This window comes from Artemia franciscana, chromosome 3 (genome assembly GCF_032884065.1).
Source record: "Artemia franciscana chromosome 3, ASM3288406v1, whole genome shotgun sequence".
Lineage (NCBI taxonomy): Eukaryota > Metazoa > Arthropoda > Branchiopoda > Anostraca > Artemiidae > Artemia > Artemia franciscana.
The window spans coordinates 55731581-55875759 of record NC_088865.1 but is presented as its reverse complement, the minus strand read 5'-3'; the positions used below and the strand labels follow the sequence as shown (position 1 = coordinate 55875759).

The following is a 144179-nucleotide window of genomic DNA, read 5'->3' as shown; positions in this document are numbered from 1 at the left end:
TATATATATATATATATATATATATATATATATATATATATATATATATATATATATATATATATATATATATATACATATATATGGGTCTTGAAAATTTCTTCTTATTAGTGACAAACGTGATATAACCTGTTTTCTCTCATTCTCATTCGCTATCTTATATGTTTTTGAACTTTTTCTCCAAGTCATTCAGTTAAAGATTAATTGTTTCTCTCTCTACTACCATATATTTTGACTTATCTTTAAACTCTTGTACTATCATCTGTTTGGTGACCAGTCCTTCTTGGAAATTTAACACAATAGATGCTGGTAGAGTATCACGATCATTTTTCTATAGAAATTGTATCTCTTCAAGTTTCTTATGTAAATCTTGAAGGACGTGAAGGCTGTACCAATATCTATTGCCACTAAAAAGACTTAAGACAGAATTTTTTGGGGACTGAAATTTTGTTGGATTTTTGATTTTTTGGGCTTAGTTGAATTGAATTAAACCAGTTTACATTTATTGAGCAGTTTCTTAAATTTTCTGTTATGCGTCATTTTATGCTAAGGGAAATTGTATCAAACGAGTGGTCATTGAATTTGGGAAGGATTACTTCAGCTTGAATAATTCACGTCTTTTTTTATGGTTGAGAACCAAAAATTTATTGACACCCATTTTGAGTACAGCAATCTTTCAGGTAGTTGAAAATTTCAGGTTATTGAAAAACAAAAACACATACGGTTAAGATACATCTGATGCATTAAATATTTTTCATCAAATTAAGAAATTTGTGAATTCGTTTTCACAAATAAGAGCACACAAGGTTTAGAAACATATGATTTATTAAAAATATCTTATAGTTTAAGAGACTCAGGTTTTAGTTTTGCAAATAAGAACACATACGATTAACATACATCGTTGTTTTTTGAATGCTTGATCATTCAAGAAACATTTGGTTTTAGTTTTGAAAAGTAAGATCACACACTGTTAAGATATATCTTATTTATTGAAAATATTTGATCATTTAAAAAACTAAGATTTTACTTTTGAAAAAAACACAAACACGGTTAAGATACATCTGATTTATTAAAAATATTTGATTCCTTAAGAAACTTTTGCTTTAGTTTAGACAAATAAGAACGCACATAATTAAGATAGGTCTGATTTATTAAAAATATTTGTTATTTTAGGAAACATTAGCTTATAGTTTTGACAAATAAGATCAAACACGGTTAAGATAAAACTGATCATAAAACTGATAAAAAATGTTTGATCACTTAAGTAAAATTGGGTTTTAGTTTTAACAAATATGAACACACACCGTTAAGATGCATTTGATTTATAAATTATGTTTTATCATTTAAGAAACTCGTCTTTTGTTTACTCATACGGCTAACATACATGTGATTTATTAAGATGTTTGACATTTAGGAAATATTGGGTTTTACTTTTGACAAATAAGATGACAAGTTATTAAAATACGTCTGATCTATTAAATATATTTAATCAATTTATAAACTTGTGTTTCAGTTTTGACAAATAAGAAAACACATGGTTAAAATACATGTGTTTTGTTAAAATTTTGTTCATTTAAGAAACATGGGTTTTAGTTCTCGCAAATAAGATCACATTTAGTTAATATACATTTGATATATTCAAAATATTTGATTATATAAAATACTTGTGTTTTAGTTTCTAAATTAAAAACACACAACGTTAAGAAGCATCTGATTTATTAAAAAGTTGTTATCGTTTACAAAACTCATGTTTTAGTTTTGACTAATAAGAACACATAATGGTTAAGATACATCTGAATTATCGAAAATATTTGATCATTTAAGAAATATTAGATGTTAGATTTGATAAATAAGATCACGCATGGTTAAGAAGCATCTGATTTATTAAAAATATTTGATCGTTTAAGACACATTTGGGTTTTAGTTTAGACAAATAAGAAAAGATACGATTAAAATACACTACTGATTAAGAATTAATTTATCGTTTTAAAAAACTGGAGTTTTAATTTTGAAAAACAAAAACTACTACTACTACTAATAATAATAATAACTCACTCCTGCACCAAGCCGCCTGAGGGCAAAACTGCTACAAACGCTCCTCCTCCAACCCAATCTATTCAAGCCTCCCTCTTTACAACCTCCCAGGAATTTCCCAGTTCCGTTGAATCTTTAATTATGACATCCTCCCAGACAAGGACGACCTGCATTCCGTATAGCCCCAGACGGTTGGCCAAAAAGGACAATCTTCAGCAATCTTTCATCTTTAATCCACAGAAAGTGGCTTAGCTATCTCAACCTTTCTTTCAAGATAGCCCTAGAAAGAGGGATCAAACCATATTTTTCGTAATCTAACTGTTTGAAATACGGTCAGTCAGCCGGGTACCTAGAACTATCCGTAGGCAATTTCTCTGGAAAAAATCTGGTAAATTTTTATCGGCTTTTCGGAGCGCCCATGCTTCAGAGCCATGCTTGACCAGTGTCACCACTGTAGCTTCCAATATTCTAATTTTGGTTTGCAGTTACCTTTCTATTCTTCCAAACTTTTTTTGACTGTGAAAAAACACTCTGAGCCTTAGCTATTCTACTTTTAACATCTTCACTGCTCCCACTGTCTTTACTGATAATACTGAAACTGCCAACCTGATCAGTCTTTTCGTTACCCAACGTTATCTTTTCATCTTTACTTATTCCTAGCCTTATTGAATTAGTCTTCTTCATATTAATTTTCAAGCCTATTCTAGCACAGTGAACTCGTAAAACCTCTAAACATTCATTCATTTTGTTCAAACTTTCATCTAATATGCTTAAATTATCAGCATAATCTAAGTCCAGGAGCGTTTTTCCTCCCCATTTGATTCCGTTGTTTCCAATTGCCTTTCCTTTGCTCCTTAAGACGGACAGGGGGATGGAACACAACACTGATTAACTCCTGATTTAATACAAAACCAGCTGCTAACTTTTATTTCTACCTTAACCGCAGCAGTATAATTCTCGCACATAGCACAAATCACTTTAATATATTTTTCTGGTATACCATATAAGGATATGACCTTTATTAACGCTCTTCGATCAACAAAATGGAAAGCTTGCTCACAATCGATAACTCTGAGGACAAAAGGTGTTTGACAACGAAGGGACTTCTATTAGCCTAAGAGTGAAAACTTGGTTGACACATCCTCTACCTTTTCTAAAACCACACTGCCCTTCCCTTAAAACTTTGTCTACAGCATCTTTCAGTCTAAAAAGTCTCATATTAATAGGTAATTTGCTACCTATAGAAGCCAGTCTAATGCCTTGATAATTACGACACTCACTCTTGTCACCTTCCTTACCTAGTGGTTTAATTAAGGTTTTCCTAAAGTCATTAGTTACTTCCCCATTTTCAAAAGTCATATTCATAATTTTCAGTAGCTTTTTCTTAACCTCAGAGCCACCATATTTAAGAAACTCATTTATCACACTTTCAGCAACTAGAGAATTATTATTTTTTAATCCTTTTAGTGCTGTCGCTAATTCTCTCTCGCTAAACAAATCTTCCTTCACATCGAAGGTATCACAAACTTTTTCATTTTCATCTATATCTTTTCCTGCAACTGTATATCCGTTTAGCACATTCTCAAAGTGTTCTGCCAATCTTTCTTTAACTTTTTCCTGATCACTAATTGTGGCTCCATTCCTATCTTTAACTGGTACTAATCCGGATTAACTACTCCCTTTCAATTTTTTAATGCTAGTATAATATTTTACTATTTTGCCGTCTAGCTGCATCTTCTAGATCCTCTGCAATTTTGTCCATGGCCTCCACTTCACATCTCCTTAGTTCATATTTTATTGCTTTCTCCACTTTCTTTACATTCCTTTTGTTTTCAAACGACCAATCACTCAGATAATTCTTGTATAAACCCCTTCTACTCTCTATTAGACCTAAAGTAATTTCACTAATATTCCTAGTTGCAGTTTTAACACTTTCTCTAAGACACCATCAGCAACTTCACAAATTGTTTTTCAAAAATTTTTCCATCCTTCTTCCACATTGTCAAATTTTAACCTCTCAAATTTAGTATTCAACTGTACCTGGAGGTCTTTTCTCAAATCCATCCTGGAGTCTACCAACATCATAACTTTTCGAGAGGTAGTTACCCTTCCGAAATTTCAGCTTTAAATTAATTTTAGACACTACTAGACGGTGATCTTTACTTTTAATATCTATAACAGCACTCCTATACACCCTAGTATCTTGTATTGATCCTGCTAGTCTTCCATTTACAATAACATAATCAATAAGATTTGCTGTCTAACCATCACGTGAATACCATGTCAACTTATGGGCCATTTTGTAAGCAAACACCGTATTGGTTATAACTAGGTTGTTATACCTACAAAACTGCAAAAGTGTATAGCGATTACTTTTTTTTTCCTAGACCAAATAATCCTAGGCTATGATACCATCTATCCCTATTTCTACCAACCTGGGAGTTAAAATCTACTAGCAAAAACACCCTTTTTCTACTTGGCACCCTTTCTCTTTGCTCCTGTAACTGTACGTAAAATTCATCTGAGTCACTAGTATCTCCGTCAGTTGGTTTAACAGGGGCATAGACTACTGTAACTGATACCCTGAACTTCTTAGTCATATAATAAGCAATTAATATTCCATTTTTAATACCTTCCCAGCCTAAAAAAGACTTAGCAGCTTCCTTACTCATTATAAGGCCTACTCCCTGTAATTTTTTATTGTCATTTTTAACGTCATAACACGATTGTCATTTTTTAACGTCATAGCATTCCATGTTCCAATTGTCATGTTCTTTAAATCTTTGATATTATTTTGGCATCAGGAAAAGCAATGATCTCGGATACAAGTGCTGGACGGGGACCAACATATCTTCTCAAGTCTACACCGAAGTACTTAACCTGGTTTAGAACTTGACAGCAAGAAGTCCCTGGGACCTCCAGTAAGTTGGAGGCCTTGTGAAATCCTGGGCCCATCTTGGTCAAAATATGGTTTTCAGAACTTGGCGATGCTCTTCTATCAACAAGAGTCGAAATCCTGCAGAGACAGTCCCAAGCCTATTACCTCCGACTCATTATATATTCATTCCTAAAAATATTGTGCTACTACGGGGAGGCAACCCATAAAAGATAAATTAGCTAGAGAGAGGTTTTTTAGCCCGAAAACATCCATTAAAACAAACCAAGCCCAGAAAAATATCCAATAATCAGAATTCCATGCGAGTGCTGTGTTATTTACTAGGCTATAATTTCCTCAAAGGGCCCCATTCCTCATGTGGGAAAAGTTGACCGTAAGTTTCCCAGTCTTGCAGGTACCCCGAAAGGGGCGAGGTAGCCCTTTGCACAGGCCTTTGTCCCTAGATCTGGATCTTACGCCCATCCACACTTGTCCTTCTATAGAGGATCCTCCCATGATGGTGTTCTGCATCACCATGCACTTTAACTCATTACTTGGAGAAGGTTTGTACCTCAAGGGACGTGTGGACACGCCACTAGGCCCTGTTGAGTGTACGTTTGAGGGGCCTTCTTCCTCCTCCACCTTTATTTATGGCCCAAGGAGAAGGTGCCCCAGTTTCTATTATGGACCCCCAGGGACAACGTCCCTCTTGGTCTATGCCTCCTATGGAGGTACTCTACATATCTGTAGGGAAATTCCCTATCTGTTGTCCTCTACCAAAACCTAGCATGATTATCTAATAATTAACCAACTAATGCAACTAATAAATAGTTGCAGTAAATTGCAACTTTACTCTTATAATCTAGACTGTAAAGTAGAGGATAAAGATAACACATACAATCTCTGTTGTCCTCTGCTAAAACATAGCATGCAAACTAATCATTAACTAACTAATCTACTAATTAATAGTAGTAATAAATTACAACTTCCCTTTTAATTTATAACCTAAAATAAAGAAAAAAGGAAACACAAAAAAATCTCTTTTGTCCTCTACCAAAACTAGCATGATAACTAATAATTAACTATTAAATAGCCAACAGCTAAGACATATGTAATAAAAAGGGGTCAAAGAAACCAGCGAGGACAATGAAAAGCAGCGAGGCAAACTCATTGTTGTCCTTTAAAAATTGTCTCACCAATTCTCAGTTTGAACTAATTTATCTTTTTAATGGCTTCACTTTAAATATAGAAATCCACAGAATATTGACGGATCTTTGGTAGTATTTTTAAGAAGTAAATATATTAGAGAATCAGAAGCAAAAGCTGTTAGAACAAATGAAAACGAGAAGTAACAATTAAAGATTTGTTAGCCCCTTTTAATACAGCTTTTATTAACGTACCGGACCTTAAAGGTACTTCGGAAATACACTGTAGGTTCACTATATTAACATTAAGCAAAGCTAATCTGGCCTGTCTCCCTGACTAATAAAACAGTTGAGGATCATAACAGAAAGAAGCGTTAACAGTATGGATTAAAATGAATGGTAAGCGAACCAGAACCGTCTCACTGTTCATAAATTCTACCACTCATTCATATGCTTTCATTTGATTATACCGTCTAGTCTGGTCATATATCTAACAGGAAAAAAAGATGAGAATCAAGGGTGGCATTTTAGCTCAAGTTCTCCTTAACGGCAATAAGCCCTGGTCTACTGTTGTTGCCGTCCTATGTGCCAAGAACATAGCTGAAAAAAATTTGGGGGTGACGAAACGAGGGATAAGGTGGCATGAATTTGGATCTAATATCGAAACGACGTCATTTAAAAACAAAAGAGTCAATTTTCCTCAGCTTTCGGTAAGAATCCAGGAACGATTTAGTCACCTTCTCCACATGCCAGCTCAACACCTCTTATTTAAACTTTTCGATTTAGATCCTTCAATCTAAAGCTTCCTTCCAGATTGAGGGATCACAAGGAACAGTACCTGTCAATGATACTTAACACACTAGTAGAAGTCATGCCATATCTCGTGAACATTCAGACAGAAAGTAAAGATTAGTGTTTCTCTTCAGGCTGGACCTCAATCAGGAGCGTTATGCGAAGTAAGCCAGTTCTTCAGGGAGACTAATTTTGTCCGTGTGGTTAATTAAAATTTATAGCTACTTTTACGAACAGAATCCATAAATCCAGGGCTGCTGCTGAGAATTTGACAACATCCCAAGATCTAGAAACCAAGGTTAGAAACAAATTTTCAAGATGTTAAATAATATCAATTTATTTAAAGTATTTTTTTGTGGGTGATATTTCATGCCAACAAACCTTTTAAGATCCTGAAATTAGGACTAAATTCCAAGGAGTAACACACTTTCGCAAACAGACAGCAGAAAAAAGGGAAAAGATTCACCCGTAGATCCAGGGAGGCCGGGAATATATACCCCGAAGATTTTTCTGGCACCATCTTTCCACGTTTTTTCACTTTTTTTAGAATAAATCTGTTAATTTGGTCAATTATTGGCATGTTTATAACATTACCCCCACCCCACCCCCAAAAAAATATGATAATTGGCACCCTTGACAGATTCTTCTCCCCCAAGATTTTGCTCTAGATTAGCCCCTGGTGACATTAACTGAACTGGCTTTGAAAAATATTATGTGGCCGTCCATGAATGGGATGGTCTTATAGTCTGCACCATTTCCGAAGCAAGATAGGAATAAATTTTGACGATGCACCCACGTCCGTTAAAGACTGGGTTTTTCTGCTTTCTTGAGCTGACATCAAGTCGACAGCAGAATTAAGTAGTAAGTAACTATCAACTTCATGAAAAACTTTCACATAATGTTAATCTTTTCTCTCTTGATTGAGCAAGACGAATGCTAAAGTGAATGCTAGAATGGATTTGCTAAACACTCCTTTACAACAATAGTTTACTAATACCGAGGTTTGGGTAACACCAATGTGAGCCAATCAGATTTCTTATAGAATTTTCTGATAAAAAAAAATGCACACGTTAAAATTTCTGATAGGCTAGCATTAGCAAACGCTAAACCCCAGCATTATCAAAATCTCTTCGTGAATAGGCCTCAAGCTACTTCCTAACATTATTCAGTACTCCATATTCAACAAGTTTTTTCGACCATTTTTATGGGATTACTTTGAGAAATATTATTGCAACAGTAGAAAGATGAGTCAATCAACCGTTATTTACGCTAAAACATTATAATAAATAAAAAAGTAGAAGTGATCTAGGGTAGATTAACTTCCGAAAAATTAAATAGCAGGACGAGTCACGCTTCTCTTAAGCCTTTTGTGAGCTTCCAGTAAAAACTTCATTTTAGCGGATTTCTTTACAGCACTTAAACTGAGAAGACAAAGTAAGAGGAAACGCAGATAATAAACATGTGTGAAGACATGTAAAGGGGCGCATTTACAGTGTAAAGTTCCAATTTCAAAGACCTATCCCTGTTCCTGGGACATAACAGACCCAAGATGAATTATTCACAACAAGAGTCCACTAATACTGAGGTTTAAGTAGCACCAATGTAAACCAATGGGATTTTTCATAGAATTTTCTTATTAAAAAAAATACATATAAAAATTTCTGGTTGGCCAGTATTAGCAAAAGCCAAATCCTGGTACTATGAAATCTCATCGTATATAGGCCTTAAGCTACTTCGAAACATTATTCAGTACTTCATATTCAGCAAGTTTTTTTCGACCATTTTTGTGGCATGACTTGAAGAAATATTGTTGTAACTGTATATAGATGAGAGTCAATCAACCACTATTTACGCTAAAAGATTGTAATAAATAAAAAAAGAAGAAGTGATCTAGGTTAGATTAGCTTCCGAACCACAATTGAGAAGGTGAAAGAACTAAAAGTGCACTATAACTTAGAATAGAGAGGTGTACTTGGGTCCCCAAAAGCTCATAATTGGTTCACTTTCATAGGTCAATAAAAAAGAACACTAAGAGACCTGCCCTCACGAAAAAAGCAGAAAAATTGAAATACTTTTGCAAAGTGTAGGTTATATTTAGTACTTGATGAAAAAATTATTTAAAAATGTTTGCTTCTGATCCATATATTCCAAGGCAATCTGATGCTGAATTACCACTCGTCATTTTAATTAGTAAATTTGAGCAATATGCAGAAACCCTGGGTGTATATATAAGGTTTGGTATGTAGTTAATAAAGCCCTTTCCCGCAAGAAACTCAAACAGTCTTCTTCCCCATATCTTTGAAGGAAACCTGAAGGATCCATTGCGGAAAAAAAAATCCTTTGCAAGTGCATTCAATTCGTAACTGACGTAACTGACTTCATTCCCAAATGACATCTCTCACGCCTATTTTTTAAAATTATTTTATAGTCTTCTTAACTTTTAAAGTCCTTTTTTATTAGTTTTCTTACTTATTTTTTTTTCTGATGTTCTAATGTCAACTTCCTTTTTCCTTTTTCTCTAATTTCTTTTGTTTCTTTTTTATTCTATTATTATATTTACTACCAGTTTTTTCTTTTCTACTGTATACTAGTGTTTATTGCCCTTCATCCTTATTTCGAATTTATTCTTTGATTTAGGGTCAATTAAGAAACTTTTGGTTTTGTTTCAACAAATAAGAAAACACAAGGTTAAAAAAAAACTGATATATTAAAATTTTCTTATCGTTTAAGAAATTTAGGTTTTAGTTTTGAAAAATAAGAACACATACAATTTAGACACATCATTTGTTTTTAATATTTGATCATTAAATAAACTTGAGTTTAAGTTTTGCCAAATAAGAAAACACATTGTTAAGATAGATCTGAACTGTCAAAAATATTTGATCTTTTAAGACATATTGGGTTTTAGTTTTGACGAATAAGATCATACACGGTTAATACACATCTGATTTATTAAGAATATTTGATTATTTAAGAAATCTTGGGATTTAATTTGGACAAATAAAAATACACACGGTTAAGATACATTTGATTTATTAAAAAGGTTTGATCATTTAAGAAATTTGGGTTTTAGCTATTAGAAATAATATCACAAAAACTTAGATAAATATGATTTAATAAGAATATTTGATCATTTAAGAAAAATGGGGTAATAGTTTTGACAAATAAGAACGCACACTGTTAAGATACATTTGATTTATGAATAATATTTGATCTTTTAAGAAACTCGGTTTTTATCTTGGAAAATAAATACACTTACAGTTGAGAAACATCTTATTTATAAAAATAACTGATATTTTAAGAAACATGGGGTTTCAGTATTGACAAATAAGAACACACAAGGCTACGATATATCTGATTTGTTAAAAAAAATATCATTTCAGAAATTGGGTTTTAGTTTTTACAAATAAGATCACCTATACCTAAAGGAAGCAAGGGATCTTCAGCGCCGGGGGTGGATGGAATACCAGCAAAGATTTGGAGAATGGGGAAAACAGTTCTAGTATCAGTTTTAGCAGTGGTTTTCAGTTTTGTGACTGAAAAAAGAAAAATAGCCTGATCAGTGGAATGTGTCAGTAGGAATACCAATTTTTAAAAAAGGGTAGTGGTTGGATGTAAAGGAACTGTTATCCTCTTTTCAGGTAGGGTTTAGAAATAACCATAGTGCAGTAGATCATATTTTTACTTTGAGAATTTAGGTAGAGAAGTATAGGAAAGGAAAAGGGGGAAGGTTATTTGCAGCTTTTTAGACCTAAAAGGAGCATATGATAATGTGGATAGGTGCCTGTTGATGTTAAACCTGTTATCTTTAGCACTTCTTCACTATGTTGTATTGTTGCTGTGCGAAATGTATAAGTACGTGAAGTTAGTAGTGAGAGTGAGAGTGGCGGGAAAGTGCTCAACTCCAGTGCAATCTTTATTGGGATTAAAGCAGGGATGTGTGCTGTCACCGAAATTGTTTAGCCTTTATTTAAATGATGCCAATGAATTTTTCGTTAAGAACAATGCACCGATGATATCGATAGATTTGCTTAAACTGTACTTACTTCCATTTGCTGACGACATCGTATTACTGGCTGAAACAAAGGAGAAACTGCAACAACTATTAGAGATTACGGAGGTTTATTTGGAAGGAAAGAAGTTAATCCTGAACACATCGAAGTCAGTGGTAATGGTATTTGGTCGTAGAGCCATGGAAAGTGAAGATGTGAATTTTCTCTTTAAAGGTGAAACTATACCAGTGATTAATGAATCGGTTCATCTTGGGGCAAAGTTTACTAGTAATGGGAAATTCATTGGGCATCCGGATCTAGCGAATGCGAGGGGGAGGTATATTAGTGGTGAAATAGCGAGGAGTAGTCTTAGACGGGTGAGTGATATTAGAGTACATAAGAGGATTTGGACAAGTAAGATAGTACCGGCGATGCATTATGGATCAGAGATCTGGGGCTATCGGAAAGGTCCGAAACTTGAGGTGGTTATGATGAGATATTCTAGGAGGATGTTAGGACTACGGGATTCGTTTAGTAATCTGGTAATCCAGGGGGATTTAGGGCTAGTATTGCTGCGATCTATGAGGCTAGTGACCAAGGTGAGATATTGGGTTAGGATACTGGGTATGCAGAGATTTACGGTAGCAAGGCCAGCATATTTAGAGGGGTTGAGACAGAATAGTAAAACAGATTTGCCGGTGGAGATTAAGGATATCTTAGATAAGTGTGGATTAGGGGATTGGTTTAATGAAGGAAATTTCAGAAATTATGGGTATGGAGAAAGGAAATTAGGGGAATTATTGGTATGGAGGAAATAGTAATAAGGGAGGTACAAGAGAGGCTGAAGAACCAAGATATACAGATATGGTGAGCAAGTCTGGATCGTTCAGGGTCGTTGAAATTATATAGACAGATAACGGGTAGTTGGGGGGAGGGGGTATTTTGGAAAGCTGGGTTAAGTAGAGAGAATTTGAAGGCTTATTTGGATTGGAGGGGAAATGAATTTTTTAATGGGTAGAAAAGAAAGTGTCGAGGGAGAAAAGGGAAGAAGGTAGAATCTATTTCTTGTCCTATGTGTGGATCTCCGGATGAAAGTTTAATAAATTTTTTGTGTGAAGGTGTCGAACTGAATGATTAGAGGTGAGAGATGTATGGTAAAGAAAAATTGAATGAGATATGGATGGTAGATAGAATGAAAGAGACGAATTTCCTAAGTATTAAAAGGATTGCAAGATTTTTAAGGATTGCAGCGGCACATTTGGAGCGTTTTCTTTAAATAGTATTAATTTAATTTAGTTAATTTGTTGTTTGTTTTTTGTTATGTAAATTTCCTATGGCCCACGGGATTTTTCAAGAGTAAATTATTATTATTATTATTATTTTTATCATTATTCTTATTATGGTTAAAATACAACTGATACATTCAAAATGTTTGATCATTTAAGATATTTTGGTTTTATTTTTGAGAAATATTAACACACAAGGTTAAGAAACTTCTGATTTATTACAAATTTCTTATCATTTAAGAAACTCTGGTTTTTGTCTTGACAATTAAGAACACACACTGTTAAGATACGTCTGATTTAGTAAAAAAAATATTTAATCACTTAAGAAACTCAATTTTTACTTTTGAAAAATTATAAAACATATTGTTAAGATACATCTGATTTATTAAAATGCTTTATATTTTAAGAAACATTGGGTTTTATTTTTGACAAGTAAGATCAAACATGGTTTAGATACATCTGATTTATTAAAATTGTCTGATTATTTAAGAAGCTTCGGTTTTAGTTATGACGAATAAAATTACACACGGTTAAAATAATGATGATTTATTGAAAATTCTTGATCATGTTAGAAACTCGGGTTTTAGATTTGTCAGATTAGAACATACAAGCTTAAGATACATTTTATTTATTAATAATGTTTGGTCATTCAAGACACTTTTCTTTTGGTTTGGACAAAGAAGAACACACAATATTAAAATAGATCTGATTAATTAAAAATATTTTATCTTTTAATAAACATAGGGTTTTATTCCTGAAAAATAAGATAACACATGGTTAAGATACATCTCATTTATTAAAATTATTTCATTATTTAAGAATCTTCAATTTTAGTTTTTACAAATAAGAGAACACATGGTTAAGATAAATCTGATTTATTAAAAATGCTTGATCATTTAAGAAGCTTGGATTTTAGTCTTGACAAATAAGAATGCACAAGGTTAAGATACATTTGATTAGTTAATAATTTTTGATAATTTAAGAAACTTTTGTTTTAGTTTTGACAAATAAGATCACAAAATTTTAAGATAGATTGGATTTATTAAAAATATTTGAACTTTTAAGAAACATTGGCTTTTAGGTTTGACAAATAAGATCAAATACAGCTAAGATAATTCAGATTTATTAACAAAATTTGATCATTTATAAGAAATAGGTTCTAGTTTTGACAAAAAAGAAAATACTTTTAAGATATGTCTGATTTAAAAGAATATTTGATAATTTAAGAAACTCAGTTTATAGTTTTGAAAAATAAATACACATGCAGTTAGTATACATCTGATTTATTAAAATGTTTGCTCTTTTTTGAAACATTGATTTTTGATTTTGTCAAATAAGATCACACAAGTTTAAAATACATCTTTTCTATTAAATATATTTGATCAATTAAGAAACTTGTCTCTTAGTATTGACAAATAAGACAACATACGGTTAAAAACCTCTGATTTGTCAAAAATATTCGACCTTTTTAGAAACATGGGTTTTAGTTCTCACGAATAAGATAACATACATTTAATATACATCTGAAATAATCAAAATGTTTGATCATTTAATATATTTTTGTTTTATTTTTTAAAATAAGAATACAAAATGTTAAAAAACATCTGATTTATTAAAATTTCTTATCGATTAATAAACATTGGCTTTTAGTTTTGAAAAATAAGATCAAATACAGCTAAGATAAATATGATATATTTAAAAACATTTGATTATTTTAAAGAAATTAGGTTCTAGTTTTGACAAATAAGTATTTAGTTCTTTTGAGCGTATTTTTACATTATTCAATGTTTGGAAAGAAAATACTCTGTAAATACATTTTATGCTATTAAACTTTGGCAAAACGAAAAGCTAATTAATTTGAGCAAAAAATTATCAGAGATATCAAAATTATATCATCGATATTAAATTTAATCAAATTATCGCCCAACACATCCAATTAAAAGTGAGACATCTGATTGCAAAACTCATCTAATAGTGGATTTGAAGCAAAACAGCAAATAGGTTTGGTTGTATGAGCTAATTTTCTATAGGCAGTTAGATTGTCTCTGCAAACACCATAACAACGTAGTGTTAAACAATTTTATGAAGGTAAAATTTTACGTAAAGTGTACAAATAATGTGCAAATTCTTCCAGAGGCCCTGATTATAACTGATTTGAGAGCATATTACGATCTAATTCCCTTATTCATTAGCAGCGATTAGTTTGAAAAACTTTTAGCACTCCAATGGCAATAGATTTTTTGATAAACGCTCATTAAGTATGACTGATAAGTATCATTGACAATCATTTCAAGTAATTATATTTTGTCTTACAGACATAATAAAAAGGAATATATTTCCGAAGCATTTGAAGCTAATATTTCAGTTAAAGGAGCACTTTCTTGACAACTACTTAGTAAAACTAGACAAAACCAAACCAGATTACACCCAAGCAGATTAATACATCTTCTCATGCCTTAAAGAGCCAGAAAAGTAGAGTGAGAATGAAGCGTTTAAAGAACTGATTTTAGGAAATTACATAGCCCCCTTTTGTGTTTTGCTACTACTGTCTTCACCAATGATCTCTTTGCTAGTAAATTCTTCTTCTTGTGGATATTTCCTGCCAGCATTCGTTTTGTTCGAAAATAGTGCATGCTGGTGGATGCTATTACATATCTAGGATATTTCTTAGCTTTTCAAAATGTTTTTACGTGGGCCTCTCTTGATATAACACAGTTATGCAGGGCCCATGCCAGTAAGTCTCTGTTTCATGAATTTGATTTTATAATTAGCCAATTTAGAATAATTTTATGATGTCTCCCATTAAGTCATATTTTGGTCAAAAGCACACTGACCTTATGACGAAGATTCTTAGAATTGAAAAGGGGATTGAGGCTCCGCAAAAGTAGAATTCGGAGCTTAAAGAAGAAAAAAAGGCTCTCAAAGCCAAAGTAATAATTTTGGAAAACTCTTGTCTTCAGGCTGAAATTTTTTCAAAAGGACAAAAATTCTACTCCGGGCATACGATATGTTTTCTGATTTGTCAAAACTAAAGCACAATGTTTTTTAAGCGATCAAATATTTGTAATAAATCATAAGTATCTTAAACAAGTATCTTAAATGAAACTCAAATATCTTAAATGATCAAACATTTTTAATAAATTAGATTTATCTTAACAATGTGTGCTCTTATTTGTCAAACCTAAGACCTAGGTTTTTTAAATGATCAAATATTTTGAATAAATCAGATTTATCTTATTTATGCTTGTTCTTAATTGTCCAAACTAGAACCAAGTTTCTTAAATGATGAAATATTTTTAATAAATCAGATGTATCTTAACCTTTTGTGTTCTTATTTGTCAAAATGAAAACCCGTGTTCCTTTAATGATCAAATATTTATAAAGAATCAGGTGTATCTTAACAGTTTGTGTTCTTATTTGTCTAAACTAAAACCTATGTTTCTTAAATGGTTAAATCTATATATATATATATATATATATATATATATATATATATATATATATATATATATATATATATATATATATATGTATATATATTTATATGTATATAAGTTTTATGTCCGTCTCTTACACTATCTTTACCGGTACACGTTATTACCGTTAAAAAAGAAAAAAATAAAAAAATAAAAAAAGGTAAAGAACTAATAAAAACTAAAAAAAAAAAAAAAAATAAAATGAAAAAGCTGAAAAAGCTAAAAAAGAAAAACTAAAAAAGAAAAAACTAAAAAATAAGAAACTAAAAAAAGAAAAAGAAAAGACTAAAAACTAAAAAAGAAAAAAACTAAAAAGAAGAAAGGAGAAAAAACTAAAAAACAAGGAAGAAAAAGAAAAACTAAAAAGAAGGGAACAAAATAAAAAACTTCAAAAGATAAAAATCTGTAAAAACTAAAATAAAAAAGGATAAAACTAAAACAAAGCTAAAAAAACTAAAAAACTAAAAAAGAGGAAAAAACTAAAAAAGAATACAAATTAAAAAAGAAGAAAGGAAAAAAAATTAAAACTAAAATAACAGAAAAACTGAGAAAACATGAAAAATCTAAAAAAAACAAAAAAGAAATCATTTAAAAAAAAAACTAAAAAAGTGGTTTCAGATCTTTTTCATTTTCTCTACCACTCTATCTTAATCAAGTATTCAATGATACTTTTTTTAATAACAAGTATCCAAAAAAATCGAGGCTCCTCCAATTTTATTAAGTTGTTTAAAATGTAAAAAACTGGTAATTGCATAATTATTTCAATATATTTTGACAATGGATTAAAGTAATTCGAAAACCTTAAAACAGAAACCTAAAAGTTTGAGGTTTATTAGAAATTGTTGAGCTACAGAGTGCCAGGTACACAACGAAATTTTGTTCAAGTTTCAATTAGTTTCAAATGTCACCAAATGCAAAATGTCAAATGTTACCAAAAATTGAACACCAGGACGAAACACTGGAGCTAAGCAAAACCGTGCAGTTAGAAGAAAATCAACCTGGACAGTGAGAATCAAAACGTATCAAAACTGACAATGATAGCGATGATGATTGGGTTTGGGACATAGACTTGGATAAGGTTATCAATGCCTACCAGATTTCAGTTAAAAAAAGGTTCCACGATATGTTTTTCATAGTGACGAAAGACAAGCCAAGGTAAAACAAAGCAAACAAATTGAAAGTGATAGCGATGATCCAAAAAACCTAAAAAAGACTAAAAAAATATAAAAACAAACAAAATTGAGAAATTTTCTTTTTGGATGCACCAGGAGGTACTGGTAAAACTTTTCTAATACGATTGATTCTGGCATCAATTCGATCCAAAAATGACAAAGCGTTGGCCCTGAACTTACTTGGCACTCAAGACGTCCAAACAGACAAATAGTTGGCATGTAAAGATATTAAGGTTGTTTCCCTGCCTCCTCATTCCAACCGAGCCTCTGATGAAAATAAAAGACAAGACAACGATACGGTGATTCCAATTTAAGTTGACATCCCAGGAACTGTTGAAGCTGATTTCAGACCATGTCCTCTTGAAAGAGAATAATTTAAAAAAATTGAGAACATTATCCCCAAAATAAAAGGTTGCACTAACTTCAAGAAATGGTACCAGGATGAGGCAGTTTAAAGCCACGAAATCTAAATGGAGGGAGAAGAAATAACCTACTCTTGACAAAAGTAGGACGCGGGAGCTGCTCTGGCACTGGAGTAAGCCTTGCAGCAGAAGAAGGAAAAACACAAATAGACGTTTCGACTATGTATCTAAAATTTTTTTTTTACATCATTCCTCCTAAAACATTTGGATATGCAAAGTCTAAGGAAAATGCAAAGTGAAATCTGTATGATCATAGCAATACTGGTTTGCTAGGGCTATAAAAGAAATTGTTCGCAGAGAGCTTATTGGGAAGCTGATGAAAATCTTAGATGTGCCATAGTCAAGCAAGAACCGTCCAGAAATAAAATCATGGGGCAAAAAGAGAACATCCACTTCGTGGACAACTGTACAGTTCAAAGCTTCAAATATCAGTGAAATTTCATGGTGATGCCCAATTTCGACATAATTGACGCAAACTTTAACCAGTTTGGAATTTCTTATAAACATGTATTTGTCCTTGAACTGATTATAAAATATTTCAGAAAACTTAGCCTGCAGCAGTTTATCTAAGGAAAGTCCATACAAATTAGATTTAAACTGTGGACTCGATACGCATCGTATAGCTCTTTCTTTCAGTTTCTTCTTTATTCAGGGAAGGAGCCTAGTGGCCGATCTTAGGTCACGTGCTCCATCTCAAGCTGCTAAAGAAGGTTCAGGATCTCGAGTCGTGCAATGACCTATGGAGATTGTTGAAGATGGCCAAATCCACGAAGTAAATTTTAAAAATGTCTTTACTATCAGCTATCTATCAGCTTTCTTTCATCAAACTCGTATTTCTATTAGCTTTTGTATGGTCTGAAAGAAACGGAATTTTGATAGACAGGGAAGGTTAGAGGAAACAAAAGGTAAGGTTTCTTTTCCCTTCCAACAAGGATTCTACAGAGGAGAAAAGAGGAGTGATGCGGTTTGATGTAGCCAATTATATTTTTAGTTATGAAATGGCATGTTAGCATCGTTGTCTCTGTTAAATCAAACCATCTTAGCTTTGATTTATTAAGAACGGATGAACAAATTGTGAAGAATCAGCTGATAAGCATTGCGGTAGAGCAACACTCAGGTATTACAACCGGTACAAAGCTGGACTTCATTTACATGACTGGTTTGCCATATGGTTTACTGTGTCAAATTTTATGGTATTGGGCTCTGTTTGTGTCGGTAATGCTTGTGCACTATCCAATTTGGTGGTTGAAAAAAAAGTTTCTCTTTTAAGTGTCAGACGATCCGTCGAAAAAACTAAAGTAGGTCACACAATTCCTTTTGAAAAGAAATTATGGAAAAGAGAATTCATGGCGTTCAGTATTAAAAGGAAGATTAGATTCTACTCAACGAGGCCGCACAAGATATGATAGAATATCTCATTAAGAGATGCAAAAAAGCAGCAACGACGCCAAGACAAACATTGCAAGAAAAAAAAACACTGAGTTACCTTTAAAAATACGATATCACAATGTGTACTGTTTTTGTACAGTGTACAACACTAAGTTTTTATTTATTTTTTGTTTTTTATTGTATTTAATTAAATTTTTTGTGCTAATAACATACTTAATGAAATCGTCTATATTTGATGCCATATGAGCCTACTGTCATTTAAATTGAACTACTTGTATATATGAACCGAAAACAGTAAAAATCTATAAATATATTTTGATTTCTTTATGGTATTAAAAATAACTCGTGAAAAGGACAACTAGTATCTCCAGCATTTAATTGTTTTGCCTTAATGAGATAAAGCTGAAATTTATTGAGGTTAACTTCCCTCCGGGAAGCTATAATTTTGGTAGCCTATATGACGAGAATCTGAGAGAAACGCAAAATGAACAATTTAATACTAAACTGTGGAGTCTAAAGTTTGTTATGGAAAAGATAGATAAAATATTTTTTATGTTTAAATGAGATGAGAAGGGGCATTTGAAAGCCATATTCAAGATATTCATAATACGAAATCAATAAGAATAAAGAAAAAATTTATAAAGCATTAAATTATAAACTGAAGAAGTATGTACTGCAGGCCAGGGATAATATTGCTGAAGCCATGGAAGATACACACAAATGGATTAATAGTAAAAATAATATATTGACATATTATTAAACTCAGAGGGAGCAGTCATTACGGACTTTTGTCAATTAAAGAAAGAAACAGGCTCACAAGCAGTTAAAAAGAAAAAGTTAAAGAGGTTTGGTTAGAACATTTTCAGAATATACTAATCTGCGAAGGAGCTATCAGGAAAGATTTAGAAAAGAAGGAAGACTCTTATGACATTCTGAATGTAAAAGTAGGCTTAGTTTGTGAAGTTGAAACAGTGACATCACTAAAAAAATAAAAATATCAGGCCCTAAGTGCTGATTATGTGGTAAATAAGTTTTTCTAATATCGGTCAGGAGGTTAGAAATTAGTTATTGCAGAAAATAAAATTTATTTTTTAAGAAAATAAAGTACCTTGTGATTTTAGGAATACCCTAATGAAACCCCTCTATGAGAAAGGAGATTGGAGTGAGTGAGGTAAATATAGAGTATGGTGTCTGGAAATCACTTAGCAAATTACTTAGTGTACTGCAACTTCACAGACTTAGCTTTTTCGTTGCTTTTTTGCTTTTTGTTAGATTAGTCTTATAGATTCAGCATAAAGGATTGCTTTGGAGAAGGTCTTATCCTATTATGGCATATAAAACTTAATGTAAAAGTAATTAGTGTCATGAATATGGTCATGAATAATGTTGTCACAGTTAATTTAGAAAATAATGTTAGTAGATGGTTTCATATTTAATAAGTAGTGAAGCTGGTTTTCATTCTTTCACACTAATATTGAATATTTTGATGAATTTTGCCCTAAGAAGGAAAGCAATCGTAATGGGAGGACACTGAATCAAGTTGGGGAAAAAAGCTACTGGACTTAGATTATGTTGATGATTTAAGTAGACTAAATGTAAGTGTTAGCAAAATGAATAAGGCTTTAGAGGTTTTGCGAGTTCAGGGCATAATAATAGATTTAAAAATTAATGTTTCGAAGACTAAATTGCTAAGGCTAGGAATAAGTGAATATGAGAAGGTGATGTTTGGTAGTGACGAGATCAATCATGTGGACGGTTTCATTTACCTAGGAAGTATTCATAGTAGAGAAAGGCCCAACACTATTTTTCACAGTCAAAAAGAGTTAGGAAGAATAGGAATATAAGTCTTAGAACCAGGAAGGATACAGTTATGACAATGGTAACGTTTGGTTGTGATGCCTGGGTGCTCTGAAAAATGAAAAAATAGCTCTATGTTCTCCAAAAAATATAGGCTATGGACTGTTTTGATACCCAACTGACTCACCGTGTATTAAACAGTGAGCTATACGAAAAGGTGTTTTCAATACCACTTTCTAGTACTATAATAAAAAAGGGTTGATATGGCTAGGGCATATTTTACGGATGAAGAAGGACAGATTGCCGAAAATTGTCGTCTCTGGCTGTCTTTGGAGGATGCGGTGAGGAAATATTTAAAGCAGATGTGGACTTCTTGGGAAGGTGTAAAAAATGACGCTTTGATTAGATTCAGATGGAATAGTATCATGTTTAGCTCTGTTAGCCTCAGAAGGTTTGGTGCTGCTGTGAGCAATTCTAGTAATAATACTTTATGATTTTTGGGGAAATAATACTTCCTAGATAGTGCAGAGGTTAGAAAAATTACCTTTCAAAGTTGTAACTTAAGTTTGATCTGAGGTCGTAGCCTTTGATCAGTTTCAAAATAAAGCCAAATTACGTGTCAGTAGGGGCCTTCCCCAGGCAACTAACACCCTCAGAGCAACGCGTGAAACTCATATTCAAGGGACAGGACCCATGAAATTAGATGATATTGAAATTAGCACTTAAATAGGAAAGATGGGGTACATAGTTAAGGAATATTGCTATTGATAAATAAGGAAGCTGCAAATTATGTCAAGGTAGAGGAGGTATTAATAATAAAATTTTAGGCGCCCTCTTCTTATTTCTTATTTTCCTTATTTTCCTTTAAGCTGGAACAAATAGACACGCTTCCAGGGACAATTTTGGTGTTTTATAAAAAAAATTCTAACAAACAGGGACGCAAAAATAAGCATAGATAGAGGTTTAGTATGTATAACAGCCTAGCTATAGCGACTTCAGTCTTTGGTCTTAAAATTGCCCATAAGTTTAAATGGTATTTACTTGATTAAAAAGACAGTAAATCTTATTGATTATGTTATTTTAAACCGAAGACTGGCAAGAAAGATACAAAACTTTGATGTATATGAAACTGCTGTTATTTATATTAAAGCTAAAAATCAATTTCTAGTAATATCTAGGGTTCATTTAACCCGTTAAGGCCCAAAGTCCTTTTTATTGGACATCTGATTTTAATTTCTTATGGTCTAATTTACAATGAGAATATTTTTCTTTGAAATTATATGGGCTTCACTGGTGACTATACTACCCGTTCGATAAAATTTTTAAAAAAAATAGTTAGTGTTACCCAAAAAGTAGCAACTTTGATAGCAGTTTTATATTTTACAGTATTCCTGGACAACAATGGGCCTGACAAGTAAGTTTGAAGTTTCATGTCTTTTTTCATTGGTCCCTTATTTATTGGACAGTGGGCTCTAGGGCTGTAATTACGTACAACGTCAAAAATTGCATTTTCAATGCTAAATTCACCTGTGATTTTTTTCAGTTCTTTTTTAATGGAATTTCTTAGTTGATTCTCTTTGCATTTCTATTTAAGTCTCTGGATAATTTCTTTCTGGGTGTTCACTTATGCATTTAGTATGTTATTTGTATATAAGTGACTGTTTTGTTAGTTAGTGTGTTGTTCTTTTTTGTTATTATTATTATTCGGTATTTACCTTTTTTATCGGGTAAAAGTTCAATGGTAGTAATGATAATAATGTGGCTTCCTTATCATCCTTCAGCTTCAACCTGTGATTTGCCATTGAAAATATATTTGTAAATCTCTCTATTGATTTGTTTTATGTCTTCAAGATTTCTGAAAAAGGAAGACGAGAAACCCCTGCATTTTTCTTGGCAAAGCTCTAGACCTCCTAGAAGACAAAGATTTTGCATGTGAAGAGAATTACGTTTGTGTCCTGGCTCCTGATCTCGATCGAGTATCCGATGAAGGTAAAATAAATGACGAAGAAACGGCGTCTTCCATTTTAGGTGATCACCCGAGAACTGTTGAAATAGGTATCAGACCAGCTCCTCTAGAAGAAGGACAATTGAAAGAAACTGAGAATATCATCCCCGCAGAAGAAGAGGCTGTATCAACTTTGAAAGGCAGACCGGAGAGAAGGCGGTTCAAAGCCAGGAAATTTAAAAGAAAGAGGGAAAAAAGAATATATTCTTGGCAAGGGAGTGGGTCAATCAATTAAGAAGGCCTTAAAAGCAATAGAAAGAAAAACACCAATAGAAGCTTTGGATTTGTTTCTAGACCAACAATTATTTGACTTCATTTCTCTTGAAACTTGTAGATCTACAAGGTCAACGGGAAACTTCAACCTCACTAAATCAGCAGTTCAAATCTGCATGTTCGTGGGGAATACTGAGATTTCAGGTTATATAAGATTTTATCCCCAAAGAGCTTAATGGTCAGTCAATAAGAATCTTTGATGCAATCTATTCCAGCAAGTACTATCGAGAAATTGATCCACGAGAACAATAGAAAACTTCCACTTTTTGAACAACGACACATTTCAAAACCTTAGAGATCAACGGGATCTCAAGGAGAAGCCCATCTTCAACATAAGGAACTCAATCTTTAAGCAGTTTGAAATTTTCTCCCAGTTTCTGTTCATCGACGAAATGATTGTGACATATTACGCGAAACAAAGCCTGAACCAGTTTATCCAAGGAAAGCACACTCAATTCAAATTTAAAGTACAGGTTTAGTGCACATAGAATAGCAATTGCATTCACTTTTATAATTATTCGGAAAGGGAACCTAATGCTCAATCTCAGGCCAAGTGGTACTTCTCAAGCTGCTCAAGCTGCTTTCGATTGATGGAACGACATCTGGAGATTTTTGAAAATGGCAAAAGTCATGAAGAATATTTTCAAAACTTTATAAATATAATTAATTAAATCCATTTGAATTTTACAGGTTGGTCAAAGAAAATTCTTTGAATGTGGAGCGCTAGATGGAGTCATGTTATCAACAACACTACACTTGGAGAGGTTCCTCAACTGGACTGGTGTGCTAGTTGAACCAGATATTATATATTACTCAGATATGAAACGTGCGCATCGCAAAGCTTACGGAGTTCAATCATGTCTAAGCCTTGAACAACATCCTACTATTGCAAACTTTAAGTCTTCTCCTGTTGTACATAAAATCAAAGGAAGCAACAAAACAAGTAAGCTGAAATTCAATTGATATTTCACATTATATAATAAGATTTTAGGATTTATATGACCTAAAACAACAACTTATGATTATGATTAACTCAAGATAATGGTATTTTTTCTTTCTTGAATCCTTTGAATTTAATTCATTATGGGAAAATCCTGAGAGAGCAAAAATTTTAAGCTTTTAATTAGCATTTAGTTTAGCCTCACAATGTCACAAAGAGTAATATATTACGTTGGAACATTCCATACTAAAACTGCCCGTAGTCCGAACAATTTAGGCAGTTTTTGGACCTTTGTGTATTTTTCTTTCAATCATATTAGGCTATTTCTATTATATTAAATATATATATATATATATATATATATATATATATATATATATATATATATATATATATATATATATAAGCTATTTTTCCCGGAATAGTTGAATACCAGACTTGAGGGTTTGAAATTTGGAAAATATGGAAGATGGATGGAATAATTTTGGAAAAACAATTTGTGAAGTTGCTGATGGTGTCTTATGGAAGAAAGTTATGACGGTAGCTAGAAATATTAGTGAAAAAATCTTGTGTTTAACAGAGAGTAGACGGGTTTTGTACAATAATTATCTGAGCTATAGATCATTTGAAAACAAAAGAAATGTAAAGAAAGTGGAAAAAGTATTAAAATATGAACTAAGGAGGTGTGAAGTAGAGGCCATGGATAAAGTTTCCAAGGATCTGGAAGATGCAGGTACACGGCATAATAGTAAAATATTATACCGGCATGGTAATAAATGGAGAAGGAGTATGTAATTTAGACTTGTTCAAGTTAAAGATAGGAATAGGGCTATAGTTAGCGACAAAGAAAAAGATTAAAGACAGATTGGTGGAACATTTTGATAATTTGCCAAGCTGAGATAAAGTTGCAAGAATAGATATAGAGGGAAAGGAAAAAGTTTTTTGATAGATTGGATGTGAAAGAACACATGTTTTGTGAGGAAAAATAAGCGACAGTATAGAAATGATTAAAAAATAATAAGGCTCAAGGTGCCAATATTGCGGTAAATGGGCTGTGTAAGTATGATGGCTTATAGTTCGGAAATAGGCTACTGAGGATTATATTATTATTGTTGAAAAAGTAGAAGTAGTCACGATTTTTGGAAACCTTTAATTCAACCACTGTATAGAAAATATGATAAGAGTGAGTGTCATAATTATCTTGACATTAGTCTGCTTTTTGTAGGTAGCAAATAATTTCTTAGTAATATGATATTTTTTAGACTGAGAGATACTGTAGACAAACTAATAAGAGAGAACAGTGTGGTCTTAGAAAAGATAGAGGATGTGTCGACCAAATTTTCACTCATAGGTTAATAATCGAAAAGTGTCTTGTATCTTAAAAACCATTGGTCTTCAGTTTTATAGATTCTGAGAAAGCGATTAATTTTGTTTATAGAAGAGCCTTAGCAAAGGTCTCATCCTTATATTGTATACAAGACAAATAAGTTAAAGTGATTTGTGCTATGTACAAGAATAATACTGCTGAGGTTAAGGTAGGAACTGACGTTAGCAGCTCGTTTTGTATTAAATCAGGAGTTAAAAAGAGTTCTGTTCTATCCGCCTTCATATGGGTCGTTTTTATAGACTTCGTCATAAAGAGCACAATAGAGGCAATGGGAGAGCAGGGAATCAAATGGGAAGGAAAATATCTAATAGACTTAGATTATCCTGATGATTTAAGCTTACTTGATGAAAATATGAGCAAAATGAATGAGATTTTAGAGGTTTTATGAATTCAGAGTGCTAGAATAGGTTTGAAGATTAATGTTAAGAAGACTTGGTCACTAATGTCAGGAATAAGTTAAGACAATAGGGTGACGCTGGTTAACGAAAAGATTGATCAGGTGGGATGCTCCACTTACCTTGGTAGTATTATTTTTAAAGACGGCGGGAGCAGTGAAGATGTTAGAAGTAGAATTGCCAAGGCCCAGGGTGTCTTTTTTACAGTTAAAATAAAGTTTGGGAGAATTGGAAGATAAGTCTGCAAACCAAAATGAGAATATTGGAAGCTATAGTGATGTCAGTGATCAAGTATAGCTCTTAAGCATAGGCTCTCTAAAAAGCAGATGAAGTTTTACTAGATTATTTCCACAGACAATGTTTACAGATTGTTTTGGGTACCCGAATGACAGACCGTATTTTAAACAATAGCCTTTACGAAAAGTGCAGTTCACTTCAGGGTCTATAGTGAAAGAAAAGTTGAGATTGGTAGGCAATGTAAACAAATGAGGAAAGATATATTGCCGAGGATGGCTCTTTCCTGCCAATTGTTTGGGGCTAAGGGGAAAGCAGTTCATCCTCGTCTGGGATTGAAGAATGTCACAAATAAGAATTTAAAGGAAAGAGAAACTATCTGAGAGGATGTACGGAGGAAGGCTTTGAATAGATTGGAACGCAGAAGGGGTGCTTGTAGCTATGTTGGCCTCAGGTGACTTTGTGCTGCAGAGAGTTGCAGTGACTAGTAGTAGTAGTAGTAGTAGTATCCCAAGTCAGAATAGAGTGGGACTAAAATTACCCATCCAAGAGATACGGCAGAGTAGAGCTTAAAAAAAACACAGTTAAAGGTTACTAACGCTCCTTGAGTTTGTTTGAACCACCTTAAAGACGTTTGTTGACGTTAAAGTGGTTTAACGCACATAAAATCTCGATGAAGGAGCTCTTACTTTTACAATGAAAGGGCAATCTTTGAAAATGTTTGTCACTACCCCCAGTATTTTTACAGTTCCCTCGTAAAAAAGGATGTAAATTCGGGTTTTGCTTGTCTATTATTTTCTAGAGAAATTTCCACCGTTAGTATCCATTAAAATATGATTTTCATTTTTTTTGTGAATAACTTAAAACTTGAATAAAATAGACACATAAATGCTTGAGTCAGTTTTAATCACTGTTGGAATTTTAATTTTGAGGTGAAAATCTTCAAACAAGATCGCATGAATTTCCATTAAAAACGCATTGCACTTTAGTTTTCATTCGCTTGACTTTTTGTTAAGATTCATTCTTTGTTTCTGTCCTACTCATTTATCTTAGCCCTTATATGTGACCAACTCTATAAAACAGTTTCACGAAAAAGAAAAAAAAGAGTGCCATATATTAGCTGTATAAGAAAGGTAATTAAAGTGAGTGATCAAAGAGTAATCAAAAATACATTAGCCTGGTTTCTGTAGGTTGAAATTTAATCAGTATGATGATACTTCTTAGACTTACAGATGGTGTTGACAAGATATAAAGCAGAGAACAGTGTATTCTTTTGAAAAATTAAGGAGTAGGTTGACCAAACTTTCTCTCTTAGATTAATAATTGATCAGTGTCTGAATTATCAAACAATTTTAGTATTCAGTTTTACAAATTATGTGCAAGCTTTTGATTTAGCTAATAATAGAGCCTTAGAAAAGGAATTATCATATATTGCAATACCAGACAAATATATCAATGTGACTACTATTATGTACTAAAATTAAACTACTGTGGTTGAGTTAAGGAATGAAATTAATAACTGGTTTCATAATAAATCAGGAGTTAAGCAGTATTGGACTGTATTCCCATTTATACGGTTGCTTTTTATGGAATAAGTCCTAAGAAGAACATAGAATCAAATAGGGAAGTAAAACTTTCATCATCATGCAGATAAAATTGCTGATTTCATCCTTGATGAAAGCTTTGGCTTTTAGACATTTTGTGAAATTAGGGAAAAATAATAGGTTTGAACTTAATGTTTCCCAAACTAAGTCGCTAATGCTAAGAATAAATGATGTTGAAAATGTGACGCTGGGCAACGGATAGATCGATCAAGCAACCAGCTTCACATATCTAGGTAGTATTAATAGCAAAAGTGATGGGTGCAGTAAAGGTGTAAAAGGGTTGAACATCCAAGCACGTAAAGGTAAAGAAAATTTGACCTTTTAAATATCTGGGGATTTCGAAAGATCTATAATTGGAAACACTATACGCCTCTATAAAGAGCATTGATGGCTCAATGTATTATATATTTTTTTTTTTACCCAAGGCACTTATAGAAAAAGTTGTAGAAACTTTCGATCAAGCATATTGTTGGCAAATATTTTCTCCCTATTCAAATAAAGTATCCAAATCAGAAAAATCCTTTATTTATTCAAGAACAGACAAATCAAAACAAACTAAATTAATCCAATGAAAGTTCATTGCAGTCCAAGTTCAGTACCTTGGAACTTCAAGTTCAAGTTATATTTATTTTCATAAAATAACAATAACAAAACCAATATCCCAAAGGGCTCAGAATGGCCCGTTATTTGGGAAACGGCATACAATAAATAAAGAATCACAAAAACTTGTCATAAATATACTAAACAACATCTAAATATAAATATGTAAGGAAAAGAAATCAACTCACCGGCAGTCCCCACGAAACAGCGACCCTCACATCACCCGATAATAAAATACAAATTAAAATTCACGCGTCATCGAGGATACAACACCAACAAAACAACAACCTAAAAAAAGGAAAAAAATAAATAAATAAACCATAAGAAACATTTAATAAGAAGCCTTTAATAAGAAACTTTTCATCTGTCTCTTAAAGGAGTCAAGTGTTCGTGACTGCTGGATCTCAGCGGGAACCAAGTTCCAACCACGTCCCACAGTCACGGCCTGGCCGAAGTCTGAACGAACCGAGAAAACTCGGTTCGTTTTTCTATATTACTTAGAAAAACCATGAAAGCGGAAAATCATTTGCTTTCATAGATCTCAGTCGGGTAGTTAAAGTAAGCTGATTTTTGCAGAGCTAATGACCAGTGAGTCAAACGAGCGTTGTAACTTCAAGAAAAATTAAGCCACCTGAAAGGGATGTGGTCCATTTCTACGAAGAAAAGGCGTCCCTTCAGCTAGTAATTGAAGTTTCTGATTCCTTGTTTGAGAGCCAGAACATTCTTTTCCGCGGTTGAGTAACGTTTTATAGCCAGGACAAGTTTCCCACTCTGGAATGCAATAGGGTGCTCTTCGCCTTCTGTTTGGGGGGGACCGCTCCGAAACTTATGTCAGAGGAATCTCTCTGTATAAAAAATTATAATTGCAATTTGGCTTTAATAAAACAGGGGCTTCGATGAATGCTGGTCTTAGGTTTTCAAATTTACCAACCTGTATTTCGTTCATCTTCAACTTGTTTGGAGAACCTTACTTCAGAAGCTAAGTGAGCGGCTCAGCAATTTAAGCAAAATTCTTGATAAACTGTTGATAATATGTTGCCACCCTAATAAAAGAACGAATATCATTCTCGGACACAGGCTGGAGAAACACTTGAACGGTCTAGACCTTACTTTCCAATTGGGGCAATTTCCCCATTTCCAAAGCGGGAATCCTGGCAAAACACCTCGTTCTGAGCCAATTTAATCTTTCTAGGGTGAACCCTGAATCCTGCTTTTTGTATGCTCTCTAAAGGTTCTTTTAACATGCACAGGGGCTTCTTACAAACCTCACTAAAGATTAAAATTTTATCCAAATAGGCAAGAGTGAATATCTTAAAGGGCTCCAAAACCTTATCCATAAGACGCTGGAAGGTAGTGGGAGTACCATGTAAGCTGAATGGAATGACCAGAAACTGATAAAGCCTGGAGTATTTCTGAAATGCTGTATTTTCTCGGCTACCTTTCTCCAGTTCGATCTGCCAGTACCCTTTAACCAAGTGTAGGATACTACTAGATATTTTCTTACTGGAGAGTATCATGGATTAGGAGATGGTTCGATGATGCTCAAGATGACCATGTGGTTGACATGCTGGTTACTGTTGGCTTCGTGGGATGTGATATGACCCCTACGTCAGAGGTCGTGACTAACCTGTATTAATCTGATTTTTCAAAATCTTTGTTCTTCCTGGTGTCTATTCTAGAAATCCTGGAGTAGATTTAACAGCTCTTCCTTTCCCTTTTGACTAATGTGAGCTACTGATTCACACAAACCAGAAGAAACTTTGCTGTCACAACTGTTCATACGTTCAAATATGTTTAGATTTCTGTCAACGGCAGTCATCAAAATTTCTTGCAGTCTCCTCTGGAATCAACGCAGAAGGTTGATGTGAACTGCTCTGTATTTCCTTCTTTCTTCTGGCATCTCAATTTCGTAATTGACTCTGCCAATTTCCCCCAATACATTAAATGGGCCTTGCAACAGCATTTTTAGCCAGTGTTCACCTGCACCGAGCATTGAGACTTTCTTCCCCACCAGAAGTTCTGGCTTTGTATGACTGTCGTAAGGCATTTTTCGTTGTCCCACTGCTTTTATCCAGTTTTGTTCAGCTTCCTTCATCAATTTCTCAATCGAGAGTGTAGTTTCAACAGTTCAGCAGTTGGTCAATTTTGTCTTAGATCCGCTTGCACTGCCTCCTACAATTCTTTGAGGATATCCAGTGGTCCTTTTGGTTGCCTACCCTGCAGGAGTTCAAATGGTTTGACTCCCAATATAGACTAAACTGCTTCGCGATACGCTAACAACATGCAGTTAATGAACTGGTCCAATTAATTTGGATTTTCCATAACATATTTCTTAAGCAAGTGGATTTAGGTGTCATTGAGTGTGTCCACCAGTCCATCAGTCTGGGAATGATACAGAAAAGTCTTTATCGTGTTTATACCAAGCATTTTATAAACTTCTTTTTTGCACTATAAGCTTTTGGACAGAAAGTTTGATTCCTTGTCAGTCAAAATTTCAAAATGAACAGTAAATTGGGAAAAGTATTGTTCAAGGACCTCTGCAATCTTTTTTTGCATTTGTCGTCCGTAGAGGTAACTCTTCCAGATATGTGGTGGTATAATCAAAAATTACAGGAAGAAGCCAATGATCAATCTGTGATGTTCTTAAGGCGGAACAATGTTAATAGCCGCACGGTAGTAGGGCTCCTCCACTATGAGTAAGGAAAACAGATGTACCTTCTCTTTCGCTTTCAGCTTAGCAGCGAGCTGACATGGCTTAAATGTTTCAATGTGTTTTTGGACACCTTGTCTTATTCTTAGACAGAAGGACGATGCAAAATCCAATCAAAAGTACGCTGGCTACCAGTATATCTACTTAACGGCGAGTGTTGGGCCAACCTCATGATGAAGGATCTGCAAGACTCTGGCAGAACAAGTTATAATACTTTCTCGTCCACTGACGAAGACCTCTTCCTAAACAGCAAATCATTAAGGATATCATAGCTTTCATGCAGCTAAGCGTGCTTGAAACAACTTACCAGGCTTTGGTCAGCCTCCTGTATTCGTTTAAGTTCATCTCCAGTCAGCTGATCCGGGCTTATCTCCTGAGCTGTACCCAACAAAAGAGGCTTGTAAAATCACGCTCTAAGCTCTTCTTATTTCAAATCTTTTGTTGTCTGTCTAGTCTCTCAGTGTTTCAAGGATCCACGTCTATTATCAAAATATCTTTTTTTTGAAGATCGACTCTCCCATCCTTTCATGTAGGTGAATCAGGAATACTCAGCAATGGAGGCGAGTCAATCGTCCTTGGTATGGATTCATCCTGTTTAAGCTCTTTTTGGGAGTAGTTCTATCTACAAGTGCTGAAAAACTCTAATATTAGGCTTTTTCTTTCCAAAGTGCGGACTGAAAAGTTCATTGAAACGAGGAAATGATGTCTCAATTATTACGTCGTCAGGATATTCGCTTGACACAGCAACGGGTACACAGTCACTGAAACCTTCCCATTTCCTTCCTACCTGGATATGAACTCTTTTAACAGGATACGATGTGCAGTCCCCACGGACATAGCAAACTTCTGTCTTCTTTAAAGGGAAAATATCGTCCGGTATTTACTTCTAATGCATGGTACACAGGGTGCCACCACTTTTAACCAAGAAAGTTGATGGTTGCCCCTAAATATCGCCCTCGAAATAGAAATGTATCTGTTCATCTTCAAATGGACTCGGACTTCGATCTAGAAGAGTTCGTTTTTTTGACTGTCGGAAATCTTTAGCCCTATGCCGTTTCTTCCTGCAGTTATAACAGCTTTCATAATTCTTTTGTGACGGTGAGGTGCAAGTGGCTGTGTTTCTTGCATATTTCTTCTCTGTCTTAGGCTTCTCATCGTGATTTTGAGTTTCTCAAGATTTCTTTTGTCTCCTTGACAACTTACATGAAACTAGATTTTCGTTTCATTTTGCGAGAAAGTATGCTTCAGCTAATCTGCATACTTCCACCAAAAGTATCTGGTCAAATTCCTTTAGATGTATGCGTAGTTTGTCAGTTCTTCTGTTTTTAAATCCTGACTATCAAACCATTTGACTGATAGTCGCTCTGGCTTTCTCCTATAGTCAATGAAAGACTAATGTATCTCCTTAAGTTTGGAGTGGAAACAAACTCATCAAACTCATCCACGTAGGGAAAAAGCAGCCATTTGAGTTACTTCAATGAGAATCAAAGAGCAACTGAGGAAAAATTATGAAAGTTGAAACTTAATTAGTTATTCTGTTGCAAAATAATCCTCTTGTAAGCTAACATTGAAGCAACTCTTTTTGGTCTATTGGGTAATCTTGTCCCCTGGTGATTGTGTAAAATTTTAATTCCCCCATCGAAAATCGGTTCATTTTTCATAAAAAATATCATAAATTTGGGTCAATATTTAAATTCCCTGTGTCTCTATTTATTGAAATATTAGCAAATTTATGTTTTTTTATTTCTATAGCCTCCCTTGCCCACTGAGAATAACCTCTATCATTAGAAATAGCTTTAGCATCATCAAATTGTAAAAAATGTTGGGGATAAAAGAATGTATGTTCAGCTAGAGCTGAAACAAAAATTTCGGGAGGCTTTCTTAGTTGTAGGATTTTTTCTATTGATTTGCGATGCTCAATAAATCTTTCAGTAAATTGTTGGTGAGTTCTACCAAAATAAAACTTTCCACAGGAACAAGGAATTTTATACACCCATCAAACTAAATCTCCCCGGGTTAAATCCTTCCCAGAATTAAGAAAACTACCTAATGGTCTCACTGATTGGAAACAAGTATCAATGTTATGTTTACCTAAAATTCTTTTAAGCAGGTCCCCCAAAGTAGGTACATAAGGTAAAGAAATGAAAGTTTTCGGTAAGTTGAATTCTGTGCACTGTGAAACTCCAATAACCCTATTGTTGTATTTAATGCGTCTGTTTTTTTATTATTTCATCAATGAATTTAATCGGGTAGCTATTGCAAAATAAAACAGCCCTTAAATGCAACAATTCAGAACCTAAAAATTCCCGGGAACAAATCCTGAAGCTCTATCCACCAGTGCAATCACAACCCCTCGTTTCACTGAAATAGGGTGGCAAGAGTGAAAGTTCAAATACCTATCACTGTGAGTAGGCTTTCTATAAACTGAAAAAAATAAATGGAACTCCCTTTTAATTAATAAGATATCCAGAAAAGGTAGTTTATCACTTTCTTCAAACTCCACTGTACATTTTACGTTTTTGTTAAAACTATTTAAATGTTTATGGAAAAGGTCTAAAGACTCTAAACCGTGTTTCCAAATGCAAACCACATCATCCATGAGTCTGCCCCAGAAACAAGGAGAGAGCCTAAAACTGTGTATGGCGGAGGTTTCAATAGATTCCATGAAGAGATTTGCCAACAAAGGGAAGAGAGATGCCCCCATAGCCAAACCAAATACCTGTTTGTAAAATTCACCTCTAAAACCAAAATAAAGAGAATGTTCATTTGCAAGGATAACTAATTTCATAATGACTTCAATCTCAAAACTCACCGTGGTCACATCTTGTGTCAGATCAAAGTGCTTTTGTAATTTAATCCTTAATATATCCTCGCACATTTTTACGTTAAAATTTGAATACATGGACACCACATCAAAACTAAAGAGAATTGAATTCTCCTCCAGTGTGAAATTTTTTAACTTATTAGTACTTATCCTCGTTTTTTATCCTCGTTTTTGTCTGGGTCCTGCCACTAAGAATTTGTTGTCTAAAACTCTTAGTAGTCAACAAGAGGCAGTTTTGTCGAAGGGTTTTAGATTCTGTTTTCCAACTCCAATATCTTATTCAAAAATAATTTCTAAGGTCGAGTCAGGAATTATGGCTTCTACTGATAAAGTCGAAGCTCCTCAAGAACTTAGAGCTGAAATCGTAAGGAAACTTAAGACTTTTAACATGAAAAAAAAAATTGAGAATGATATAACACAAAATGACATTAAAATACTTTCTGATTTGAAAAAGGATAAGACCCTTACTATTACTAAGGCAGATAAAGGCAATACTATTGTAATTATGGACACTGATGATTATGATCGTAAAATGAATACAATGATTTTGGATACCACTATTTACAAGAAATTGGATTCTGATCCTACAGATAAATATGTACAGTCGATTAGAAGGGAATTGGAGTCCCTGAAAAATAATTTAAACATTACCGCGCCATTTTATAATAAATTTTATCCAAGAGATTGTTCCGCACCATAGATCTATGGTCTACCTAAAATTCATAAGACGGGAGTCCCCCTCCGTTCCATTGTATCAACTTTTCATCACCAGTGGGGAAATTAGGAAAGTGGTTGTCGGTGGCATTGCGCCCACTCTTAGGAACACAAAAATCACATATAATAAATGCCACTGATCTTACTAATAAGTTAAAAAATATCACACTGGAGGAGAATTCAACTCTCTGTAGTTTTGACGTGGTGTCCATGTATTCAAATTGTAACGTAAGAAAGTGCGAGGATATATTAAGGATTAAATTACAAAAGCACTTTGATCTGATACAAGATGTGACCATGGCGAGTTTGGAGATTGAAGTCATTATGAAATTGGTTATCCTTGCAAATGAACATTGTATTTATTTAGGTTTTAGAGGTGAATTTTACAAACAGGTGTTTGGTTTGGCTATGGGGGCATCTCTCTCCCCTTTGTTGGCAAATCTCTTCATGGAATCTATTGAAACCTCCACCATACATAGTTTAGGCTCTCTTCTTGTTTCTGGGGCAGATTCGTGGATGATGTGGTTTGCATTTGGAAACACGGTTTTAGAGTCTTTAGACCTTTTCCATAAACATTTAAATAGTTTTGACAAAAACGTAAAATTTACAGTGGAGTTTGAAGAAAGTGATAAACAACCTTTTCTGGATATCTTCTTGATTAAAAGTAGGTTTAATTTATTTTTTTTTTATTTTATAGAAAGCCTACCCACAGTGATAGGTATTTGAGCTTTCACTTTTGCCACCCTACTTCAATGAAACGAGGGGTTGTGATTGTACTGGTGGATAGAGCTATCAGAATTTGTTCCCGGGAGTTTTTAGATTTTTAATTGTTGTATTTGAGGGATATTTTATTTTGTAATAGCTACCCGATTAAATTCATTAATGAAAAAATAAAAAAATAGACCTACTAAACACAACAATAGGGTTATTGGGGTTTCAAAGTGCACAGAATTAAACTTACCGAAAAGTTTGTTTTCTTTACATTATGTACCTACTTCAGGGGAGATGCTTAAAAGAATTTTAGGTAAACATAACACTGATACTTGTTTCCAATCAGTGAGACCATTAGGTAGTTTTCTTAATTCTGGGAAGGATTTAACCCGAGGAGATTTAGTTAGATGGGTGTATAAATTTCCTTTTTCCTGTGGAAGGTTTTATTTTGGTTGAACTAAGCAACCATTTATTGAAAGATCTATTGAGCATCGCAACTCAATAGAAAAAACCCTACAACTAAGAAAGCCTCCCGAAACTTTTGTTTCAGCTCTAGCTGAACATTTATTCTTTTATCCTGAACATTTTATACAATTTGATGAGGCTACAGCTATTTCTAACGATAGAGGTTTTTCTCAGTGGGCGAGGGAGGCTATAGAAATTAAAAAACATATATTTGCTAATATTTCAATAATTAGAGACACAGGGAATTTAAATGTTGACCCAATTTATGATATTTTTATGAAAAATGAACCAATAGTCGATGGGGGAATTAAAATTTTACACAATCACCAGGGGACAAGATTACCCACTAGACCAAAAAGAATTGCTTTTTGTTTTTAGATTAGTTTTCTTTTAATTTTCTATCTTTTGCTGAAGACGCCTTGTTTGGATACAGGCGAAATATCCATGTTGTTTTAGTCTTTCAATTCTACTGGCCGTCGTCTCGTTTGAAGTTTTCTTTTTGTTGGGTTTTATCCCTCTTGATTGTTTATTGTCATGTCTGGCCAGTTCGGCTTAAGAACTTTCATATTAGTATCTAAATTTGTCTATCTATAGTAGAAGTTCTAGTGCCCATTTAAGTCATAAAGTGATCAAATGTATCTTCCTTCCTCATACCCACTTGTCCCATAATGCACTCGATAGAAATTTCGATATGGCTGTTTTGTTCAAAATAATCGATATGTCAAACAAATTTGCCTCCAGGGTTGACAAAACCCTTTAAACCCTTGAGGGCCAGGGCTGTAAATTTGTCGTAATCGATCTTTTCTTAACATATAAAATTTTCATTGAAGGGATGGTTGTATAGTCTTTGAATGAGTCTCAGTTGATTTGAAAATTGAAAGCTCTATTTTGATTTTTAAGAGTCAAAAGTGATAGGAGAGCAGCCATCCCCTGAAAGCCCTTTTTTCTCCGACTACTTCCGATCCAAATTTTGAAAAGACCATTTGGTTTGAAAATGACAATTTGAAGTAGTGGTCGCATAAAATGTGGGGGCTAAAAGTTCTAGATTTTCTTATAGAGGTGACAATGATGAAAGAACTAACAGCCCCCATTCTTCAAGTCCCCTTTCTCAGGCCCTTTTCCCCCTAACAATTCAGTAAGAATTTTGAGATAGCCATTATGTAAAAAATCTCCAAAGGTAAGATTGTTATGCTGTCAGATTACAAAACCCCTTCAAGAGTGCAGAGCAGGTGCTGTAAACCATGTAAGCTTTCGATTATTAGCATGCAAGGTTTTTATGGAAGCAGTTGTCGTATGAACTTTAAATGAAGCTCAGTCTGTTGAAAATAGAGATATGAGTTCCTTTATTAACTGTCAAAAGTTATCGAAGGGTAACCAGCTTCAGATAAAATATTTGAGATAGCCATTTTATTCCAAGTAGTTCAAAGGCTCAATTTCCATGCCTTAAGGATTGACAGGTTTCCCCCAAGCCTCATGGGTAGGAACTATAAACTATGAATTTTGATCATTGACAATATATGAGGATTTTAACTGGAAAACAGGGCATGTTTTTCTTTTGTCTATTCAGAACCAAGGATATTCAGGTCAAAACCATAAGGAAATGTTGAAAAGTATGCCAAATACAATCAAATTATGCTATGTTTCTTGGTGGTAGTGCAAATGAAGTATTGGTAATATTTACAGAGGGACTGAGATTCGAAATTTTCGAGCACTGTTGAGGAGATGTGGAAATTTTTTAGGGCTATTAGCACACTAGCATGCTTGCTCATTTTAAGTCCCCTTTTTTCAAAATTAATCAAAGATAAGAAATTTTAATTTTGTTTAAACTAGTCAAATGGTCTAATAGCTATGATTCTAAGGGAAGCCATTGCCCCCTAGCCCCCAAGCAAGAATTATAAATTATACAATTTGCCCATTGTGTAAATGCAGAGTTTTTCAGTAGAAAAAATAGGAGATATTTGATTCTAGGTGTATCCGAAAAAGCTAAGGGTTTTAAGGTGAAGCCTTGGAGTAATACTCGAGGAATGTTCTCGTGTACGTTGTACTTAAATAAAAAAGCTTAAAAAGCACTGTGTATTCAGTTTAACAAAAAGAAGGAACTCTAACATTTAAAAAAATCCCATGGGCACTGAGTTTATTCTTTCAGACCTTGTTGAGCAGAACGTGTAAAAGTTGTTTGAAAACTGCCAGCCTTCTCCCGTACCTTTTTTTAGTTTTTTCACCATTTGATTAAATATTTCAGAAGAAAAAAATTGAGAAAGACATCTTCTTCTAAATGAAAGAAGCTCAACAGACTTTGCCTATGGAAATCAGTGCTGCAACAAGTACTCCAAATTCTTACTTAAGTATCAAATATCATGTACTTTTCAAAATTGTACTTAAGTATTACTTCAAGTACTACTTCAAGTAATTACTCTATGTATATATATATATATATATATATATATATATATATATATATATATATATATATATATATATGGTTCAGGGTGTTTTTTTACAGTTAAAAAAAGTTTGGAAGAATAGAAAGATAAGTCTGCAAACCAAGATTAGAATATTGGAAGCTACAGAAAAGCAGATGAAAAGTTACAAGATTTTTTCTATAGAAATTGCCTACTGATTGTCCTGGGTACCCGACTGACTGACCGTATTAAGGTTATTACGTCTTTAGGCCTTACGAAAAATGTGGTTAAATCCCACTTTCTAGGGCTATAATAAAATAAAGTTTGAGATGGCTAGGCCACGTTCTACGGATGAAGGATGACAGATTACCAAAGATTGCCCTTTTTGGCCAACCGTTTGGGGCTACACGGAAAGCAGGTCGTCCTTGTCTGGGTTGGGAGGATGTCATAAATAAGGATTTAAAGGAAATGAGAACTTCCAGGGAGGGTGTAAAGAAGGAGGCTTTAAATAGATTAGGTTGGAGGAGGAGCGTGCGTAGCTGTGTTGGCCTCGGGTGGCTTGGTGCTGCAAGTGAAATATTAGAATTAGTAGTAGTAGTAGCAGTAGTAGTAGTAGTATATATATATATATATATATATATATATATATATATATATATATATATATATATATATATATATATATATATATATATATATATATATATATTCTGATCTAAAACCCATGCTTCCGTTTTTTAAAGCCATTCTAAAAGGGTTCTTAGCCCTTTCCCTTGCCTATCAAATGTCCCCAGTCATTCCTCTCTTGGAAATCGTAATCAAGAACCAGAATTTCCGTTTTTTCGTTTTTAACCGTTTCCCTTGTTCGGTTGGTACACACCCAATGAACTCAAAAAAATAATCTTAACCAATTTTCAACACAACGGCTTGAAAGCAAAAGACTTTCAAAACAATTAAGTGCAGTCAAAAAACTCCTAATTGGATCAGACAGATCACTTGACAATATTAACACAGTTTTTGTAGGGTTGAGCTTCTGGTGATTAGTGTTAAGTAAAATCAGGCACGTTTGAAAAAATACACGGTTATTCTGAAACATGTGAGAATAATAAAAAAAAATTTGAAAATATTTTTCCCTTGTTTGGCTGGTAGACACCCAACGAAGTCCAAAAAATAATCTGAACCCATTTTCAACACAACGGCTTGAAAGAAACAAACTATCAAAACAATTAAGTGCAGTCAAAAAACTTCTGATTGGATCAGACAGATGGCATGAGAGGATTAATACAGCGCACATAAAGTTGAACTTCTGTCGATTAGTGTTCAGTCAAATCTGGCACGTTTGAAAAAATACAGGGCTATTCTGAAACATGTCGGAATGGTGGAAAAAATATTGAAAATAGAAAAAATACTTTGGATTGGCTTTAAAACACATAAAAGGTAATGAAGTAGTTCAATTTCTGATTCAATAAGTAAAAACCTTAGCAACAAAAAAAACTCAAATTTAAAAGTAAGGAGCCAAGTGAGTCACTTGCAGACTTTTTTAATAAGATAAATCAAAGCTCAATAATCAAAAATCAAAAAGTATAAAAATGAAACCAAATTTGATTTCCAAAGACCTGCTTTCATTTTGAAGGTAGGGGGAGAAAATGTAAAAAATGTGTAGTGTCTGATGTTAAAATAATACAAAATGGCATAAACTGGTGTAAATTAAATGGATGAGTAAGATAAAGTAGAAACCCCATTTACTATACTACTACGAGGAAATGGTGGGCTTGGTTACTAGTGGTGACTAGTGGACTTGGTGGGACTTGGTAATGGTGGTGACTAGTTAAAAGGGTACTAGCCCTTTGAACGTCCAATCGAAGGAACTCTTTTTGGAGTTTCTACGATAATAAAATTACCATCTCATAATTAGCCATATGAAATAATGTAATTGAAAAACGGAAGCAAGGGATACTGGAACTTAGATGAAATACAGAGTTTGATTTTAATTTAGCTTTCCAGAACTATACAATTTTATCAGACACATACAGGAAAATACGAAGTGAGAGGGGGAGGGAGGGAGGGGGGTATTCCACCCTCTAATTACTCTGAACCTTAAAATGAGAAATATAACTTCTGATAGTTCGGTATTGTGGAGTGACATGAGAGGTGTAGCATAAGTGGGAGATGGTAACGTCGGCAATGAAATACCACTACTTTCATGGTCGCTTCACTTACTCAGGGAAGCGGAGGCAAGGCCCTTTGGGGACTTGTTTGTGGTGTCAAGGGAGTCCACCTGCGGGTGGCGCTCTCGATCCGTGCTGAGGACAGTGCCGGATGGGGAGTTTGACTGGGGCGGTACATCTGTCAAATGATAACGCAGGTGTCCTAAGACCAACTCAGGGAGGACAGAAACCTCCCGTAGAGCAAAAGGGCAAATGCTGGCTTGATCCCGACTTTCAGTACGAGTACGGACTGTGAAAGCACGGCCTGTCGATCTTTTTGGCTTTAAGAGTTTTACGCAAGATGTGTCAGAAAAGTTACCACAGGGATAACTGGCTTGTGGCGGACAAGCGTTCATAGCGACGTCGCTTTTTGATCCTTCGATGTCGGCTCTTCCTATCATTGCAAAGCAGTATTCACCAAGTGTAGGATTGTTCACCCACCTACAGGGAACGTGAGCTGGGTTTAGACCGTCGTGAGACAGGCTAGTTTTACCCTAGAGACGTTCAATGCCGTTGCTATAGTAATCCTGCGAAGTACGAGAGGAACCGCAGGTTCGGACATTTGGTTTTGCACTTGGTCGAACGGCCAATGGTGCGAGGCTACTAGTGTGTGATTATACCTTAAAGCATCAGAAGGTACAATCTGTGCTGGAGTTTATAACGGTACCATGCGTTTGGACTCACTGGTGGCTAAACGTAACCTGGTCCTTTAGCTTTTAGCAATGAGTGCTAGTGCTTCGGAGCCTAGGTTCGGCGGCTGCTTGCCCTCGGGAGACGGCGATAGGGCAGCTTCACCCTCGAATAAATCAAATATTCCATAAGGTCGAATGCCAAAATCACTTGTAGACGACTTGGGTACCGGCCGGGGTGTTGTAAACGGTAGAGCAGTAATTTACACTGCGATGCTGAGACTAAGCCGAATTTTATAAGGTCTCTCTTTCTATATATATTTTATATATTACCAAGGCATAACCTACAAAAAGTTATGAATTTTCTTAGTATAATTCTTCCTACTTCACTCTGAGGGCCCTGGGGGGTTTTCATCCTTAAAGACATAATTACTGGGCCTATCATTTACGCTTAACAAAATGGGTAATTAGAAATTTTTATTACATGTTTCAGGGAAAACAGTGAGCATGAGAGGAGTGTTAGTTGTCCAACAAAATCCTTTGAATATTAAAAAGGACACTTACCCTTTCAATTTCCAATCGAATGAGCCTTTTTCGATATATCTACGACAACAAATGGCCAACTCAAAATTTCTATCAGATACATTTTGGGAAAATACGAGGTGTGGAGAAATAACAAGACCTCCCATCCTTACATGCCCCTAGGTCATACCTAACAACCCTTGTCTTGAAGACTTTAAGGAGTGGTTAGCATCAGAGCCAAGAGCTTCTATGACACTTGTAACGAGGCCAGAGAAGCCAAGAGCTCATATACTATCAGCTCTAATAAAATTCTAAGAATCAATAGATTGATTTAAAAGGAACATCAGAGGCTTAATGCCGGTCAGGATTTAAAATAAGATCTCTGAGTCACGAGGTCCTTCTAAATATCAAAATTCATTAAGATCCGATCACCTACTTGTAACTTATATATACCTCAATTTTTCTAATTTTTCCTCTCAATTAAGTCCTCCAGATGGTCATACTGGAGAAAACGACTTAATCAACTAAATTTTTTCACCTATCTGACACGCCTACAAATTTTCATCGTCCTAGCACGTCCAGAAGCACCTAGCTCGCGAAAGCACTGAACCCCACCCCCTAACTCCCTCAAAAAGAGCGGATCCAGTACGGTCACGTTAATCACGTATCTACGACATTTGCTTATTCTACTCACCGAGTTTTATCCCAAATTCTCCACTCTAAGTGTTTTCCACGATTTTCAGTTTTCTCGTTTAACCCCCCCCCCCCGATGATGACAGATCTGGCTCCTTCTAAATATCAAATTTTATTGAGATCTGTTCTGTAAATATCAAATTTTATTAAGATCTGTTCACCCGTTCTTAAGTTACAAATACCTATGTTTTTCTAATTTTTCCAAATCAACACACCCCCATACCCGGCTCCTCCAAGGAGAACAGATCTGTTCCAATTATGTCAATCACGTATCAAAAGCCTGTGCTTATTCTTCCAATCAACTTTCATCTCTCTACTCTAAGCGTTTTCCAAGATTTCTGTTTCCCCCCTCCAATCCCTTATGTCTTCGGATCCGATTCTAATTGACAGAGGAGCATCTAAGAGATAAGATCCCTCTACATAATAAGTTTTATTATGATCTGATCACCCATTCGTAAGATAAAGATACCTCAATTTCTAAATATCAAATATCATTCAGATCAGATTAGATCGTAAGTTAAAAACACCTCATTATTTCAATTTTTTTCACATTATTCCCCCCCCCCCAAACCCCATCAAAGAGAGCAGATCTTGTCCAGTTATGTCAGTCACGTATCTTGGACATGTTTTATTCTTCCCACCAAGTTTCATTCCAATCCCTCCGCTTTAAGTGTTTTCAATAATTTCCGGTCCCCCCCCCACAATGACGATGGATCTGGTCGGGATTTAAAATAAGAGATCCGAGTTACGAAGTACTTCTAAACATGAAATTTCATAAGAATCCAATCACTCCCTTGGAAGTTAAAAATACCTAATTTTTCTAATTTTTCAGAATTAATCCCCCCGGCTTTCCCAAATAGAGCAGATCCATTCTGGTTACGTCGATCACGTATCTAGGACTTCTCTTTATTTTTCCAACCAAGTATCATCGCGATCTCTCCACTCTAAGCGTTTTTCTGTATTTTTGGTTCCCCACCCAAACTCCCTACAATGTCACCGGATCTGGAATGGATCCGGTCCGGTTATGTCAATAATGTATATTGGACTTGTTTTTATTTTTCCCACCAAATTCCCCGCTTTAAGTGTTTTCCAAGATTTCCGGTTCATCCAACTCCCCCCAACCCCAATGACTCTGGATCTAGTCAGCATTTAAAAAAAGAGATCTTTGTTACATGGTCCTTCTAAATATGAAATTTAATTAAGATCCGACTTCTCCTTCAAAAGTTACAAATACCACATTTTTTCTAAATTCTCAGAATTAACCTCCACCATCACCCCAAACTCCCCCAAATAGAGCATATTTGTTCCGGTTATGTCAATTACGTATCTAGAACTTATGGTTACTTTTCCCACCAAGTTTCATCCTGATCCCTCCACTCTAAGCGTTTTCCAAGATTTTAGGTCCCCCTCCCCAATTACCCCAACTGTCACCAAATAATGTCGAGATTTAAAATAAGAGCTCTGAGATAAAACATTCTGAGACAGACATTCTGAGAAAAAAAAAATTTTGTTCCATGCATGAGGGGGCTCTCCCCTCATAAGGGCTCCTCTCTTTACTCTAAAATTTTACTTTTCTTACAATTTCTTAAGAAAGACCTCAGGAACATTGGGGTCATTAAATTATAGTAAGAAGCGATGTAAAAGTAATAGAGACTTTAGTTTGACGAGCAAGGGATTTGCTCATATATGAACAAATTTTTTGTCTTTTCAATTATATTCTCTATTTTCAGTTTAAAAAACTTATATTTTTAAATTTAGATAAGTTATTGTTAATCAGATCACGCTAGAAAATTAGCATCCCTTGGAAAAATTTGGATCCTGGAGATTTTAGCCTCCCTTTCCTCTCCCTAATGTGCAACCACTGACACATTAATACTAGATGATAGAAAATTATACCATACTATACACAATTTCAACAAACCTAACCTAGTTTAACTTGGTCACTCCTAGGGCACTAGACGTCCCCCACTTTTTTAGCACCAATAATAAACGTGTATACTCAAAAAATACGTTTGAACTAAGAAGAATTACAACAAGTCCCAAAGAATCTTTTGCGTCACTGATAGGAATCATTACGTATACAAAAAGGGTTGCCCCATCCTCAAAGCCCTTACGCTAAAGTTTATTATAGTATTAAAAAAAAGCATAAATATTCTATTTATGCTGCAATTTTTTTTTCAAGAATCATTCTTAGAGGTTTTTGGGACAAAAAATCTAAACTTCAGTGTAAAGAGTAATGTCCTTAGGAGGGGACAGCCCTTTCGTATTCATAATAATTGCTTTCCTTATTAAGTTTTGATGCTGCTCCCCACTTTCAGTTTCTTTTTTTTTTTACTTATGATCCTTTTTAAATAATACAAGGAAATTCGGCTTCCCTCAATGCAAAATTCTTTCACGTAGAAAACAACCCCCCCCCCCCCCTCCAAAGAAAACCTCTGAGATAATATCATTCTAGCTGAAATTTTTATCCAGAAAATTTCTTGCAGACTATCTGGTGTAAAAACTTTTCTTAGCGCAAATTTTATTTATAAAAAGCCATTAATATCTGGTTGTTTTTAAAATCATGTCACTAATCCTCTCCTTCTTGGAAAAATTTCTAGTAAAAATTCGAATAAAGTACATTTTCAAGGAAAGATTATTTCTGGAAGGAGTGGGACGGAATAAAGAAAAATTAAAAAAACGTCAAAACTGCAAAATTTCTATCAACTTCCTTATGAGTTCTCAGAGTATTTCTGGTCTACAGTATTATTATGAAAGTTAAGAGTAACATTAAACCTCAAAATGTACAGAATTTATTCCATAGAGGAGAGGGAATGCCCTTTCCACATCCAAACTCCACAAAGGTCTAAAGGAATTGGAGACCAGCCAGCCCCTTGAGGGTGGTATTTTTGGAGGGCGGAGGCTATATTTACCAAGGGGCTTTTTTCCGGGGGAGATTCAGTTGGAGGTATTTTCTAGTTGTTTTTTCAGGAGAGGGGGAGGCTATTTTCTTTGGGCTGTATTAAACGGGAGCTTTTCAAGGAGGGGGGTATTTTCAGGGGCGGGGTAAACACTAACTACCGATCTCTAAATCATTTAGCATCCAAAATAAATTATGCTAAATATAATTTTTCTGTATCGGTTACCAAATTAAACTTATTGAAAATATCATAGATACAGGATTAAAATTGGGGGAAAAAATTTCATTCTAAACCTTGCAATTAAGGATATATGAATTTTACAAATGCTAATGCAATATCAATTTAACCTGCTTGGCGTCAGGAAAATGTAAAGGAAACAGTAGTCTTCCTGCTTTCTGGAAATAATTTTAACGCCTCCCGAGCCATTTTTATAACAAATATTAAAACAAATTCATATTTTGTAATCGATTCTCACGGGGTCTTCAACCTTTGGTTTTTCAGAGCCTAAGAACCCTGTTCCGACTTTCATCAGTACAATTTACTTTTTATACAAAATATTTTTTTTCACACAGTCAAAACTGAGCATTCCTATTGTAGCTACAATAAAAGACAAAATAAAGATTTTGAAAGACCAAAGTGTAAATTTTAGTACCTTGGGGTCTCAGGACTTAGAAACCATAGAATGGTTCCTACCATTCTTTTAGTTAAGCACATTTAACTAATTTCATGTGTTCTGTTGAAAAAGAAAAAATAAATTTAAAATGTTGTCAAGACAGATGTATTTTCAATAATTCTTTAGCCATAACCTCCCTGAGAAATATAGATGCTACGGCAAAAAAATACCTTTCAAGAGAAACCCTAATAAGATTAACATATTTGATCTTTTCAAGCGTGTTCTTTTTTTTTTAAGATAGATTATCTTTTGAATCATTGATGCAATACATGTTTTTACAGATACTCAACTCCGTTCAGCATTATAGTTACGAATTAGCAATTTTTGCTTCAGAATTTTATTGATTCTCTTATACAGTTATATTGCAATCCTCATTTTAAGGTTAGACATGCTTCAGAGATAAGGAAGAAAAAACACTTAATATTCATGAGGCTACAGCTTCTGAAGTAGAAGGAGGTTTATAACAGAACAATGCCTAATATAGTAAAACTCATAAATAATTGTTAGTCTTAGCAGAATCCAAGGCAAATGTATTTTGTGTATGCTTCTCTTTTTTCTTCCAAGATAATACTAATATTTTCAGTTAGAGGTGCATTATAACTTATGATCAGGTTATGACTTATTAAAATAAAGCGGTCCATTTCAATAAAAGTTAAAGGTGAAATTTAACCTTGGCTAAAAGTAAAGTAGCTGTTGAGATATATATTATTAAATATATATGAAAAAAATTAACTGAAAGTGAATAGCCACAATAAAATCCAAGGTGAATCAAAATTATTCCGTTGGTGAGGTGGGACTGCCCATACTTTAAGCCTTGTTCTGTATGCTTAAATCGTACAGTTCTTTTAAACCCGAATCATTCAATTTTCGGTTTATAATTAACTAAACATTCTTAAGAAATTATGGCCCATAATTAGTTCTTAGCGTACATATTTAAGGTCAAAGAAGGGGCAGCATTCATTACATACAGAATAATTTCTGTTTCAATGCTGCTTCTTACTTCCAGTTAAGAAAAAACATTTAGTATTAAATTGATTTTTGACCGGTTTTTAAATCATTCCTAGAAATGTCTTTACATGCCCCCCATTGTGATAAATTGCCGGAAAATGTTTCTTAGAAACTTTTCTTTCCATAAGAAATTCAAAACGGCTCATTAAAATGAGCCTTATCTTTATCTTCCAAGACCGTTAGTTCGATTGGATCCCCCCAGAGTATATCAAATTTATGCATAGTCGTGATCTGTCTTCTGGTAAAAGGTACAAAAGTCTAGCATTGCTAATGCTGACAACCAGTGCTGCAACAAGTACTCCAAATCTTTACATAAGTATCAAGTATTAAGTGCTCATTGTTTTTTTTACTTAAATATCAAGTAATAAGTACTTTCCGAAATCTTACTTAAGTTTCAAATATCAAGTACTTGCCAAAATTATACTTAAGTATTACTTCAAGTATTTATTCTATTCTATATATATATATATATATATATATATATATATATATATATATATATATATATATATATATATATATATATATATATATATATATATATATATATATATATATATATATATATATATATATATATATATATATATACAGATATATATATATATATATATATATATATATATATATATATATATATATATATATACTGATATAAAGACCTTTCTACCATTTTTCAAAGCCTTTCTGAAGGCTTCTTAGCCCCTTCCCTTGCCCATTAAATGTCCCCTGTCATTCCTCTATTGGAAATCTTAATCAAGAACCAGAATTTCCGTTTTATCCTTTCCCTTGTTCGGCTGGTACTCACCCAATGAAGTAAAAGAAAATAATCTTAACCAATTTTCAACACAACGGCTTGAAATGAAAAGCCTATCAAAACAATTGAGTGGAGTCAAAAAACTCTTGATTGGATCAGACATATCACAAGACAGGATTAACACAGTGCACGTAGAGTTGAACTTCTGGCGATTAGTGTTCGATCAAATCTGGCACGTTCGAAAAAATACAGGGTTATTCTGAAACATGTGGGAATGATGGAGAAATATTGAAAGTATTTTTTTCCATTGTTTGGCTTGTACACACCCGAAGAAGTCCGAAAAATAATCGGAACCAATTTTCAACACAACGGCTTAAAAGCAAAAGACTTTCAAAACACTTAAGTGAAGTCAACGAACTTTTGATTGGATCAGACAGATCATATGACATGATTAATACAGTGCATGTAGATTTGAACTTCTGGTGATTAGTGTTTAGTTAAATCTGGCACGTTTGAAAAAATACACGGTTATTCTGAAACATGTGCGAATGATAAAAAAAAATATTGCAAATATTTTTTTCCCTTGTTTAGCTGGTAGACACCCAACGAAGTCCAAAAATAATGAACCGATTTTTAACACAACGGCTTGAAAGCAAAAGACTTTGAAAACAATTAAGTGCAATCAAAAAACTTTTGATTGGATCAGACAGATCACATGACAGGATTAATACAGTGCATATAGAGTTGAACTTCTGGCGATTAGTGTTCAGTCAAATCTGGTACATTTGAAAAAATACAGGGTTATTCTGAAACATTTCGAAATCGTGGAAAAAATTTTGAAAATAGAAAAATAAACTGTGGATTGGCTTCAAAACAGATAAAAAGGAATAAAGTAATTCATTCTCTGATTCATTAAGTAAAAACCTTAGCAACAAAAAACTCAAATTTAAAAGTAAGGAACCAAGTGAGTCAATTGCAGACTTTTTTAATAGGAGACCATAGCTCAGTAATCAAAAAATGAAAAATCAAATGATGGCATGTCTCGCCCTTGGCAGCTTTACAGGGAAACTGCCTCAAGTTTTCAAGTTGAAGTTCAGACACGCTATGAAAATGTATGGCATCTATATCATTTGGCTGGTTTTCACTCAAGCAAGCCGCCTGCTGTGTTATCGATTCATATTGTCGGTTAAACTCCCTATATACATATATTATTAAATCATGGGCCTGCAGCAATCCCGCTGATTCAGACGTATTCCACACGGCTGGTCAAACTGCAGAATGAATGAATGAATCAATGAATGAACTATATTATCTGTAAAAGTTTAAGAAAAACCACAAAGTACGGAGTATTATAAATAAACAAAAACAAAACGATAAATAGCAAGAAAAAAATCAAACTAACAAAAGACAGCATGGACTAATTAACCAGTATCAATATGGAAAAAAGGCTGCAGAGGGTCGTAAACATGATTAAAGTAGTCTTTTTACATAAATTATCACTGGAAGACCGAATCCAAGAATGTATATCTATTAAACAAAATCAAGGAATTATTTTTCTGTTTTGGTGCCATCTAGGAAGCCGGAGGAGGAACTTGCAATATTTGAAATAAGCCGCACGTAGAGTATGGGGATTTTTCTTACGAAACAGATGAGCCATGCATGATAAAAAGAGAGGCACAAGGGCGCAATAAGCGTTTTAAATCATGCACAAACCGTTGCGGTTGTAACGGATTTTACTGTGGGATATTTTCCGTGAGCGACACGTAGTTTTTTCATGGCTTGATTCACTAGGGATGAAAAGGTAATGGAAAGTGTTGGACCGAAACATAGACCAAGCCAACTAACTAAAGAAGAACATGGCAGAATTGCAGTCTCAGCAACGAATTGAGCGACTGCATAAAGGCTATTAAAACAAAAAAACTCGCATTTAGATACATTAACTGACAGTCCAATCTTAGATAGTTCATTGTTTAATATAGTCAAATTGTAAAGCAATCCACTGCAAGTCCGGGCAACAAAAAGAACGTCGTCTGCATATGCAACATAATACAAAGCAATATTACCGTAAGAAACAGAACTTTTAAGAGGATGCAGGCACGATGCAAGCAAACATTTAAATATATTAGAAGACAATATGGCAGAAGTTGTAACCTATCTATTTCTAGCAGCATTTTTCACACCATGAAGTGGCGAAAACCATGAGACTAAGTCGTAAATCTTCTGAGAAAAAAGGAATAAAACAAGAGCTAAGAGCTCATATAGCACTTGTGACGAGGTCGGAAGAGCCAAGAGCTCATATGGCATGAGCTCTAGCAAAATTATAAAAATTAAAAGACTAATTTAAAAGGAAAATCAGAGGCTTAATTCTGGTCGATATTTAAAATAAGAGCTCATAGACACAAGGTCCTTTTAAATATTAAAATTCATTAAGTTCTGATCACCAACTCACAAGTTAAAAACACCTTATTTTTCTAAATTTTCCTCTCCCTTCAGCCCCCCCCCCCAGATGGTTGAATTGGGGAAATAAACTTTATCAAGTCAATTTGTACATGTCCCTGACACGCCTACTAATTTTCATTGTCCTAGCACGTCCAGAAGTACCGAACTCGCCAAAGCACTGAACCCCACCCCCTAACTCCCAAAAAAAGATCGGATCCAGTAAGGTTAAGTCAATCACGTATCTACGACATTTGCCTAATCTACCCACAAAGTTTCATCCCAATTTCTCCTCTCTAAGCGTTTTCAAAGATTTCCGGTTTCCCCCTCCAACTCTCCCCCAATGTGAATAAGAGGTCTTAGACATTAGTTCCTTCTTAATATCAAATTCAAAATACCTCACGAACAGTCATCCGCTCTTAAGTGAAAAATACCAAAATTTTTGTAATTCTTTCGAATCAATACCCCCTTCAACTCCCCCAAAAAGAGCAAATCCGTTTCGGTTATGTGAATCACGTATCTAGGACTTTTGCTTATTCTTTCCGCCAAGTTTCATCCTGATCACTCCACTCTAAGCGTTTTTCAAGATTTCCACCCCCTCCCTCAAAAAAATCCCCCCAATGACACTGGATCCGGTCGGGATTTAAAACGTGAGATCAGAGCTACGAGGTCCTTCTAATATGAATTTTTGTCCGATGAAATTCAAGATCCGATCACTCCTTCGTAAGTTAAAAATACATCATTTTTTTAAATTTTTCAGAATTAACCCTCCCCCAAACTCCCCAAAAGAGAGTGAATTCGTTCTGTTTATGGTAATAACATATCTAGGACTTATGGTTATTTTTCTCACTACGGTTCATCCTGATCACTCCATTCTAAGCATTTTCCAACATTGTAGGTTTCCCCTTCCAATGTCACCTGATCCAGTCGCAGTTTAAAGTAAGAGCTCTGAGACATGAGATCGTTCTAAATATCAAATTTAATTAATATCAAATCTAATTTTTCCAAATTAACTGTCCTCCCACCCCCCCCCCCCAGATGGTCGAGTCGGGAAAACAAGTATTGAAATTGAATCTGGTCTGGTCCCTGATATGCCTGCCAAATTTCATCGTCCTAGCTTATCTGGAAGTGCCTAAACTAGCAAGACCAGGACTGACAGACCGACAGACCTACAAAATTTGTGATCACTGTATGTCACTTGGTAAATACCAAGTGCCATACAAAGTAATTTTTCTCTGGGAATGGAATATTTGGTTGAAAGTTGGGTTCAGTATGACTTATTTTGGAAAAGGGTTATTTCCAGGCTTTGGGCAAGCCATGAGTAAAAGTAGTTATAGGCCCTACTAAACTGAAAAAAAACTCGAATTTCTTAAAACTTGAAACCCCCTAACTTTCACCCTATTTTAGATAGGGCTTGTGATATCAGAGCTCGATATGAGCCCTTATCCTAGACATCTTTGGTCTATCTTTCATTCGGATCCATTGCTCCATTCGCAAGTTATACTAAATCAAACCAAAAGTTTCACTGAGATCCATCAATCTTTTGCAAGCTATACTGAATTAAATGAAAAACTCAACTTTTAATTAGGCTTGGGTCTCCATACCAGATCTCAATGCGTACCATACTCTTAGGCATCTTTATTCGATTTTCATCGAAATTCATCTCCATGGGCAAATTACAGGGAATTAAATGAAAAACTCAAATTTTTTTAACACTTAAGGCCCCTTCGCCAATTTTAATACAAAAGCCAATTTTAATACAAATCTGACTGGTGGTTCTCCTGCTACACTCGATTTCACAGACCGGCGGACAGACAGAAAGATCTCAAAAACCTATCTTGATGGATATTTTCCACTATCTAAATGGGTGATGATACCTGGTTGATGATATGCCATTGTGTTCCTTTTATGGATCCAATTAGCCAACATTGCTACCTAAGACTTTGTAAAATCCGTCCGTCCGTCTGTCTGTTTGTCCGTCCGTCTGTGTAATCACGTATTGGAGGAAAAATGCTGGTTGGCTTTGGATGAAAATTTTGATGGCCAGATTTGGTGACAAGGATCATGAGACACTTCAAGTTGAAAGATGAATACCCTAGCTCAAATAAAACAGGGTGGAGAGGGCTTTACCTGTTAAAACAGCTTTTTGTTTAATTCAGTGTAACTTGCGAGTGGAATGATGGTTCTGTATTAAAATTGAACAAAAGAGGCCTAAGACCATGACACATATCAAGTTTTGAGATAAGTACCCTAACTCAAATTTAACGAGGGGGAGAGTGTTTTAATTCCTGAAAAATTTAAGTTTTCTGTAATTTAGCATAACTTGCAAATGGAGTAAAGGATCCGAATGAAAACTAGACCAAAGATGCCTAAGATAAGGGCTCATATCAAATTTTGGTATCACAACCCCTATATCATATAGGGTGAGGGGGAGAGGGTTCAAGTCTTAAGAAAGTTGAGTTTTCCAATAATTTAGTTATGTTTTCCAATAATTAATTCCAATAATCATGAGACACATCAAGTTTAAAAATTAACACCCTAGCTCAAGTAAAAAAAAGAGGGAGAGGGCTTTACCTGCTAAAAACAGTTTTTCGTTTAATTCAGAGTAATTTGCGACTGGAATCATGGATCTGAATGAAAATTGAACAAAAGAGGCCTAAGACCATGACACATATCAAGTTTTGAGATAAGGACCCTAACTCAAATTTAACAAGGGGGAGTGGGTTTTAATTCCTGAAAAATTTAAGTTTTCTGTTAAATTTAGTATAACTTGCAAATGGTGTAAAGGATCCGAATGAAAACTAGACCAAAGATGCCTAAAATTAGGGCTCATATCAAGTTTTGGTATCACAACCCTATATCAAATAGGGCGAGGGGGAGAGAGTTCAAGTCTTAAGAAAGTTGAGTTTTTCAATAATTTAGTGGGGCCTATAACTTATGAATGGAGTGACCAATCTGATGTCAGAAACGTCTGAATACCTGAATTTGCAGGGACGAATTTGACAAAATATCACTGCATTGGATCCAACTAGAGTTCTCAAGACTTTTTTATTGCAGACAACATTTAGATGGGTAAAAGATTCATAGCTTCATTAGTTTTACCAATAATATGGTTCTGAGGATTATGAAACGGTAGAAATCTTTTTTTTTGACGAGATGACAAACCTTACACACTAAAATCAGAAATATAAGCCCAAATGTACTACAGTATGCAACATTTAGCACAAAATAAGGGATTTTAGCTCACTCTGGACCAGTAAACTATGCAATAGTTCCAATTTTTTTGTTATATAGCTCTTAAACAAAAATTAAACCAAGTGTTAATCAAACTATAATTTCTTTTTCGTCAAAAACAAATACCTTATTTCATATTCAAAATTAGGGCATGGATCTATATCTGAGTTTACTCTAAATCTAAATGTGATGTTTTCTTGTACATTGCCAAAGCACATACACACAAAATTTTCGTGTCAAAGGTAAAGTATTTGAAAAACAATGACATTAAAAGTATCTTAACTAATAAGTTTTTCGTAATCTTTCTTAAGTATCAATTACTAAGTACAACCTATAGTTTTTACTTAAGTACAAGTACAACTAATGAAAAATTTTACTTAAGTAGTACTTCAAGTAAAAGTACTTTAAGTAAGTGACAGCACTGATGGAGATTAAATAATCTCCAAAATCTTTGGAGAGGGATTTTGAACACAATAAAGTACACTATGTTCTTGCTGGTTGTTAGTTGGAGGTAATATCAATATCTATGGAATAGATGAGTTTTGTTTTCTTGTACATTGCCAAAGCACATACACACAAACTTTTCGTGTCAAAGGTAAAGTATTTGAAAAACAATTACATTAAAAGTATCTTAAGTAATAAGTTTTTCGTAATCTTCCTTGAGTATCAAGTAATAAGTACACCCTATAGTTTTTACTTAAGTACAAGTACAACTAATGGAAAATTTTACTTAAGTAGTACTTCAAGTAAAAGTACTTTAAGTAAGTGACAGCACTGATGGAGATTAAATAATCTCAAAAAGCTTTGGAGAGGGATTTTGAACACAATAAAGTACACTATGTTCTTGCTGGTTGTTAGTTGGAGGAAATATCAATATCTATGGAATAGATGAGTTTCTTAAGTAAAACTTCTCAGTGATTGTTGACGGGGATGTTAATTATCTATCAATCAAAGGGTAGCCAAACTCCTTTGCCTTTTTTAGATGCTTCTTCCCCTCATCACTTAACCAAATTCCTATAAAGCGATTTTTTAAAAACAATCAATAGGTATAGTAGCTATGTTTCCGGATATGCAATGCCTCCAAGGGTAAGGTTTTTAAATTATGAAATTTGCCTTTTGTTACATGTAGGAATTATCTTTAGGAAAAAGGGAGATTTTTTATTCTAATTTTGTTCAGAACGGCTATGAGAATTCAAGTGAAATTTTGAGGAATGTTTAGGGGCATATTAAACTAAATTTAAAACTATTTTATGCATTCGGCTTATTAAAAACGTGTATCTGCAGTCTTACGAGAATAGCTGACAGTACTAATTTTAACCTCCCAGAATTTGTTGAGGTTTATTCTAAAGTGGTCAGACGGCAAACAGTCCCCTCCCGTTCCCTTTGTAGCTGCACTTCCTCTAAAAATATCTGATAAAAAAACTGGAATAGCCATCTTGTCCAAAACAGTCGACAATTCAAATAATTACACCTCTGGGGATGACTTAACACCCATATCCCCTGAGCCAAGTGGTGTAAGTTGTTTGAGTTGCTCATTGCTGATATAAAAAGTTGTTAAGGGGAAAAGAGGGTACCTTAGATCCCGAGTCTCTAAAAAGAATAACAATAATACGGAAAACTTTTTAGAAGATATTGAGGGGAATGTCAGTAATTGAGGAGAATGAACAGCAATTTCTACAGAATGGCTAGGAATACGAGGTTTACCATTAAAGGCTTATTAAGAGGTTTTTTAAAAAGGAGTGAAGGGCAGCCCTCCTCTTATTGTCCTTTTATTGGCTCTCCAAAAGGACTGATTTAGATCTTAAAATCCATTTAATTTGGTGGAAACTAATTCAAAATTCGAAGCTCTGTGTCTTGATTCTAGACACCCACTACGCCTAGGGTAAGGAAACAAATTATGTAATTTACACACATTTTGCATTAAGCATTTATCAATAGGAAGGGCAAGAATATTTGATCCTGGGTGTGTTCAAAAAGACTAAGGGTATTAAGGCCAAATTTTGATAAAGGTTAAGAGGTTATGTAGGTTAAGAAGATGTAGTTACTACTGTAACTACATTACTACTATTACTTCAACTACTGATTCTATTGTATTTACTAAAAGTAGTAAGAGTGGCTATGATAAAAATTCATGTAAGCATTGAGGGCAATATTGAACTAAATTAAAACTCACTATGACTATAGAGGTTATCAAAAGGGTATATCGGTAACGTCATAGCAACAACTAATTGTATTAAATTGAAACTCACAGGGGTTGATGAGGGGATGTTCAACTGGTCAATAATTCCAAATTTTAATACCACTGATGCTATAGGTACAATTGCTATTGCTGTCAATAAAAATGTTAGTCTTACACCTAGTACTACTATCAATTCTACTAGTAACATTGTGACTACTATTCCAATTATGGCTAAAAGTAATTAAGTCAAATTTGCAGGAAATATGAAGTGAAGAATTTTAACTTGATCACAACCACACTTTGTTTATGCCGGTTGTCAAAGGGCGTAACTGTAATATTTTAAGTATATTTTGCTGAGTAAAGTTGAAACATACCTGGCTTGATGTGACGGATGTTGAACTAACCAAAAAAATATTAGGATCTTACCACTAAAAACTACTGCTTAGTGCTTATAATTTGCTACTAAATATTTCTACTACTGATGCTACTGATACTCCTGCTACTGCTACTTCCACTGTAACTACTATTACCACTGCTTGTACTACTACTGCTACCAAAGCCAGGGCAATTAATTATAATTATGCTGATTCTAATACTACTAATGCTGCTAATTCCACAAATACTGCTACTACTACTAGAGCCAAGGGTAATTTGGAGAAAATTTTGGGGGATGTTGAAACAATTTTGAACAATCAAAATATACCTGCGCATAGAAGTTATCAAGAGAACGTCCCGCAGACCTTAGGAACGGCTTATGGTATAAAGTTGAAACTTTCAGCGTGTTTTTTGGAGTTTGTTGAAAAAAGAAAAGGAGCTATTCCCATACAGTATGCGCCAGTGACGGTCATTTATTTTGTACAATGATTATTCTTTCACCTGTGTGTGAGGCTTTCAGCCAAAATTATTTTTTAAGTGAAGAATCGAAAAATTATTAAGTGCTCGGTTGTGAAATAAAAATTATTGTGAAAATAAATCACTAAAAAATAAGCTAGTTGACAGCAAGGTGAGTGAAAAACTTATTTATTGATCAGTTGAACCTATTTTTGCAATTCAGTTGTGTGAATGGAGTCGATTATTTAGAAAGTATTCTAATAGGTCTTGAATTTTCTTACCCTGTATCTGCATCAACTGGAAAGACAGCCTTCTGGACTAAATAGCTGCCAAATAGATGGTTTCCAAGAGGCTTAAGATTATTCAAAGTAATATACAAAAACTTATTAATCAAATTCGGATGTTTAACGACACAAACGACACTATGCCTACATAAGTAAAAAAGTTTCCAGTTAAAGCTACAGTTGTCCCTGTTGTAGCCTTCTCTAATCTCTCCTCACAAAAGAAAAGTTCTAACAGTAGCTTTAAATATACTCGAATGTTTTGTTTAAAACTTTTCGCTGCTTTCCATGTGAATTGCTCCAAACAAGTCCACTAAATTCATTATTTTCAATCTCCCTGATTCACTGAATGAACCTTTAAAGGAAAAGAAAGTGCTTGATGAAACCATATCACAAGAGTTCTTGTCCAGCCGGTAGCCCTGGATGGACAAGTTGGTAGTGATTATAAAAAAGGGTAATCGATTTTCTTTTGTCAAAATAAAAAAGTATATCAAAATCCCCGGCAAAAGTTGTCAAGAAATTGGCAAAAGTCAAAAGAAATTGTTTTGGGGTTGCAAAAGAAATTTTCTCTTGGCTTGGATATTTCAGGATTCCTCATGAATCCTGATGTACGCAATGCAACTGTATTTGGAAGTTCTAAACTTGCAAAACCTCTCAGATTCAAGAAACGGTTCAAATTGGGCTATGGAACTATTTTCATTTCTGAATTAATTGTGACTACACGCTACTGCTTCAACTAAAGGTCCCTCAGCTCTATGAAATCAGGCTGTACTAGTTCTAATTCAAAATGTGCCAATGCTTCAGGGCCCTACATCTCGACTAATGAATTCCCTTGTCGTTTATTTGTTAACAGTGCAAATTTTAGCAAATATTATGTCTCGTTTAGCATTAAAGGCAGTGTTTCACAGATTGTCTTGTCCAGAAAAAAAAAGATGAGAGAAAGAATCTCTATAATTTTGCTGAATATAAGCGGGACCAAAAATAAAACCCTCCTATTCGATGAGCTAAACAGTAATTATTCTATAGTTTGCTTACTGGAACAACTTCTTGCCGCTACCAGTGTTACCTTCTTTCAGTGAAGTTCACATCGTTTTTTTTTTGTTTTGTGCTAACACTTGATCAACTTTTTGTAGCCCTTTCAGTTTTGACAGCCGTTCTTATATTTTGTATCTAAAAGACTAACTGAACTACAGCCAAGTTGCATTCACTATGATGCAAATTTACATATTTTGTCTCTCGCCATGTCATTGAATCATATTCCCTTGCCGTGTCATTTGCTCCATCTGGGAGTTGTCAGCATGAAAAACAAGTCCATGCTTAATCGATATTCTACTCAAACTATTTATTCTATGAAAAAGTCAAAGCTTTTATCTGTATCTTAGAATATTTGAAAATCGTAACTGTCCATTGCATTTGGCGCATTATTATTCAATTAAGATCGGTTTAAATCGGACTAAGATTTAGCTCAGAATTTGATCGGGATGTTTTTTTCCAAAGTCAGGCACAGTATGTGATATAAAAATTATACTAAGCCTGTGTATAAGAAATATTTACGTGCGGTAAGCTATGAGGGTTTGAAGTTTCCAATCAGTTTACGTGATTGGCAAAATATTAAAACTTCTCGGAATTTAATTACGATGTCTTTAACTAATTCGATAAGTGAGTCTCTATGGGTGTCTCTTTTTCCATTTATTTTTAAGCTTCTGAATAAAAAGGATTATTATCATTTCGAAAAATTAATATTATCAAATGTCATCCCACAGAGTCCTACTTAGCGCCATGTTATACCAATTTCTACTGACGTGGTTTGTAATACCATTCTTCAATTATGTAAGCCCTTTGATTTAATAGCGCTTATACAAAAATTTCTTATGGGTTGATCATAGTCTATTGTTACTCCATTTACAGCTATATTTTCAATGTCACTTAGTTGATTGGGAGTCTCAGATAGCTTCCTATGTGACAAGGGCAAGGTCCGTTATATGTTAAAGCAGGACTAGTTTTTATTCTTATTTTCACCCAACACCCATTTCTCCTAGTTTAGTAGAATCCTTGAATATCTTTCTCTGCCTTGATTAGATTCTAATGTTAATTTTGGAAAAAGTCAGTTCGGGTTTCAGAAGAGTTTTGGCTGTCAGTATGCACAAGGGATTCAATCTTCGATCTATTCAAGCTTCGAGCTATTCAAAACTATTCAAAGGGATTCGATCTATTCAGAGCTTCTTAAATAATTGATGATCTATTTATCACCTACGATATAGAGGTGGTGATATTTATGATAAACACCTCACAAAAGATTTGAGTTCCAAATATGAAGTGTTTGCAGGAATGATTTAATTTGCTTTATACTGTAGTGAGGAATGTGATTGTGAGTGGTTTTCCGTTCAAGAACAATTAGGAGGGGATCATTGCTATTACCAACTTTCGATGTATAAGGAGATATCCAATTTTCCGAGAAGAGGCTGAGTAGATAGTTAAAAAAATAACAACAGCTATCCCAATGATGGTTCCGTCACTTTTACCATAAATTATATTCAATTTCAAACCAACAAAATATCTCAGATTATCGTTGATATAAATTTTATCATTCTCAAAGGTAGAGCTAATGTAAATAATGCCATGTTTCACTGAATTGTTAAATTGCAATGCATCATTCTTTCGACAAAGATTTTTCAATTGATTATAAGACACAAATCATTCATACCACCAAATTCTTTGTGTTTTAGGGTGACATAAGGGTGTAAATTAGAATTAAGTAGTTTTATCCAATTCTCTTCCTCACCATACACTGGCCAGTTGCGTGGTCTAACTTTTGTGTCATATATACGGTCTTTTCTCAGGATACCATATTTATTTTTGAGAATAAAATCAACATGATTATCTTCATAGTTTCCATCAAATTTGATCAATGGGAAGAGTTTTGTCCGAAAATTAATTGTTTTATTCAAATCATCGTCAGAGACAATGGACGTAAAAGTCACATAGAAATCATAAGGCCTTTGAAACATCTTAATTTGGAATTCAAGAATTAAAATCAGAGTTGTATCCTAACCAACGGACAAGCAACTGTCTGTTGCACCTGTGATTTCGACTCTTCAATATCTTTTTGATCTGATACGTTCTATTGTCTATAAATTTTTGTAATTAACAGTCTTAGACACCACCGAGAGCCTCTTAAGCCTTTATATCACGTAGACTATACATTACGGGTTTAGTGTTTAAGAATTTTTGAACATTGAAAGGCTCAGTGGACCATAAGTAGTTCTTCTTTTCGAAAACATTAGTAGATTGATTGATTTGAAGCGTTACCACCCAAATTGAAATTGTTCTTTCTCACTTGCTTTTCGTTGGGATACTATTAAAGAAAACTCTTAATTGTATCAGGGTTTCCTAGGTGAACTTCCAGAGGAGTTAAATTTAAGAGGGATCGATGAGGATGTGGATTATGAATTAGCATAATTTTATATGAACCATGAATAAAAGCAGCAGTATTTTCTAATGTAAAATATCTCGAGATTAAAGGTTGAATAGTTCTTATCCAACGTTTCCGCCGATGCCGACTTTATTGGACTATAGCTATGATAGAGCATTGTATTATATTTCTATAAAACATTTTTTTCACATGTGCAGTAACAAATTCACTGCGTCAATTTGTTTAAATTTTCCTCTAACAATTTCATTCAAGAATGGATTCACGAGCTTTAGCATCTATGGACCCTCTATTTGACTGCAATAGAACAGGATATGCCTAGCGACCAAAATCACTGATTACAAGTAAAATATAGTCGAAGGGACGATTATGAAGTCTTTGAATCAAACAGTTAGTGGTAACAAACTGTAGTAAGGAGTAACTAAAAAAATGGAATTTTTTTAGGTAGTAACTAAAAAAATGGAATTTTTATACCAATAGCTACATAAAAAAAATGACATTTTAATACTGATTTTAATTATATAAGCTTAATAAAGTTTAATCTTACCCATCAAAAGTTACGAGCCTGAGAAAATTTGCCTTATTTTAGAAAATAGGGGGTAACAATCCTTAAAAGTCGTAGAATCTTAACAAAAATCGCACCGTCAGATTCAACGCATCAGATAAACCTTTTTAAAAATTGTCAAGCTCCAATCTACAAAAATGTGGAATCTTTTATTTTTTGCCAAAAGGCAGATCATGGATGCGTGTTTACATATATATATATATATTTTTTTTCTATTTCCCCAGGAGTGATCGTATCAATTTAGTGGTCCTAGAATCTTCTTAGACGGCTAATTCTAACAGAATTAAAAAGTTTTTGTCCCCTTTTTACGTGACCACAAAATCGGAGGGCACCTAGCCCCCTCCCATGCCAATTGTTTTCCCAAAGTCACCGGATTGAAACTCTGAGATGACCATTTTATTCACTCTAGTCGAAAAACCTTATAACTATGTCTTTGGGGACGACGAACTCCCCCACAGTCCTCGTGGGACAAACTTTGACCAGTGCTTACATATAGTAATGGTTATTTGGAAGTGTAAAGACATTTTCAGGGGGATTTTTAGGTTGAGGGGGAGATTGAGGAGAGGGGATATGTTGGGGGAACTTTCCTTAGAGGAATTTGTCATGAGGGAAGAAAATTTCATGAAGGGAGTGCAGGATTTTCTAGCATTATTTAAAAAAAGAAAAAATAAATATGAAAAAGTTTTTTCAACTGAAAGCAAGGAGAAGAATTAAAACTTAATACGAACAGAAATCATTAAGCATATGAAGGGCTCACCTCTTCCTAATACCCCGCTCATTACGCTAAAGTTTTTTTACTGTTTTAAAAAGTAGAGCTAAGAGAAAGAGTCGAACTTTAGTGTAAAGAGTGGGGCGTTGATGAGGAAGCAGCCCCTTTCATATACGAAGTAATTTTTGTTTGTTTTGAGTTTTAATGACCCTCCTTACTTTCCGTTAAAAAATTATTTTTTTTTTATTCCATGTGTCTAAAAAGAGTCAAAAAGATCTGCTTTTGATATATATAATGGGAAAACGCTTTAGTTTTCTTATAATGACTAACGATAATCCTTTATTCAAGGATTAATTTAAGAGCTTTAGTATCTTTACACCCTCTTTTTAACTGCAATAGAACGGGATTTGCCTAGTGACCAAAAATACAGATTACAAGTAAAACATACTTGAAGGGCTATTGTGACCATTTTAATCTCATCTCGAGTCAGAAGATCTGCTTGTGATATGTGTAATGGGAGAACGCTTTAGTTTTTCGATAATGGCTACCGCGAACTTCAAGATTTGACTGGTGGGTATAACTTGGCTCACATAGGAAATATTCTATCGTAATACGTTTGTGAAGTCTGGTTACATGAGCAAGTGTAGGGGGAAACTTAAGCTTCCAGCTTCACCAATGTTCATCAATATCACCACATTTAAAAATTTGAGCCATTTGGAATGAAAATACGCAGTGAAGTGCACACTACCGTTCTTCATTTTGAAGTTCTAATATTAAGACGGCTTTATTGGTACTTTTAATGCTAAAACATCACCACTCAGACTGGTAGTATTTGCCAAAAATGATTTAATACAGTTTTTTGATATTTGATTATTTTCGTTTAACTGTTTTAAATTATGTTTATTGACAATAAAAGTTTTTGGGAGGTATGTTTCGCTTAAAAATGTGTACAAATGATTGTCCAATGGTTTTGTTGCAATTTGTTATCAAATCTTATATAAAATCAATAAGATTGTAGGTGTTTCCGTGAAGTATAATCTGAAACTTTTTACCATCATTTCACCAACGTTCATTTTTTGCCAAATATTGCAAGAGTCTTTCACATTCCTCAAGAAACGATTGAGGTAGTAGCTCCGCAACACTTGTCAAATCTTTAGACGATGATAAATCTTCTTCTCTTTGTTTTGGTCGTATAAAAATTTCAGAATTTTGAAGTGGAATGCGATCAATAACGGTTACATTGAGGGGTCTTTCGCGTTAGGTTTAATGGCTGTCTAATTGTTAAAGGGATTCTTGAAGCCAAATTAATTTAGATTTATCAAAAATTACCCCATTGTTAATAAATTTACTGAGTTTGACCTCAAACTTTTTTTTTACGGAAAGGGTGAGCTCAATCGGTATCAGCAAGTAGGGCTAACGATTTTTTAGAAAATATTATTTACAAGTTGTTTAGTTTTCCGCAGTAACAATGTCCAAAAGTTAACGCCCGCCTGAAGAAGAAATTTTCTTTTTAAAATCCTTTCCCTTGCTATTGGATGCTAGGACAAGTACAAGCAAATGATATTGCTTTATCTGCTGCTGAACTACTTCAAGCAGTTGAAAATTGCCTTCAGCTGAATTTAAACAAACCTATGATAGGAGATTAATGAATTCTTTTTAATACCATGTTTTAGTGTAGCCTTCCTAAGTTTTGATTTTGAATTACCTAGGATGGAAAATAAATGCTTGTTTTCATGTAGTTCGGGCTATAATGGCACCTAAGGACCATTTTTTACTGTTAGCTGGAAGATAGACAGTAATTTCATTGTCAAAATATCAATGACTATCTTTAAATCCTCGTATGTGTTCTGAATGAGATCTAATGAAATTAAAACGTAAGGTTTATTCGTAGCCTGATTCTATGCCGAAAATAGAAATCTCGATTCACTGGTAAGTATTTTTTTGCTTTAGGTTATAAGGAATCTTGAATTACAAAAAAGCAAGTAGAAGATATAGTAAGTAAAGCAAGTGTTCACTTACATTTGCCTTTATGAAAAGATTGTCAGGAAAACTGTTACGGAAATACTTTAAGATATGAATGTAATATCTCCGTAGACAATTCTTCAATGGATTCAGCTACATCATCAATAATCAACCACGAGTGCGGTTCAATTATATTAAACACATATGACGTCTGTATGAATTTTGTGTCTGGTGCAAAAGTCACTATTTTATCTTAGGGCTTTTGCCAGACGCTATAGCAATCCTAAATATTTTTTTGATTTTCTACAAAATCCGATTTTTTTATGATTGTAGATTATCTTTATTAATATTGTCGTTTTGACAAACATTGATGGCCTGCAAAGGATCTATCAGAATGGAGTTTTAAATTGATACATATAACTCTTCTTGCTGTTAAAATCCAACTGATTTTAAGATACCTCAATTTGTTGAATAAATAATAATTCCCAATAATCCAAAACCAAAAACGAAATAAATACAGATTTCCTTAATGATAATAAATACACTACAAAAATAAAAAAAAACCTGAATTTTACTTTATTTACAAAATTTAGGCACCTAGGAAAAACATTAAAAACACTAAAGAAAGGTCTCCCCCTGCCCGTGGGGACGGCATTAACTGTTTTAATTGTTGTGGTCTACCCTTGGCCAGAGTCCCTCTCTCCACCATCCCAGGATGTTTTGAAGCCAATTAGTTGGCCAAGGACCTGCCCGGGTGGCACAGTCGTGCAAGTGAATAATCGAAAAATATTAAAAAACTTTTTATTTATTGACAAAAACAACAATTTCGTCTTGCTTGAACATGGAACAAACATATACAAATACTACAAAACAAGCTAAAAAGCACGGACGACTCTCTCAACTACTATATTCTTATATTCATATTGAGATTATCTCTGTATTGTACACATTCTTCCAGGTCTAAAATAAAGCTATAATTATTAAGCTATAAAGATAAAATAATTATTTTGATTTTAGACTCATTTTAAGTTTACACACAGTACACCTTTGGACCTGCAAACAAACCACTGGAAATTGAGTTACTTTCCATATCAGATATTAAAATAAAGTTTATTTAGAACTTGGTGATTTACAAAGTTCGGATGAATGGACTCGTTGTAATTGGTAAAGTTCATTCGAGTGTTTACCTTTTTCCAAATCATTTAACTTCTAACAGGAGAGAATGAGCGTCTCCATATTACAATAGAAGTTACCCCTGGATCAGCCATTGGTGTTTACCAACTTTGTTAAAAAGCTCGAGGATAGGTTTTTCGATATTTCTAAAATGTCAGAGACATTGGCAATATTTCTTTGACACTAAAAATTCTTCTTTTCCTGTTAAGAATCATATTGGAGTCTATAATTCTGAACGATATAAGGTTTGGATCCGTAACTTTTCAAGAACGTTTTTTTGGGGTTGGTTGCGACGTCGCAATAACTCTTATTGTGCCCACATCCACAAATCTTACCGAAAGCTAAATTTAAAATCAATAAAAACTACATCTCTTTCTAAACCATCGTTTTTACTTCAGAAGTCTTGTTGACAAAGGTATCAATAAACGTATTTATATAGTACTTTTGATACAGATTGAAGGCTTTACTAACCTTTATGACCTTGAAACCGTTGGCTACCATCCACCATCAAAGACGTGGTGTACAACGTGGACGTGGTGTACAACAATACTTTGTTTCGGATGAAGGTCGACAATTAATTTTACCATGAAGGTGTCAAGTACATACCCCCATCCTCTACCAAAGAAATATTATATGGACTTAGTGAGTCTTTAGACACCGGTCTGCTTACTCAAGGGAAAACAAAATCCTATACCAAGTCGTGAAGTACCAAAGGTTTTTCAAAATCTTTTTTGAAAAACCCTCCTTGTGGCCCTTTCTCCTCAAGAGTGGCAATGGCGAGGTTCATCTGGATTACAAGAAATGCTCAGCCATTTTTAATTCACTCAGGCAAAGAGTAGAAATTTGCCGACGGATAAAGGGAGTTCAAATCAAGAATAACTGCTTCCGACTTTTCAATGATGCTTTGTCCAATTGAGTAAGTTTCAAGGATAGGATTTCTGTGGATAATATACCCTCACCGCATGGATATCTCTATAAAAGGGTGTTGACCCACATCGATAATGAATCTTATTTTCTATTTGCTGATTTTAATAATTAAATTCATAACAGGAGGGGAATTTTGGGGATAATACTTCAAGTTCCTCATTGATTTTACCCTTGTTTTCACATACAGAATTCGATAGTGTTAACACATTACTTTCCAGGTACATATTATGATAATCCTCCATGTATTCAAACCCTCCCTTGGCCCGAACTTTCTTAGGAGATTCATCGTCGGAGGTGGCGCATTAAAGATTGTAAAGTTAATCATATATCTCTTTCTCGTGCTGCAATTTTTCCTCATGTAGCCTCGACAGAGAGGTGTAGTATCCACATGGGCATACGCCCTTGCACTGCAATATATCATACATTTTATGTTTCATCATCCAGAAATCACTACGAAGTGGGAAAATATTCAAATTGTCGCTTTTCTGTACCTAAATTAATTAGCTTAGTTATTTGGGGAAAAACTAAAAAAATTAATAAAAAAACAGATTTATTCAAGCATGCATTAACCACGTATTTATTTTTTTCCATTTGAAATCGAAGACTAGAAGCTTTTTAGATGGTTTGGATACAATATTCTAAGACAAAAAGCATATATTCATGCGCTACCTTCAACTTGACCTTTCTAAACACCTGCCAACGTTGGCAATATTAATATAAAATCAGAGTTAATATTGTGTATGTAAACAAGTAGAAAAAACTGTTGTTTAACTTTTATATTACAGGATTTATGGAACAGTCTACGAATGTTACTTCGCCCAATAAGATTGGATCGCTTAAGTGATTATGGTTTTGTACTGTCTTTCCCCAATACCCTCAACAAATTTCTTATTACACACCCAATACATTTTCTTATTAATTTGCATTATGTATTCGTGAAATAGACTCATTGCCTGATTTAATGTGTAACCATGTCTAAGCCCATAAAATCCTCTCTACAAACTGTCTTAGAAATCTCCTCCAATTGCAAGCGATTAATAGTATATTTTGGTTCATATGGAAAAAGAGACAACAATGCCTTAATATCCCTAATCACGATTCAAATTTGACGAATCATACACGTCCGTGAGTTTGGCATCGACATATAACGCCACCTTGTGTCTCCGTATGAATAAATTGTGGAAATTCTTGAATCCCCAGATGGCAATTTTTCTTAAAATTATCTTCAAAGACTGATACCGACGACACTAAGAGTGTTTCAAGTGGTTTTTTATTTTAATTCTGTATAGAAATATGATAGACACATTAGACAATAATGACGTGAAGCGTAGCCTTTCCCTTGAACTACAGCCCAACTAATGTCTGTAATTGGAAAAAATTTCTAATTGAATCGGGTTCAATAGCAGGCTCCAAAAGAAGGCTGGCCCAGTGCTTCACTGATTCCATGGACAGACAAATTATTGAATATACCATAATTTTCTTATCTTTTGTTCCCCTTCCTCTAACTCTTTATCGTATTTTAAGCCAGTATTACCCATCTTTAGATGCTCACTACCCCACTCAAAAAATCTCTTCCTTATAACTTTGCAAAACAGGTATTTTTAAACAGTTAAAATCTGCTTTAGAAGACTCTGCTTCCTCCCTAGGCCCATTAACTGCAGAATTGTTCAAATACATATAACTGATATCCTTTTGCAGGAGCTTATAGGTTACAATAAGAAACGCTTACTTGAAGCCCTGTAGCTCCCTATCAAAACAAACTTCTTTTACACCCTGACAAATTAAAATCTGCATTATATTTTAAAATTTTGTGCTTCCCCATTCCCACTGTCAACTCTTAAAAAAAAATTATTTTTAACTTTACACACATTGACATCAAAAATATCTATAAACAATAAAACTGAGCCGCTCCATTTTCCATTATAGCTGTCCACTTCAATGTACCCACTAAATTTGAAAATCTGTAGGTTTTGCTAAAATCTGGTGAATTATGTAGGTCTTGGTGATTTTTTGATGAGGTTATAATATGAATACACCCCACCTCACATTTCACTTCAATAAAAAAATTGCGCGATGGATACTTTAATGCTATCCTTGCTTTCTCCCTCCCGAATCTGTTTCTCAAGAATGGGACCAATCTTACAACACAGAGGCATATACTATGTCCGAAGGATCCATACAAATACTACCCCGAATAGTACTTGTACTTGTACTTGTTTCAGGACACAAGCTCTTCAGCTCTCCCTGGCGCTATGATCTGGCAGACGGTTGAGTGCCAAGCCGCTCGGTCGTGTGTGTGTGGTGCACATATTTCAAGCCACTGCTTGTCCCATCTTCGGCCGTGTCGTCGGAAACCACCAATCGGCTCTAGGTCCGCCTTGAGTGTGTTAAGCCAGGTCTTGACTTGTCCACCTCGCTTCTTCTTCCAGTGTGCGAGGGGTTTGCGGTATAGCGCCTTTTTAGTGAGGGTGTCATCTGACCTCCGACAAACATGGCCAAACCAAGTTAGGCGGCGTTTTTTTATTAGGGCTTCAATGTCATGCTTCTGGTGGCATCGTCTACGAATTTCGACGTTGCTAATTCTGTCTCGGAGGGAGACACCGAGGATTTGTCTCAGGCAGGAGTGGTCGAATACTTTGAGAGCATGAACATCCGCTGCTTTCAGGGGCCATGTCTCGCATCCGTAAAGGAGTACGGAGCGGACGGTTGCTTCAAAGATCTGGATTTTTGTTTTTAGTAGGACGTCTCTTTGTCTCCACAGGTTCCTCCTACCCCGAATAGACCGTTAATTGGATCCCCAAACGCAGTTCTAAAAATCTATACATTACGAAAGGCAGAATTCGATAAATAAAATTCAGGTAATTTCAGGGGTGAACCACTTCCATTTTGTCCTACATCTCCTGTTTGCCCTACTCACGGTCAATGTGAGTGCTGAGGGTTCCCACTCTCTGCTCTTTTACAGACCTATCAATCTTGTTAGGTGGAAGTTTTTCAAGCATCCGATCCAAAATTTTGGTGTCCGCGACGAGGTTAGTTACACATTTTTCAAAGTCGAAGTTGGGAAAGCTCCGTCATTTGGGTTCATTCCCTCGGAAAATATATTTATCTCCTCCTGGCCTTATGCTAGTTTCTTGAACAAACACCTTTTTAGTCGTTTTTTTCTGAAATAAAGATATTTCAAAAGATATTTCAATAAAGATATTCCGATTTGTCTAGATTTTTAAGATTCTTTTAATTTTTTCTAGAGTGTCTAATGTCACGAGCCATTTTGAATGCTATAGTGACGACTCTCCATGCTTGTTTGCATAATTTTATCCTGAAGGAAAAGAGGACTTAGCCGGTCCACTATCCTGTAAGAGAATAAATAAAGCATTGTCTAACATAAAATTTTTCTTTACTGAGATCAAATGGATCCGCGTACCAAATATGTCCTGTGTAACGGTAAAAATCTTTAATGCTGGAAACACTAAATATATCCTATTGCAGGAAGCCTTACAAATTTGAGAATATAAACAAACTCTTGTCTAGACCATATGTCGGGGAAAACCTTTGCTGTCCGGTTAAAAATCATCCTTGGACAAAACCTTGACTTGCGTTAGTCAAGCAATCGTGAAAACAATTGTTTCTGGAAACACTAAAAATAAAATATCTTGCCTGTGTAATGCCATATTCATGTATCTTGATACATTCAAATATCTTTCCATATCTCCCTGTGTAAGCCCTAGCAAAAACAGAGTGTCTTTGGCACAAAAAACAATGTTTTCTATATAAATAAACATTATAGTATCGTCTTGATAGATTACTAAGATCATGATTTTTACGTGCGGAGTTTCCCACTTAACTAGCGTCTTGGGAAATGCCCTTTAGGAAATATTTCGAAGAAAAAACCTTTAAAAGATTTCTTGGAGAAAAAAAGTCTTGAGTTGGTATAAGATCAATATCTTTAACTTCTAGAAGTTTCCCAATTGGCTTGCAGCTTGAAGAATACCATAGAGAAGAGAATAAAAGAATTTTTGTATCCTGAATCCTCCTCATTTGAATTTATATAATTAAACATTAGATGTCATTAAAAGGTCGTTTGAATAATCACATTAAAAATCACACCTGCTTCTTGTAGAAGGCTCCTGGGGAAGGCGGCTACAGGTTTTCTGTGGATACCAGGGTATGGCAGCTGGATTTGGAGCCCCTCCCCTGCTATGGGAAAATAACATAGGAAAAAATGAGAATAAGGTAAATTAAACTGAAATACTCTGCATGCATGCAGGCTGTTGAATGGTTCTCTTAGCAATATACTAAATAGCTGAGATTATTAGGTTGAAACTTTTAGAGTGTATATTGTGTATATCCTTCTACTCACTACTAATTCTACTGCTGCTATCGCTAGTTCTTCTCCTTTTGCTTTCGTTTGTTCTAGCTTATACGTTATAAAGGGTATAGATTTTATGTTGTACCATAGAATAGGGCATAAAGTAGAATTTTGCACGGAAAGTTAATTTTCCTTCTAAGCTAAATCACATTGCACTTAAGGCAACTGGTGTCCAATTGAACACCCCAGTGATATTTTATAACAACTAAAAAACTTAAAAGGTATTAAGTCGTGACTTTCAGGGCTACTACTATCACTGCTTCTGCTCTTTCAGCTGAACTCAGCTAAAAGAGTGTAAATGCATCTAAGATATTAAAATTGGTTAGCAGTAATGTTTCGAAAATAGTATTATTTTTCAGAAAAGCTAGAGAAGGTATAAAAATTAATTGATCATTACTATTCTTGTGCATATTTTAAAAATGGTGTATGTTATTAAGATTTGCCCAAATATTTTGTCTAACAAATAAATAGTAATCCAAACTATTGATTCTTATAGAAAAATGACAAAAAGATGAAAAAACTTTGATGCAATGAAAAAGACCGTGTGAATTTAAATGAACAGAAATTAATTTGAAAATATATTTGACATAATATTTTTTTCTATAAAAGTAAAGAGCTACATTAGACAAAAAATGAGAAGAAATAAAGTCACTTTCCTGATGTAAAACTACCACAAGTCACCATCAGTAAATAAACAAGGCCTGAAAAGCACGTAAATTACAGTAAATAGCAGATTCAAATTGAAAACAAGCTGAAACTAAGATGAAGAGGGCTAAAAACTTTTGAAAAACAGAAGAAAATTTATGGTTTACTAAAAAAAACACAATTCAAATGTTTTTACTTTGTAACCTTAGTAAATCCAAAATTATTATATCTTAGAGGAATTCATATCAGTATTCGTAAGTAAAACTATTTATCTAGATTAATTTTTCATTGTTTTCTCAGCGATCTTATAATCATTTTCTTTTTCAATTTTATTAGAAATAGAAAGAAATTGGTCGAATTTACAGTTGCTTTTAGTGAAGTGCAAATTATGTTCAGGTCTTCAGAAAATACGAGGCGCGTCAGCCCATTTAGTTTTATTTTATACTTGTTTTGAGTTTGACTAAGTTATTTTTAGTAATATCTAAAAAAAAGAATGTCGATAAACATTTTAGTACATATCTAGAAGGTCTATGGAAGAGTGAAGGATCAATTTCAAAAATAGTGCTAAGCAAGGGAGTGGTTGTGGAGGTATTAGTCACTTCTGAAATACGTACAAACTTAAAATTTTTGTACCTGAAAAAACAAGATGACTGTCAGTTATGCATGTGTAACAAGAAGTCTTCAGCTATTCATATTCATGATGCATTACTTAGGAGTTTGACATCTAAGGATACCTTGGATGGAAATGAGTTTGTGTAGAATAGATTTAGCGAGATATATATGCAACACAGAGGGGTTTCCGATAAATCAGGGCGTCATTTTTCCACCAAATACATCCGATAGAACATTTTGGATAGTCATTTTATTGAAAATACTTCAAAAATCAGATAGCAAAACTTACAGAATCGACACAACGCCACAAAAGCAGTGTTAAGTGTGTTTGCTTATGCCCCAGGAGAACATTAGGTTTTTAAGTAAGGGGTGGCCGTATACAGTTCAGAGGTAGCTCATTATTAGAAATTTAAAGCTCCAATTACATTTTAAAGAGTCAAAAGTGAGTGTAGGACTTCTATCCTCACCCATCCTACACCCTGTTTTCCTTAAGTGTATCCGATGGATTTCAGATGGCCATTTTCTGAAAGTCAAACGTTAAATAACAAAAGTTTCGAGGTCAATATACCTTCCAGAGGTATGTGACCCGGGGTTATATTGAGATACATGGGAAAGGTAGTCATATAAACTTTGGAGGGGACTCAAATGACTAAATATTCAAAATTTTAGCTCTCTTTTCATGAGTCAAAAGTGATCCAATGGTAACTATCCCACCTCTCACAACCCTCTTCCCAAGATTTGTCTGATAATTTTTTTTATATAGCTATTTGGCTCAAAATTGACCAAGAATCATACAGCAAAACTTCAGGGATAGCACAGCCCAGTCCAGATGCAAATTTTGTAAGTTGTGCTCTCAGGGCATATAAGATTTTTATGTAAAGGGTGGTCGTATTAACATTTATGGTGGCTCCCTTGATTAAAAAATAAAAGTTTTAGTTACCATTTTAAGAATCCGAAGTGAACGATGGTATCTACCCACCCCCTCACACACACCCTCTTTAATCCAAACACATTCAATCGAAAAATTTTAGACACAATTTTTTTTAAAAGCCCCCCAGAACACGGGGACAAGTATTGTAAATTATGCACCGGCGGCATAAAAGGTTCTTATGTAAGGAATGATTGAATAACTTTGTCAGGGGCTTGTTCGATTGGAAACTGAAAGTTCGTGTTCCCTCTTAAAGACTCAAAAGTGACAAGAGGGCTGCAGAAATTTTTCTCGTAGCTCATTCAATAAGTGACAACTGTCAGTTTTGCATACATAACCCAAATTTATATTTTCATGGGATATCTAAAAAGTTTCATGTAATCATTTTTTGTCAAATTTGACTTGGTGTATGAATTAATTATTCTATAACTAGATGCTATGACAAATGTCGTTTATTTACGCCAAAAATGATGTAATATGACAATTTGGGGCTTTTAACTTCCATTTTATTCAAAAATTCCTTTTGTTTCTAACTGACGTAACAATTCAACTTCAACCAGCTTTTCCTTCAACTTTTTCATTCGATCCATCGTATATTTTTAATGTGAAAATTTTCCCCATATTTTTCCTTTCTAGATTCTCAGCCTTATTGAAAATATTATTATTTTGTTGAGCTTGAAGAATTCTTGAACATGATTCATATAATTTTATACAGAAATTGACAATTAATTACCCAATAAACATGAATTAACACTATCACAGGGGCTACGCCTTGTTCGTCTTGTTCTCGACGGATATATCAAACAGTTCGTGGTAACAAACTGTAGTAAGGAGCGACCCGGCTCAATAGTAACCAAAACTCTAAAAAATGGAATTTTGATACCAATAGCTACATCAAAAGAATCGCATTTTAATGCTGGTTTTAAATATATAAGTTTCATCAAATTTAGTCTTACCCATCAAAAGTTACGAGCCTGAGAAAATTTGCGTTATTTTAGAAAATAGGGGGAAACGCCCCCTAAAAGTCATAGAATCTTAACGAAAATCACACCATCAGATTCAGCGTATCAGAGAACCCTACTGTAGAAGTTTCGAGCTCCTATCTACAAAAAAGTGGAATTTTGCATTTTTTGCCAGAAGGCAGATCACGGATGCGTGTTTATTTGTTTTTTTGTTTTTTTGTTTTTTTGTTTTTTTTTTCTTTTCCCCAGGGGTGATCGTATCGACCCAGTTGTCCTAGAATGTTGCAAGAGGGCTCATTCTAACGGAAATGAAAAGTTCTAGTGCCCTTTTTAAGTGACCAAAAAAATTGGAGGGCACCTAGGCCCCCTCCCACGCTAATTATTTTCCCAAAGTCAACGGATCAAAATTCTGAGATAGCCATTTTATTCAACGTAGTCAAAAAACCTTATAACTATGTCTTTGGGGACGACTTACTCCCCCACAGTCCCCGTGGGAGGGGCAACAAGTTACAAACTTTGACCTGTGCTTACATATTGTAATGGTTATTGGGAAGTATACAGGCGTTTTCAGGAGGATTTTTTTGGTTTGGGGGAGGGGTTGAGAAGAGGGGGATATGCTGGGGGAACTTTCCTTCGAGAATTTGTAATGGGAGAAGAAAATTTCCATGAAGGGAGAGCAGGATTTACTAGCATTATTAAAAAAAAAAAACAATTAAAAAATAAAACTGAAAAAGCTTTTTCAGCTGGAAGTAAGGAACAGCAATAAAACTTAAAACAAACAGAAATTATTACCCATATGAGGGGCTCACCTCCTTCTAATACCTCGCTCTTTACGCTAAAGTATTTTCGGTAATTTCAACTACTTATTCTACGGCTTTTGTGATTCAGGGGGTCATTCTTAATGAATTGGGATAAAATTTAAGCTTTCGTGTAAAGAGCGAGGTACTGACGATGGGGCGAATCCCCTCATATATGTAATAAAAACATGAGAATACAAAAGTTCTTTACGTAAGCTAATTTATAAGTTACGTAAATCTTTTACCAATAAAAAGATTCGTAAAAAATTAAAAGTTCTAGTTGCCTTTTTAATTAACCAAAAAATCGGGGGGCAACTAGGCTTCGTCCCCCGCTCTTTTTTTCTCAAAATCATTCGATCAAAATTATGAGAAAGCCATTGAGCCAAAAAAAAAATATGCAAATTTCGTTTTGATCATTCCTCTGCGGAGAGCCAAAATCAAAACATGCATTGATTCAAAAACGTTCAGAAATTAAATAAAAAAAACAAGTTTTTTCAACTGAAAGTAAGGAGTGACATCAAAACTTAAAACGCACAGAAATTACTTTGTATATGAAAGAGGCTGCTTCCTCATCAACGCCCCGCTCTTTACGCTAAAGTTTTTTTACTGTTTTAGAAAGAAGAATTGAGAGAAAGAGTCAAACTTTAGCGTAAAGAGCGGGGCGTTGATGAGGAAGCAGCCTCTTTCATATACAAAGTAATTTCTGTGCGTTTTAAGTTTTGATGTCACTCCTTACTTTCAGTTGAAAAAACTTGTTTTTTTTATTTAATCATACGAGCTTTCATATTTGTGTCGCTGTTTTTTAAAATTCCTAGGCTCAATCTTGTTGCTAAATAATGTAGAATATCGCCTTTCACTGCTTTAAAAGAACTTAATAAGTTTTTCTTCCTTTGTTGTTCTTTTCACAATTTTTGATTGTAGGTGAAACAATTGCGCTTTTAAAGTTTCTGTTACTTTTCGACTGTTATGAATTTTGTCGAGATAACAAAAAAAATTACTTGTGAACTTTCCACGTTTTTTTTAAAGAAACGCTCGTGCTATGAAGTTTAGTGGTGGAAAATCACAGACTGTCATTTTTTCATATTCCTTCTTTTTTATTGTTTTTGTTTCAATTTACTGCTTATAATTAGCTCAAACTACTTAAATTACCAGTTACCAGCCCCACCATTGTAACCATTGCTGATTGTCTGTGACAACTTAGGAAAACCTAATGTAAATTAGGCTGCATAAAAAAAAACATTGTTTCAAACCTGATTTGACAAGCCAAACCAAAGTTAGTATAATGTAAAGATAAGACAAAAGCTCTAAACTATATACATAATATAAATATAACTTAACCAGTATGACACAAATCTGAAAAAAACTGAATTTGTCCAGTCTTAAAATTTATCGAAAAAAAAAACAAAATTCAAATTCCTTGATAAAATCATAAAACAGTGTCAAAATTCCAAGCTTAAAATAAAATGATGGCAAATTTCCCCAAACAAAAGAAGTGGAGAGCTGAAGACTTATCATGAATATCCTGAGCACATATTGGAAAAACATTTGAAACATTCAAATTACCGACAAAAATTGGAAAAAGTAAAAATATCACAACAAAAACTGAATAAAGTGGGATTGCTGATTTGACAAGCCAAACCAAAGTTAGTATAATATAAAGATAAGACAAAAGCTCTAGACTATACACATAATATAAATCTAACTTAACCAGTATTACACAAATCTGACAAAAACTTAATTTGTCCAGTCTTAAAATTTATCGAAAAAGAAACAAAATTCAAGTTCCTTGACAAAATCATAAAACACTGCCAAAATTCCAAACTAAAAATAAAATAATGGCAAATTTCCCCAAACAAAAGAAGTGGGGAACTGAAGAGATATCATGAATATCCTGAGCACATATTGGAAAAAAATTTGTAACATTTAAATTGCCGACAAAAATTGAAATAAGTAAAAATATCACAACAAAAATGAATAAAGTGGGGATTGCTTCTACCAATTTTGAAAGAGGATGAAAATGGAACTTAACTTTCAAATTATGCTAACTTGTTTAACCAAATTTGGGAAATTGAAAATCAAATATAAATTAATAATTTTGTATTTTTGAACAGAAAATTAAATTTATTGAATATTCACTTTATTGAAGTAATTTTAGGTGTTTGTGGTAAGATAATTTGTTGATTATAAGGTATTTCATATAAATAGGCTTAGTTTCCCATTTCAGATTTTTACCATATTTACTTGAGCAGGGTGTAATTTGTTAATATTCTTTAAACACGCGAGATCTAGTTAAACTTATCTGGTTAAATAAGTCTTATGGTGATAAAACTAGATATTCATAAGTTTTTCGCTCACTTTTGGAGGATAGATTAAATAATTTTGTTGGTCAAGATGTCTGCAATCAGATATATTGTTGAGTAAACCGCTTTTTTCATATGTGTGTGATGAAGTTTGTGTTGCTGAGTATCCTGCATTGACCCAAGAGATGTGAATTTTGTGAAATTGACTTTTCGCAATGAATTTTAGTGTTAGTTGAATTTATGAAAACTTCAGTTGGTTTGTTGTAATTTATTGAATATCTTAAATGTGCTTTAACAACATTAGAATGTCGGGCAAGTTTCTAATTGATTGTTTTTCGGTTTTTGGTGTTGATTAAATAAAAAGAAAATAGTTTTTTTTTAACTGAAAGTAAGAAGCGACATTAAATCTTAAAACGAACAGAAAGCACTCCGTGTGTGAAAGGGGATATTTTCCTTCTCAACGTCCCACTCTATACGCTATCGTTTGACTCTTTCTTTCAGTATTACTTTATTAAACAGTAGAAAACTTTACCGTAAAGAGCAGGGCGTTGAGAAGGGAACGGCCCTTTTCATAAACGGAGTGATTTCTGTTCGTTTTAAGTTTTAATGTCGCTCCTTATTTTCAGATAAAAAAACTTTTTTTTTATTTAATTTCTGAACGTTTTTGAATTAATGCATGTTTGATTTTGGCTCTCCGCATATAAATTATTAAAATCGAATTTCCATATTAATTCTTTTTTTGGCTAAATGGCTCTTTCTTAGTTTTGATCAGACGATTTTGATAAATAAGGGGTGGGGAAGGAAGCTTACTTACCCTCTAATTTCTCGGTTACTTAAAAAGGCAACTAAAACTTCTAATTTTTAACGAACGTTTTTATTAGTAAAAAAAATATGTAACTTAAGAATTAACTTATATAACAAACTTCTATATTCTTATATTTTTATTATGTACATGAAGGGGTTCTTCCCTTCGTTAATTCCTCACTCTTTACACTTAAGCTTAAGTTTTGTACCAATTCCTTAAGAGTGACTCTGAATCAGAAAGGCCATGGAATAAATAGTTGAATTTACTAAAGTTATTTTAGCATAAAGAGCAAGGTATTTAGGATTAGAATAAGCTCTCATATACGTAATTATCTCTTTCCGTTTTAAGCTTTAATGCTACTCCTAACTTTCAATTGAAAAAACTGTTTCATGTATATTTTTGAATTGTTTTTTATAGTAATACTAGAAAATCTTGAGCCCCTTTCATTGAATTTCTCTTCCCCAATGACATACTCCTCAAAGGAAAGATCCTCCCACATAGCCCCTCCCCTCACTCCCCCCCCCCCAAAAAAAAACGAAAAAATCCCCCTGAAAACGTCTCTACACTTCCCAATAGCCATTACTGTATGTAAATAATGATCAAAGTTTGTAACTTTGAGCCCTTCTCTCGGGGACTGTGGGGGAGTAAGTCATCCCCAAAGACATAGTTATCATGGTTTTTGACTATGTTGAACAAAATGGCTATCTCAAAATTTTGATCTGTTGACCTTTGGTAAAAAAATGAGCGTGGGAGGGGACCTAGGTGCCCTCCAATTTTTTTGGTCGCTTAAAAAGGGCACTAGAACTTTTCATTTTGTTAGAATGAGCCCTCTTGCGTTATTCTAGGGTCACTTGGTCGATACGATGACCCCTGGAAAAAAAAAATAAACACACACCCGTGATTTGTCTTCTGGCAAAAAATATGAAATTCCACATTTTTGTAGATAGGAGCTTGAAATCTCGGCAATAGGGTTCTCTGATACATTTATTGCGATGGTGTGATATTTGTTAAGATTCTATGAGTTTTTGGGGGTGTTTCCCCCTATTTTCCAAAATAAGACAAATTTTCTCAGGCTTGTGTACTTTTGATGACAAAGACTAAATTTGATAAAACTTATATATTTAAAGTCAGCATGAAATTTTGATTCTTTCGATTTATCTTTTAGTATCAAAATTCTGTCTTTTAGAGTTCCGTTTACTATTGAGCCGGGTCGCTCCTTACTACAGGTCGTTACCACGAACTGTTTGATTTACCTTTAAATGTTTACAATACTAATTTCGACATTAAGAAAAGAATACAAAAAGGAAGATAAGGTGCTAAAGGAAGAATTGAAATCTAAAAAAAAAGAAAATTGGCGAGTTTAAAAAAAAACACTGAAGACAAATTTTGTCATGATCAAGGCCTTTTAGAGTCTAACTAAAATCTGAAAATTTAAAAATGTTGAAGGATAATATTTTATTAAATTGTGGGCAAAAATCTATCATTTCTATCTTGCCTATAAAGTCAACGTTTTCCACTTTGGGTTTATTTAGGTGGCTCTATAGTAATTCTTCTTACTAGTCATGATTATGGATTTTGAATTGGGTATCATATGAAACAAGTTTTATCCACTTATGATTTACCTCAAAATATTATTTTTTGAATGAAATTTCATTTATAGAAGAAACACTGGTAGTTTTAGGCACATCATTTGAGTCATTGCTAGTTTCTCCTTGTTGAATCTAATGATTCGTGTCACTAATGATTCTAACATTTTCTGCTTTTCTATTAATTCGTCAATTTTTAAATTATGGGGTAGGGGTTTTCATTCATCAGTCCTTGACTCTTCTAATTCATCATGGGGATTTCTTTAAATTTCTTTTAAGTCTTTTATACCCATATTTTTTGTCCAACTCATTTTGGGTGTTATTATAAAAATAAACTTTATTCCTGTAATTGTGGCTTTTTGGGTCTGTCAAAACAAATTATTCAAATCCAAAAATACTAATGTTCAATTATTGGAGATGAATTTAAAATTCAAGTTTTTATTTTTTGATTCTGATATTATATATATTTATATAATGAGAACATGATTTTTGGGGACACCAACTGCCTTTAAAAGCCTCTTAGAAACCCAATGACTCATTGAATTCCACTAATTTCATGACTATCTACCTTTTTTGGCTCTAGGAGGGATGGATAGATGGATGATCATATTTCTATTAACTAGTGATATTACATAATATTTGCACAATTCTTAAGAAGGCATATGACAGTTTTGCCTCTCACTCCGGCTAATCTGCCTTGGCCTTTTCTCCAATTAGCCATAGTTCTTCAGTTTTTATTCACAATCCACCGAATTAGTTTTAATTAAAAAATTAAATTTAAATCCAGTTGGTGAACTAAGAATAAAGAATTAAGAGTCATGTTTAATTGGAGAAAATGCCAAGACAGATTAGTCCCAGTGAATGCTTCAGTAACTTTTTCTCTAATGGCAACTACGCCTTGTACTTTTATTTCATCCACCACAAGGTTTACTACTAATACCACATCAACTATAGCTACTACCACTTGTAAGATAAATTCTACAACTGCTAATGCTATGAAAGCTGTGATACTTTCGATTAAAATTACTCTCACTACATCAATTACCACTGCACTATCTGCTACTACTTCTACTACTACTACTACTGCAATTGCTACACCATATAATTCTAACACTGCTATGGCTATGACTATTTCTACTAATTTCAATATTTCTATTAATAAAACAGTTACAAAAGTTATGAATCTGACTATCATTATATCTAAGGCTACTTTTAGCTCTAAATTTAGCACTAAAACTCTCACTACCACAACCATTATTGCCACAGCTAGTACTACTACGAGTAATATTACCAAAACTACTACTATCACTATTGCTAGTACTACTAAGACAACCACTATCAGGGAAGGCACCAATATAACCGCTAGTAGAATTGGTGCTAAAACTATAACAATTATTACTACGAGCATCAAAATGACAGGGACTATTCAAGTCACAAATACTGCTTCTAAGAGTATTAAAACTTCGACTTTTACAAGTAATAATTCTCTCTCTATAGCCGTGTGACTTGCTGCCACGACTACTGCTCATAAAACCACTGCTATTACAATTACCAAAACTATGGTTATCACTACTGCGACAACTATAACTAAACAGACTACTACTATTACTTCTACCACTACTACTGCAATGAACACTTTCAATACAACCAGAAATACGTTTGTTGGAATTTTCTTGGGATTTTTGACAGTTTTCTAGATTTTAATAAAAAAAATATTATGTGCATAAGTGTTTTCAGTAGGGTATATGTAGCACATTTTGTTAAAAACAAAGTTAACAAACCTAATATTTATTTATTTATTATTGTGAATGCTTGTCCTTGTGCCAATATGCATCAATACTCCACGGAGGTCTTGACATTATTGGTTAATAAATCCATAAAGCGATATGAATCTTTGTTGTAGGGATGGTGTAAATGTAGGTGATAAGGAACGGTCAAGGCAATAATATAAATGTAAATGTTTAAAGGGGTGTTGAACTAAAACAAAAAATCTAAATCAAACCTAGCTATTAAGAAATGTTAGAAAAAAATGTTATTACGGTTCTTTTTTTGAATTGTCATTTTTCTTGTGCTGATCTGAATAAAATTTTGGGATTTGAAGACCCCTGATTCCGAGTATTTGAATCGTGAGAACCACAACTGGATTCAAATTTGGTCAAACTGGCTCTTGAGGTCTCGTTTTAGTTTAAAAATGAATTAGAAATGTTTTAATCAATACAAATTATTATATTACACAGAAAAGCAGGCCGTTAAAGTAAAATGTGACAGAATACAATTTTTGTGATGATTTAGTAAATCCAAAAATGCAAATATTCAGGACTGTAACCAACCGAGTGTGTAAATGGCTCAAATACTAAAAATTTCAAAAAATAACACATATTTGCAGTCTATTTCATTGAATAAAATTTATCGTGCTACGAGAATTTTTTTTCCGAAACATAAATAGCAAGCCAAAATCTTAATTCTTACGATCAAACAGTTCGTGGTAACGAACTGTAGTAAGGAGCGACCCGGCTCAATAGTAACCAAAACTCTAAAAACTTGAATTTTGATATCAATAGCTACATCAAAAGAATCGCATTTTAATGCTGATTTTAAATATATAAGTTTCATCAAGTTTAGTCTTACCTATCAAAAGTTACGAGCCTGAGAATATTTGCCTTATTTAGGAAAATAGGGGGAAACATCCCCTAAAAGTCGTAGGATCTTAACGAAAATGACACCATTAGATTCAGCGTATCAGAGAACCCTACTGTAGAAGTTTCAAGCTCCTATCCACAAAAATGTGGAATTTTGTATTTTTTGCCAGAAGACAAATCACGGGTGCGTGTTTATTTGTTTGTTTGTTTGTTTTTTTTTTCTTTTCCCCAGGGGTCATCGTATCGACCAATTGGTCCTAGAATGTCGCAAGAGGGCTCATTCTAACGGAAATGAAAAGTTCTAGTGCCCTTTTTAAGTGACCAGAAAAATCGGCGGGCATCTAGGCCCCCTCCCACGCTCATTTTTTCCCAAAGTCAACGGATCAAAATTTTGACATAGCCATTTTGTTCAGCATAGTCGAAAACCATAATAACTATGACTTTGGGGATGACTTACTCCCCCACAATCCCTGGGGGAGGGGCTGCAAGTTACAAACTTTGAGCAGTGTTTACATAAAGTAATGGTTATTGGGAAGTGTACAGACGTTTTCAGGGGGATTTTATTTTGTTTGGGGGTGGGGCTGAGGAGAGGGGGCTATGTTGGAGGATCTTTCCTTGGAGGAATCTGTCATGGGGGAAGAAAAATTCAATGACAAGGGCGCAGGATTTTCTAGCATTACTATAAGAAAACAATGAAAAATAAACATGAAAACGTTTTTTCAAATGAAAGGAAGAAGTAGCACTGAAACTTAAAACGAACAGAGATTATTACGAATATGAGGGGTTCTAAAAATACTTTAGCATAAAGAGCGAGGTATTTAGGAGGAGATAAATACCTCGCTCTTTATGCTAGAGTATTTTTAGTAATTTCAACTATTTATTCTATGGCCTTTCTGACTCAGGGGTCATTCTTAAAGAATTGGGACAAAACTTACGATTTAGTGTAAAGACAAAGGTGTTAACGAGGGTACAAACCCCCTCGTATACATAATAAAAATATAAGGTTATGAAAGTTTGTTACGTAAGTTAATTCTTAAGTTACGTATATTTTTTACTAATAAAAACATTTGTTAAAAATTAAAAGTTCTAGTTACCTTTTTAAGTAACCGAGAAATTGTAGGGCAACTAGGCCTCCTTCTCCACCCCTTATTTCTCAAAATCGTCTGATCAAAACAAAGAGAAAGCCATTTAGCCAAAAAAGAATTAATATACAAATTTCATTTTAATAATTTATGTGCGGAGAGCCAAAACCAAACATGCATTAATTCAAAAACGTTCAGAAATTAAATAAAAAAAAACTAATTTTTCTAGCTGAAAGTAAGGAGCGACATTAAAACTTAAAACGAACAGAAATTACTCCGTATTTGAAATGAGTTGTCCCCTCCGCAATCCCTCGCTCTTTACGCTAAAGTTTGACTCTTTGCCACAATTCTACTTTTTAAAACAATTAAAAGCTTTAGCGTAAAAAGCGAGGGATTGCGGAGGGATTTTGCCTTTTACTCAAAGTAAAAGGCAAAAAGGAATATTTCAAAGTAGGTTCAACTTGAAAGTCTTATGAAATTGAGTGACAGCTAAGGTCTTTCAAACAAACCTTTGGATTATGCTGCACTGGATCATACATTGTTTCTATTATGCATAAACCATAAAATATATTATAAAAATATGACAGAAATCTTAAAATACGGATAAAATTGGCTTAATTGAAAGCAAATCGAACTTGAAATTCTTATGAAATTGAGTGACAGCTAAGAGTTTTTTAAAAGAAACCCAGGGTTAGAAGTGCTAAGGAAGTGTATAGAACAATACAAAAATAATAATGTTAAATTTCAAACAAGCTGAATAAAATTTAATAGAAAACTAAATTAAAACTTATAAAAGAAAATAATTACTGGATATCAATATTACAAAAGCTTTGTACAGTTATAATTCAGTGTAGTAGTTTATGGATAATTGAAACAAAGGAAACTGATTGAAAATTTAAAACGATGTTTTAAAGAAATTGAATTTCATGTCATCCCCAAAACCCCACAAGGGTCCAAAAAAGGGATGGGACATGCATAAACCCGATAAATAATATAAAAATATGAAACAATCTTAAAATACAGTAAAAAAATCAGTTAAAACCCTCAAAATATAAAGTAAAGCCAAGCTTAAAAGCCTACTAAAAATGAGTCATAGAGAAGAGCTCTTGAAAAAATTCAATGTGGGATTTGGATGAACTCAAGAAAATAACAAAAATTTGAAACATAACCTCGGATACAGAACAAAATCGGTTAAACCCTCAAAATATAAAGCAAAAGAGCCTTATTCAAAGAAAGCCAAAGGTAAAAGCCTTCTTTAAATGAGTGACAGAAAAAGGTTCTACAAAAAACCAAGTGAAATATGAATAAATCTAAAAAATTAATAAATATATGAAACAAATCTTTCAACATAGAAAAAAATTGGTTAAAACTCTAAAAATATACAATAAAAAGGCACAATTCAAAGGAATTAGGACTTAAAGGCGTAAAATCTCACTCGAAAAGCCTGGTATGGCTAAGTTAACACCCTGAATCCATTGTGAAAATTTTGGGAAGTAAAATTTCTGTCCATATATCGACGCTATTGTAACGAATCTGTTGCTCATATCCACTCAACTCATGTCACTATGACAATAGAAGCTTTAGCAGGAAGAGACTGAACTATTTTTTTGTTTGTAACTATTTGTAACATATTATTTTATTGTTGAGCTATTTGTAACCGTGTAAATTTTATCCTTCTTGTATTGCCGAAAAACCGGTAGCTAGCATTGAAGGGTTGAGAAAGACAATAGGGGAATTGCTTGGAAAATTTAAAAATTGCACTGGCTATACATATTGTATCCTCTAAATAAGGGAGAGAATATCAATCTGCAGTTTTGCTACCAAAAATAAAGAGATTTCCCCTATTTGAAGATGCCAATGAAATTTTAGACCGTTGCATTTCCAAATTATTTAAAACACTTAAATATATTCACAAAATGGTTCTGGGATTGCAATAAAAGGGTTTGAACGACTACATTTACATTTAGCTTTCACTAAATAAAACAAATCTTTTGGTGAAGTTTTTATCTAGTTGGCACCAAATTCTAAAACAATATTACTAGCAAGAAACAGATTCCAGCTTTGAATTCCAGCACGGTTAGACTGAGGTAGTTAGCCTAGTATTTTGCTTAAATAATTCGAGGGAGTGAGGCCTATTTAAAAGAAACCTATTAAAACCTGACACATCAAAAACCCAACTGTATGAAGAAGAATTCTTTTTTATGGTACAATTGGAAAAATTATCCTCAATACAGGACCCGTTTAATCTTCATGTAAGATATTATGTCGTCTTATTTTATGTAGAAAACGATAAGACGGTACTTTCTTAAAATTTGTATTTATTAAAATAATACTATAATAGAAAGGCATTTCCTATTTAATTAAGACAGAGTTGATTGAAATGGGATACGTACATGCTGGAAAGAGATTTCAAATGTGAAGTACCTACCAAAAAGGGATTGTAGAATCTGAATAGGGTTTTCAAATGTGAAGTACAGTGACTAACCGTAATTTATTTTTATTTTTTGTTGGTTGTTTTGAAAATTAAAGGATATTGTTCAAATCAAGTATAGATTCAATAAAATGCAAATGATGCAATAGGCTTTAGAGCTCTTACGGTTAGATGAGGGGGAAAGATAGAGTAGTCAAGCTTTTGTTTGTGATAATTTCTCTTAGTTTTTAGTCTGATTTGAATACTCAATTTATTTTTTCTTGTTTGAAAATAAAGTTAGTCCTATATAACGGTATCTGTCATTATTCTCATGCATGATATGATCCTTTATTTTAATTTCCGTTGTTTTAAATTACTCTTTGAGAGTATTAACTGATTTTGTCAAGTTTCAATGACTATGCAACTTATTACATGCATATTTTAGGCTTCATACAGCTGTTTACTTTTCTTAAATATTTTTTTCGAAAATGTTTTAAAAATTAATTAGTTGAACGATTAATTACTACTGCAATATTCAACAAATAGCTGGTGAATAATGCAATAAAAAACCAAACGTGCTATGCAAACTTGACTTCCTAAGAGAAAGTAAAAATTAAGATAAATATTTTTTGAGAATCTTGTGTTATTCCGAGATTTTTTTACCGAAAGTTTTTGTTTCATCCAAAATTTTCAGCTTTAATTAATTAACAAGGACCTGCTCATGGAGCATTTCCCAAAATATATGCAGATGTTAAATGTTTGAATAGTTTTTTGATTTATCGTATGCTTTTTTGTATACACAGAATCTAGTGTTCGAATAATGGTGTTTTGTACCTTTGAATTGTCACTGTAACAGACTTCAAATTTGCATAGCGTAAATATTATTCGTAAGCATTATATTATACTTGCCTTCACTTTCGTTCAAAGTTCCATACTACTTAAACAGTTTAATTTTTTTTAGTTGTCAATCCAGCACTTGGTCATATTCCTAATGGCAACATGATTGGCAAAGCATTGAAGGTTCAAAATTTAATCACAGGAAATACTGTTCAAACTCAATGCCTTCCTGTTTATTCAATCTTACTAGCAGTTAATATTACTACGCTTGATTTATTTATATTAGATGTAGAAGGCGTTGAACTTGAAATCTTGAAAACTATTCCTTTTGATTTAGTTGAAATGGCTGTTTTTTTAATTGAAACTCACGGTAAAACAGAGGAATGGAGAAATATTACCCACAAATTCATGAATTCCAAAGGATATATATATTATGATACTTTTCGTAATACTATGCATCCGGGTGACGATATTTTTATAAATAATAAATATTATAGCATTGCGAATGAAAAGGAAAAGTTAAAAAAAATAAAACTAAAAGATATTTTCAATATTTTAACAGGTAAAAAATATTTTGAAGTAGAAGAAAGTGAATTTCAAACTTTTCTTGATTTTTTCTTACCTATTTGGGTAAAAAATTAAACAGGAAATTGATAGGGGAAGTAGATGTATCAAGGCTTTGGTATCATTAAAGAATTAAATAAAAGGGTTGGGATAGAAAATCAATTGTATTGTGAGAAATTATGCCACAAACATATATATATATAAATATAAATATATATATAAAAATATATATATATATATATATATATATATATATATATATATATATATATATATATACATATATATATATATATTTATATATATATATATATATATATATATATATATATATATATATATATATATATATATATATATATATATATATATATATATATATATATATATATATATATATATATATGTGTATATATACATACATATATATATATATTTATATATATATATATATATATATATATATATATATATATATATATATATATATATATATATATATATATATATATGTATATATACATCCTGTCATAACTGGGACAATATGAGATTATACCAGAAATTATTCCCCAATTACCATTGTACAAACTGCCCCAATCCTCCTTGGCGCCAACGTTTTCGGATTTATTATTATTTCTCAAAGATAGAGCTAGTTAACTTACAAACTCTTACCACTTTCAAAATTTGTTTACTTTTTCCAACTTGTTGAAGAAAAATTTGAGTCATCTTGATCAAACTTCACTAACATTTGGTCTTCTATATGGCAGCTCTTTAGCTGCCATCACATTTGGTCTTTTCCATTCAAGCTGCAAATTCTTCAAATTTTCCTTCAAGAGTTCGGAGAGATTAACCTTCCCATCAGGCTTACAATTGAAGACTGACATAAATAACTGCCTTTAAACGTTGCTGTCTCTGGGTATCACTGATTTACGATCTTGTGTCTTTTTATAAACTTACGTTTTCTTGAATTCTATTTCTCACTTTTCATTACTTTTGTAGCAGGAGTAAAAATACAGGAATCCAATAATTAAGTCTTTACTTTAACTGATTTTCAATTGTTTTTTTCAAATCATACTACTGCCTATTTTGACTGTCTTGTATCTTTTTTCATATTTTATTACTGTTTTGGCTGACAAAAGAACGCACTTGTGAGATCTAAGAAATCAGTTAAGTTAATTATTTGAAATTTTCATGGACGATTGGAATAAGTTTGGTGCGTGATAAATTAAAATTGGACACTAAATGTCAATTATTTATCATATGCTTTAAAGTAGTACCCATCCAACCCATCCAGTGCTATATCTTAGTACTCTTCAAACATAAGGAGTTTAACTTTGATTTTTGTGAATTAATTTGCACTTTTAAGGGTTTTTTGGCAAGAAATTTGCGGCGTGACAAAATTTTATTACAATAGGAGAATTTCTTAGAAAAATTCAAAAATAAGAAAAGAAAAGAGTGCAATTTACAGAACATATCTTGTTTATTTAAGGAAACAAGACATCTCCCAGACTTGAGAATGGGAATGAAATTTTAGACCGCTGTATTTCCAAACTTAATAAAACGACTGAAAAATATTCAGAAGACAATTTTGGGTTTGCAATAATAGGAACTGAAGGATTAAATCTGCATCTAGCCTCCATTGATTGTAACTATCCATTGGTCAAAAAAGGGCCCAAAATCCCAAAGACCTTAAAGAAAAAGTCTGCAATGATATATTCACCCTTTAACAAAGGAAATGAACACTTTAAATGGAGTATTTTAGCTATTGGGCAGGTTATTCAAAGTGGCAGAGCATTATCTGTAATATTGACACGAATAATAGCTAGTTTAATTGGAAACCTGGATAATTCCCTTTAATATATCAAGCACCTATAAACTTATACCTTTTGAAGAATCTCTTATGCAAAAACAACAATTTGAAAATGACTTGACTGTATTTCTTCAAGATTCATCAATTCTAGATGGTGAATTTTTTTTTATTTTCCAAGTAGTAATCTCAATTTTAAGCACTTTAGAAAAGCAAACAAATAACCAATATATTTCGGGATATGTATAATGTCTTGGTAGGCTGTATGACAGTGATGTGATAGTTTGTTGAGTATATGGCATTTCATGTGTTTACGCTGAGTCTTCATTGCTAAATTTTCTCTATGGACTCGAGAAGATTTAAATTAATTAGTATACTTGAAACAGAAAGAATCTAAAATTTCAAAATGTGAAAAAACTTCAAGGGTTATAAAAATGTGCTATATCTTTAAACTCTTCAAACATAAGGGGTTCAACTTTGATTTGAGTTAATTAATTTGCTCTTTTAAGGGTTTTTTGGCAAGATTTTAACGGTGTGATAAAATTTTAATACAATAGGGGAATTTCTTAGAAAAATTAAAAAATAAGAAAAGAAAAGAGTGCAATTTACTGCATATATCTTGTTTATCTCAGGAAGCAAGAAATTTCTGAGACTTGAAACCCTCCCGACTCCACCCTATTATGGATTTTGTATTATTGTGGCCCTAGGCTCTACCCCCATTTAATCAACAGCCAAAAGACAAATAAACCCAGAAGATTAAAAAATGAATTAAATAGTGCATATTTTATAGAGCTGTGTATTGCTGTGCCACAAAACTATTGAAATCTAACTATAAGTGGGGGGATTAAAAGAGCAGCGAACGGGGTTTTGACATATTTGACAAAGAAAATACAACATGTGACAATCCTAAATATGCAACTTTTAACAAAACAAAATATTAAGGCAAAAAATACGATTGGCCTCATAGACTTTAAACTTTACATAATGGAAATTTAAAAAACTATAGTTTGTGGTATAGCACATAAAGTATATGTTATATGAAATTGTATTTCAGCTCTATCCCTGGGACTCTCAAATCTCGCTCTTAATCTGATTAAACCAGCAATACTCTTATTCAATGTTTTAATAGTGTTTCTGAATGTTTTACCAGGGCCGTTGATTTTCATGGAGGTGCTTCATCTGCTTCAAGGGGAGCTCTCTCGGAGGGATGCTCTCCGTTTTTGACATCTCTGAGGTACGCGGCTGCTTCAAGGGGAAGCTGTAAATTCTTCAAATTTTCCTTCAAGAGTTCAGAGAGATTAACCTTCCCATCAGGCTTACAATTGAAGACTGACATAAATGACTGCCTTTAAACGTTACTGTCTCATGTTATCACTGATTTACGATCTTGTGTCTTTTTATAAACTTACGTTTTCTTGAATTCTATTTCTCACTTTTCATTACTTTTGTAGCAGGAGTAAAAATACACGAATCCATTAATTAAGTCTTTACTTTAACTGATTTTCAACTGTTTTTTCATATAATACTACTGCCTATTTTGACTGTCTTGTATTCTGTTTTCATATTTTATTACGGTTTGGCTGACAAAAGAACGCACTTGTGAGATCTAAGGAATCAGTTAAGTTAATTATTTGAAATGTTCATGGACGATTGGAATAAGTTTGGTGCGTGAGAAGTTAAAATTGGACACTAAATTTCAATTATTTATCATATGCTTTAAAGCAGTACCCATCCAACCCATTAGTGCTATATCTTAGAACTCTTCAAACATAAGGGGTTTACCTTTGATTTTTGTGACTTAATTTGCACTTTTAAGGGTTTTTTGGCAAGATTTCTGCGGCGAGACAAAATTTTAATACAATAGGAGAATTTCTTAGAAAAATTCAAAAATAAGAAAAGAAAAGAGTGCAATTTACAGAACATATCTTGTTTATTTAAGGAAGCAAGACATCTACCAGACTTGAGAATGGGAATGAAATTTTAGACCGTTGTATTTCCAAACTTAATAAAACGACTGAAGAATATTCAGAAGACAATTCTTGGTTTGCAATAAAAGGGACTGAAGGATTAAATCTGCATCTAGCCTCCATTGTTTGTAACTATCGATTGGTCAAAAAAGGACCCAAAATCCCAAAAACCTTAAAGAAAAAGTCTGCAATGATATATTCACCCTTTAACAAAGGAAATGAACACTTCAAATGGAGTATTTTAGCTATTGGGCAGGTTATTCAAAGTGGCAGAGCATTATCTGTAATATTGACACCAATAATAGCTAGTTTAATTAGAAGCCTCGACAATTCCCTTTAATATATCAAGCACCTATAAACTTAAACCTTTTGAAGAATCTCTTATGCAAAAACAATAATTTGAAAATGACTTGACTGTATTTCTTCAAGACTCATCAATTCTAGATGGTGAATTTTTTTTTATTTTCCAAGTAGTAATCTCAATTTTAAGCATTTTAGAAAAGCAAACAAATAACCAATATATGTAAGGATATGCATAATGTCGAAAAATAATGTTTGAAGCGTAAACGATGTGTACTTCTACTTGAAAAAATATGTTGAGAGGAATCTCATTAAAATAACTTGTTCTGAAATGGTATTATAAAGCATTTTGAAGCGTATTGCTTGCTGTTGGGATATACATACATTCAAAAATAAATGTTAGGAAGAAAAACATGCGTCCTCCAGCTTGAATAAGAACCTAAGTCTGAAAGTCCCAAGAAAATAACTTGTTCTAAAATAGTATTACAAATCACTTGGAAAAGTATAGCCTGCTGTGTGGATATCCATAAACAAAAGAAAAATAATGACAATATGAAAAAAATCCTAAAATATAGAAAAATGTGATTAAAATCATCAAAGTCTAGAAGTACTACGGTGAATTTCTGAGAAACATAAGAAAACTTGTTTTCAAGTTTAAAAAATACAAGTTAATAAAATACAATCTCTATTGGCCAGTGAAGCACCGAGAGTCCGTTGTCACTCCGTGAGTGAAGTTATATTTTAAAATACTGTACCTATTAAACCAAGAAAAAAGCTAAACTATGAAAAAAATATAAAACACAAAAAAATTGGTTAAAACCTTCGAAGTACAAAGCAAGATACCTATTTCAAAGTAATTCAAACTTGCAAGTCTTGTGAAATTGAGTGACAGCTAATAGGTCTCGAAAAAACCGTTCAATCTTCCTATACTGCATTATGCATTGGTTGGATTATGCAAAAACCTTAGAAAATACTAAAAGAATCTGACTCAAATCCTAAAAAACATAAAAAAGTGGTTGAAATCTTTAAAATACAACGCAAAAAGGCTTAATTGAAAGAAACTTGAACTTGAAAATCATATGAAATTGTGTGACAGCGAAGAGTTCTCAAGAAGAAACCTGGGTTATGAGTGCTAAGGAAATGTATGAAATAATAAAGAAATAATAATGTTAGCTGCTAAAAAAAAATTAATTAAATAAAAAAAATTAAAAAATGTAAATGAAAAAAGAGAAAACAGAGGAGTAATAATTAATAATGGTAAAATGGTAAATTAATGGTAAAAAAAACAAATAGAGATTAATGTATAGGAAAGTGTTTCGTGAAAGATCATTTTCAAATGAAAGTGATTGTTATTCCGGGGAGGTAATTTCGTATTACGCAGCAAGCCTTGTTTACCTATCAGTTTCAGCAAAAGCTCAATGCAATGAAGATCTGTGAATTAAAAAAAAATATTTTCCTCGAATGAAAAATTTTCCCTACATACGCATTAAGGTATTTTTTTCCTTTGCTTACTCAGACGGTTTCAGAGATTTTTGGAAAATACATAACCTTCAAAATATGCATTTTATAAGAATTAGATTAAAGAACCAATTTGTCAAGAATATTATGCCTTTTAAAATAAAATTTGGAAGAAATTCAACAGTAAGAACTTCAAAGACTATACATCATTTTATTTTGTTACAGATGTGCAAACGTTAGTAGACGATATTATGAAGTTTAGCGTCACCACTCTTGACCTTCATGAGCTTGTAGCAAACTTTACTTTAGTACCCCTTCTTATCGTATGCGAAATAATGTTAAAAGTGATTAAACAAACCAAAATTGAATGAATTACAGATCAAGAAATATATCTTTCAATAGAAAGGGCTATTTACGGCGGTTTAGTTTTACATGAGCATAGATACATAAAGTTTGACGCTAAGGATAAAGAAAATCAAACTGTTTAGAGTTAAATTCTCTTTACGTAAAATTCATCTAAGCCATTCATATGCAAATGGGGGACTAAAATCTTTTAGATGTCTTGGAACTTTGTGGAAGTTATCGGGGCTTTAGAAAATGTTTTGCCGTGTTTATGGGAAAAAAAGGAAAATGCAATTGGAGGCCAAACCGACCACTGTTGATAACGACAATCAAAATTTACAAAACCAATTAAAATTTAGCAATGAGATGTATATACAGAATGCAAAACTAAGACAATCCAAAGGTAAAAATAGGGTGGAGAAAAAGGAAAATAATCAAAAACAAGAAGAATTTTGGTAATAAACAAAAGAAATTTGATTGACATCATTATTTACGTCACGCTTATGGGAAGCATTTGACCAAAGATATTTTATTTTATTAGTTTTGGGAAAAAACACACGAATATTATTAATCAATAAACCTTTCTGGAATCTTGCAAAAAGAATAAAATTATTCCTAAATCCTTATCACACAGTCTTGGTTGTACTTTTCGTTAAGAGGTAATGATGCCAAGGCTATTAAAAAAAAAATATGGATTTTTAACAGAGAAATTTCTTATTGTTTAATATTTTATTTGCTGAAGACGGATATATAGGGCTGAAATATTCAAATAGGTTTTGTTGGTTCACCGTTTAGGGAAAAAAGTACTCATTATTCTCTCTTTTGTAGTTGTATTATGGAAAGGCAGTGTTGTGTCTTCGTTATTTTCTATATAAACAAGAAGAAATATTGACCATAGAAAAAGAACCACAAACGGCCAAAGGTGTACTAGCCGGGGTACTTGGGGTAACATCAGAAAAATTTGCGAAATTACAAACAAATAATAGCGACTGCAAAAAATTAAAACTAGGCCTTACAAATAAAAAGAATGTGCAATCTAATCAATTTTATAGTAACGGAAATTACTTTTACAAAATAGTGGAGTCTTGGGATATCCATAAACTAAAGAAAATAATAGCAATATAAAAGAAATCTTAAAATAAAGAAAAATGTGATTAAAACCCTCAAAATCTAGAAGTGTTAAGCCAGATTTAGGAGCAATACAAGAAAACTCGTTTTAAGTTAAAAAAATAGTCTCTACTGGCCAGTAAAGCACCACAAGTGCTTTGTCACTCTGTGTCTGAAGTTGAATTTTCATGTACTGGACCTATTAAATAAACAAAAAAGTATAACTATGAAATTTTTTTTAAATATAGAAGAAAATCTGTTGAAACCCTCAAAGTATAAAGCAAAAAGAAATATTTCAAAGTAGGTCTAACTTGAAAGTCTTATGAAATTGAGTGACAACTAATTGCTCTCGAACAAACCTTTGGATTATGCTACACTGGATTATGCATTGATTTTATTATGTATAAACCAAAGAAAATATTATAAAATATGACACAAATCTGAAAATAAAGATAAATTTGGTTAAAATACAACACAAGAAGGCTTAATTGAAAGAAAATCTAACTTGAAAGTCTTATGAAACTGAATGACAGCTAAGGTCTCTCAAAAAGAAACCCAGGGTTAGGAGTGCTAAGAAAGTGCATAGAACAATAAAAAATAATAATGTTAAATTTAAAACAAGATTAGTAAAATTAAAAAAAAAAAAGTTAAAAGTTTTGAAACAAAATAGTTATTGAATATTACCAAAGCTTTGACAGTTATAGATCAGTGTAGGAGTTTATGGATATTTGAAACTAAGGCTATGAGTTAAAAAAAAAAACGATGTTCAAAGAAATAGAACTTGATGTCATCATTAAATCAGACGATTTAATGGAATCAGACCACATAAGAGTGAAGTTGGATCGAGATGACTCAAATTTTTCTTCAGCAATTTGAAAAAGTAATGAAATTTTGAAAGTGCTAAGAGTTTGTAAGTTTACTAGCTAAATTCCTATTCCACAAGACCTGTTTCGATCTTAAGGCTCAGGATGCAAAATTTTAAAATGTTGGACATTTTTCTTTAAAATGGAACAAAATTCCATTGAAAAGGGAGTAAATTGATAGGGTGACCTACATGAGGTCTAGTACCCGTTTTTACATTGTGAAAAAGTATAAAAATGAAACCAAATTTGATTTCCAAAGACCTGCTTTCATTTTGAATGTAGGGAAAGAAAATGTTAAAATTGTGCAATATCTGATGTCAAAATAATACAAAATGGCATAAAATGATGTAAATTAAATGGATGAGTTAGATAAAGCAAAAACCTTATTTACTATACTACTACGAATCCCATGAAACCCCTCCGGAAGTTTATACGATCACCCTTTCTATACATACTGAAATTTGAATTGGTTTGGGGATCTGGCGGGCTTGGGAGGAGAGTTAATTTACTCTCCAATTACTTTTAACTATTTAAAAGGGTACTAACCCTTTGAACGTCCAATCGAAGGAGCTCTTTTTGAAGTTTCTACGATAACAAAATTATCATGTCATAACTAGCCATATGAAATAATGCAATAGAAAAAGGGAAGCAAGGGATACTGGAACTTGGAGGGAAATAAAGAGTTTGATTTTATTCATCTTTCCAAAACTATACAATTTTATCAGACACATACAGGAAAATACGTAGTGAGAGGAGGGAGGGGGATATTCCACCCTCTAATTACTTTGAACCTTAAAAAGAGAAATAGAACTTCTGATTACAAATCCAATGAATCCCTATCAAATTTTATAAGGTCTTTCTTTCTATTTATATTTTATATATTACCAAGTCATAGTTTAAAAAAAGATATGAATTTTCTTAGAATAATTATTCCTAGTTCACTCTGAGGGCTCTAAGGGGTTTTCATCCTTAAAGACATAATTTCTGGGCCTTTCATTTACGCTGAACAAAACGTGTAATTAGAATTTTTTATTATATGTTTCAGGGAAAATGGTGAGCATGAGAGGAGTATTAGTTGTCCTCCAAATTAGTTTGTATATTAAAAAGGACACTTGCCCTTTCAATTTCAAATCGAATGAGCCTTTTTCGATATATCTACGACAACAAATGGCCAGCTCAAAATTCTATCAGATAAACTTTGGGAAAATACTAGGTGTGGGGAAATAACCAGACTTCCCATCCTTACATGCCCCTAGGGCATACCTAACAACCCTTGTCTTGAAGACTTTATGAGGTGGTCAGCATCAAATACTGAATATCGAGACCTTTCGACTACGTTGAACAAAATGATTATCTCAAAAGTTTGATTGGATGTGTTTTGGTAAATCGTAGGCGTGAGAGGGACTTAGATGCCCTCCAATCGATTTGGCAATTAAAAAGGCACTAGCCCTTTCAATTTTCAATCAAAGAGCCCTTTTCAAAGTTTATCCGACAACTCCTTCGATCCGAAGTGTATTTGGTCTAAAACCAAAAACAACAAGAGCTAAGAACTTCTAAGGCACTTGTAAAGAAGCTGGACGAGCCAAGACCTCATATACTATCAGCTCTAATAAAATTTTAAAAGTCAATAGATTGATTTAAAAGGAAAATCAGAGGGTTAATGCCGGTCAGGATTTAAAATAAGAGCTCTGAGTCACGAGGTCCTTCTAAATATCAAAATTCAGTAAGATCCGATCACCCACTAGTAACTTATGTTATAGTTAACTTATGTTTTAGTAATTTATGTTATAGTAACTTATGTTATAGTTAGTTATATTATAATACATCATTTTTTCAAATTTTCCTCTACATTCAGCCCTCCAGATGGTCATACTGGAGAAAACGACTTTATCAACTAAATTTGTTCAGCTATCTGACAAGCCTACCAATTTTCATCGTCTAGCACGTCCAGAAGCATCTTGCTCACGAAAGCACTGAACCACACCCCCTAAATCCCCCAAAAAGAGCGGATCCAGTACGGTTATGTTAATCACGTATCTACGACATTTGCTTATTCTACTCACCAAGTTTCATCCCCAATTCTCCACTCTAAGTGTTTACCAAGATTTCCGGTTTCCCCATTTAACTCCCCCTTAATGATGACAGATCTGGTTGGAATTTGAAATAACAGCTCTGAGACACGAGTCCCTTCTAAATATCAAATTTTATTAAGTTCCGGTCACCCGTTCTTAAGTTACAAATGGCTCAATTTTTCTAATTTTTCAAAATCAACACACCCCCGCCCCCAGCTCCTCCAAGGAGAACAGATCTGTTCCCATTATGTCAATCCCGTATCAAAAACCTGTGCTTATTCTTCCCATCAAATTTCATCCCGATCTCTCTACTCTAAGCGTTTTTTAAGATTTTTGTTTCCACCTCCAACCCCTTATGTCTTCGGATCCGATTCTAGTTGACGAAGGAGCATCTGAGACATAAAAATATCTGAGACATGATCTCTAAATATTAAGTTTTATCATGATCTGATCACCGATTCGTAAGATAGAGATACCTCAATCTCTAAATATCAAATATCATTAAGATCACCCGTTCGAAAGTTACAAATACCTCATTTTTTCAATTTTTTCCGAATTACTCCTCCCCCTCAACCCCACCAAAGTGAGCAGATTCTGTCCGTTTATGGCAGTCACGTATCTTGGACACTTTTTTATTCTTTCCACCAAGTTTCATCCCAATCTCTCCGCTTTAAGCGTTTTCCAAAATTTCCGGTTCCCTCCCATCAAAATGACGCTGGATCTGGTCGGGATTTAAAATAAGAGATCTGTGTTACGAAGTATTTCTAAACATGGAATTTCATAAAAATCCAATCACTCCTTTGGAATTTAAATAAACCTCATTTTCTAATTTTTCAGAATTAATCCTCCCCAGCTTTCCCAAACAGAGCAGATATGTTCCAGTTATGTCGATCACGTATCTAAGACTTCTGTTTATTTTTCCAACCAAGTTTCATCCTGATATTTCCACTCTAAGTGTTTTCCTAGATTTTCAGTCCCCTCTCCCCAACTTCCCCCAATGTCACCGGATCCGGAGTGGATCCGGTCCGGTTATGTCAATAACGTATATTGGACTTGTTTTTATTTTTCCCAAAATATTACATCCTGATATCTCAGCTTTAAGTGTTTACCAAGATTTCCGGTTCCCCCCAACCCCCCCCCATGACTCTGGATATTGTCGGGATTTAAAATAATAGATCTCTGTTACAAGGTCCTTCTAAATATGAAATTCCATTAAGATCCGATCACTCCTTTAAAAGTTACAAATCCCCATTTTTTCTAAATTTTCAGAATTAACCCCCCGCCCCCACCCCAAACTCCCCAAAATAGAGCAGATTTGTTCCAGTTATATCAATTACGTATCTAGAACTTATGCTTATTTTTCCCACCAAGTTTCATCCTGATCCCTCCACTCCAAGCATTTTCCAAGATTTTAGGTCCCCCTCCCCAACTCCCCCAAATGTCACCGAATAATTTCAAGATTTAAAATAAGAGCTCTGAGACATGACATCCTTCTAAATATCAAATTTCATTAAGATCCAATCTACAGTTTGTAAGATAAAAACACCTCATTTTTTCTATTATTTTCTACTCAACCGTCCCCCAACTCCACCCCAGATGGTCAAACTGGGAAAACGACAATGTTTAATTTCATCTAGACTTTTTTTTGATAAGCTTGCCAATTTTTATCGTCCTAGCTTACCTGGAAGTGCCTAAAGTAGCAAAACCGGGACAGACAGACCGACAGAATTTGCGATCGCTATATGTCACTTGGTAGTTATCAACTGCGATAAAAAAATAGATATATAATACATTTTACCTATCGCTCTTCATTTTGTTAGTACAATCGCGCTGTCTAAGATTAAACAGAGAAAAACTTTTTCAACTAAAAGTAACGACCTACTTAAAAACAATATTTTTTTTTCCATGCATGAGGGGGCTTTTTCCTCATAAGGGCTCCTCTCTTACTCTAAAATTTTACTTTTCTTCCAATTCCTTTAGAACGAGCACAGGAACATTGGGATCATTAAATTAGAATAAAACGCGATGTAAAGTAATAGAGACTTTAGTTTGACGAGCAAGGGATTTGCTAATTTAAGAAATTTTTTTTTGTCTTTTTTAATTATATTCTCTATTTTCAGTATAAAAACCTATATTTCTAAATTTTTGTAAGTGATCGTTAATCAGATCACGCTAGAAAACTCAGATCCCTCAGAAAATTTGGATCTTGGAGATTTTAGCCTCCCTTACGTCTCCCTAATGTGCATTCACTGACACTCTTTCATACTAGATGATAGAAAATTATACCATACCATACACAATTTCAACAAACCTAACCTAGTTCAACTTGGTCACTCCTAGGACACTAGAACCTCCACCCATCTTAGCACCAATAATAAAGGTGTACACTCAAAAAATACGTTTGAACTAAGAAGAATTACAACAGGTCCCAAAGAATCTTTCGCCTTATTGATAGGATTCATTACGTATACAAAAAGGGTTGCCCCCTTCTCAAAGCCTTAGTCTTTACGCTAAAGTTTATTATACAATTAAAAAAGTATAAATATTTTAGTTATGCGGTAATTTTTTTTAAGAATCATTCTTAGAGATTTTTAGGACAAAAAATCAAAACTTTAGTATAAAGAGCACTGTCTTTAGGAGGGGACAGCCCTTTCATATTCATAATAATTTCTTTCCTTATTAAGTTTTGATGTTGCCCCCTACTTTCAGTTTTTTATTATTTATGATCCTTTTTAAATAATATTGTGAAATCCGGCTCCCCTCAATGCAAAATTCTTTCACATAAAAACAACCCCCCTCCAGAGATAACTTCTGAGATAATATCATTCAAGCTGAAAATTCTACTCAGACAATTTCTTGCGGACTATCTGGTATAAAAACTTTTCTCAGCGCACTTTCATTTATAAAAAGCCATTAATATCTGGTTGTTTTTAAAATCATGTCGCTAATCCTCTCCTTCTTGGAAAAATTTCCAGTAAAATGTTAGAAAAAAGTAAATTTTCAAGGAAAGGTTAGTTTTGGAAGGAGTTGGGAGGGAATAAGGAAAAATAAAAAAAAGTCAAAGCTGTAAAATTTTTATCAACTTCCTTATGATTTCTCGGAGTATTTCTGGTCTAAAATATTATTATGAAAGTTAAGAGTAACATTAAACCTCAAAATGTACAGAATTTCATCCATAGAGGAGAGGGAATGGCCTTTCCACATCCAATCTCCACAAAGGTCTAAAGGAATTGGAGACTAGCCAACCCCTTGAGGATGGTATTTTTGGGTGGGCGGAGGTTATATTTACCAAGGGGCTTTTTTCCCGGGGGAATAGGTTCAGTTAGGGGTATTCTCTAGTTGTTTTTATTTCACGAGAGGGGGAAGGTATTTTATCTGGGCTGTATTAAACGGGAGCTTTTCAAAGGAGGGGGGTATTTTCTGGGGCGGGGTAAACAGTAAATACCGATCTCTAGATCATTTAGCATCCAAAATAAATTATGGTAAACATTTTTTTCTGTATTGGTTACCAAATTAGATATATTGAAGATATCATGGATACAGGATTAAAATAGGTGAAAAAATTTCATTCTAAACCTGGCAATTAAGGATATATGGATTTTACACATGCTAATGCAATATCAATTTAACCTGCTTGGCGCCAGGAAAATGTGAAGGAAACAGTAGTCTTCCTGCTTTCTGAAAATAATTTCAACGCCTCCCGAGCCATTTTTATAACAAATATTAAAACAAATTCATATTTTGTAATCGATTCTCATGGGGTTTTCTTCAACCTTTCGTTTTCCAGAGCCTAAGAAACCTGTTCCTACTTTCATCCATACAAATTACTTTTTATACAAAAATATTTTTTTCACACAGTCAAAACTGAGCATTCCTATTGTAGCAACAATAAAAGACAAAATAAAGATTTTGCAAGACCACAGCGTAAATTTTAGCACCTTAGGGTCTCAGGACTTAGAAACCGTAGAATGGTTCCTACCATTCTTTTAGTTAAGCACATTTAACCAATTTCGTTTATTCTGTTGAAAAAAAAAGTTTAAAATGTTGTCAATACAGATGTATTTTCAATAATTCCTGAACCATAACCTTTCTGAGAAATATATATACTACGGCAAAAAAAAATACCTTTCAAGAGAAACCCTAATAAGATTAACATTTGATTAACATTTGATCTTTTTAAGTGTGTTCTTTTTTTAAGATTGATTATCTTTTGAATCATTGATGCAACACATGTTTTTACAAATACTCAACTCCGTTCAGTATTATAGTTACCAATTAGCATTTTTTGCTTCAGAATTTTATTATTCTCTTTTAAAGTTAAATTGCAATCCTCATTTTAAGGTTAGACATACTTCAGTGATAAGAAAGAAAAAAACATTTAATATTCATGAGGCTGGAGCATCTGAAGTAGAATGATGTTTTTAACAGAACAATGCCTAATATAGTAAAACTCATAAATAATTTTTAGTCTTATCAGACTCCAAGGCGAATTTTTTTTGTGTATGCTTCTCTTTTTTCATCCAAGATAATACTGATATTTTTAGTTAGAGGTTCATTATAACTTATGATAAAGTTATGACTTTATATATAAAGCTATTAACACTTTATCAAAAGCTATCAATACTTAATACTTTATATACGATAAAGATATGAAGCGGTCCATTTCAATGAAAGTTAAAAGTGAAAATTAACCTTGGCTAAAAGTAAAGTAGCTGTTGAGATATTATGTTATTCAATTTATATGAAAAAAATTAACTGAAAGTGAGTAGCCCCAATAAAATCTAAGGTGAATCAAAATTATTCCATTGGTGAGGTGGGACTGCCCATACCTTAAGCCTTGTTCTGTATGCTTAGATCGTAAAGTTCTTTTAAACCCTCATCGTTCAATTTTCAGTTTATAATTAACTAACCATTCTTAAGAAATTATGGCATATTATTAGTCCTTAGCGTACATATTTAGGGTCAAAGAATGGGCAGCATCCTTTACAAACAGAATAATTTCCGTTTTAATGCTGCCTCTTACTTCCAGTTAAAAAAACATTTAGTATTGAATTGATTTTGACCGGTTTTCAAATCATTCCTAGAAATATCTTTACCTGTCCCCCCATTATGAAAAATTACCGAAAAATTTTTCTCAGAAGCTTTCCTTCCCATAAAAAATTCCAGACGGCTCATTAAAATGATCCTTCTCTTTATCTTCCATGACCGTTAATTCGCTTGGATCCCCCCCCCCCCCAGAGTATATAAAATTTATGCATAGCCGAGATCTGTCTTCTGGTAAAAGGTACAAAAGTCTAGCATTGCTAATGGTGACAACCAGTGCTGCAACAAGTACTCCAAATTTTTGAATAAGTATAAAGTATTAAGTACCCATTGTTTTTTCACTTAAATGTCAAGTAATAAGTACTTTCCAGAATCTTACTTAAGTATCAAATATCAAGTACTTGCCAAAATTGTACTTAAGTATTGTACTTACTTCAAGTACTACTTCAGGTATTTATTCTATATATATAAATATATATATATATATATATAAATATATATATATATATATACATTTATATATATATATATATATATATATATATATATATATATATATATATATATATATATATATATATATATATATATATATATATATATATATATATATAATATTTCTGATAGAAAGACCATTTTACCATTTTTTTAAAGCCATTCTGAAGGCTTCTTAGCCCCATCCCTTACCTATAAAATGTCCCCTGTCATTCCTCTATTGGAAATCTTAATCAAGAACCACAATTTCCGTTTTATCGTTTTGAACCGTTTCTCTTGTTTTGCTGGTACACACCCAATGAAGTACAAGAAAATAATCTTAACCAATTTTCAACACAACGGCTTGAAAGGAAAAGACTATCAAAACAAATGAGTGGAGTCAAATAACTCTTAATTGGATCAGACATACCACATGACAGGATTAACATAGTGCACCTAGAGTTGAACTTCTGGCGATTAGTGTTCTTTCAAATCTGGCACGTTTGAAAAAATACAGGGTTATTCTGAAACAAGTGGGAATGATGGAAAAAATATTGAAATTATTGTTTTCCATTGTTTGCCTTGTACACACCCAACGAAGTCCAAAAAATAATCTTAACCAACTTTCAACACAACGGCTTGAAAGCAAAAGACTTTCAAAACAATTAAGTGAAGTCAACAAATTTGTGATTGGATCAGAAAGATCGTATGACAGGATTAACACAGTGCATGTAGATTTGAACTTCTGGTAATTAGTGTTCGGTCAAATCTGGCTCGTTTGAAAAAATACACGGTTATCCTGAAACATGTGGGAATCATAAAAAAAATAATATTGAAAATATTTTTTTCTCTTGTTTATCTGGTATACACCCAACGAAGTCCAAAAAATAATCTGAACCGATTTTCAACACAACGACTTAAAAGCAAAAGACTTTCATAACAATTAAGTGCAGTCAAAAAGCTTCTGATTGGTTCAGACAGATCACACGACAGGATTAATACAGTGCACATAGAGTTGAACTTCTGGCGGTTAGTGTTCAGTCAAATCTGGAACATTTGAAAAAATCCTGGGTTATTCTGAAACATGTCGGAATGGTGGAAAAAATATTGAAAATAGAAAAATAAGCTTTGGATTGGCTTTAAAACAGATAAAAAGTGAAAAGTAGTTCATTCTCTGATTCAATAAGTAAAAACCTTAGCAACAAAAAAAAATTAAATTCAAAAGTAAGTAGCCAAGTGAGTCAGTTGCAGACTTTTTTTAATAAGAGAAGTCAAAGCTCAGTAATCAAAAAATGAAAAATCAAATGATGGCATGTCTCACCCTTGGCACCTTTACAAGAAAACTAAATCAAGTTTTCAAGTTGAAGTTCAGACACGCTATGAAAATTTATAGTATCCATATCCTTTGGCTGGTTTTCACTCAAGCAAGCCGCATACTGTGTAGTCAATTCAGCTGGTCGGTAAAACTCCCTACAAACATATATTAGAAAATCACGGGCCTTCAGCAAGCCAGCTGATTCAGACGCATTCCTTACGGCTGTTCAAACTAGAGAATTAATGTTTGAATCAATGAATTAACTTCGTTATCCATAAAAGTATAAAAAAAAACATAAATTACGGAGTATTATAAATAAACAAAAACGATAAACCACAAGAAAAAAATTCAAACTAACAAAAGACAACAAGAACTAATTAAGCAGTATCAATATGGAAGAAAGAATGCAGTGGGTCGTAAACGTGAATAATGTACATAGTCTTTTTACATAAATCATCACTGGAACACCGAATCAAAGAAAACATATTTGTTAAGCCAAATTGAGCAATTATTTTTCTGTTTTGGTGCCATCTAGGAAGCAACATCTGAAATAACATCTGAAAAAAGCCGCACGTAGAGTATGGGTATTTTTCTTACGAAACAGATGAGCCATGCCTGACAAAAACAAAATCACGGGGGCGCAATAAGCGTTATAAATCATGCACAAACCATTGCGGTTGTAACGACTTTTGTTTGGGGATATTTTTCCGTAAGTGACACGTAGGTTTTTCACGGCTTGATTCACTAAGGATGAAAAGGTAGTGGAATGCTTTGGACCGAAACACAGACCAAGCCAACTAACTAAAGAAGAACATGGCAGAATTGCAGTCCCAGCAACAAATGGATCGACCACATAAGTTCTATTAAAACAAATAAACTCGCATTTAGACGCATTAATTGACAGTCCAATCTTAGATAGTTCATTGGTTAATATAATAAAATTGTAAAGTAATCCACGGCAAGTCCGGGCAACAAGAAGAACGTCGTCTGCATATGCAACAGAAGACAAACCAATATTACCGTAAGAAACAGAACTTTTAAGGGGACGCAGGGAAAAAGGAATAAAATAAGAGCTAAGAACTCATATGGCACTTGTGATGAGGTAGGAAGAGCCAAGATTTAATATGGCATGAGCTCTGGCAAAATTATAAGAATCAATGGATTAATTTAAAAGAAAAATCAGGGGCTTAATGCTGGTTGGCATTTAAAATAAGAGCTCTGAGGCACATGGTCGATTTAAATACCAAAATTTGTTATGATCCGATCAACCACTTGCAAGTTAAAAACACCTCCTTTTTTTAATTATTCCTCTCCCTTCAGCCCCCCCCCCAGTCAGTTGAATCGGGGAAATCAACTTTATCAAGTCAATTTGTGCAGGTTCCTGACACGCCTACCAATTTTATTGTGTTGTAATTTTATGTACCGAACTCACCAAAGCACTGGGCCCCCTAACTACCCAAAAAAGATTGGATCCAGTCTGGTTTCGTCCATCACGTATCTACAACATTTGCATATTCTACCCACTAAGTTTCATCCCGATCTCTGCACTCTAAGCGTTTTCCAAGATTTCCGGTTTCTCCCTCCAACTCTCCCCCAATGTCACCAGAACTAGTTGGGGTTGAAAATAAGAGATCTGAGAAATAAGTTCCTTCTTAATAATAAGTTCAAAAATACTTCACGAACGGTCACCCACTCTTAAGTTAAAAATACCTCAATTTTTATAATTTTTTCGACTTAACACCTCCCTCAAACCCCCCCCAAAGAGAGCTAATCTATTTCGGTTATGTCAATCACGTATCTAGGACTTGTGCTTATTCTTCCCACCAAGTTTCATCCTGATCACTCCACTCTAAGCGTTTTCCGAGATTCCCAGACCCCCCCCCAGAAATCCCCCCAATGACACTAGATCCGTTCAAGATTTAAAACCTGAGATCTGAGTTACGAGGTCCTTCTAATATGAAATTTTATCCAATCACTCCTTTGTAAGTTAAAAATACCTCATTTTTCCTAATTCTTCAGAATTAACCCTCCCCCTAGCTCCCCAAAAGAGAGTGAATTCGTTCTATTTATGTCAATCACATATCTAAGACTTGTGCTAATTTTTCCCACTTATTTTCATCCCCATCCCTCTACTCTTAGCATTTTCCAAGATTTTAGGCCTCCCCCTCCAATGTCACCTGATCCGGTCGGAATTTAAAGCATCTGCAGCATAAGACAAACCAATATAACCGTAAGAAACAAAACTTTTAAGGGGACGCAGGAACGATGAAAGCACACATTCAAATATACTAGAAGACAATACGGCAGAAGTTGCAACCTATCTATTTCTTGCAGGAGTTTTCACACCATGAAGTGGCAAAAACCATGAGACTAAGTCGAAAATCTTCGGAGAAGAAAGGAATAAAATAAGAGCCAAGAACTCAAATGGCACTTGTGACGAGCTAGGAAGAGCCAAGAGCTCATATGGCATGAGCTCTACCAAAATTATAAGAATCAATAGATTAATTTAAAAGAAAAATGAGAGGCTTAATGCTGGTTGGCATTTAAAATAAGAGCTCTGAGACACATGGTCCTTTTAAATATCAAAACTCATTAAGATCCGATCACCCACTCACAAGTTAAAAACACCTCATTTTATAATTATTCCTCTCCCTTCAGCCCCCCCCCCCAGATGGTTGAATCGGGAAAATCAACTTTATCAATTAAATTTTTCCGGTTCCTTATACGCCTACCAATTTTATTGTATTTTAATTTTATGTGCCGAACTCACCAAAGGACTGGACCCCCCTAACTACCCCAAAAAAAATGGATCCAATCCAGTTTCGTCAATCACGTATCTACAAAATTTGCTTATTCTACCCACAAAGTTTCATCCCGATCTCTCCACTCTTTGCGTTTTCCAAGATTTCCAGTTTCCCCCTCCAACTCTCCCCGATTGTCACCAGAACTAGTCGGAGTTTAAAATAAGAAATCTGAGACATACGTTCCTTCTTAATATCAAGTTCAAAAATACCTCACAAATGGTCATCCGCTCTTAAGTTAAAACTACCTCAATTTTTGTAATTTTTCCGAATTAACACCCCCCTCAAACTCCCCCAAAGAGAGCGAATCCATTTAGGTTATATCAATCATGTATCTAGGACTTGTGCTTATTCTTCCCACCAAGTTCTATTAAGATCACTCCACTCTAAACGTTTTCCAAGATTTCCGGACCCCCCACCCCCAAATCCCCCAATGACATCGGATCTAGTCGGGATTTAAAACTTGATATCTGAGTTACAAGGTCCTTCTAATATGAAATTACATCCAATCACTCCTTTGCAAGTTAAAAATACCTTATTTTTTCTAATTCTTCAGAAGTAACCCTCCCCCCAACTCCCCAAAAGAGAGTGAATTCGTTCTGTTTATGTCAATCACATACCTAGGACTTATTTTTCACACAGATCTCGATATGATCTCTCTTCAGATCTCGATATGAGCCCTGATCCTAGTCATCTTTGGTCTAGCTTTATTTTGGATCCGTTGCTCCATTCGCAAGTTTTACTAAATTAAACCAAAAGCTTGACTTTTTTCAGCACTTAAAACCCACTCTCCCTCGTTCTATTTGAGCTAGGGTTTTCATCTCAAAACTTGATGCCCTTCACGGTCTTGGGCACCTTCGGTTCAAACTTCACTGAGATCCATCAATTTCTCGCAAGCTACACTGAATTAAATGAAAAACTCAACTGTTAATTAAGCTTGGGTCTCCATCCCAGAACTCAATTCATATCATACTACTAGGCATCTTTATTCAATTTTCACCAAAATTCATCTCCATATGCAAGTTACAGTGAATTAAATGAAAAACTCAATTTTTTTAACACTTAAAGCCCCATCGCCCTAATTAAGCTCAAATTTAATCCAAATAGTTCAATTTCAATACAAATCTGACTGGCGGTTCACCCACTATACTCGATTGCACAGACGGGTGGACAGACAGACAGATCTCAAAAACCTATCTTGGTAAATATTTTCCACTGTCTGAATAGGTCATGATACTTGGATGATGATATACCTTTGTTTTCCTTTTTTCGATCCAATTAGCCAACATGGCTACCTAGGACGTTGCAAAATCCTTCCGTCCGTCTGTCTGTCTGTCCGTCCAGCTGTGTAATCACATATAGGGAGAGAAACGTTGGTTGGATTGTGCTAAAAATTTTGATGGCCAGATTTGGTGCCAAGGATCATGAGACACATCAAGTTTAAAAATGAACACCTTAGCTCAAATAAAACAGGGGGGGAGAGGGCTTTACCTGCTAAAAACAGTTTTTCGTTTAATTCAGAGTAACTTGCGACTGGAGTGATGGATCTGAATGAAAATTGAGCTAAAGAAGCCTAAGACCATGACGCATATCAAGTTTTGAGATAAAGACCCTAGCTTAAATTTAACAAGGAAGATTGGGTTTTAATTCCTGAAAAATTTAAGTTTTCTGTTTACTTTATCATAACTTGCAAATGGAGTAACGAATCCGAATCTTGACTAGACCAAATATGCCTAAGATCAGGGCTAATATCAAGTTCTGGTATCACAAATCCTATCTCAAATAGGGCGAGGGGAGAAGGTTGCAAGTCTTAAGAGAGTTGAGTTTTCCTTTAACTTAGTAGGGCATATAACTTATGAATGGAGTGGCAAATCTGAAGTCAGATTGGTCTGAATACCTGAATTTGCTGGAACAAATTTGACAAAATACCACAGCATTGGATCCTGCTAAAATTCCCTAGACTTGTTTATTGCAGACATCATTTAAATGGGCAAAGATTCATAGCTTCAGTAGTTGTACCATTAATATGCTCCTGAAGATGATGAAATGGTAGAAATGTGGTTCAGTTGACGAGATGACAAAACTTAAACACTAATGTCAGAAATATAAACCCAAACGGATTACAGTATGCAACATTTAGCACAAAACAAGGATTTTAGCTCACTGTCGATCAATGAACTGTGAAATAATTTCATTTTTTTCTTGTTATATAACTTTTAAACAAAAATTAAATCAAGTGTTAATAATACTAAAATTTTTTTGTCGCAAACAAATACCTTATTTCATATCCAAAAATAGGCATGGAGCTATATCTGAGTTCACTCTAAATCTAAAGGGTGATGTTTTCTTGTGCATTGACAAAGCACAGACACACAAAAGCTAAATCTGAGTTTGCTCTTAATCTAAAGGTGATGTTTTCTTGTACATTGCAAAAGCATACACACACACAAAATTTTCGTGTCAAAGATAAAGTATTTGAAAAACCAGTACATTAAACGTATCTTAAGTAATAAGTATTTCGTAATCTTACTTAAGTATCAAGTAATAAGTACACCCTAGAGTTTTTACTAAAGTACAAGTACAAGCAATAGAAAATATTACTTAAGTAGTACTTCAAGTAAGTGACAGCAGTGCTGATAACCCTCATGTCTGTTCAACATGAAAACATAATTTTCATTTCACTGAAAAAAAAAAACGACAACGTATCATCAAATTAATTGCTTAGTAAAGTCAAAATATGTATAATATATTTTGTTTTCAGCAATATGTAAAGTATTTTCTGATCTTGACAAGGCATGAGGGTGCGCAGAAAAGATTTTTTTTTATTTTTAAAATAATAGGTTTATCGAAGGAAAATCATAAGAATTTGGGGAATCACATTTCCTCCAATTTAGGGGGAGTTGAAAAGCTATAGGGATGGTAGGTTTCAAGCGGTCATACAAAAATATTATAAGCAGCGTCACACTATAATAACTAGCAATGACATTGAATCTTGTAAAGGAGTTAATTCGGTGGGAAATTAAAAGTTCTCTTGTCTTTTTCAAGAGTCAAAAGTGATTGAAGGGCAAGCAGCCCTCCTTCTAAGCCTGTTCAGTTTTAAAAAACGTTCAATAAAAATCATAGAAAATCATTTGTTCAACGCACTTCAAACAAGAAATTACGATAAATAACCGAGTTAAAAACAAACAAGCAAAAATGAACAGGAGTAAGGCTGAAAACATCCATTCCTTCGCAATAACACACATTAATACTCGTAAGACATGAAGAAATAAAGAGGAATATTATATTAGAAAAGTATATTTTCTTTTTACAATATGAAAGTGGTTAAGATGTTTTTTGCACTTAGCAATGATATTGTTTTTTGTTGTGTGCTGTGTTGTCTTTTTTATTCTGTGTTTGGTTTATTTTAATATTGTTAGTCGGATATTAAATATTCAACGGTTTGATTATGACAATGTTTTCAATTCCCAGATCAATTAAATGAAGAAATTTTTTTTTTTATTTTTTGGTTATCCTATTTTACTCCTGTGTCTATGATATTTTCAATAAGTTTTATTAGGTAGCCAATACAGAAAAATTTGCTGTCTAAATCATTTAGAATTTAGATTCTAAATGATTTAAAGAAGGGTAGCTAGTTTAGCCCCCCCCCTCTGGAAAAGCTCCCCGTAAAATAAACCCCACAGAAAATTCCCTCCTCCTGAGAAAACACCCAGAAAATGCCCTCGACTGAAAATACATCCCCCTCCCCAAAAAATACCACCCGCAAGTGGCTGGTTGGTGTCCAATTCCCTTAGACTTTAAAAAAATGACTAGAGCTCTCAAGTTCTGATCTAGTGATGACACTCCAAAGTTTTTGCGACCTTGAGGTGGAGGACTGGCTAAGAAAGGGGCATTCCGAAAAACTGCGCTATTTGGGGTTTAATGTTACTCTTAACTTTCATAATAACAGCGTAGACCAAAAATACTCCCTGAAATCATAAGAGAGTGGATAACAATTTCACAGTTTTGATAATTTTTTTTAAGGGTTCTTTATACCCACCCCCCTCCTCCACCCAAAAAATTCCTGGAAAATACACTTTTTCTGGCTTTTTACTGGAAACTTTTCCAAGAAGAATGCGATTACTGGCAGGATTTAAAAAAAAATATTAAGATATTGTTAGTCGGATATCAAATGTTCAATGGTTTGATTATAATATTGATAATGAATATGATTGTGTATGATATATTCGTAATGGTATTGCTATATTAGTTTGCTTCTTTTTTCTTTTTCGCTACTTTGCAGTGTTAACAATGTACTAAACTGAAAATTTACGGTCGTTTTCAAATATACTTGATCAAACATTTCAATTATATTTTCTGTTCAGAAAAGTAAAAATGATACTATCTTTCAAAGATGGTGCAAATTTGCATTTGCACTTACAGTGTGACATAGTTTACAAAAAATAGTGTTAACAAAACAACCCGAATAACATTAAAATTGGTTTTTAACTTATATTAACAAAATAAGTAGATCCTCTTCATTTTTGAGAATTTAATCAAACAGTTCGAGGTTACGAACTGTAGTAAGGAGTAAACCCGCTCAATAGTAACCGAAACTCATAAAAACAAGATTTATTACAAAGAGTTTAATCAAAAAATCAAATTTTAATGCTGATATTAAATATATAAGTTTTGTCAAGTTCAGTCTTACCCGTCAAAAGTTAAAACCGGAGAATATTGCCTTAAATTAGAAAATAGGGGAACATACCTCCTAAGAGCCATATAATCCTAAACAAAACTAGACTTACGCTGCCTGAGCAATGTGAAGTGTTGCGACAACACTTTGTTTGGTTAACAACACTTTTGTTTGTTTTGTTTCTTTGCTATTGGTTAAACGCTGAAGGTGTCAGCCTATCAAATCTTTTAAAACGTTATCTTCAAAGAAGAACGCGATCAATAATCACATGATCAAAGGCTATTCTTCAGCGTTGAAAAAAAAAACAAATTAACAAAAGAATATCGAAAGAAGGACTAAATTGACTTTGCAGCCAGTTGAACTCAATCCTTTTCAATCGTAGAAATCGTGACAGATGAATGCTTAGAACAGTATCTCTTATAATCCAATTGGTATTATAAAGCTATCTGTAACTTTTCATGATCAAAATACCATAAATCACACTATTAATTATGAAGAAACTACTATGACACATTTTTTATCAGCTCTTCACGAGCTATCGATAATACCAAAAAAAGGGACTAAATTGACTTTGCAGCCAGTTGAACGTTATCCTTATCAATCGTAGACATCGTGACGGATGAAAACTTGAAACAGTATCTTATATGATCTAGTTGGTATTATAAAGCTTGATCGTGACCGATCAAGACTTGGAACAATATCTAATATAATCTAGTTGGTATTATAAAGCTATCCGTAACTTTTCAGGATCAAAATATCATAGATGAAACTCTATTAACTATTACAAAACTGCCTCATTGTTTCACGTCATCGTTTGTACCCGTTGCGTAAACACTTAATTCTATGTTACAGTGAGTATGGGTACACCAACTAGCAAAAGTTACAAACCTCTCAGCGCTTTCATTGCTTTACGTTATCGTTTGTACCCGTTGCGTAAATATTTAATTCTAGGTTACAGTGAGTATGGGTAGGCCACAACCGATGAGTATGGGTTATTACTTGTAAGTAATAATTGTTTGTGCCCTAACAGACGATTATTACTTATAAGTCCCCTGCATGTCTTACCACTGGAACCAAACAGGTTTTACCGTCAAATACACCAAAAACAAATAATAGGTACATCAACTAGCCAAAAATGTTGCAAACCCCTTATTGCCGAAGATAATTATGATCTAACAGCCGACTGTTGCTTACAGGTCCTCCACTTATCTCACAATTGGAATCAGCCTATTGTTGGTTTCAGTGTATACCCTACTGCTGAAGTTGTCGACCCCTTGAAACTTTCAAACAGTATATCTCATGAAGGAATTTTTGTACCAAGACATAGATAACTTTTACTTTGATTAGCTCATGAAGAGCTATCGATTGCCGTCGAAAAAAAATCTATCTATCTTACTTCAAAAGATGATTTTTTTTTTCCGTAGGCCAACCTTCTAGCGTCACCACTTAGAAAGGAGCAAAGGATAAGCTCCAATTTCTTTCGCAATGACAGAACTTTTAAAGTTTAAGATGTACATCTGATAAAATTTCTTTACCTCAATCCCAAGACCGAAAAAAAATGATCAGCCCAGCCAAAATCACGAAGAGAAATAGGTAAAAATAATAGATGGCAGCACTGTCGGACCCATGGGAAAATACCGCTTTTTTGCTTCCGTCAATTTTTCTGTTTAGCACTCAAAGAAGATATATTGGCATTGGGGCCGGGTAACTGCAACATATATATAATACTTATAGATTTTAGTCCATCTTTAAATTTGAAAGTGGAGCCTGCCTGCTTGCCTGCTAGGACGGAGCTTTCCACTCGAAAGCAGAAACAAGGTTTGATGAAACGAAAGCTTGGCTGCACAACTTCAGATACTCCTCTTTGAAATAGGCTATATAACTCCACTTCAGTTCGCACACCACAGTCTCTGACTCGTGGACAAGCAAAAACCATCCTTTTTGGTCTCAGGCAAGAGTTCTGCAGAGCTTTCCAAAATGTAAGGTCAAAGTCATCGATCCGGCCTGAGGTCCACACTTTCCGTAAAAACCGCAGAGGTTAAACCCTTACCATATTCCTGGATTAAGCCGAAATCAGCGGCATAGGAAAAAAAAACAGGAAACAAACGGTGGGACAAAACCAAAGTGTTGCTTACACAACACAATTACATCATCAGATTTCGAGTGTCCGAAAACCCTATTGTAGAAGTTTCAAGCTTTTATCTATAAAAATGAGGAATTTTGTATTTTGTGCCAGAAGCCAGATCACGGATGCGTGTTTATTTGTTATTTTGTTTTTTCTCTTTTTTCCCAGGGTTGATCGTATCGACCCAGTGGTCCTAGAATGTTGCAAGACGGCTCATTCTAACGGAAATTAAAAGTCCTAGTTCCCTTTTTAAGTGACTGAAAACATTGGCATCTAGGCCCTCTCCCACACTCACTTTTTCCCGAAATCACTATATAAAAATTTTGAGATAGAAATTTTGTTCAGCATAGTGAAAAAACCAAATAATTATGTCTTTGGGGACGACTTACTTCCCCACAGTCCCCAGGGAGGGGCTGCAAGTTAAAAACTTTGACCATTGTTTACATATTTTAATGGTTATTAGGAAATGCTGAGATATTTTCAGGGGGACTTTTGATTTCGCTGGATGCAGAATATAGATCAAAAGATGGAAGGTTAATATATTTTTTTGGAGGTTCAATTCTTTTAAATCTAATTTTAGAACCTTTTCTATAGTTTTTAAGTACTTCAAATAAGCTTCTCATTACAAATGGATTCCTCATGTGTTTTAGGATTTTTTTCTTATAAATTTGTACCAAAATGTCAGACTTCGGCATTTACAGCTAAAAACTGGAAGGAGCGGCCTAGCCCCCCTTCCTCCTATATAAAATAGTTGCTGTTTATTTTAAGTTTCAATGTTGTTGTTCACTTCAAGTAAAAATTAGTTGTTGTATTTAATTAAAGAGGTGTTTTTTTTCTTTCGGTTTAAACATCCGTGCTAGAATAGCAACTTAAGTTAAATCAATTATTAAAATGGGAAACAAAATAGGGAACAAAAGAGTTTATGTACCTCATGGTCAACATTTGGGGACACAGGTCAAGTGGGGTATTTTGTTATCTACGAGCATTAAGTCTTGTATTAGAAGGACTGTGAGACTGTCCTTAAAGGGGGTAAGAAAATGTCAATGATAGTCAGAACTAAGGCACTTGTGCCCAAAGTTCATGGTAACGAAGTGACTTTGTGAATCCAATGTAGTAAGTTCAAGTCTAGCCAACTTTAAAATTGAAAAACAATAAGTTATTTTAAGATTCTGGATTGATATGGAGAACCGTTGAGAAGGGAGAAAGATTTAAGGAGAAATCTACCTGATTTAAATAAGTGAAAAGAGTGAGACTTCCATTTAAGGTCATTATCCAAGTGCACACCAAGCAGCTTAAAAATATTTAAAATAAAATTTTATTTATTTTAATATAAAAATTCTAATCTCCAATCCTACCAGGATACCCACCTTTAATCTTCGTGAAAATCCTCCCCCTACTGAAAATTTCTTCTGCGGGAATAATTTTTCCAAGAAAAGTTCACCCAAGCTTAATTTTTCTTCTCCTCTAGAAGTTTTCCCTATGCCATTCTGTCCTCACTTTAATCTCTTCTTGACAATTCCCTCTAGAAAATTATCGTTTCTTTCATATAATCTTAATTTAATTTCTGATTATTTCTCAAATACTTTTAGGAATTTACTTTTCCTTCTTGAAAAAGCTTCACCAAGTAATCACCCCACCCCCGATAGAAACTCCCTCCTAGAAAATCAGTCATATATTTTTTAATAAGAAATACTACACGGAGAAAAGTAACAAATAGTACTATTCATCTGGCTTTACAACCATACAAAATTCCCTTCCCCCAAGAGAAAATTCCCCATGCAAAAATCCTCCTGCCTAGCCTCTCTTAAGAAAAATCCCTCCTCCCCCGAAAAATAGGTCTATAACGCAATTTAAGTAAGTTTAATGGCACTAGACCTTTAAAATCCCCACAGGTGATGCCTTCTCCAAGTAAACTGTTGGGGGTCAAGTAATCCTCAAAGACCTGGCTTATAGATCTTTCGACCATGTTGAGAAAATGGCTATTCCAACATTTTTATAAGATGATTTTTGAGGGTGGGGAAATAAGGATGTAGTTGAGCAGGAGAAGGGCTAGCTGTTCTGCAATATATTTGATCACTTAAAAAGGGAACTAGGACTTATTATTTACAATCAAATGACTCTGTTTCAATATTCTAGGACCACTGCTTTGATACAAAAATCCATTACAAGAACAAAAAGATGCACACACAAAAAAACAAATAAATAAACAAGCTTTCCCTATTTCCCCATAGCCTTCTCAGGACCATAACATAACGTGTACTATACTGAAAAACAAGAAGCAAAAATACGGATGAATGTAGATTTTAAGTTTAATGTGCACATAGTACTATTTGTTCCTTAAAGTTTTATTAAAGTCATTAAAAGGAAGCATTATGAAAGTAGCAAAACTGAAAGTAGCATAAAACACAAATAAAAGTAGATTTTAAGATTAAAATACAAATGCTAATATTTATTCCTTAAAGTGTTAACACTTTTTTATTTAATGAAGTCATGAAAGTGAAAACATTGCAATTTACTTTCTTTTCAGAAAAGTACAAATTATGTTATTCTGCATGAGGGTGCAAATTTGCATTTGCATATACAGAGTCACATAGTTTACAAGAAGTAAAGATAACAAAACAACTCGAATAACAATAAAATTAGTATTTAAGTTATATTAACAATATAAGTAGATCCCTTTGTTGTTTTTTTTGATAATATAATTTACAGAAGTGAATCCTTGTTAGTCAAGTATTATGGCTTGAGATTCAACGTGTATCTGGGGTAGGGGATGCCTGATCCTAAAGAAGTTCATTTTTACCAATTAGATCCCGTTAGAAGTTCATTAAATCAGAAAATAGAAGGTTAAAACTTTATTTTAGAAGTTACATTCTTAAAAATAACATTTTACAACGTATAGAGTAAAAATGTAATAGAAAACATATTATATAGGTTCCTAAGTAGTAGTAGAACAATTTTATTAGAAATAAACATTTCTTAATCAATAGCACAACATAAGCAAAGCTTGCGAGGATGTGGTAAATTCAAGGAAAATAAAGAGAAAATATGGAGAATGAGAAGTAAAATTTAGAATAAATATGTAAGAACTCAATATATCACTTTCATATTCGAAACTATACATTATATAAAAACAGGCTTCTAAACTATAGAAAAAGTAAGTAAAAGTCAAGATACTATTTTCATATCCATGTACAATAAAATATTATTTGTTTTAACTAACGACCAGAAAATTATTGAAAGTAGTAGAGACAATGTTAGTCAAAAGTAACAAAAAAGTTACAGAAAACAGAAATATAAAATAGATACTAAAAACAAATCACCATAATCCATGAGTAGTGAAATACTTCTTATGAAGAATATTCTAGTAGGTAATGGATATCCCAAAAATATGATTTCTCAAATAATTGGATAAAGGAAAAAAATAATGGAACCTGTAATATTAGAAGAAGATGGGTCAACTCAAAAACCAAGTTAATATCTTTTGTTTATATCCTAATGTTTTCAAAGAAATTAAGAGGACAATTATTATAAAATATAATATAAAAATAATAAATCAGAAAAAACTATAAGTTCTTTGCTAAATAATGGAAAAGACAAAGTTCCAAGAAATATACAAAAGGGAATATAGAAATTTCCATGTTCTTGTGGTTAATTTTATGTAGGAAAAACACATCAAGCTTTAGAAAAACAGGCTAAAATAACCCAAAAATAGCATAGACTATTCGCTATAACATAATCAAAAACCAGAAACGTTTGAATCAGCTAAAAAAGAACATGTATTTATTTTCCACATCACATTATTCTTTTTAATCAGCAAACAATTATAGATTTGTTTGCAGGACTTTTGCAAAGTTTCGAGAGGCTATAAAAATAAAAACATCGTCTATGAGGGTATTAGTATTAATAGAGACATGGAGATTTTAGGATCAACTCTATTTATGATAGTTTAATTAAGGAGCAGGTACAATCTTCAACTAGTAGTTATTTACATAACTATCCTGGAATAAGAGATAACCTTGCGAAAAAAGTCAGTATGAGGTAAAAGATGGGAGAAGTCATTGAACTGCAGCTAAACTAGCAAACAAAGATATCCACTGAACTTATTATTCATGAGTTTCTTGATTAACCTCTAAGATTCAGTTAGGGAATATGGACCTGGGGTTATGTGACCTTTTTTGTTGGTTCAAGTAAATTTAGTCTTTAATTTTAAAAGATTCTCACTTACACACTGAATGTTGAGGGGAGAGTGACCCTCGCTTTCACTTTAGACATTCACCTTTGACTTTTTATTATGTTGTAACATCAGTGCTGGAAGCTTGTTTATAATATGAGTTGTTCTTATTTTCTTATTACTTCTTTTTGCTTTTTCCTTATTTTTTCCTATTTCTTAAAAACATTTTTTTTTCCTTTTTTTTCCCGTTGAGAAAGGTTCATGGAAGCAGAGCAGAAATATTCTGAATATTTGTAATTAAAGTGTGGTTTTGATTTTAGTTTTTGTTTACTGCTTTGTTGAAAATAAAACCTGTTTTTTCTTGCTTAATTTTTTTGCAACTTTCTAATCTAAAAATGGAATGACAAGTTCCAACTTTTCAAATAAAAACAACTGCCATTTTAATTTATAAATTTATTTATTTTGAAAAAAGTTAAAAAACCCTTAGTTGTGATAGTGTGCGCCAGAAGATTTTGCCTTGTTTGCCTCAATTGCCAGGAGTTACCAGAAGAAGTGTTATTGGTTTTTTTTTTCGTGTAGTTTAAACGATTCATTCTAGTGTAAACATACATTTGGGAGAAATATCTGAAAATGCCATTTGTGTGATAATGGCCTCCCAAGGGTGTCATAGGTGAGCCACTGAATGTCATGGAACAATACAATTTGACAATGAAATAGAACTTGTCTGCTTTTAAAATAAAAACAGTTATCTATTTTAGTTTTTAAAGTTGTTTTTATGGGAAAAAGGTTGAAAAACCCTTAGGTGAGATAATGTTTACCAGAAGGGTTCCATATACCAGCCAAAGATTACCATTGAGGCTTCCGGGTGCAAAATATTGTAATTGGGGACACTTGCAGTGTAATTGGCCAAATCGGGTGGGGAATCCGGAACTGACACAAACGGAGCCGGAACTGGAAATGGGATCTGAGCAGAAATAGTAGGAAATAGAATCGGTTGATATAAGCTGGATGCCAGCAAGATCTAAAAATGTCTTAGGAATAATAAGGGTTGCCAGAGGGCTTGTAATAGTGAGGCACAGTGGTGCAAATTGACCAGATGTATAACGTTTGGGGTGGCTTGCAAAAACATAAATCAATGGATTTAATGCATGATTTTTAACAAGAAAATATCTAGAAAATCACATAGAAATGATGAGGGGATGCCTAAGGGTACCACAAGGCCCTTTTTTAATTTTTAACAAGAAAAAACCTGAAAATGCCTTTGGAATGACGTGGGTGCTATAGTGTGTATTGTGCCATCCAAATTTTGCCAGAGTGACTTCAATTGCTATGGATTAACACCCTCTAAGGCTTAAACTTAGGATGGGAGGTGTAAAAAAAATTTTTTGGTGGTAGTGGGACTGAAATTTAAGATTCAGTCCAAAAAAAGAGGCATTTCCACTAAAACCTCTCAGGAATAACTCTTAATATGGTTTAAATTCGTCTCTAATAAGAAATCTTCAATCTTTAATTAATTTTTAGGTATTGGTCCAGTCACATATTTACACAATGGCATGAATATGCGTAGTCGTGGCTCAAAGAGACGTGGTATTTTCATTAAAATCTCTCAGAAATAACCAAATGCATAAACACGTCTATTTTTCTTCAGGTGCGTCTAATAGAGTAATAGAAACGATACATTTTCATCAAGATCTTCCAGAAATACCTTTGAATATGACTTAAATTTTTCTTTAATAACAACTCTCCACCCCTCTCCCTTGGATTGGTTTCATTCGCTTTAATTCGCTTTGTTTTCGGTCCCTTAATCCGTCTAGGTAACTTTATAAAATTAATAAGGAAATAACATGCTTATGCATCAAATGGAGTAAAAATCAATCGCATTGGGATGCTTGCGTTCTCATTTGGAAGGGAATGGAAACATACAATTATTTAATTGTTTTTGTATGCGAGACAGGGAATTCGCCATACTTCGAATAGGTTATAACATAGAACAAATTGCCCGAATACCAATATTATAAAGGCTTTCATAATCCGGCTGTCTAGGGATCCAATCTGTTAAACCTAATCCTAATGCAAATCGTCGAGTCCTATTGCGGACAAAAATCTCAAAAAGAAAGAATCAAGACAAGAATCTCAATAAGAAAGACACGCCTTGAAAGAAAAAGAAATCCCGAAAAAAATATTTCTTACACTATTATGTAACATCCATGTGCGTACCGTCGTTATGGAACAGTCCACTTGTGAGCCATCATTACAGAACATCCACATGTGTCCCCTTCGGTTACAACCGGGAAATCCCGCTTGACTAAGGGACTCTAACAAGTCCTATTACAAAATAAGCAAAAGTAAACCTTCCCTATTACGTAACAATCAAAAGAACTAACACCCGAAGAAACGTCAAATCATCAGAAGAAACGTTATTTGGGGTTTCATTAAGTTTAAACTATCGATCCTATATTAAACAGATATTTTGGAGGAACAATGCCAAAATATGCCCTATGTGTGATTATAGTTGCCAGATGATGCCATTTTTCAGCCAAAAAGCGTCAAACGCTGGGAATCGCCATGAAACATCGCAATATAACAATTAAATGGCAAGTTTTCGCTGTTAAAATAAAAATAATTGTCAATTTTCGTTTATAAAGTTAATTCTTCGGGGAAAAGTGAAAAACCCTTAAGTGTCACAATGTGTACCAATGGATGTCGTTCGGCTGGTAGATTGTTCCACTCTGGCCGATATTGTCATGAATCATCAGAAGAAATGATATTGGTTTTATTTATAAAGTTTAAACTATTGATCCTAGCGTAAAAAAATGTCTTCGAAGAAAATGTCTGTAAATGCCTTTTGTGTTAAAAGGGATGCCAAAAAGTGCCTTGTGTCAAGCATTGAGTGTCACAGGATGGGAATTATCACGGAACATCGCAATATAGCATTGAAATGACAATTTTCTGATGTTCAAGTAAAAACCAAGGTCAATTTTAGTTTATAGTCATTTCCGTGGGAATGAATTGAGAAGCCCTTAGATGTGATAATATGTGCAAGAAGGGCGCAAGAGGGTGACAGAGGCAAGTTTTAGCGTAAAATGGTGGCGTGAAATGACTTGGTGTATCATGTTAGAGGTGCTCTAAGAAAGCACGAACTCTTATATTTAAATCATAACTTACACAATGGTAAATAGCGACCAAACCCATACTTCCTTTCCATCACAAAAACCAAAAACAAGAAAAACAATAGGGAATTTCTCAAGACACTCGGAAACAAATAAGAATGAATATTCGGTACTATATCCAAGGGCCGTCCTCGGCAGTACAAAAACACATAAGAAGAAAAAACTTACAACAGGATAAAATAAATGAAACTAAAATGAAAAATTTTCAAAACAGTCCCAGCATACTTATGTCAGCGAAGTTCAACCATGACCAGTGCTGTCACTTACTTGAAGTACTTTAACTTGAAGTACTACTTAAGTCAAATTTTCCGTTACTTGTACTTAAGTAAAAACTCTAGGGTGTACTTATTACTTGATACTTAAGTAAGATTACGAAATACTTATTACTTAAGATACTTTTAATGTACTTGATTTTCAAATACTTTACCTTTGACACGAAAATTTTGTGTGTGTTTGCTTTGGCAATAATAATAATAATAATAATAATAGTTTATTTTTAACCCACATCATAACAAGTTATGGCACTTGTGGAGTAACAAAAAGAAAAAAAAAGAAAATACACTACAAGTAAAATACACTACAAATAGAAAAAAAAACATTACGCTACAATGAGATTAACCGAACAGACGGACCAAAGGATGATGAGGAGATAAACGATAAAAAGCTGATTCCAACAACCTTCCATACATGAGAGCCAACTTTGCACTTATATCAGGGACATCAAACTTACGAATTATCTTCCTATTGCTATACCAAGGGGGGAGATAAAGTAAAAATTTACAATATCTGAAATAAAAAATCCGAATCTGATTAACATCTTTTTTTTTTAAAAGGGGATAAAGACCAGAAAGATGAAGGACAGAATGATCACAAAATGCAGCATATAGTCTACCGAGTGCACGTCTATTATACTTCCCTCGATTAGCAACTATATTAGAATAGCCCGTTTGAATTTTCTTTTGAACATCACGAACAGTGCACTGCCGTAGGCAAGAAATTGAATTCGTAACAGTAATACCCAACCACCGAAAGGTGGAAACAAAGGGTATTGAAAAACCGCGACAAGCTAAGGGAGCATTAGAGGAAGTCAGACCATTAAAAACTAGAAATTCACATTTCTCAACATTAAGAAAAAGACCAATATTAGAAAATAGACTTAAAACTTTTGAGACCATAAACGAGAGACCTTGCTTATTTTTACACAAAAGTAAATGGTCATCTGCATAAGCAAGATAAGAAACATCTGAGAGTCCAATAAAATAATTTGATCTAATTTCATCTAAAATACCAGAAATGCAAATTTTGAATATATTAGGTGATAAAACCCCTCCCTGCTTGACACCTCGACATAAACGGACAAATGGAGATCAAGATTTATTAATTCGGAGGAAAGAATTCTCATACCAAAAACGAAGAAGAAAAATGACTGAAAGATTTACACCATTATAAAAAAGGGAAAAAAAGCTTGACTGTGAACTACATTGTCAAAAGCTTTAGAAAGGTCCAAAGTACACATATAAAGTGGCGATCCCTCAGCCATGCTATTCTTAAGGGCGGAAGAAAGAACACGGTGTGCATGTTGACAACCAATACCAGCTTGAAACCCGAATTGATTCGATCCGAAATTTATATTTTCATTTAAATGAGGAATTAAAATATATTCAAGGATTTTACTCAAGTTACACGTAGTGGTTATAGGGCGATAAGATGAACAATGAGAAGGGAGTTTTACCCGCTTTAGAATTGAGGTGACATTTCCACAAAGAAAGCTATCCGGAACCAGAGAAGATGTTAAACACATTTGGAACAACAACTGCAAATGAAATAAAAGAACAGCACACTTTGGATTTATATTATTTACACTAATATCATCAATATCAATAGATAAAGATTTCAGTTGCGTAATTGCATTTTCAACGGCAGTTATTGATACTAGAACAATATGGCCCTGATGAAGCGAAGGCGGTAGAATTTTAGAAAGCAACCGAGAATAATGTGACTGCACAAAACAATTAATTTTGGAAGAAATTCCCGAATAGTAAACATACCTAGTTGAACTAGAAATCGAATCACTATTATAAAGATCACTTTTATCCAGCTTCTCAGAATTGATCAATTTAGACCAATCCTTTTTAGAGGCTGGAAATTCCATACCCTTATAACGAATAGATTTAAGGTACTTTTTATAATCATTCTTTGTTTTCTGCTTTATATCCGCAACAGACTCCGTTATAGGTCTACCACAATCAACCCAAATTCGAAGCCAAAGTTTTGCCTTATTTTTAAAATTCTTTAATTCAGGATCGGCAGCCCAAATAGATTTCCGCGTTTTTATACGAATACGTTCCTGGGGAATCGCAATTTTTTCAGCTTCTTTCATACATCTAATTATATCATCATAATATATATCAAGATAACGCTTACTACCCTTTACTTGCAATTGGAGTAGATGATAAGGCACACGAAAACAATTAAGAAGTGTAGATAAAGACAATATATATAAAGCAATATCGGCCCTTTTCCAATTACTACATTTGAACCATTTAGAATTCCCAATAGGGGCACCATTGCAAAGGTTACGTTTCAGTTTATTAGTAAATGAAAGCGATAGATGGTCAATGTCATCAGACTCAATATCAACATGAATAATCGAGCATTTTAGCTGTGACGAACTGATTATATTATCAATATTAGAAACACTACCAGATTGATGGATATAGGAGTATGACAAATCTTTCTTCAGAATCACGTAAGGGGACATGCACTCCAATATTTCTCGGGATCGATAACTTTGTCCATCCAAATCCGTGTTAAAGTCACCAAGAACTATAAAATCAAGTTTATTTTCCTTGACACGATTCATCACGGACTTTAAAGACTTGCATGTAATAGCAAATTTATTTATTGACTCCACTGTATTACTTTTATATGGAAGATAAACATTAGCCAACACAGTACTATTTACTCTAACAGCAAGAATGTGCTTATCCGAATAAAAAAGGGATGGGTTCAAAAGATCAATACTTTTTTTAAAAATACAGGCCAGGCCTCCAGAAGGGCGGCCACGCGTGGTAACAGCATCAGAAGTAAAAACCGAATGAACAGAGCTTCGATGAAGGAAATTTCTGCTAGAGGCAGTTAACAAAGTTTTTTGCAGGCAGATAACGTCGAAGTTCTCGTACAGATCGTCAATATAAGCATCTTTATTTTTTGTGCCATTGATATTGTGCGATATGATTGAAATTTGTAAAGTCATTTAGAGGTTTGTTGACTAGCAAAACCACGGAGAACGGAGCATGACATGCTAATGAACACGTGTTCACCATTGCAATTGGCACATTTTGGTGAGGCATTGCATGGATTTTCTTTTGAACTAATATGAGGGCCGGCACAACGAGCACATGTGGGCAAAGGACTGGGACAAGAAGACTGGAAGTGATGGGGCGATCGGTACTTAAAACAACACTTTGGAATTTCCTTAAACTCACTCAGTCTAAAGAATTCATAACCAATTCGTACACCGTCTTTGAAATAAGCTGCTTTAGCAAAAAAATCCACAAAATCAAGCTTAACTGTTTTCGAAGAGCCAAGCCTTTTGGCAGCAACAATACCGCTACAATTTGTGAAAGACTGAATCGCATAATCCTCTGGAACACCTTTTATAATGGCCAAATATTTCTTAGAAATTTCTTTGGTTGACGTACTGGCGAGGATGACGGGAACAGATGCACGGAAGTCTTCGGCAGCAGATTTAGCAATATTTACATACCACTTATCGTGAACCGGGCGAATACTGGATACAAGTTCAATGCCATTGATTTTATCAATAGCGTCTTTCCTTTTAATTGGATCCGATAGATGAGACGGCACTTGAGAGACGACAATAGTGGTTGACTGGTGATTAGAGCCAATAGGTTTTGGTAACTGAGGGTAAGTGAGGCTATAATTGTCCAACTTTGCTGACACAATTTAAACAAGTTGATGAACTTTAGAAACTTTAGAGGCCAATTGTGAATAGGCCACAGCCAGCAACACTGGAACTTCAGTTGGAAGTTTAATAACATAAGTTGGCATAGAGATGCTAGCTTCATCACACTTTTTCAAAAGATCGAGCATGTATTTAATATTACTGGTTGCAGACTTTGCACCACTGCGTCGAGGGGGAATTTCATCAGGCGCAAGTTTCGACCATAAATCAGCCTTAGCTTCAACTATTTTTGGTGAAGCAAAAAAATCCACTCCATGTTCAATAATTTCCTTCTCAGAAATCGAATTCTGCCAATTACTTTGGACAAAATTTAATACAGGCGAATATGTAAGTTCAAAGTCATTCAGATCCTCCGATTTTTCACTAATACTTCGCATCTTTTCAAGGCAACTGTTTTCAACCACCACACAATTTAAACCGTTCAATTTATAAATATAGGTCACTGATATATGACATTACAAATTGCAAGCCAATTGTTGCGAAATAACAAGGTAACTGAATTAATTATGAAGCATAAGTAAGAATTAAAAGTCTCTATAATTCCAAGGCAATTGTTGCGAAATAACAAGGTCACTGAATTAATTATGAAGCTTAGGTCAGGATTAAAAGACTCTATGATCCCAAACCAAATATTGTGAAATGTTAAATTAATTCACTTGACAAGAAACTCACTGATTTAGCAGTGTTCATAAAATATCCAATTTTAGCTGTTAACGCATTGAACTCTGAAATAAGACTGATATACAAGAAAACATCACCTTTAGATTTAGAGCAAACTCAGATATAGCTTTTGTGTGTGTGTGCTTTGGTAATGTACAAGAAAACATCACCCTTTAGATTTAGAGTAAACTCAAATATAGTTCCATGCCCTGTTTTGGATATGAAATAAGGTGTTTGTTTTTGACGAAAAAAATTTTAGTATGATTAACACTTGGTTTAATTTTGTTTTAAAGTTATATAACAAACAAAATTGAAATAATTTCACAGTTCACTGGTTGACAGTGAGCTAAAATCTCTGGTTTTGTGCTAAATGTTGCATACTGTAGTCTATTTAGGCTTATATTTCTGACATTAGTGTTTAAGGTTTGTCATCTCGTCAGCTGAACCAGATTTCTACCATTTCATCATCTTCAGGACCATATTATTGGTAAAACTACTGCAGCTATGAATCTTTGCCCTTCTAAATGTTGTCTGTAATAAACAATTCAAAGGAATTCTAGCTGGATCCAATGCAGTGATATTTTTTCAAATTTGTTCCAGCAAATTCGGGTATTCAGACGAATCTGACTTCAGATTTGTCACTCCATTCATAAGTTATAAGAACTACTAAATTAAAGGAAAACTCAACTTTCTTAAGACTTGAAACCCTCTCCCCCTCGCCCTATTTGAGATAGGGTTTGCGATACCAGAACTTGATATGAGCCCTGATCATAGGCATCTTTGGTCTAGTTTTCATTCGGATCCGTTACTCCATTTGCAAGTTATACTAAATTAAACAGAAAACCTAAATTTTTCAGGAATTAAAACCCACTCCCCCTTGTTAATTTTGAGCTAGGATCTTTATCTCAAAACTTGATATGTGTCATGGTCTTAGGCCTCTTTGGTTCAATTTTCATTCAAATCCATCACTCCGGTCGCAAGTTACTCTGAATTAAACGATAAACTGTTTATAGCACATAAAGCCCTCTCCCCCCTGTTTTATTTGAGCTAGGGTCTTCATCTTTCAACTTGATGTGTCTCATGATCCTTGGCACCAAATCTGGCCATCAAAATTTTCATCCAAATCCAACCAGCGATTCTCCCCTTTTACGTGATTACACAGACGGACGGACTTTGGTAGCCATGTTGGCTCACTGGATCCAAAAAAAGAAAACAATAGCATATCATCATCCAGGCATCATCATCTATTTGGATGGTCGAAAATATCCATCAAGACAGATTTTGAGATCTGTCTCTCTGTCCACCCATCTGTGCAATCGGGTATAGCGAGAGAACCGCCAATCAAATTTGTATTAGAATTGAACTATTTGGATTAAAATTGAGCTTAATTAGGGCGATGGGGCTTTAGGTGTTAAAAAAAATCGAGTTTTTCATTTAATTCACTGTAACTTGCAAATGGAGAGATGAATTTTGATGAAAATTGAATAAGATGCCTAAGAGTATATATGCCTTGAGTTCTGGGATGGAGACCCAAGCATAATTAGGGCGAGGGGAGGGGGCTTTAAGTGCTAAAAAATTGTTTTTTGTTTGACTCAGTTTAACTTGCGAATGAAGTAATGGATCTCAATGAAAGTCAAGCCAAAGATGCCAAAACCATAAGACACATAATGTTTAGAAATGAAGACCCTAGCTTAATTAGGGGGAGGGGGCTTTAAGTACTAGAAAAATTTGAGTTTTTCATTTAATTCAGTGTAACTTGCGAGAGATCGATGGATCTCAGTGAAGATTGAACCAAAGGTGCCTAGGACCCTGGCAGGCATCAAGTTTGGAGATGAAAACCCTAACTCAAATACAACTAGGGGGAGTGGGTTTTAAGTGCTGAAAAAGTGAAGCTTTTGGTTTAATTTAGTATAATGTGCGAATGGAGCAATGGATCCAAATGAAAGCTAGACCCATGGCTTGCCCAAAGCCTAAAAATAACCCTTTTCCAAAATAAGTCATACTGAAGCCAACCTTCAACCAAATATTCCATCCCCAGAGAAAAATTACTTTGTGTTTCACACGCGAGTGGGAGGACGGTTAATTTGGGAAAATTAGATCGGGTCTTAATTAAATTTGATGTTTAGAAGGATATAATGTCTCAGAGCTCTTATTTTAAATTCTGACCGGACCAGGTGACATTGGAGGGGGAAACCTAAAACCTTGGAAAATGCTTGGAGTGGAGGGATCAGGATGAAACTTAGTGGGGAAAATAAGCACAAGTCCTAGATACATGATTGACATAAACAGAACGGATTCACTCTCTTTTGAGGAGTTGGGGGAAGGGTTAATTCTGAAAAATTAGAAAAAATGAGGTATTTTTAACTGAGGAAGGAGTAATCGGATCTTGAATTTCATTGGATGAAATTTAATATTTAGAAGGACCTTGTAACTCAGATCTCATGTTTGAAATCCCGACCGGATCTAGTGCCATTGGGGGGATTTGGGGGGACCGGAAATCTTGGAAAACGCTTAGAGTGGAGTGATCAGGATGAAACTTGGTGGGAAGTATAAGCACAAGTCCTAGATACGTGATTGACATAACTGAAATGTATTTGCCCTCTTTGGGGGAGTTGGAGGGGGTTTTAATTCGGAAAAATTACAAAAATTGAGGTATTTTTAACTTAAGAGCGTGTGACCGTTCGTGAGATATTTTTGAATTTGATATTAAGAAGGAACTCATGTCTCGGATTTCTTATTTTCAACCCTGGCCAGTTCTGGTGACATCGGGGGAGAGTTGGGGGGGACACTGGAAATCTTGGAACACGCTTAGAGTGGAGAGATCGGGATGAAACTTGGTGGGTAGAATAAGCAAATGTCGTAGATACGTGATTGACGAAACCGGACTTGATCTACTATCTTTGGGGTAATTAGGGGAATCCAGTGCTTTAGCGAGTCTGGTACTTCTGGACGTACTAGGACAATGCAAATTGATAGGCGTATCAGGGACCTGCACAAATTAACTTGATTAGGTTGATTTCCCCGATTCAACCATCTGGGGGTAAGGGAGAAGGGAGGAGGAAAAATTAGAAAAATGAGGTATTTTTAACTTGCGAGTGGGTGATCGGATCTTAATGAATTTTGATATTTAAAAGGACCCTGTGTCTCAGAGACTTATTTCAAATGCCGACCGTCATTAAGCCCCCGATTTTTCTTTTAAATTAATCGATTGATTCTTATAATTTTGCTAGAGCTCATGCTATATGAGCTCTTGGCTCTTCCGACTTCGTCACAAGTGCCATATGAGCTTTTAGCTCTTGCTTCATTCCCTTTTTGTCAGAAGATTTTCGACTTAGTCTCATGGTTTTTGCCACTTCATGGTGTGAAAACTGCTGCTAGAAATGGATAGGTTACAACTTCTGCCGTATTGTCTTCTAGTATATTTAAATGTGTGCTTGCATCTTCCTTGCGTCCCCTTAAAAGTTTTGTTTCTTACGGTAATATTGGTTTGTCTTCTATTGCATATGCAGATGACGTTCTTCTCGTTGCCCGGACTCACTGTGGATTGCTTTCCAATTTTACTATATTAACCAATGAACCATCTAAGATTGAACTGTCAGTTAATGCGTCTAAATGCGAGTTTATTTGTTTTAATAGCCCTTATGTGGTCGCTCCATTCGTTCCTGGGACTGCAATTTTGCCATGTTCTTCTTTAGTTATTTGGCTTGGTCTGTTTTTCTGTCCAACACTTTCCACTACCTTTTCATCCCTAGTGAATTAAGCCGTCAAAAACCTACGCGTCGCTTACGGATAAATATCCCCAAAAAAAGCCGTTACAACAGTTTTTGCATAATTTATAATGCTTATTGCGCCCCTGTGCTTTTGTTTTTCTCAGGCATGTCTCATCTCTTTCGTAAGAAAAATCGCCATACTCTACTTGCGGCTTATTTCAGATATTGCAAATTCCTCCTCCGGTTTACTAGATGACACGAAAACAGAAAAATAATTAATCGATTTGGTATAATACATATGCCTTCTTGGATTCGGTATTCCAGTGATGATTTATGTAAAAAGACTAGCTACTTTATTCACGTTTACGACCCTCTTGCTGCTCCTTTTTATTGAGCTTTGATTTCTCTTATTAAAAAAGTCTGCAACTGACTCACTTGGCTCCTTACTTTTACATTTGAGTTGTTTTTGTTGCTAAGGTTTTTACTTATTCAATCAGAGAATTAACTACTTTATTACCTTTTATCTGTTTTAAAGCCAATCTAAAGTTTATTTTCTTATTTTCAATATTTTTTCCACCATTCCAACATGTTTCAGAATAACCCTGTATTTTTTCAAGCATGCCAGATTTGACTGAACACTAATCGCCAGAAGTTCAACTCTACGTGCACTGTATTAATTCTGTCATATGATATGTCTGATCCAATCAGAAGTTTTTGACTGCACTTAATTGTTTTGATAGTCTTTTTCTTTCAAGCCGATGTATTGAAAATTGGTTCAGATTATTTTTTGGACTTCGTTGGGTGTCTACCAGCCAAATAAGGGAAAAGAATATTTTTATTATTTTTTTTTTATAATTCCCACGTGTTTAAGAATAGCCGTGTATTTTTTCAAACGTGCCAGATTTGACTGAACACTAATCACCAGAAGTTCAACTCTACGTGCACTGTGAGAATCCTGTCATGTGATCTGTCTGATCCAATCAGGAGTTTTGACTGCACTTAATTGTTTTGAAAGTCTTTTGCTTTCAAGCCGTTGTGTTGAAAATTGGTTAAGATTATTTTTTGGACTTCGTTGGGTGGGTACCAGCCAAACAAGAGAAACGGTTAAAAACGATAAAACGGAAATTCTGGTTCTTGATTAAGATTTCCAAAATAAGAATGACAGGGGACATTTTATAGGCAAGGGAAGGGGAGTAAGAAGCCTCCAGAATGGCTTTAAAAAAGGTAGCATAGACTTGATATCAATAATGTATATATATATATATATATATATATATATATATATATATATATATATATATATATATATATATATATATATATATATATATATATATATATATATATATACATATATATATATATATATATATATATATATATATATATATATAAATAAGTTGTTTGTATGTTGACTGACGTCATGTTTGTGCGTCGACTGACGTCATGTTTGTCTTCTGAGGTCATTATAGGGATTGAGCTGTATGTCGCCATGAAGTTGTTTGTCGACTGACGTCATGTTTGTAGACTGACGTTATTATAAGGATTGAGCTGTATGTCGCCATGAAGTTGTTTGTCGACCAACGTCATGTGTGTCGACTGACGAAATTACAGACCGGCACACAAATGACGACCGGGACACTCAAAGAGAAATTGCATATTTTTTTACAAACATGTATATATATATATATATATATATACATATATATATATATATATATATATAGATATATATATATATATATATATATGTTTACACAGGTTCACAGGAACACAACTATCTATATTCACAGGTGGGACACAGGGACACAACTACAATGGTGCGTAACTAATATGGGGCGAAAAAAGCTAAAAAAAGAAAAAATCTAAAAAGAAAAAAACTTAAAAAAGGACAAAAATCAAAAAGGTAAAAAACTAAAAAGAAAAAAACACCGGGACACAAATGACGACCGGGACACAGGGAATATAAATGACGAACGGGACACAGGGGCACAACTACAACGGGGACGCCGGGGGACACTGGGGGATATATAAATAACGACGGGGACACAGGGAATGTTCGATTAGCAATCACCATCAACAAAGCTCAAGGGCTATCATTAGAATAATGAGGTATAGATCTGAACACGGATTGTTTTTCCCATGCACAACTATGTATTGCATTTTCAAGAGTCATTAAACCCGACAATCTATTTATTTGCACAGATAATGGGACAGCAAAGAATGTTGTATATTCGCAAGTTTTACGTACTTAAAAACATATATATATATATATATATATATATATATATATATATATATATATATATATATATATATATATATATATATTCACAGGTGGGACTCAGGGACAAAACCACAATGGCACGTAACTAATATGGCGCGTAACGACTATATACACATAGAATAAATACTTGAAGTAGTACTTGAAGTAATACTTAAGTACAATTTTGGCAAGTACTTGATATTTGATACTTAAGTAAGAATTTGGAAAGTACTTATTACTTGATATTTAAGTAAAAAAAACAATGAGTACTTAATACTTGATACTTAAGTAAAACTTTGGAGTACTTGTTGCAGCACTGATCATGACTAATAAATAAATTATGAAAAAACAAGGTAATTCATTGAAATGAAAGATAATGATTTAAAAACACGTTTTTAATGACAATCTCGCTTTCAAACAGTTCGATCAATAGGAACTACTTATACTGTTGATCAAACAGTTCGTGGTAACGAACTGTAGTAAGGAGTGACCCGGCTAAATAGTAAGAAAAACTCTAAAAAATGGGATTTTGATACCAATAGCTACATCAAAAGAATTTCATTTTAATGCCGATTTTCAATACATAAATTTAATCAAGTTTAGTCTTACCTATGAAAAGTTACGAGCCTGAGAAAATTTGCGTTATTTTAGAAAATAGTGGGAAACACCCGCTAAAGGTCATATAATCTTAACAAAAATTACACCATCAGATTCAGCGTATCAGAGAACCCTACTGTAGCAGTTTCAAGCTCATATCTACAAAAATGTTGAATTTTGTATTTTTTGCCAGAAGGCAGATCACGGATGCGTGTTTATTTGTTTGTTTGTTTTTGTTTTTTTCCCCGGGGTGATTATATCGACCCAGTTGTCCTAAAATGTTGCGAGAGGGCTCATTCTAACGGAAATGAAAAGTTCTAGTGCCTTTTTAAGTGACCGAAAAAATTGGAGGGCACCTAGGCCCCCTCTCACGCTAATTATTTTCCCAAAGTCAAGGGATCAAAATTCTGAGATAGCCATTTTATTCAGCGTAGTCGAAAAACCTTATAACTATATCTTTGGGGACGACTTACTCCCTCACAGTCCCCGTAGGAGGGGCTACAAGTTACAAACTTTGACCAGTGCTTAAATATAGTAATGGTTATTGGGAAGTGTACAGGCGTTTTCAGGAGGATTTTTTGGTTGGGGGAGCGGTTGAGAAGAGGGGGATGTGCTGGGGAAATTTCCATCGAGGAATTTGTCATAGGGGAAAAAAAATTCCATGAAGGGAGCGCAGGATTTACTAGCATTATTTAAAAAAAACAATGATAAAATAAATTTGAAAGAGTTTTTTTTCAGCTGGAAGTAAGGAGCAGCATTAAAACTTAAAACGAACAGAAATTATTACCCATATGAGGGGCTCACGTCCTCCTAATACCTCGCTCTTTACGCTAAACTATTTTTAGTAATGTCAACTATATATTCTACGGCTTTTGTGATTCAGGGGTCATTCTTAATGAATTGGGACAAAAGTTAAGGTTTAGTTTAAGGAGAGAGGTACTGACGTGGGGGCAAACCCTCTCATGTATGCAATAAAAACATGAGAATAAAAAGTTTATTATCTAAGCTAATTTATAAGTTACCTCTATCTTTTACTAATAAAAAGATTCGTTAAAAATTAAAAGTTCTAGTTGCCTTTTTATTTAACCAAGAAATTGGAGGGCAACTAGGCTTCCTCCACCGCTCTTTTTTTCTCAAAATCATTCGATCAATATTATGAGAAATTTTTTTAGCCGAAAAAAATGCAAATTTCGTTTTAATTATTCCTCCGTGGAGAGCCAAAATCAAAACATGCATTGATTCAAAAACGTTCAGAAATTAAATAAAAAAACAAGTTTTTTCAACTGAAAGTAAGGAGTGACATTAAAACTTAAACGAACAGAAATTACTTCGTATATGAAAGGGGCTGCTTCCTCATCAGCGTCCCGCTCTTTACGCTAAAGTTTTTTACTGTTTTAAAAAGAAGAGTTGAGAGGAAGAATCAAACTTTAGCGTAAAGAGCGGGGCGTTGATGAGGTAGCAGCACCTTTCATATACGAAGTAATTTCTGTTCGTTTTAAGTTTTAATGTCGCTCCTTACTTTCAGTTGAAAAAACTTTTTTTTATTTATTTTTACAGTACTGAGCTAACTCTTGTCAATGCAAGACATCTCTTTTACTTCGTGATATTTTTCTTAATTGTGAAATCCTGTTTTAAATAAATTACTGCACTGTCATTTCCGTGTCCCCTCATATTTGAATTTTATGAATAAAGGGGGCCATGCCTGTAAGTTTCTTTGATATTTCAGTTTGATGAGTTGAAGAAAAGAAGCGAGCGTATCGTATATTTAGCAATATATTAATTACCGATATGATATAATTATCGATGTCTGTCTCGAAAAAATATTTCGATGAGCGTATTGACGACTTAAGGCAACTGATTGAAAATATTCGTAGGGAGAATTAAGCATTAAAAAAAAGAAAAGATTGGCTTGAAATATGCACTTGTTTTAGTTAAAGACCAGTGCTTATGAACCGAATTGTACGCTAAACGCAAGAATTGTATTGTCCATGGAATTCCCAACAAGGGAAATGAAGATATTGAAGATTCTGTTAATGATTTTTTATCAGAAATGTCAATACGGAACTACAGGGATATTAAGTTTACGGCCATCTATAGACTTAGAGGTAAGGCTAAACGTCCCATCAGACAAAACTCGTGCCTAGCATCGGACACTATTCTTGTATCTGTTTTAAATCTTCGACTTAAGGACAATATTTTTGCTTGTGTTGGTAATCTAAGAAATACGGGGAAAAGCGTCAGTATTGACCTTCCATTGGAATTAGCTAAACGTCCAAAAGAACTTCTGGGGATGGCTTTTAATTTAGGAAATTGTTACGTTGCCACCGATAACGTGTCTCACACCAAGGTGGTTCAAAAGGGGATTAGATTATGGCTAGGATCTAAAAAGACTCCCACTTCCAACTGGATCAAGGTTGATGACGCATGCTAAGACCCGTTTACCCTAGTTTTCTTCTCGGCAAATACTGATTTTGATTCTGAGGTACGGTCATTAATGAGTGCTCGCTTCCGCTCTATATATTATATATTCAAAAAATTTGCTGTTCTTTATTGTTGTTTGTTTTATTGTGTTTTTCCCTTCTATTTTTCTTTCTTTTCCCTCAGTGTTTACTTCTTCCTGTGCTATTTTACTTGTCATTTTTTTTTTAGAGCAAAATAATCAGGTTTGTTTTATAGCCTTTTTACTTGGGAATGTTAAGTAGTTGACGTCCCTGGTGTTCACCCGACTACAGCACGACTCTTGGACTCCTGTTTCGGTAAGTAATTATGGTTGAATTTGATTCTCCGTTGTGGATTAACGCCAACATAACACTAAGGATACTAAGTGATATTGACTTTAGAGGTTTAATTCTAATGAAATTATAAATAATTCTGTTGGTAAAGCCCCCAATATGAGTTTTGATGAAAATTTTGAGAATATTATTGATAGTGTGTTTGTGAAGGAGCTGAGATTTTGGGACTCCGGTGCTCGGTGGGATAATGTTTTACCGGTTGTGCATCTTAACGTTCAGGGCCTAAATTCTTCGTTCTACGATATTTAATTATCATGTAGGGAAAAGTGCCTTGCAATTGTTGGTCTTTGTGTAGTATTTTTGAATGAGGATTATCAGGTACTTTTGGATATTTCCGGTTAGATGTCAATTTTTCTTAACCGCAAGATGGGCAAAAAAGGTGGACTAGGATTTTATGTCCAAAATAATTTTCAGGCCGTGCTAAGACATGACTTATGTGGAAATAATGAAAAGGTATTTGAGTCACTTTTTATTGAAATCCTAATTAACGCTAAATAAAGGGTAATAATTGGCGGAGTATATCGTTATCCTAGCGGATCTACGACTGAATTTATTGAAACATTAAGAGACGTTCTTAGGAAAGTTCGTTCTGAAAAATATGAAGTTGTATTGATGGGTGACTTTAAGCTTGACCTTGCGAAATTGCAAGCCCTGCATTTGGAATGAAGTACGGCATTTGACATTTCCAACCATTTGCAAGTTTCAGCCCTGTTTCCAATCCTCCAAAATCCACAATGATTAGTTCCTCAGGAAAACCGAGATTCTGTTGCTAACCAGTGGAGCTGGATAGATTGAAACAAAATCTTGTTACATATTCATGGGACTTTTTTTTACCGAAAAATATTAGTTTAGGGAATTATAACGATATATTTGGCCGGTTTTATGACACTGTTAAGGAGAAATTCACGTCTTATTGTCTAAGAGCTCCATTCAAAAATCTTTGATCAAAAAGATCAACACTTGTATCTCCCTGGTCAACTTCTTGAGTCCTAAAGTCAATAAAAAGGAAGCAGAACTTTTGGAAAGAGTACAAAAAAGACCAAATAACGCTAAGTTAGAAGCATATCAATTGTACCGTAATATTCTGAAATCAATTATTTGCAGAGCTAAAACAGTATATTTTACAAAGATATTTGTTGATTGCGGTAAAAATTTAAAAATGCGCGGGACGTGATTAAGGAATCTAGTTGGCCGTCCTTGAAACCAGAAGGTCTCCTTAAGTCTCTTATTGTTGACGATCAACTTGTCACAGAAATAGGCCAAAGACGACATCATATGAAGAAACTCTGTTTGGAGATACGGAAAAAAACTGCTAATAGCTTTTCTTATTCCTCTGTGTAACAGTCTTGGAAGCAGTTCTTAGGTCCCTCATGCTTTAAATCAATGATTCTTGAGGAGGTTACGGTGCAGGAAATTAGAAATATTGTTTTGTCTTTAAAGAATTCTTCAGCAGGTTTTGACCAAATTTCTGCTAAAGTAAATAAACATATGCTTCCATCGATTATCTCCCCAATTTACCATTTGATTAAAAGGTCATTTCAACTAGGAATGTTTCCCCAACGTCTTAAAATTGCACGTATGATAGCTCTCTTTAAAGGAGGTGACCGTAAGGATCCTGGGAAATACAGGCCGATCTCTCTTTTGTCAGTGCTCTCTAAGATATTTGAAAGGGCTATGCTCAAACATCTGGTGATATTTCTTGAAGCTAATTTTTATCCATCAGCATCAGTTTTAGTTTCACGCAAAGTATTCTACAGAACATTCTTGTAATAGACTTCTTCAGTTTATACGACAATCTTCAGATTCTATTCTTATTCGGTCAGCCATTTTTCTTGATGTAAGAAAAACTTTTGACAGCCTGACACATAAGATGTTCATTGGTAATCCTTTTCATCTTGGTGTGCGTGGGGAAGCATTGTCTTGGTTCTATTCATGCCTAACTGACAGATCTATCGCCACGGAAGTTAAAAGCAAAACAGTTACAATTGAATACGGAATACCCCCAGGTTCCATTCTTAGGCCAACCCTCTTCCTCATCTATAGGGACGATCTCTACTGACTTTGTAACACCCCAATTAAAATGTTTGCCTAGGGTTGTGTCACAAATCTCACTCTTAGACTACGTTTGGGTTCACATCTGATAGTCGAGAGGAATTTATAGCATTTGCAGATACCACTACTTAGGAACTGCAGCTCCAGATCAATCATCCCTTATTCTAAAGCTTCAAGCAATGACTGAAAAGAACACTCTTTTGGTTTGACATAAATCAACTAGCTTTAAATGTAAAAATATCATACCTTCTTATTTTTTCTCGTAAAGGTGTGAGCTTTCCCACAACTACAAAGCTTCATGCACCAAGAGGCTCCATAAGTCGTCCCCCAGATCGAGTTTTTGGATGAAAATTTTTCGTTTAAGTGGCATGTACAAATAATAAGAGTGAAAATTTCCCGTGGACTTGGGATCATCCGATTAAAGCGTTTATTTCCTTCCCTATCCTCTTTCTTTTATACTTCTCTCTCATTTACCCTCACATATGTTACTGCTCGTCTGTGTTGATGTCCAAATTTCCCTCGGTACTTGCTCCTATTTACCATTTTCATTAGAAAGCGGCGAGAATTCTCCAGTCGGCTACACACACTCCTCTTGACCTCCTTAATATTAAAGATGTTTATGTTTTATCTCTATCTTCGTTGCCATATTAAGACTTCCAGGAAGATCTCCCAAGTTGTTTTTCAGGACAGCTTAAACTAGTATGGGGAGTAATTTTGTATATAGTTCGTAACTGGGAGGGTGTGATGATTCCAGCTAGTCCGTCGGTTCATTCAGTTTTCGGCCTGGCTGTGACTGTGGGGCGTGCTTGGAACTTGGTTCCCGCTGAGATCCGGCAGTAACGAACAATTGGCTCCTTTAAGAGACAGATGAAAAATTTCTTCTTAAAGGTTTCTTATTAAATGATCATTATGGTTTTTTTTTTTTGGGTTGTTGTTTTGTTGGAGTTGTATTCTCGATGACGCAGAGAATTTCAATTTGTATTTTATTTTCGGGCGATTCGAGACTCGCTGTTTCGTGGGGACAGCCGGTGAGTTGATTTCTTATCCTTATAGATTTATATTTAGACGATAGTTAGTATGTTTATGACAATTTTTATCATTCTTTATTTATTGTATGCCGTTTCCCAAATAACGGAACATTGAGCCCTTTGGGATATTGTTTTTGTTATTGTTAATTAATGAAAGTAAATGGAACTTGAACTTCAACGATAGGTTCTGTGTTAATATCTAATGTTTTTTTATAATATTTTCTAAGGACATTTTGAATTAATTTGTGTTTAGAGGATTTAGTGAATATCCTCCCAAGTCCCTATTTAAAGATAGAATACTATTAATTTAAGTCTGATTTCAATTACTCCTTAAACTACTTGCTTTATGCTTAGGTCATTGCTAATAAGGGTGGACTCTTCAAAAATTAATTTGTGGCTAGGATTCTCAGAAATTAAATTCATATTCTAATTTGTTTCCCACCGTCTTGAAAAATTCCCTATTGTTCTTCGTGTTTTTGGTGTTTGTGATGGAGAGTCAGTTTTGTCTTCATTATATTACGTCTCGCTTATGGAGCAGTTGACCAATGATATATATTATTTTATTAGTTTAGGCAAAAAACACGCTAAAATTTTTAACCAACAAAGATTTTTGGAATCTTGCAAATTTGAAAATATTATTCCCAAGTCTTTAAGATTCAGATTGCGCTTAAATACCCAAAAAGAAGAGCCACCTGCTCTCACATTACAATTAAAAAACTTGATTCGCATTTTCAAGGACAAAAAACAAAAAAGATACATTATTTCCTCTAAAAGGAAATCTCTAAAAAAGTTTTTATTTGAGAATATTTCTTCTGCTGATTTTAACCAAGTTACTAGATTGTAAGAAATTTATTTAGTTATGATTTTCGCTTATCAAGTGAACGAATTACTAAGAAATTGCAAAACCTACGAAATGAATCGTTAATGAATAACCCTGTTTATGCTTCAAGATTCAGTCCTGACCGGCTGTGGTTAATTTGTCCAATAACCATTGGAAATTCAAACTCTCGAAAAAGGTCCAAAATTTTCTTCTCTTTCAAAATAAGTTCCTGTGGTGGAAATGATTTCTTCTCTAGAGTCTTCTTTGCACAAATTTGAGTCATCTATTTCCAAGCCAGACGAAGTTAGGGCTAGTTTTCTTGCTACCCTTTACAATAATAAAAAAAGGCCAATTCTCCCTCGAATATAAAACCAGATAATTTGCGTGAATTCTGACTAATAGATAACTAAGAACTACTAAGAATTTTAAGATAACCAGATAACTAAGAATTCTGACTAATCTCTACAAAGACCCGCCAATTAGTATAACTAAAGCAGATAAAAGCAATTCTTGGGTTGTCATGGATGAGACAGATTACGACATAATAATTTACGCACATCTAAATGACAACACTATATACAAAACTATGGCCCACGATCATACTGATCAGTTTGCTAACAAAATTATAAATGAATTACAAGATCTAAAACAATATCGTAAAATTACACCGCAATTATAGTATAAATTTTTCCACCGGGGACACTTTTGTCCAATATCCTATGCTCTGCCAAAATTACACAAGCACGGCACTACTTTAAGGCCCTTTGTAACTTGTACAACAGCCCCAGCCATAAGTGTTGGAAAATTGTTATGTACAGCCTTTAGACCTTTACTTTTTTCTTTCATATGTAATTTGGTTGATTTAGTTGAAAAAGCTAAAAAACGTTAATATCTCAGAAAATACAATTACCAGCAGCTTTGACATTGAGTCTGTGTATACAAATATTGATGTAGCAGTATCCAAACAATTATTAGAAAATAAAATAAACGAAAATTATGACTTAATAGAAGTTTCAGCAACAGGATTAGATTGGGATGTTTTAATGACCTTGGTTAAACTTTGTAACAAGTGCACAACTTATTTCTAATTCCGTAGTTCTTTCTTCCTACAAAGAAATGGCTTACCTATGGGTGCGCCTCTCTCCAGGTTATTGGCGAAACCTTACATACAGCATATCGAAAACTTGGCATTAATTTCGTATTTTAAAAAATATCTTTTTGGGACGTTACCTGGAAGACGTAATTTCACATTGGAACTAGGGGGAAAATGAACTTAGGAGTTTTTTAGATCATCTTAATACATATGATAGGAATTTACAATTTACCTTAGAAATTGATATTGCAAATAAAATCTCATTCCTAGATGTTCTAATTATTCTTAATTTAGATGAACTCAATTTTACTATTTACAGAAAACCAAAACAAAACAATAGATATTTACATTCTGAATCCAACCACCCCCCAAAAGTTAAAAGAGGTGTCGTAATACCTCTCATCGATCGTGCCCTAAACATTTGTTCCGATTCCTACATCACAGCTAAACTAGACTTTATCAGGGACATACTTTTTGGAATGGGTATCCTCTTTTATTTATTAATAATATAAAGAACCGTAGAGTGAAAAGACACTCTCATAAAATCAACGATAATTTACCCTGTGAGACTCCCGATTAGCCCCAAAATATAATTTACCTCCCATATATCCCAAAGATCACTAGAAATTTTAAAAAAGTATGCATACAAAATAATTTGTATGTTGTGTTTACCAATAATTTGAAAATCATAAATCACCTAAATTCTGGTAATGATAAAACTCCAGTTACTCGCCAAAAAGATGTCTATCAAATACCATGTGACTGTGGCAAATTCTATCTAGGGAGAACCCACCATAATTTCGAGAAACGCCTACAGCAGCATAAGGATGATATCACCAAAGCTCTGAATTCTAATATTATTTCTGTTTCTTTTGATTCTGCTATAAGCAGCCATGTTTTTGAAAATCCCATTCAAAAAATACTTTTTAAAGAATCCGCCATCATTAGCAATGATCTAGGCATAAAGCAAGTATTTCATGAAGCAATTGAAATCAGACTTAAGATTAATAATAATATTTTTTTAAATAGGGATTTAGGAGAATATTCTCTAAATCCTCTATAAAAAAATTGAATTAAAAATGACCTGATGTAGATGACGTAGATTGTGTGATGTAGATTCCTACATTACACCAGAACTAGACTCTATCATTGACATACTTGTTGGAAATGGTTATCCGCTTTTATTTATTAAATACAATTAACCGTAGACTAAAAAGACTTTCACACAAAATCAACGATGATTTACAATGTGAGAAACCTGATAAGCCTCAAAACGTAATTTGCCTCCCTTATATTACAAAAATCACTAAGAATCTTAGAAAAGTATACACACGGAATAATCATGTACGTTTTATTTACCAATAATTTAAAAACAATAAATCTCCAAAATTCTGGTAAAGATAAAACTCCAGTTACTTGCAAAAGAATAGCCGAAATATGCATTATAATTTGTTTCCCACTGTCTTGATAAAGTCCCTATTGTTCTTCTTGTTTTTGGTGTTTGTTACACAATGGTCATTCAAAACATAATAGAAAACAAAGGTTATTTTTAGTTATATTGTGGGAAAAGGGTTAAGAAACCCTTAGGTATGATTATGTGCACAACATTCAGCAACTTGGAATCGGTGGAGCTTGTATCGAAATTGAAGAGATCATAATTATGGAACCTGTGGGCAGAATTGGGGAATCTTAAACTGACACAATCAGAGCCACATTTGGAAATGAGATCGGAGTCGGCATAGTAGGAACTGGGATTGGTTGAACCTAGTACTCAAACCATCATAATTGGAGGTGGCACTGTTTTAACTGGGATCAGAAGTGGGGGGAAAATAGAAAATATCTAAAAAGTCTTAGGAATAATGAAGGGTGCCGAAGGGTGCCATAGGGCCGGTTTTAGTGTGGCATAGTGGGGGGAAATGACTTGGTGTGTCACGGAGGGTTGGCATGCAAAAACAAAAACCAATGGATTTAATGCATGGTTCTTAGCAAGAAAATATATGAAAAATGTCTAAAGAATGATGAGGGGCTGCCAGAGCCACTGGGCCAGTCATGGTTTGGTATGGTGGTCTGAATTTACTTGGTGCATTACATTGGGCTGGGTGCAAACAAAACATGATCAAATGGATTTAATGCATGATTTTTAACAAGAAAATATCTAGAAAATGTCTTAGAAATGATGAAGAGGGTGCCAGAGGACATCAGTGGGCCAGTTGTAGTGTGATATAGAGGTATGAATTGACTTAGTGTATCAAGTTGGGGTTGGCTTCTGAAAACCCGAACCATTGGATTTAAATCATGGTTTTTAACAAGAATATCTCTGAAAATGCCTTTGGATGAGTGAGCCATAGGGTGTCTTAAGCCGTCCATAGTTTGCCGTTGTGTTGTAAGTTACCTTGGACTAACACCTTCTATAGCTTGAATTTAAGGTGGGAGGCGTTCAAAGAATTTTTCGGTGGTAGTTGACTGAAATCTAACATCCAGTCAATGAGTTGAGGCATATCAATTAAAATCTCTCAGAAACAACTCTTAATATAGCTTAAATTTTCTAATCAGAAGCCTCCTCTCTGGAATTGGTTGCTAGGGGGTGGGCCAAACACATATTGTCTTGGTGGCGTGAATATGCATTGTTTTGGGTGAAAGAAATGTGGCCTTTTTATTAACACCTCTCAGAAATAGCTCTTAATAAGGTTTAAATTTATCTCTAATAACAAACCTTCTCTCTGTAGCTGGCTGCTAGAGACTTGGCCAATCGCAAATTGTCATGGTAGCGTAAAATATGCATAGTCTTGGGTCAAAGAAACGTGGTATTTTAAGTAAAACCTCTCAGAAATAACTGGATGCAAAAATATTTCTTTTTTTTGGCAGGTGCGTCTAATTAAAACAGGTCGTGGTAACGAACTGTGGTAAAGAGCGACCCGGCACAATAGTAAACGAAATTCTTAAAAAAAGAATTTTGATGCTAAAATATACATCAAAAGAATCAGATTTTCATGCTGATTTTAAATATATAAGTTTCATCAAGTCTTTGTCATCAAAAGTTACGAGCCTGAAAAAATTTGCCTTATTTTAGAAAATAAGGAAAAACACCCACCCCCCCTAAAAGTCACAGAATCTTAACGAAAATCACACCATCGCATTCGGCGTATCAGAAAACCCTATAGCAAAATTTTCAAGCTCCTATCTACAAAAAAGTGGAATTTCGTATTTTTTTACCAGAAGACAAATCACGGGTGCGTGTCTATTTGTTTGTTTGGTTTTTTCCCAGGGGTCATCGTATCAACCAAGCGGTCTGAGAATGTCGCAAGAGGGCTCATTCTAACGGAAATGAAAAGTTCTAGTGCCTTTTTTAAGTGACCAAAAAAATTGGAGGGCACCTAGGCCCCCTCCCACGCTCATTTTTTCTCCAAAGTCAACAAATCGAAATTTTGGGATTGCCATTTTGTTCCGCATAGTCAAAAGCCATAATAACTATGTATTTGGGAATGACTTACTCCCCCACAGTCCCTGGGGGAGGGGCTACAAGTTACAAACTTCGACCAGTGTTTACATACAATAATGGCAATTGGGAAGTGTACAGTCGTTTTCAGGGGATTTTTTTGGTTTTGGGGGTGGGTTTGAGGGGAGGGGGCTCTGTGGGAGGATCTTTCTTTGGAGAAATAAGTCATGGGGGAACAGAAATTCAATGAAAAGGGCGCAGGATTTTCTAAAATTACTATAAAAAAACAATGAAAAAATAAATATGGAAAAGTTTTTTCAATTGAAAGTAAAGAGTAGCATTGAAACTTAAAACGAACAAAGATTATTACGCATATGAGGGGTTCTTAAAATACTTTAGCATAAAGAGCGAGGTATTTAGGAGGAGATAAATACTTCGCTCTTTATGCTATAGTATTTTTAGTAATTTCAACTATTTATTCTATGGCATTTCTGATTCAGGAGTCATTTTTAAAGAATTGGGACAAAACTTACAATTTAGTGTAAAGAACGAGGTATTAACGAGGGTACAAACCCCCTCATATACATAATAATAATTAAAGAATATAAAAGTTTGTTACGTAAGTTAATTCTTAAGTTACGCATATTTTTTACTAATAAAAACGTTCGTTGAAAATTAAATGTTCTAGTAGCCTTTTTAAGTAACTAAAAATTTGGAGGGCAGCTAGGCCCCCTTCCCCATCCCTTATTTCTCAAAATCGTCTGATCAAAACTAAGAGAAAGCAATTGAGCAAAAAAAAATAAATAATACACAAATTTCATTTCAATAATTTATGTGCGGAGAGCCAAAATCAAACATGCATTAATTCAAAAACGTTCAGAAATTAAATAAAAAAAATAGTTTTTTAATTGAAAGTAAGGAGCAACATTAAAACTTAAAACGAACAGAAATTACCCCGTACATGAAATGGGTTGTCCCCTCCGTAATCCCTCGCTCTTTATGCTAAAGTTTGACTCTTTGCCACAATTCTGCGTTTTAAAACAATTAAAAGCTTTAGCATAAGGAGCGAGGGATTGCGGAGGGGACAACCCATTTCATATACGGGGTAATTTCTGTTCGTTTTAAGTTTTAATGTTTCTCCTTACTTTCAGTTAAAAAAACTAGTTTTTTTTATTTAATTTTGTAAAAGGATCATGGATCCACAACATAGCTAGCCTTAACGTGAACTGATCAGCAAGACTTTTTCACTCGAAAAAAGGGAATAAATGTAAGTACATTAAAAAAGCGTTCCTTTTCACAGATGTTGTAAAAACAACGAAAAATTATTCACTACTAAACACAATGAATGATTTTTTTTTTTTTTCAGTTTAACTGTTCATACTACAAGTTTGGAAGAAACCACTGATAAACCTGAACGAAAATAAATGTAAACAAATTAAGTTAATATAACTAAGATAAATTTATATAAAAAAAATACAAAATGAAATGAAAATGGAATATAATGAAAGCAAATACAAAGAGAAAAATAAATTACATTAATTTTAGTCTTCTAAAATGAAAAAACACTTTGCATACGATTGTAAGTAACTCTATGCATAATTTTAGTTCTTTGAGAAAATTTAGGTTTTGGTGCTTGCTTGTGTACTTGAACATGAAGAATTGAAGGTACTTCCATATTATTTGGTACACACTGGGGAATTTGGATCAGAAATATCAGACAATAACTTGTTTTCATCGAATCTATACAAGACAATTAGCTTCGGCTCGGCAGAAAACTGATTGTAGCTATATTTTAATTAAATATTTAGTTGGTATTTTTGGTTTAGGTTAATTTAAATTATGTGTTCAATGTAATGCATTCTGGGTGGCCCCCTTCCATAATTCTTTGTTCTAGTTTCCATAGTTTTGTTAGCAAAGTATTATATTCTCATAATATTTTGGTATATTTCATTACAATTAACTAATTTCACTTGTCGAGTTTGGAGCCTACCACATGATAAGGAAATGCCGATTGGAGTTTTATAATTTACTTTGCCAAATTTTTTTTGGGAAGAAAAGTGACCAAAAGTGTTTTGCTACTTTTTTTTAGAATAATACTTACCTTTGAGAAATTTGATTTTATGAAGCTACGAATCAAGTCAGTGATTTCACACTTAAACTGTAAAAAAAAAAATTGAATTTAGTCGGAAAGGGTTATGAAAGAATTTTAAAGCCACATCATTTGAAGACTACTTTAACGTTGGGAAGTTGCCCTAAGTGGCTGCCCTCATTGATACTTGTGACCGGGAACTCAAGCAATTATCTTATTGCTTGCAAATCTTATTTTTAAGTTCCATTCCGAAAACAAATTTGTGTAACTAAACGCGTCTGCTTATTTTTCTTTGTCAAGCCAGAGATCAAGAGTGTAAACGTTGAAATCTATCGTAACGAATCTGTTAAAACTATTTTATTGGCAGAAAAAAGGTACTTGTCAGTTATCCCAATCACTCTCAATAAGTGAAGTCAGGTTAATCGTAATGAGATATACCAAAACCTAATATAATGCGTTCTGGGCTGCCGCCTTTCCTTAATTCTTTGCTGTAGTTTCTATAATTTTGAAGAATTTTGATTTAATTGATGAAAACATAATATTTTAATGACAAAATCATGGAAACTACAACAGAGAATTATGGAAAGCAGGCCACCCAGAGCGCATTATATTAAATACCTAACCAACTCTATATAACAAACGTTTTATTAAAATATACCTGTATA

The 144179-nt window shown here is 33.9% G+C and overlaps 3 protein-coding genes across 3 annotated transcripts; 1 reads left to right on the top strand and 2 right to left on the bottom strand.

The window, feature by feature from the left end:
- Positions 1-3090: 3090 nt before the first annotated feature.
- On the bottom strand, positions 3091-4706 carry LOC136025570 (uncharacterized). The gene is made up of 2 exons (XM_065701596.1): positions 4511-4706; positions 3091-3692 (listed from the first exon to the last, which is right to left on the bottom strand). Exons 1-2 carry the CDS (start codon positions 4704-4706, stop codon positions 3091-3093), a joined length of 798 nt encoding a protein of 265 aa, XP_065557668.1.
- Positions 4707-23297: 18591 nt separating this feature from the next.
- LOC136025438 (protein Star-like) lies at positions 23298-85472 on the top strand. Its single transcript, XM_065701467.1, has 2 exons — positions 23298-23601; positions 84854-85472. Exons 1-2 carry the CDS (start codon positions 23394-23396, stop codon positions 85369-85371), a joined length of 726 nt encoding a protein of 241 aa, XP_065557539.1. The 5' UTR covers positions 23298-23393; the 3' UTR covers positions 85372-85472.
- A 34946-nt stretch (positions 85473-120418) lies between these two features.
- Positions 120419-122239, bottom strand: LOC136025569 (uncharacterized). The gene has a single exon (XM_065701595.1). It carries the CDS (start codon positions 122237-122239, stop codon positions 120419-120421), a length of 1821 nt encoding a protein of 606 aa, XP_065557667.1.
- Positions 122240-144179: the final 21940 nt, after the last annotated feature.

Bases quoted from the DNA above. Each gene is read 5' to 3' on its own strand.
- LOC136025570 (XM_065701596.1), bottom strand. From the start codon at position 4,706: ATGAGTAAGGAAGCTGCTAAGTCTTTTTTAGGCTGGGAAGGTATTAAA. The intron at 3,693-4,510 runs GTAGAAAAAGGG...AATCCGGATTAG, and splicing joins GCAAAGAGAAAGGGTGCCAA to TACCAGTTAAAGATAGGAAT.
- LOC136025438 (XM_065701467.1), top strand. From the start codon at position 23,394: ATGTTATCAACAACACTACACTTGGAGAGGTTCCTCAACTGGACTGGT. The intron at 23,602-84,853 runs GTAAGCTGAAAT...AATTTTTTTTAG, and splicing joins CAAAGGAAGCAACAAAACAA to TTGTCAATCCAGCACTTGGT.
- LOC136025569 (XM_065701595.1), bottom strand. From the start codon at position 122,239: ATGACTTTACAAATTTCAATCATATCGCACAATATCAATGGCACAAAA.